Genomic DNA, 144,179 nt, shown 5'->3' on the forward strand with positions numbered 1-144,179 from the left:
TCCAAATTTCTTCTTCGCCAGTCAATTTCTCGTATCGCAGGATATTCACCCAGGAGAGACAGAACTGAGTACACGTGTCATGTTTTTCTGACAAAATGGTGGCCCACGTTGTATCAATTCAAACTCTACAAGTGGACCAATCAGAAAATTCCACGCAAGTGAAAAAAAATTAAAATAACATTATTGAAAACACAGAAGTTATGTGTGTGGGGCCCACGTTTGATTGCGTTTCTAGTAGTTGTTGTTTTCGCCGAATGTGTTTTTGTTCCCTTTCTCGTTTTCTTTTCTCTCTCCTAGAACTGCGAGGCAGTACATACGTGGCGTGATATAGGAGCTCCAGCGTTTATGAATTGACGTGTATGGTATAACAGTGACACGTTGGAGAGTTTTCGGAGAAATAAAGCTAGTGTCACAGGTATATGTCAGTTGGTGTCACATATGACATAACCTGTGGCTAACTGGCTACCTGGTTTTCAAAGCGGCACATGGATCATGGATGGTTCATAGAGAAAGTATAGAGATTCACGAATAATTTGACAAAAGATTTTGATACATCAATGCGGTAGAAAGTACCTAAAATGTAAAAAGGGGATGTACGCAGTTGGCATGATGTCGGTACTTGGCACTTATGAGGCTCGTTTTGGTATAAAAAAAAAAAAAATTTAATAATGTTGGTGTTTTATGAAAATACACAAAGAAATATGTGAAAATATGTGTAATATTATTTAAATAATAAATATTGTTGTTTAAACAATAGTATCAAACTTTCCATGACAACTAAAGAAAACTTATCAACTAATGGAGTGTGAAAAAAGTTTTCAAGATTTTTTGTGTTTAAACCATATTCCAAATTAATGTGTTTTCTACTTATGTTCAGTAAAGTGAAAATACAAAACTAAAATACTGCAATAAATAAAAGTGTCAAGCCCACATCGCATTAGAAATTGAGAGAGTATGGTTTGGAAGATGTGAATTGACTCTTTTTTAGACCTTGTATGAGTCTAGACTATGTGTGTTGTAAGGTGGGTTCAGAACACTTACAGCACCTAAAGCTCATGAAAAATTCAATAGTGGCTTATAACTCTTGTTATATATGGCTAATCATTCTAACCAACTCATTTTAGTCCCTAAAGCTTGGCTAGCACCATTGACTACTAGACACCCTAGGAAAACCTTCCAAATTAGCTGAAATGGTTGGGGAAGAATACCCAATCAAAATTAATCAAAATATTTCCCCAATTGTGCTTAAATAAAGTTATGGTTATTCCAAAGCAAATGCCAACTGAAAAATTGCCATTATTCATCATTTGGGGGTCCTTTACTCTAGATTGGCGATATGGTTGTGCCTTTAATTAGATATTTCTTGTAATTAAATCAATTAATCAACTTGAGTAATTGATTTATTTAACTAGGATCAATTTATAACCCAACATAATAGTTTGACATTAACATTGTGTACCTCCTCTCTCTGCTCTGAATTATCCTCCAAATCAATTTTCTTTCATTTTCTATTGAACTTCTCTGTAGGGATTAGGGTTGTCCAAGGGATCTAATAAACCAACCTACTAGAGTGACTCGACCGAATTCAATTTGATATGGTGGTTGTGGCGGTCGACAATGGGTTGGTGCATTTAGAATCCAATTTCGGGGGGTGTAGTCTCGATTTCTCTCCTCCAAAACCCAAACAAATCGATCCAACCAAAAACTAAAGCAAACTTTGGCAAAATCTCAACCAAATCTAACGAGTTTTTGGTCGATCCGTTGTGAGATCTTGCCAAATTCAACAAGATGTCCATCGGATCCAGCAAGATCTCACCGAATCTTTGCCATTTTTGTTAGAATGGCGATTATCACCACCTCTCTTGGATTCAACCGAAACTAATTTGATATGTGGAACAACTAACTTGATACAACCCATTGAAATTATCGATTTCGTTCTACCATCAGTTAGAATTAAGTCAAGTCCTAGTAAGGATGCTTATTGTTTATCCACGCATTCACTCAACCATTCCTATTAGGCCTAAATGTTCCATCATCTGTAATTGAATGCCAAGATGCCCATTTGGGCCATTTTATAGTGACTCCCATTTTCCAATTTGATTTTAGGTTTAACTATATTTTTACATTTTACTATAAATATTTATTTAAAAATCTGTATCTTTACATAATTTATTTCTTAAATACATTGAACTACTAAAAATAAGCATTTCCAAACATACTATTTTCCCATGATTAAAGGATCTTTGATTCCTACGAATTCTTTCATTTTAGCACCGGAAAGTGAAAACTAATTGGGGGATCTGTCAAACCATATATAGAGTAGTTTTTTATTTTATTATTGTTGAAAAAAAAAAAAAAAAGGTAATTATTCTTACAAACATACCTAGAGAATGTATTACAGAGCATGCGGGATGTGATTCACGTGAATAAAAGAGTGATGTGAACTCAGGCGTACTGCTGTGAGGTTAGCTTCTTTCCCTTAGTATCCCATCATTTTGAGCAATACGCTTAGTCCAACACGTGGCGATAATGTCAAATAGAATTATAGCATAGCATGCGAGAGATGTCAATATTGGGTTTTCGGATGATGATGATGGTGACGGCGTTCCACTTTCTCAAATGTCAAATGATCCTATTATTAAGGTTAATATTACTGGTCGCGGTCTTATAATCTTTCTGGTTCAAATTAAAACGCATCACTCCACTCAAAAATAAAGGCATTGGAAATGACCAGACGTAGACTCTTATGATATTATTAAGAAAATTCATCCCATGGTTGGAATTATTTTATCAAAGACAAAATTTAAGCACAATACTTAGTATTTTAGGTATTGTTCCTTACATTTTATTCTTAAAATTCAGTTATTGATTTTTTTCTCGTAGATTGAAATGTATTTTTAGTTAAGTACAGCTATATGATTAAATTTTAAAAAAAGAATTTAAAAAACAATAACTAAATACTGTACATAAGTTTTATTATTTTATAAAATATTATCTCTTTCTTTAAATTAATGGTGTAAGTGGGATTAAATTTTGAATAATTTGTGATTGGCATTTTAGGGGGATTACATCAGTTTAAGACATACTAATTTTTCACGCAACTTTTGAGGGGGCAGGATATAATTAGTGCAAAAACATGTAATGTTAGTAATGAATTTACGTAAAAATAATATTGTTTCACTATAATTTACTTTATCACTAATTATGAAAAGAAATTATAAAAGATTTGTGTCCCTAACATTATTCGGGAATTATGATCAATTATGTGGATGTTGCAAAAAGAGATGGTCATAATTTAAACAATTATTGATATCATTTTCTTGTTCTTGTTTAGTTTCATTTTGAATGAATATTAACTATTTTGTTATATCTTCCAAAATTAACTATTGTTTTATAGTTTATTTTTACTAACTTATTTTACTTAAAAAACAAGTAGGATAAAAAATGCTTATACCTAAAAATTCTGAGGTTAGAAAAGTTGTACTTTAACCAACTTATAAGATAAATTTGTCAATAACATGTTCTTTTTTTCTCCTTCTCAAAGGAACGGCAAATGACTGTTAACATTTTTGTTTCCCTTTAGTGGGAAGTCAATGAATCAAGGAACAATGATCACTTGGCATTATGGTTTTAAAAACTAGAAAAATCAAAGAACCAAAAACAGGTTCGCGCGGTTCTCAATTTTTATCGGTTCCCTTATATATTTATTTAGAAAAAAAAAGAAAAAAAGAGAGAAAGAAGTGTAACATTGAAGGAGAAGAATAATGTTTCAGGCTTCAAGCAACTCCACCTAGGATATCCTTTAAATTGGACCATTTAACTAAATGATGAATCTTTATTACTCACTTCAATAGTTACAACAATAAGAAACAAAATTTGGTTTAAATAAGATAGCCAGATATGTCATAGTGGAAAGCTAAAGGTTAGAGAGTGTAGTGGAAAGAGGGATATCATTCTTAATTAGAGAATACATCCGAAATAATTTGCTTTCTACTATTTGTTTGAGACCCTAAATATAATTTTCTAGTGTTGTTTGGTTGTATTAAAATTTTTTTACGTAGAATTCAACAAAAATCACAACAATTGGCAGTGGTAGTTGTGATCACGGAGGAGTTTTTTAGTAAATTATTTAGGCTTTAAAAAAAAATTCCATTTTTTTTTATTATTATTTGGATATAATGTTGACAATGAAAATGTGTTTTTCCCACCATCAAAATTTATATAATGCTAAACCTATAGAAAATATTCTACATCCAAAGTCCAAACAAAAAAGTCCTAAAAGGAATTAATGAATTGGAGAGCCGGCGCCTCCTTTAATAGTTTATACATTATTAGTACTAATGTTTTTATATTATACAATTAGATACATGAATTGGCATTCTAACTGGACCGACGCAAGTATTGAATATTACCTGCTTATTTAAAAATGTAGAGTGCTCGAAAAAATATATTTAAAAATGTAAAATACGAGGATCAATGATTTTGTAGTTTTTCATAACAATAAAAAGTATAAGAAGTGAGTTTCAGTCAGTTTAACTGATAGAGTTTTTTATGGTTGAATAAGAGAGTTAGAGTTCAATCTCTGTCTATATCAAAAACTTATTGGTGTCTTCATCTAATGATAAAAAAATATCATAAGAACAAACGCCATAAGTTGAAACTCACTCAAACAAAATAAAAATGACTAAGAAATATTAAATTAATACCTCTTTTTTATACTTCTAAATGAGAACGGAACTGAGTGCTTTCTTTAATGTTTTGTGACTTTTGTCTGATTATTAGAAGCTTCTTTCGTACATAACTGTAACATGTTTAATCAGATTGAATATTTCAAGTTCGGTAAGAATTCTAATTAAAAGAAATATAGAATCGAATATGATATAAAAGGAATGTTAGTTAATTAAACGTCATTAACAAAGGAACACTTGTTAATGATCACGATCTATAACAACGTAATCAAGAGTAAAAACCACAAAGAAAAGGCAAGGTTATTGGTTCTATGTTTATTAAAATTGATGAAGTTTTCTAAGAGAAGTCATGCTTCGTTTTTTAATTTTCCTGAAGAACTGGTAAATCTTATTTTAAGTTGTGTTACATTATTGTCAATTTTTGTTTACTAACTTTCTTGAGTCATGAAGAGAAGTTATTAGGCAAAGAGATCTATTATCTGTTGTTGATAGATTCATGTTGATCAAGGGGGGAAATGACTAAATAGCCTTAATTTTTATACTATGTAACCAATTTTGCCTCTAATTAAGACTACCACCTCAATTATAACGCTTGAAAGTCTCTAAGGGGCGTTTGGTTTGCCTTAACTTTGTCCGTGTCAACAAACAATTCAAAATGCCTTGAATTTTTTAGAACAAGGTTGAGTGGTTCACGTAATGGAAACTTCCTAACTCCTAGTTAAGGGAAAATGATCTTGCTTCTCTAGTTGAAAAGTAATAACTAATCTTAAGAAGGAAGCTGGCTTGGGATCTTGGAAAACAAGCTAGAAATTTAGCTGTGCTAGCTGCCAAAGTTATTTAGAGACTTGGTCTTGACTTGTGGGACTAAAATTCACCATGGGCCCAAACAATAGGGAACAAACATCTCACACCCAAGAAATTAGTTTCTATCAATAAAAAATAAAAAATGGTCCTGTTTGGTCTAGCAAGCTGCCTATAAGAGATGCGTGGCCCTTCTTCCTTGTTTTTCTTTTTAGAAGAAACGTGGCCCATCTTTGCCAAGGGCACCTGGAGGGTAGTGCATAATAGCTTGTCGGTTAAATTTTTTGAGGGATCACTTGATAGATTTTGGGAAAACTGGAATTCCTGATTAGGATTAGAGTTTTGGAGTTCAATCTTAGCATATATCAAAAATTGATTGGTATCTTAATTTGATGATAAAAAATTATTATTTAAAGCAGACGCCATAAATTGAAACTCTAAAAAAAAAAAAAAAAACTTCTACTTCATAATGGTTGTTCTTATTATCAAGCTAAGATATCAATTGATTTTTTACTAAATAAGAGATTTTTTTTTTTCTCTAGATCTATGCTTTCCAGCTATTATAATTTAATTTGTATTATCCTCCTATGGCTATATCTTTTTTTATTTATTTAAATGGTTAGAAATCCTACATTATTAGAACTTGTTTCCCCACCCTTCCTAGAACTCCCAAGTTGCTATATTTGCTGGTGTGAATCACTTATTTATTCGATTTAACTTTACTTTTTATCTATAGTATTTTTAGAGGAAAAAAAAAAAAAACAATTACTAACAGACAATTTATGTTAATCTGGGCTCATTGCACTCCTACAATTGAGCCCATGGCCGTCACATTGCCTTCACAAGGCCAATATTTTCCAAAACTTCTAGCAATTTTGTACGATCCACACATGCATGTCCCCGTTGGGCTTTCAAGATAAAGTCTAGATCGATAACATTTTTTTTTAAACAATTTTTTTCACCAAGTAAAATTGTGTCAGTGATACAAGTAAAAATCAATAATAATTTGACATTTATAGGTTGTGAGAAAACTCTCAAAATTTTTCTGAATTTAGAAACTTTGTATTTGTATTCTGCAGCCGGTAGGGTTACTCGTTGCTCCTCAAATTATATCCAAATAGTTCACTAGATTAAAATAAATGTTGTATTTTACCCCCCAAAAAAAAATGTTGCGATTTGTGCTCTTGGGAAGAGAAAATTAGTACTGGAACCAAACTTGCTTAGAAACATCTAATGGAAAACGTGTATTCTCTCAAATCGTGTCATATGGACCATATACTTGATATATGTGAAAAACTAAGGAATATTCATAAAATAATAATAATAATAATAATAATAATAAAACTAAGGAGTATTTAATACTTTGCATTGGCTTTTAATTTGGTTTGGGACATGTTGGAGTGCATAGCCGAACTAGAGAGGGGGAGGAAAAGATACAGAGAAGTTGAAATAATGAATGATTGTCCTTGTTTTTTTTCTCAAGCAAAATGCTAACTAAAGTCTTTATTTGTATTACTATAAAAGACTTACAAATCGAAATGATAATCGATACTATTAGTGTCATGTTAATAATAAAATAAATAAATTTTTTTTTTTTTTTTAATTTTAAAGAACTGATACATCAATTTGTAAATTTTTTTTTTTTTTTGAGAATTAATTTGTAAAGTTTATACAGGAAAATTTGCAGTTATCCCAACATCTATGAAAATTACAATGTCATTTGTTAGTTTGTGAGACAGATGGGTTTCTGTCAAACCAATTATCAGCAAAATTTTGTTAAGTTTGTTGGATTTTTCACTTGTATATATGGTGTACAACGTATTGGTGCACTCTTAGCAGATAGCAATGACTGATTAGTTTGTCTGACTGGTGACTGGTGAGTAGGCTGATAAAAGAAACGTAAATATTTTTGCAGACTTGATGCCTGAACTCTGAGTTGAATGTAGCTGTCGTCTGCTTGAAAAACACAGGACTTGAGATACACTTTGACAGTGCATTAACTGCGTTTGGGGTCAGCCCCAGCTGTTGTTTCTTTGGGATGATTAGCCCCAACTGTTTTGAGTTCATACTCTTTGTGATCCATGCAGATAAAAGATCAAATTGATACATTGGTTCGAAGTAATGGCATGTATTCCTCAACGTGTTTGCTTAATTTGTTTTAGCCTACAGGCAACTCCGGATTCTAGAACTGAGATTCTTTTAGGCGTTTAAGTTGTTAACAGAGACATAGCCCTGTGCAATGGAACCACTCAATGGGAATTGAAAAACTTCGGTTTTGATCTTATCAAAAGTGTGACCAATGTTGTCCAATGTGATTTGAATTTCATAGTAATTGTAGATTTGATAAAGGTTGTTGTTGTTATTGTTACTTGAATTTTAATACGGACAGGAGAAGATCATTGTAAGAAACAGAGGAAGTCAAGCATTTGTTGTAATAAGCATTTCTTGTAATAAAAATGACACAGCCCCTCGGCTCATAACAGAACATTTGTTTATTGTTGCAATAGAATAACATAGATTCATGTCAAAATTCTCATATTGGTGAGAGCCACGTGATAACAATGGGGCTCCTAACCCTGTGTACTCCATCCTTCCATACCAAACCTCCAAACTCAGGCACCGATTGCATAGATATTGTAGTGAAGGTAACCTTGTAAGACAGTTTTTGATATTTTCTGGTGAAGTTGAGGCTTTGTGGCTCGACATGAACAGATACACCTTTGAATGGTGAAACCATGGCATGGTAATTGGAAACAGGAGGGCCAACATTGGTGACAGTTCTGTGAAGGGTCAAAACAGCGGTGGATGCTTTCTCTGGGAACACAGCTGAGATAGCTGGGTAGTTCAAGTCCCCAGGACTGGCAAGAGAGTGTTTACAAGACCTGTTTGAATGCTTGGAAAAAACTTTAAGCTGCGATGGAGTTAGACTCTGTGTGCATAAGAACTCAAAGTAATCCTGAGCCTCAATGTCATAAACCAAACCTGGGTCAAGAGCCCTTACTGGGTCAATGTGTCCAGCTCCATGATCAAAAGGGCTTGAAGTTGCATCTGTTGAGGCATCTTTGAGAAAATTGCGTGTATTATCATGAACATAAGCTGTTGTCATCAGAGCAGACTTTATTGCAGCTGGACTCCAATCTGGGTGCCTAGCCTTCATCAAAGCAGCAATTCCACTAACATGAGGGCATGACATTGAAGTTCCGGACAGTATGTTAAACTTCACTCTCCGGGGATCTGTTGGTAAACTTGATGGACCCAAGTTTCCAGTCCAAGCAGCAAGAATGTTCACTCCAGGGGCTACCAAATCAGGCTTCAGAATTTCGAGGGTCAGAAAATTGGGTCCTCTAGATGAAAATGCAGCCACCACGGGAGAAGGCCTAATTCCCAACCGAGTACCAAGAAAAGCGAAACTTGCAGTGGCATTTGGACTTGTTGACACATATCGTTTGATTGCTTTCCCTTCTGTTTCTCCTATTGCAACTGCAGGAAGAAGATGACAATCTGCAACCAGCTCTTCTCCATTGTTAGCAGTGTTTGAAAGAATCATGCCAACCCCTCCAGCTTCTTTCACCACCTGACCCTTTTGCACACGAGGACTAATGCCTCTGTCACATATCACAATTTTTCCTTCAACAATATGCCTATCCAAAGTTCCATCTAGACACAAAGAGCTGGGTTCAAGGCTGCTTGAGTTACTACCCATATATACTATTGGGTAATTTTCTTGCTTACTATTTATTAACAGCATCCTTTCCTCTTTATAGAGTGAAACCCCATTCATAATTCTGCCATTTCCCAACTTAACGATGGCTGGAAAATCTCTATCCATGGTGCTTGCACCAACTGTGGTAATCCAAGGTGACACGTTTGTGAGGCTGACAGGGTCTGGCCCTCCATTTCCAGCTGAGCAAGAAACAAAAACACCCATCTCCATTGCTCCAAAAGCAGCAATTGACAAACTGTCACGGTAATAGGAAGAGACTCCACCGCCCAAAGATATTGACAAAACGTTTACCCCATCAGCCACAGCTCTATCAACCGCAGACAGAATATCTGAGCTGAAACACCCACCAGCCCAGCACACTTTGTAAGCAGCAATTCTAGCACCTGGTGACATTCCTCTGGCTGTCCCATTAGCATAATTTTGAAGGTTTGCACCACGTACAGGAGAGCCAGCAACTGTGGCTGCAGTATGAGTTCCATGCCCATCTTGATCTCTAGCTGATTTGAACTCAGTTTGCCCATTGATTTTCCCGGTAGCAGCTTCATATCCCTGGTAAAACACTCTTGCACCGACAATCTTCTTATTGCAATGACGTTCCTCGAACCCTCTGCCTGTCTCACATTTACCTTTCCAACGAGAAGGCACTGGTGTCATGCCCATGTCGTTGAAGCTCTCACTCTCTGGCCAAATCCCAGTGTCTAGTACTCCCACTATAACATCATGGCCTAAGATTTTTTGACCCCAGACGTTATTATTAGTACTATATCCTGCTTCCAGACGAAGGAACAAGGGACTCCTTGTAGTGTGTAGCTGGTACTTTGTCTCTGGGAATATAGCCACTACCCCATCTTCTTCCTCTAGCCTCTCAGCTTCTTCTTGGCTCAACTGAACAGCAACTCCATGAAAAGCAGTCTGGTAATTGTACATTATTCTATCTTCATCACCTTCATTTTCAGGCTCTAGCAGTACAGATTTTACTTTGGCTGAGTACCAATCTAGGTGATTGGTAAATGAGTTTGGCATTGCCGACTTGTCCATTTGGACAATATAAGTCTTTTTTGCAATTTGGGTGTCTGCGGAGAGGGCTAAATTCAAAAACAAATAGCTTATTAGAATCAAAAACACCCCTTTTACTGGGTTTTCTGCCATTTTCAGGCAAGAAAGAGGAAATCTTTTTTGAACAATGATTTAAAAAGAGAGCAAAGAAGATGAAGAGGAAAGATTTAGAAGGTTATTGGAAATGGTGATGTGAGGGTTGAAATAACAGAGATTGGGAAGAGAGCTTTACATTATCTTCTTGTGCAGGCAATAAAGAGGGTTAGTTGTTTCATGAATGCACAACTTAAAGAAGATTTAAGAGGAGTTGGCTAGTGGCAGGTGGAAGAAGTTAATTTATAGGCCGTGCTATGCTAGCTACTCTTTGTGGACCCTCAGATTTTCAATGCATGGTAAAATAATTTCTTTGTCGTAGACAAAGCTAGGCTGTTCAATACCACTTTGGTCACTGAGGCAGTAATTAATAATTTATAGGAGGTTCATGACATAGCAGATGAGATGACCACCAGCTGGGTGTGCCATTGCAAGCGGTGAGTCTAGGAGTTATTGATTTTGGGAAAATTATTGTTGAACACTGTGAAGTTCACACACCGTACCCAAAATACTTTGGCATTTGCGCCTTCAAAATACGATTTTAATTATAAATGATTAAATTTTATTAACCTATTTTGATATTTAACTTAAAACTTTTTAAAATTAATTAATTTGGCCTTTAAAGATAACTTAGGATCCGTTTGGATAGAGTTTATTGCTGAAAATTAAAAACTGAAAACACTGTAGCAAAATAATTTTTAAATGTGTGAATAGTATCGTGAGACTCATTTTTAATAAAAAAATCCTGTAAAGTGAAGTTTGTGGGTCCCATAAACAGTACACGAGACCCACAAATGTGCTGAAAGTCAACAAAATGCGGTTACTGTTCATGCATAATAACATGAACAGTAGCCTTGTCCCCCCTGACCCGTGTTGCAGCAGCAGAAGAAGAAGAAAAAACAAAAAACTCAGACGCAGACACTCCCGGAGACGCAAACGCTGTATCCAAACTCAACCTTAATCTCTAAATCATTTGAGAAAAACTAATTAATTGTTTATAGACTAAATTGACTTTAAGGACCAAATAACTAGTCTTAAAAAGTCATGAACTTCGTTAATATTAATCTGTATCTCAAAATATATTAGTAAAATTTACCTTAAATTTAAAATCACAATTTATCAAAAATTATGTTTTGCCGCCACAATTTTAGTTGACGTGGCGCTTTTACATTAATTATACACACGGGTGTGTCATTATCAGCTCTCTAAATTTTGTTAAGTTGGTGGCAATTGACAATGAAAATCTGAACATCATGGTAGAAGATGTGATTTGTGCAGAATTTCTTTAATGCTGGTGGGGTTATTTTGTGCTAAGATCTGAACATCTGGTCCCCACATTCCACATCCATAGAAATAGAATGCTAGTGACCTCTTTTTTTTTTTTCTTTTTTTCTTTTTTTGGGTGTGTTGATATGGAAGAAATGATAATAGCGTCCACGGTCCGAAATTCTACTTTATTTTACTATTTTAAAAAGTCATTTTATCATTATATCATACAATTTTATAATATTTAAAACATTTTAATTTGTACTCATTAAAATAATATATCTACAAAATAAAATATATTTTTTATTTTTTATTTTTTTCTAATTTTCTCCTCCACCTTCCCTCAACCTCTATTACAGCACCTCCACTGCCTAGTCACCACCACCACCACGTCTCCACCATGCCCATCACGCCACCACTGCCCACTGCCCACCAAAATCCCACCGGAACAAAAACCCATATAAAAAAATAAAAAAAAAACCCACACCGTGACCCACGCCTACCAAAACGCACGACCCAGACTTCGCCGACCAAGCATGACACAGCAACCCACCCTCTCCGATTCAAACCTTTGTCAAACTCATCGTAGCCATTGAAACCATCTCCAGCAAACCCAGCCCATCGATCCACGCCGATCCAAACCCACCATCAACCGATCCCAACCCACCACCATGCCCAGATCAAACCACGAACCCAACCCAGCTCTAGTGCAAGCCTTGAACAAGAAAGAGAGATGTGAGATGAGAGAGAGTGAGGACCGAGAGAAAGAGGGACTTTACAGGGAGTGGGAGACGAAGAGACAGAGTGGGAGTGAGGGAGAGAGGACTGAAGGAGAGAGAGAACTGATGGAATAAAAAACTAATATTTAGCTTTAGAATTGTGCTACAATGCAATTTTAAAGGTAGAATTGCACTATAGCAGTATTGCAAAAAAAATTGCAATATTTGAATTTTGCATTCCCAGCTGCTGAGCACTTTGGCGCTTGAAATGCCAAATGTAAGGTACATTTGGCATTTGGCCCTCTAGCTGCGGATGCTCTAAGTGGGTAGTGTGGTTGATTAATTTTATGTATATTTTTACACATTTTTTTACTTACACTTATTTCAAAAAATTACAAATAATATTACTTAAATTCTTCTACCAAACAAACCCTAAGTATTTTTTGGTAATCTTTGCTGAATTATTATTATGCACTATTCCTTTTGAAGTCGAAGTTTTTTTAATTTTTATTCTATCTTCGTGTTCAGGGAAAATACTTTTAATTTTAGTCTATCTTCAATTCTTCATAGCAAGCCAATCATGATGAGTTTAGATTGTTATATTGAATTAATTTTGTTGAAAGTGATTTCTCATAAATATAGCATACATTTGGGTTAGGATTGAAAATTAAAATTATTTCATTATTAAGCTTATTTTATTACTAATTATAGGCTTCATTGCACTTATTGGTACTATTTATGAACCTTACTGTACTATTTCAACTTACTTTTACTTTTATTTATAATACCTTCAATAATAATTTTTTTATTTTAACAAAATAAGCTATGTCTAAATATACCCACAGTAAAAGCAATTTCCAGCAATTTTTAGATGCATATTATTGTGGTCGAAAATGATAGTGTACTAAATGATACAGAGATACCAAACTTTTTTGCTATCTATAGCCAGAAACATGAGCGGAGGCAATGTTGGGGAGGGTAGCCATTATTATAGGATGTGTTAGGATTTCAATAAAATGATGAAAAGATGGGCTGAGGTCCTCTACCAGCACCATGCGTTGTTGTTGACTGGTTGGAAATTTGAATTACCTATCAGTGCAGTCAGATTTATCACTTCCCTCTTGGGCAGGACAGCTCAAGTTGATCCTGTAAATTATATAATGACATGATTTTCTGTTTATTTGAGAACAACTTGTTTAATTTTTTTACTAAAATTTTTTTGTTAAAAGTGTAGTAAAAAAAAAAACTTGTACTTCAAAAAAATGAAAAAAAAAAAAAAGCTTTTAAAAAGTTTGTATATAATATCTAAAAGGTAAAAACCGAACTTATAGCAAACCTTAACCCTAATAAAACCTCTTATCTACTACTATTAGTAGCATGTTCTGTAACTTCTGTTGGCTTAAGCATATATAATAAGAGTATCTAACATATATTTGATGCGAGAAATAATTATTTGTGTAGAAGGATGCAAAGGATCTATTTTTTTATCTTCATCTTCATGCATATGGTAATACTTTGTTAATACTTGAATCCGCATTTTAACAAATTAACAGAGTCTCCATATTGATTGTGATGTAGAGTTTGAAATTGCATTTAAACTTCTTTTTATCAGGCCAGATATTTTTTTCTTTTCTTTTGTTAATGACTTTATGTGTGTGTGTCTCCAGGTAGCAATTGCTTTCAATGCTAGGGCGATCTGGTTGTGTGAGTGTCTTTTCCTGTGACACTTGACCTGTCTAAGAGGGGCTTGGTTTTTTGCGGTCCTGTTTTACTTCTTGTTGGAGAATTCCTCTCAATGTTTTATGAGTATATAGATTGGAGTTTCTTAAGAACTTATTGTCTAGCAAATTGTTGGCTTTGCAAAATATGGCTAGATTTTATGTGAATTTTTTCTCGATTCATTGATCTGAAAATTTTAACGTAAAAAAAAAGTAAAAAACTATCATTTAAATATAGACAAAGACCTATTTGTGCCTCAATTTTCTTCATTATATCTATATCTTATTTTCTAAAATCAATTTTACATTACATAAAACTGAATCATGCATTGTGATTGTTATTCAGTTTGGGATGAGGTTGGGTAACGTATATAATGACAATTTAATGAGACGAGTCTGAATCAAACCAATGGGTCTATCAATTCTTACTGAGAGTATTAAGCAAACATGTGGAACCAGTAGTACTACTTAGCTTTTCGCTTGTAGAGGACAATTTGGCAACCGTCATTTATCATATACATCAGCTGTCAAAATTAAACCACACTCAATTACTCACCTATTATCTCCCTAGTGAGTTAAGTGAAAGAAATTTAGTTGAGCTACTGAGTAGTTCATGAGTTAAGACATATATATTAAGTAAAGAAGGTGATGGTGGTTGTGAGAGTAATAATGGTGATGTTGATGAACATAAAGGTTAGTGATGGTTAAAAGTATGTGGTTTGAGTTGTCCATCAATGGAACAGGAAATTGAAAAACATTAATTTGTTTTTGTTATATCATTAGTTAAGTTTTCAACCACTTCTCTCTTTGGTTTTTTAATTAAAAAGAAAAGATTCAATTTGTGCAAATTTGGATAATTTGATAGTTGGGGTGGAGTGGAAGAATTTAAATCTTAAATATTTTTATTAAAAATACCAGAAGTGTCAACAAATTGAATTCATCGTTTTAGCAATGGGTTTTGGCATGATGGCAATTTGTATTGAGGCTAACAGGTCAGTATATACAAGACCAGTGCAGAAAAGACGTCTAAATGTTAATTGTTTTTTTTTTGTTTTTTTTTACCCTACAAAAGCAAAGGCTACTAATAATTGTTAGTGCATACATGATACATGCACAGACTCGAGGACACAGCTGCCCCACATATGTCCAGCTCCTGCATGTTCTTAGGTATTAGGATTGGATATCCTCAAATTGAGCCGTACCCTTCAACAAGTAATATAGCCATCCAATTCCTTTTTGGTAGAAACCGGGAAAACGTAGAGAGTTAACGCTTCAAGTTTCTTTAACTGGTTTAACTAGTCGTACACTTATGCGATTTGTGAAAGTATATAATTATTTTTTAATTTATTTTTTAAAATTTGTAGAAGATTGTTTTCCCTATAAATTAAACAATTTTTAAAATTGTTTTTCATATTTCTATCTCTACTAATTTACCATTCATTTATATTGGGTGTGTTTGATTGGTATTATTCCTTTATAAGGTTGTCTATATTCTTCAAAATTATGTTATAGTACTCTATATTTTTTTTTTGTACAAATAAACTTTTTAAATTTCAAATAAATTATTCAAAATCTTCGTTCTCTTAAAGGAGATTATTATAATAATCAAAACTCATAACAAACTTATACTTAATATAAATACTTTATTCTCTATATTTTATTGCATACAATTTGTTTTCCCTAAAAATTAAACAATTTTAAAAAGTAATTTTTATCACTTTATATTTACAAGTATATAATTTTATAAATTCTTATTGATATTGTAAGGTCACAATTTGCACCTAAGTCCAGTAGTAGAGAGGATATAGGCCCAAAGAGTCCAAGACAATAAATTTGTAGAGAGTGAGTTCTGAATCTAGTTGTTTGTGGGCTTAGTTAACAATGGTAATGGCTCTAGATCATAAAACAATAGTGATTGACAAGTTTATATGATGAAAAACCGTCATTGGACTCAAGCCAATCGAGGAGCTAGATCTTATACTACTTTCTTCTTTGAATGAAGATTACAAGAATACTCAGTCTATAGTGTTTTTCCTTTTCTTTTCTGATCCCCTTTTCCAAAATGTCTCATCTCCCTTTTATATCATTTTTCTTTCTCTCTACATCCTCCACATTTGGATCGGATTACTGATTTGGATACTTGTCCCATCAGCCCCTCCCTGAAATATTTGGTAATAGTTGTAAGGCTGAACTTTGATGCTCAGACATCACTTCCCCATTAATGCGGCTAAAGGTTTAGCTGCAGAGCATTTAATGCGATGGTAGTAGCTTTATTTCGGACATTTCATAGCCCTTCTTTCTATCCCGCACATCCACCATGCATACCCTTACTTACAGGATCTCCTTGAACATTGCTTTTGGACGTTGGGCAATACTTCCCGACCTCGACTTTATTTAGTCGAGGACGGTCTTCTCCTCGGACCTCCTTCCGGGATGACCTTGATCAGTCTTTGCCGCTTTATCCACCAACACAGCCTCTTAGGTCGATATTCCCACATTCTCGGACCATTTTAATGTCCTTGGATTGGGCCTCTAGCCCAATACACACTTCTGGGCCCATTGACCCTACATATATTATTCTTTTTCAAAATGGTCCATATTTTTTTAAATATTGTTATTATATGCCCATCAGGAAAGAAATGCAAGACTGAAGCACATAGACAATTCTAAGGTAATCTTTCTTTTGAAGGCCAATAATCGCAAGAAAGTGGGCCTTGTCTTTTCTAGCCTTTGTTCTTCAATCCATTTGATTCTCTTCATTTTCATGTCCCAATCTAAGAAATTCTCCTGTGCACTCAAATTATTATTATTATTATTATTATTTATTTATTTATGTTTAACTCTCCTCTTTCTTTCGCTCTTCTATTAGTGGTTAACAGGTTTTCCTGCACTAGCGAGATGAAACTAGTGAGCAATCATCACAGCTCTCCTTTCCTTATTATATGATAAAAAACAAGATTTATAAATAAGAGACCGAAAGCAAATTCTTGAATTTGTTACAACTAAAATTTTTAAGTTTTAAAGCTATTATTCAAAATTCTCATTCTCTTGAGGAGATTATTATAATCAAAACTTTTCATAAAATTACAATTCATATTACTCAAATAATTGATAGTACTCTCTTAACTCAAACTTGTCTTTTCCCATTCTTAAGTAATTACACTGAATTGGACCAAAGTGAACCAAAATGGAAAAAATTAAACCAAATAAACTGAATAGACCAAAGTGGACTAAATAGACCGAATTGGACCTGATGAACCAAATGGACCAAATTGGACCGAAGTGGACTTAATGGACCGAAATGAATTGAATTGAACAAAGTAGATTGAATGAACCTAATTGGACTGAAATTGACCAAATGGACAGATTTGGACTGAAGTAGACCAAAAATTCGTTAAGCTTGTTTAGGAAGCATCATAACCTTCATGAATTATTTTCACCTCGATTCACTGTAAAAGATCTAGTCAAATTTTGTCATGTTTGTTTGATATTAGAGGATAACCTCATTAAGTGGTGACATGGCTTAAATTATGTTAATAAAATTTGGCTAACTTCTACATTTGAGATTTATATATCCTACTTGGACTGAGTATTCTTTACAACTAAGAAATCTAGCCAACCTATTGCTAGTTCAGATAATTAAAGCATAGCTTTGGTAGTTTATGTTTCCGGTATAAATATCAGAAGATGCTAGTTGAGTAGTAAGATTTTTTTACCATAATTTTAGATTTTGAATGCTATAGTTTAAAGAAGGATTTTACTAATGTATTCCATTAGGGTAAACAATAGTATACTATTTTTGGAAAAGTTTTATCGGGAATTGAAAAAGTTTTACAGCTTTTTCAATTCTCCATAAAATGTTTCCAAAATAAATGGCTTAATGTATGTGTTAAAATTGGAGGGCATACTACAGGGCAGAGTAGCATGAGGCAAGCTGCAAGTGTTCTAAGTGATGTGGCAGTTGCTGAGACGAAGTGCACTAGCCAAGACACAAAAGTGCTAGGAAGTGCAGCACTTGCTGATAAGCAGTGCAGGGATCAAGCCACACAGCAAGCATCAAAGACTGACCTGATTAGCAATGAAGTTTTGGAAGTCATTGAAGCAATGCCACATCATGATTTCTTCACCCAACAACACTGAAGACTTAGATTCCGTGATTTTAGGAGGTAGTTAGTTTTGGTTGCCACGTGTACATTCTAGAAGTTTCAATAACTGATTGTAACTGTTTTTGGCGCCATTTCCTAGTTGATCGTTGTTCACTGTGTATATAAAACAGGGCTTGATGTATTATTTAATTAACTTCCATTCTTGTAATCATTTTTTCAATCAATGAAATTCTCTCAGTTTTATTTAGATTTCTCTCAGATTTTTTCAGTATGCTTTAAAAGCACAAATTAACTGGACCCTTTAAAGAATTGTTAATTCATTTATTTTTGGTGTATTAGTTGTAATGGGATTATGAGAGATAGGGATGTATTTGTATCATCTTTATAATTTCTCTATGTTATTAGTGAAACTTTTTTCATCATGTTGTTCGTGCACATAAGCCTAAACCCAAACCCAAAGCATGTAAATGTATTAATGTAGTATTTCCTTTATGATTCTTTTAAAGATATATACTCATTATAATTTGACTACACTTGACAATAAATTGATACCAAATATTCCACTAACATTATTGCTTCCAATGGATCCTCTGATTGGTGAAGCCCAGGCCGCCCTTTCGGCCCTCAATTTGGTGGTGCACCATCGACACACTTTTGTTTTGTTTGAAGGAGATTCCTTCCAAGTCATAGAAGCTCTCAACCAGCTCTCCTCAATTAAGGGTTCTTTAATTAATTTCTTTATGTTGTTAGGTTTTTTGTTTTATTAACTGACATATTAATTATTCGGCCCACAATTACCTTACTTGTTGGGCAGCTTATTGTAAGTGAGATGAACCTTTAAATGTCTCCTCTTTATGTTTAGATCTTCTCTCCGGGTTCTAGAAATGGGTTCAGCCCTCCCCCTCTTTTGCCTTTTTTTTTTTTTTTTTTTTTTGAGTTTCCTTAAGGTTTATGCTTTCTCATGGCCGTGGGTAGACCGTTGCTGCTACTCATAAAATTTCACGTCGTATAATTTGTAATCCGCAAACCAAGTTGCAACTTTGCATGTAATTGTTTTGACGAGACTTTAGGGCCCTGGAGCCTTAGCCAAATTCCTGGATTCCTTGAAATTGGGCTCTGATTACTTTGTTTCCCCATATCCACATGGCCCCTCATGATTGACAAATTAAAAGAAAATTTAAGGCTAAAATCAAAATTACATCATTAAATTTTAGATCGGTCAATTATAGAGTTCACACTTCTTATCATCAAGTTGCTCATTCGGGCGAAAGGCCTTGTTCTTGAATTTGCATTTCTCCATGCACAGAATACTTGGAGATTTAAGGGGAAAAAGATTCAAATTACAGAGTTAGTAACATATTGTAAATATCTCAAAACAAAAGTTGCTCATTCGGTCCATAAATTTCCCATAACCATTAAAAAACACTTCTGTGTTATTAACAATTATTTAAATTTGAGTAATACTACATCTACAACATATTTTATAACATTTTTTACAAATATTTTCCATTACTAATTTTTACTAGTTTTAATTTGGACTCGCTATTAATATCATTTTTTCACTTATCAACAAGGTAACAACCACTCCTCATATTAGCAGATTGTAAAATTAAAAATATTTGTAACTCTAACATTTTCCTTAAAATTTCTTTTAAATAAAAAATGAAACCTATTTTTTAAAATAAAAAAGCACTACATCAAGGTCCATCAATAGAGTGAATCAAAGAGCACTAGATTATCCATGGTCGAAACCCATTAGCAAATACAAATATAAAATCAAACTCATATAATTGGCAACAGTGTGTAAACCTTAAGGGTATGTTTGGTTGGGTAGATTTTAGGGAGGATGGAAAAAAAAGAGTAGAAAATAGGAGAGAAAATTAGTGGGATGGGTGTTTGGTCGAGAAGGGTAGGGAGAGAGAAAAGTGGTGGGGCCTAACTGTTTTATCTTTGGACCCACCAAAATTCAATCTCTCCAAAATTGAGAGAAAATGGGAGAGAAAACAATGTCTGTCAGACAAAATTGCTCTTCTCCATCCAACAACTAACTTTTTGTTTTTTTTCTACTTTTTGTCTTTCTTTTTCTTTTTTTTCTTTTTTTTGTCTGGATAAAATTTCTTCTTGTTTGCATAGTATGTTCACGTTGGTTTGGTTTTGGTTTTGGTTTTGGTTTTTTTTTTTTTGTTTTTTTTTTGTGGATAAAATTTTGCACAGCATACGTTTGTTCTTTTTATGTGTTTTTTTTTTCTTTCTATCCTTTTAGTTCACAGTCTAACCAAAAATTTGTTCCTTTTCAGCTATCAACAGAACACAGAAACAGAGCATATTAGACAGCTAAAGAAGCAAAGGGTAATGACCAAGAAAGCAGGGGAGGTAGCACTCAAATAGGGGAGAAAACATGGATGCAAGACACACGGCTACACCATAGAGCCCACAAGCATACCAACACGGCCAAAGCAAACCCGAAACCCCAAAATCCTAAACCAAACACACTTTGAAAATACCCATTCTGAATAAACCCAGATTCAACGCACATAGCAAACTTCAAGCAATTTCGTAGTAATCCATGAACAAAGAAAAAAGGAAAAGACCCATACCTTTGAGTGATTGGGTCTGCACAGACCTGCTACATCACGCACACAAAAAAGAAAAAAAGAAAAAGAGAGTGAGATAATGAATAGAAAAGGAATCGTGTAGAATCTAATGGAAAACAAGAGGCAATCATGTTTTTCATCCGGTGAAGACCAATCACTTACCTTACAAGTGATTCTCTCAATCAAAATTTTCTCTGTGAGGAAGATGGAGGCAGCAGAGGCGCAGAACGCAGATGTTGACATAAAGGGTATCAGATACGTTATTTGGCGCTAATATTGAGTGAAAAAAAAAAGTAAGCACGGGAAAAAAATAGTCAGTCATGTGGATCGAACCAATGCGCTGGTTCATTAAAGGGCTGTGTTTCAGCGTGAATCTCCGTGTTTCTTCGTGTTTTCATAGGTGAGTGAAAACTGAAAAATAAATACAGCTCGAGACCAGTTTTCAGTTTCCTTCACAATTTGGAAATTGAAAATAGTTTTTGTTGTTTGCCTAAAAACGGTTACCAAACAAGTTTTTTTGCCTCAGGAAACAGAAAATTGTTTTTGAAAATAGAAAACTGAGGAAAAAAACAGTTACCAAACATATCCTAAAGTGTCCATACAGATTTTTTTTTAATAATAAATGTGTTACTTTTTGTTTATATATTTAGTAAAAACATAATGGCAAATTTATATCAACTTTATTTTTCATCCTCTCATTTTTTATCTCAATAAAACAAAATTTTTTTTCATCCCTCCATTTTTCCTTCCCTCTAACCAAATATAAATGAGGGAAAACTTTTTTTTATCCTCCCACTTTTCCTTCCTCCTACAATTTTTTATTTTTCTACTTTTCCATCTTTCCAACTAAATGGACCCTAGGGTGTGTTTGTTTAGAGGTGAAATAGGGTGGATCGAAAAATTTGCAGAGAAAATTGGAAGGAAAACTTTTTTGAGTGTGTTTGGGTGGGTGGGAAGGAATGAAAATAAATGGTAGGGCCCATTTCTTTTCTCCCCCAAACCCACCAAAAAGTTTTCTCTCTAAAATGGAGAGAAAACTGAAAGGAGAAAATAAAGCCGCTTAAAAGACAAAAATACCCTTGTCTAGTTCCTATCTTTTTTTTTTGATTTCCTGGGCTAAGAGTGGCACATTGCCTCTTTCTTTTTCTTTTTCTTTTTTTTTTCTTTTTTTTCCTGGATGTTGCTACTTTTTTTTTTTTTTCCCTTTTTCTAGGCTGTGGGTGTGACAGTTGTTTTGTATTTCTTTTTTTTGTTTAACTAGACATGATTTTTTTTTTTGGGACATGATTTTTATTTTTTAATAAATTGGGTGATTGCTTTTTCCTTTTTGGTTGTTTGTCACTTTTTTGTTTTAATTGGACATCAGTTTTTAACAAACAAAAAAGAGAGAAATTAAAATCTTTTCTATTATCTCACTTTTCACACCTCCAACCAAATGAACCCTACAAGAAAAGAGGCATGAAACTCAAACCCGAAAGGAAAAAAAAAAAAAAAAATTCAATTCACCCTTGTCCAAAACCCATATGCCACTACAAATCTAAATCAAACTCATACGACATTTGATATGATAGGAAAAAACCAAAAAAGAAAAGAAAAGAAAAAAAAAAGCATTAATATCAAACCCACTCAATCGGTCACCTAAAGCCCGAAATTACAATCACGTGCCTTCTCCAAAAACAAATAAATAAATCAAACCCCGAGTTCCATAAGAGCACAAATATACGAAGGAGGATAGATATAAATAAATCAAACCCAAAAATTAATGTCGGTTACTATTAAGGTACATAAGAACACAAATATAAATAATTTAATTAAAGAAGGTTGAAGATAGATAAATTATTGTATACAATTGATATATACAAAGGTTAATTCTTGTTCTTGTTATAAACTCACCGTTGCACACACTCCATAGTCCATAGATACTCCTTTAAAATCGTTTAATTGATTTTTTTGAAAATACAATTTTGGGCAAACTACAACTTATCGACCTATAGTTTGGCTGAAATTTAAGTTGCTTACCTGTAATTTAAAATTTGACATTTTATACACCTGAGGTTTAACCAAAATTTAAGTTACTTATTTGTGATTTGAAATTTTATGATACAAGTGTTTCGATGAATAGTTTTTTATTTTATTTGGTAGTATATTTTTAAGTTTTTTGTGTTTTTGGAAGAATGAGACATAAAAATGGCGCAAAATTATATATTTAGTTCTGTTTTTGAGTAAAGTGTCAAATTTCAAACCACAGTAACATAAATTTCAACCAAACTATAAATGGGTAAATTATAATTTGTTATACAATTATAATTATAATTATAAAATGGTAAAATGGCATTAAGTGTTTCGTACACATAATGTGGTGATCACTGCTCATATACAAATCTACCGTTTATATTACATATTTCGTACGACTACAAGAAAATCAATGACGTTAAATGCGTCATATTTTCCTTTACAAAAAATAAAGGTTTGAATCTCTATTGCCCCCACACTCGAATAAAGAGGATAATTGTAAGTCTAGGACAATTCGGTAGAAGTGCAACCACTTAATGCAGTCGACACAATTAATTCCACAGTCCAACAAACACTTCAAATTACCCATAAAATTAAATAAGCCAAATGAAATGACTAACTGAAACTATGCATGCGTTTGTTTTGATGATTTGGATTGTGTTTGCGTTTGGCTGGTCTCATGGCATTGTTCATAGCTCAGCCAAGCACTAAAAACGCATGAAGAATTTTTGCTACATTGTTTTTACCAATTAAATAAGCGGTATCCAAATACACTTTATTTCTATATCAATGCATTAAGGACAAAATAAAACCCTAATTAAAGACAAGGAACAATTTAAGGGTTCTACTTCTTCTACATGCATGTTTACAGTAGAATTAGTGACCATATTAATTAATAATTATCAGCTAATCCCTTAATCAACGTCCATGATTGGATAACGACAAATACAGTCAGCCCATGGGCCCCTCTTGGACTCTCCAATAATGGGCCTTATGCACTCCCAAACCACACTATTGCACTTGGGCCCACTGCCCATACCAAGTTGCCAAACCTTGTCACCTTTGTTCACTCTTTCTTTGGCTTCCAAGTAAGCCAATTCATACCACAATGAAGAGGAAGATTGGTTACCAAACCTGTGTAGTGTCATTAATGCAGCTTCCATGTCTCTATCACCAAGCTTTAGCCCTTTCGCTATCTCTCTGATCACTGGTCTCCCTGATGTTGGCAAGCAAAAATGCTGTATCACTGTCTTGAAATTCGGCACGTATATTTCACTAGATTTGTCTATAAATTTCTTCCATAAAATTGAAACACCATGCCAAAGTTTCTCTGATAAGGGCAAGATTGAAGAACCAAGAACTGTGATGTTTGATCTGAGAGTTTCTCCAGCGACTTGTAGTAAATCTCTCTTCAGTGAAACCCCAAGATTTCCTTCAGAGTCCTCTTCGCGAAATGCAGAAAAATAAGCCTTGTCATCAAAGGCTCTTTGGGTTCTCAGTGTTCGAAACAGTAGGTATTTTGAGTACTTCTTTGCTTCTTTTCTGTTGGAAAGCAAAATGGCTGCACTTCCTGTTCTGAAGAGGCAGTTAAGGAGCAACTTGGTTCGGTCATTTCCTGAGTACCAACCAGAAGACAAGATTTCAGTGCTAAGGACAAGAGCATAAGAGTTTCTGTGGATTTTTAGCAGACTTTGAGCCATATCAATGGCAAGAGCGCTTGCACTGCAGCCCATACCAGAGAGAGTATAGCTCTTAATATCACTCCTCATGGAGTATTTGTTTATGATAATGGAAGAGAATGAAGGACAGGGACAAAAACCACTACAATTTACGATAAGAATATCAATGTCACGTGGGGAGAGACCAGTTTTGGAGAGTAGGTCTTCCATGACAGGGAAGAGCACCATATGGACTTCTTTGATGGATTCTCGTAGATGGGTTTTTGGTGGAATGTAGTGTAAAGCTGGGGGCACACAGGTCTCTTCACTTTGTCCAGAAGTAGTGAGGATTTTAGCCATGAAAGAGAGGCTTTCAGCGTCATGGAATTGAAACAAGGAAGCATTTTCAAGGAAGGAAGCGAAGGGGATTCTGCAAAAGCTTGGTGGTTTAAAACATGAGAAGTCAACTAAATAAACAGGAGGAGGTTTTGAAAGGAAGATTTTGAGGATGAAAAAGAGGATGAAAGAACAGAGAAAGAGAAAATGGAAAATGGGTTTCCATTGATGCAAGATGAAAAATGCTTCTATGGAAGCTAGAAGTATGACAGTAGAAAAGCTTAGAAGTTTTAAGAAAATAGAATGAAGTTGCTGTGACAGAAGAGTGGAGGGTAGGGTAGTGGTATGTTGAAGAGGGTCATGGCTAAGCTTAGACAAAGACTCCATTAGAGAGAGGTAGTGGAGCTAGAACATGGTGATGGTGGCTCTGAGGCCTGTAGTGATGGGTATAAATGAACGATTTAAATGACGGACAGCATGGTTATCAATGCAAGTTGGTACAAATTTCTTGTGAATCGCAGGTGGCAGGTGAGCCAAAGCACGCTGTAATAACTACAAAATAATAACCAGCTGGGAGCATTTTCTCTGGTCAAAAGTCTATGCTATCATTTCATAGACTTACCATGTTTCTAGAAAAACAATGCAAAAGATTTTGTAATGTAGAGTGATCAATTCCTTATTTGATTTTAGTTGATGTCATAAATATGGATACGTATTAGGGTGATCTAATGAATGGTTCATAGTGACAGGCATCGATTCCCAAAAAAATGAAATGAATGTTGGGTAAGGGTAGGCAACAGTTGGTTGACTGTCGTGACCTAAAACACTTTCAGATTGGCAACTAGTCTACACTTCTTTGACAGCTTTTCTTTACCTGAATTTTTTTTTGAATTTACTATCATTTTACTGCATGCTATTCATGGTGGTTTGTTGGAGGCAAGGACTTATGCTATGAGATCAGAAATATTTTCATGATGAACTATATACTGAAATGGCTCTTTAAGGTGTTCCAAGGATATGATCTTGTTCATGAAAAACTCTCATAAACTAGTGATTATTGGATCACAATTGTTGTATTTGGGGCCAGTAAGACCCATTATTCTTGTAAGAGTAGAGGGCATCAATTGTTATCTAACGTAACATAGTATAAAGTAATTCCATGAGGGCAAAAAGGAGGGAAAATTGGTAGAGCAAAAAAACCATAAATTTTTTTTGGGGGCGTCGTGGTTAACCTAAATTTTATAAGAGCATTCTCATCGAACATTCTAAAAAATTTAGTATTTATCATTTCAAAACACTACTTTTACAATTTTAATACCTTATTTTACAATATACTAAACATTAAACATTCTATTTTTTTTACAACTTCATTTAAATATTATTTCTTTTAATATTTTTATTCATTTTTATTATTATTTCTCACTCTCTCATTGTATCTCCATCTTTCTCAACCTGGTCTAGAAGCTTCTCCCACCTCCATGGCCTAAGCTTTTCACCTCTAACCACGGCACTCAACAGAATTTAAAAAAAAAAAAAAACCCACCCACCACATGGCCTCAACCCATGAAACAACCCACAACAATCAACCACCAAATCAATCAACCCACACCTATAAGCCAAAGCCACCCCAATCAACTCATACCCATGACCATAAAACCACTCAAGGCTGCTCAAACCCACCCACAACCCAGATCTGATTTTACAAAACCGACCCACTACAACTCAAGGCTTGCAGTGGCTCCGGCAAGGCAATCTTGAAGAGCCGGTAAGGCGATCTTGCGGGGTGGGCCAAGGCAATCTTGAAGAGTGCAAGGCTTGCAGTGGCTCCAGCGAGGCAGACCATCGCCATGAGAAAGAGGGAGACGAAGAGCATAGAGAAAGAGGGACACAGAGAGGACAGAGAGGCAAAGAGAAAAAGAGACCTGGAGGGAGAGAGAGAGAGTAAAAAAAAATTTACGATCCAACTACAGTGAGCTTGTATTGATACAAGCTTACTGTAGCAATATGTCAAACATTTTGCCATTTGAAATCTTTGATGGAGTGGTTTTTTTTTTTGTGTTTTGATGGTAAAATTTAGCATATATCCCTTTTTAGCATCCTTAATGGGAATGCTCTAAAGGGTGGAACTATGTATTGCATTAGTTTGAAAATTATTATCTTTACAAAAATAATTTAAAATTTTAAGCTTTTGGCTTCGGCCCCTCCTAAAAATTTTGAGCTCGATCTTCCTCTCAAAATTTATGAAGTTAGATTTTTTAAATACAAACAGTCTAAATATTTGAACTTTTTATAAAGCAAAAATTATTTTACAAATGAGAATAAAGCTGCAAGTATATTATAATACTATTAAAATACCTAATTTACATTCATCTTTTCTTTTTTTTCTTTTTTTAAAGTTAAGTCTATTGTATGGCTATTTCTTATTGAACTTTTATATAATCTTAAATGAAAAGATTATATATAATTGAAACTAATCTTGTTAAAAGTTCAAAGGAGAAATTAAATCAAGAATTTTAGAGTGGTGTTACTTCCTTTCTCATAAAGCATTAATTTTTTTCAATAATTTTGTTTAAGTAAATACAAAGGAACACATATATGCATATCTGTCTATGTTTATATATTAATATATGCATGTGAGCTTATGTGTGTGTGTGTGTGTCTTGGGGGGGGGGGGGGGGGGGGGGGGTGCGCGCTCGCGCACGCGTGTATTCACTTGACATATATTTTGGGAGGATTAAGACTTAATTTGTTTAGATATTAACCATAAATATGCTTACACTAACAAGAAATTATTATTATTTAAAAACCTTTGAGGTTTCCAAGTGGTATTTTTTCCAATGAAATTTTGATAAACATAAAAGCAGTATCAATTTTAATTAGAAAAATGCTAACAAATGTCCTTAGGACAATGGTTAACAATCTATTTAAAGAAATTTTTTATGGAGAAAAAAAATAATTAATATTTTGACAGCTTTTTCCATTTTTTCCATAAAAGTGGTGTTAAAACTTTTCTAAAATGTATTATTAACCATTACCTTAAGGGCACCTGTTTGCATGACCTTTTTAATTATAGTCGAGTTGGGTTGGCAAAGTAAGAGTTCCTTCCACCTAACATTCGACCCAAAATCCACATTTTTAAAGCTCGTAAACCTACAACTTCGATTGACCACACCACTTGAACTCACTTTCAACTCTTTATATAGGTGGGGTGTGTCAATTTATTTGGGTCCCTAAGACTTAAATCATATGTCTCTTATTTGACAAAAATAGGCTTTATTAGTTGAGTAAGCCGTAATCCACACATGTCCTTATAATAGCGACATGAGATGATCCGTTAGATTACATGTTTGTCTTGCAATATCAAAATATTCAAAGACATAAATTTTTATTATTAAAAAAATGAAAAAAAAATGAAGTTACTGTACATTTTACTACAAATGATTAAGGCGTGACAAATAATATGACTTGATGCCAGTTCAATAATTAATAAAAAAAAATTGAATACTATGTCTATAATTCGTGACACATCAAATTGTAAAATTTGAAGTACTCTTAGTATTATTCTAATAACAAAGCACATTAAGGTTGCATTTGGTATTAGCTTAAAAGGCTAGTTATTTATTTATTTAATATTTAGCTTATTTTTACTACTATTCAACTTATTTTTGCTATTATTCCTGGGTCTCATTACACATTTTGGTACTATTCATGGGTCCTACTGTACTATTTCAACTATTTTTTAGCTTTGTCTTCAATACTTTTAGTAAAAAAAAAAAATCAGTTTCAGCTAAGTGCCCATTTGGGAATAACTTATTTAGCTGAAACTAAAAACTTTTTGCTAAATGTACTATAGATAAATTTTAAAAATAGTTGAAATAGTACAATGAGACCCATGAATAGTACCAAAAAGTGTAGCGAGACCTATAAATAGTAACAAAAATAAATTAAATAGTAAAATAAGTTGGTTTTTTACTATACCAAACACAGCTTAAATAAGTCGTTCCCATACAGACGTTAAATAGAAACAATTGTGTTCATGTCACATGTCTATCTATTTTGATTAATTTAGACTAGTATGTGGGTTAATTAATGTAAAAAGTTAGCATTTTGCAATACTAGTATGTGGATCAAAGTACCATGTCAACATTATAAGGACAAAAGTATTATAAAAAATCAACAATTATGTTCGCACAGTAAAGTATAAGCGTTAATACTCTGTTTGTTTCGATGGAAAATACTGTGTAAAGATAGTTTTCCATATTTTCTAGTATTTGGTAGCATTAAGATAAACAAGTCAAAGGAAAACTATTTTTGCTCAATATAAAAAGTATGGCTTATTTTTAAAGATTGTTTTTCACTAATTTTTGTTTTGGAAAATAACTCTATTTCACAGTAAGCTAAATAAGGGAAGTTAAAAAATTATTTTTCAACTCATTGAAAATTACTACCAAATATAGAAAAATGAGGTAGTTTTATAGAAAATATTTTTTAGAAAAATTATTTATTTTCTAGAAAACATTACTGCTGAAACAAACAGAGCATCAAAATAGTACTTGAAATGAAATTTAATTACATACTTTTGGAATAAAAATCGCATTTAACCTAGTTGTTAATTTGGTATGAAAATAATCGATACATCAACTTTGTGCATTTATGAATCATTTATGGATCATGTGAGGGTCCATCACCACTCTTTTTCAAAGTTACACCCCAAAATAGGGTGGCTAAAAAGGACCAACCACTGTTTTAAAAACCGGACCAGACCAGCCAGTTCAACCGAGAAAACAAGTACAGTCCGGTCTGGTTAAAGCATCAAAACCGGTCAAAAACCAAAATTTTTTTTAAAAACAGTTTGATGTCTGGTTCGGTTTTTAAAACCATGGGACCAACCATACAAAATGCATGGCATGAGGAGATAATCAAGAGCGTCCTTATTTGGCATTTGGATTGCTTGTCCCTACTCCCTATCCATCTGTGAGTGTGATCACTGATAAATTAACATCTTCAACCCAAAAAGCGGGGGAAAAAAAAGGATCGAAAAAAATGATTATCATAAGTGAGTTCAGTTATTGGATATCATTAAGGCATTTGATAATGAATTATACTTTCATGAAGAATATAAAAAGCTGTTAAAAATTAGTAGTTTTTTTTTATTATTAAAATTTTAAAAAATATTTTCTAAACCAACATCCTTAAACTATTTAACCCATTATAAATTGACCCAAAAACAAAAACAAAAACAAAAACAAGAAAACAAACGACAACAACAACCATGCAGGGATTCCAAACTTGGTCCACAGGCCATCTGCTGTATCACTATCCTCAATGTGGATATTTAGAGTTAGGACCAAAGAACAAATGATTTTAATGTGGGAAATGTTAACAAATGTCCTAAAGATATTGATTTAGAAACTAATTTTGGAACATTTTATGAAAAAATAATTAATTTTTCAGTTTTTTATATTTTTCATAAAAGTAGTATTAAAAATTTCCTAAAATATTATTAGGTACTCTTGGAGTACCATGACTTTAATTAATGGGACTCACAATTTTGTGAGAAGAGGGAGTACGCATTTATGATACTCCAGAAGTATATAATAATTTTCCAAATTTTCTAGTATAATTTATTAACAATTATCTTAAAGGTACCCATTAACCTCACCATTTTAACCTTATCTTGTTTCAAGCATGGAAGAAATAATTGCTGGTTTGCCCTGAATTATGAGAAAACTTATGGCCCATTTGGTAAAAGACTTTTAATAATGTTGTTATTTTATAAAAATACGTGTAATATTATTTAAATACTGAAAACTTAAACAATAGCACCAAACACCCCTTAATAAAATGTAGTTCCCAGAATTTCGAAAAGATGCAGTCATGAAAGGCTATATAGAGTATGCTAGACTACAGAGCTCATATCGGATTTCATCAACTCCTGGGAAATGGGAATTATAGTGCAACGGTTTCGGTAATAGTTGTGAAGGGAAAAATCTATAGAAATTGCAGCTGCCTTCTCTCTTTTAACTTGTAAAGGAGCTGCGACAAGTTTTGATGATTTTAAAACGAGTACCTTGAAGGTCTCAATTTCAAAGCAATCACAAAGTCCAAGGTGACCCATTGTTGACTTCTTGAACCATACCGAAAGACCAATTGGGAGTTGGGACACAGAGCCCAATGGGCTCTCAGATGTTTGTCGGCATAGATTAAGTCCACGGACCCAAGATGCACAAACCTGCATTGCTTGAGGTGGAAACCTTGATAGGATACCCAATTTATTTTATATTTATGCCGGGATTGTTATCAGAAACAACATATAAGTATTGTACTTGATATAATAGTAATGAATGATTGAGAGTAAAAGTAAAAAATAATTTTCAATCTCAACCATTAAAACAAAAATATTAAAAAGAAATAAAAATTTAAAGTTAAACAGTTAAAAATGTAAACAAAATTGTGAAGGAAATTGGGTAATTGCTTGGTGCAATTGCACCTAATCTTAATCCTTTATGCCTAATTAGGAAGTTCTTGGGAGTTGTAAATCTTGTGACCCATTGCACATATATGAGAGTTGTGGTTTTGAGTAATAACAAACTATACTACTACTCAAATGGTCTCATGCAATGTATTGTTCTGTTTAAGTGGACGGGTAGTGACCACATGCATGAACTCCTTTATTATTATTGTGGGGAGTAAAAGGACCCAAATGGGCATATGGGCCTTTGGGCTGTAACATGGAGGGCCGACCTGCTCCAGGATTAAACTCTATGAGTTGGCCCATACGCCGAGGGTCCGCGGATACAGCCGAGGACGAGTTTCTCCTCGGACAAGCCCTAGAGAATTCAAAATTTCATTATGAAGGTCAAAGCACAACTCTGGAAGGACCAGTGGTTAAAAGGGGACATCCTGAATCTTCTAGATGCACCAATATTAAAGAAAATATCAAGAGTAAAGGTTGCCACCTCCGCATTAAAGGCTCTGCACCTACCTCCCTGGTCGCATTAATGGGGAGGTGACCCCTGAACAGTGAGGTGGAAACTTCTAGTCACTGTTCAAAATGTATCAGGGAAGGAAGTATAAAAGGGGGGTAAAGGCCAAAGAAAATGGGGGATGAGAAAACTAAGAAAGAAATTAAGAAATTGTAATCTTAAAGGAAGAAAGAGAAATAAAAAAGAAGTAGTTCTCGGCTCGAGTCCGAGGAGATCCATTTGTCATTATCGTTCGCTATTTACTTGTGTTTATTTATAAAAGTTTGTTATCAAGCTCCCAGTACTTCTAACCTAGGTTTCAAGCCCACACTCTACAAATTTTTATTGTTTAAGGCTCATTGGGCCTGAGCCCGTGATTGTCTTTGGGTCCAGGTGCAATTGTGCACTTACAATTGGCGCCGTCTGTGGGAAACCTGGTCTAGAAAAGGTTGGGATACCATGGCAGGCCTAGGTTCTCACCATGCAGAGTCACAGGGATCACAACCGGAGGATCGTTTCGAGCGCCTCGAGCGCCAGAGGGACCGTGAGGGAAGTGTCCATACAGAATACCCCGGCGCTAGCCATACTCATGGTGGGGGTAGCACCACCCACGAGGAGGGTTCTAAATCCATGCAGAAGGAAATCAATCGCTTGAAGAGAAAGTTACGTCGTGCTAAACGTAGGTTTTCACCGTCCCCATCTAATCCTTCCTTAGAGGAGGATAGGGGAGGTGGCTACAGCTCGAGGTCGCGCTCCCCCACCAGTGCAACGTCCTCCGGTGAGGAGGACGACCAGCCAACTCGCAGACGTAAGAAGCTTCATTCTAGGGGCTTAGGCAACGATGCTATGAGTAGGGCGTTGCACCAACTCTCCAAATCTCCATTCACGCGGAGGATTGAGAAAGGAAGGCTTCCCAGGAGGTTTACCCAGCCCACTTTTACCATCTACAATGGCCGGACTGATCCGGTGGAGCATGTGAGTCACTTTAACCAGAGGATGGCGGTGCACTCTCACAACGAGACCCTGATGTGTAAAGTTTTCCCCTCTAGCTTGGGACCTGTTGCTATGAGGTGGTTTAACGGCCTTAAATCGGTGTCTATAGGTTCGTTTGGGGAGCTTACTAGAGCATTCGCTTCGCGGTTCATTACGTATAGCGAGTCCCTCGGCCATTAGACTCATTGTATCCATGACCATGAGGGAGGGGAGACGTTGAAAGCATACTCCGACCGTTATTGGGAGATGTTTAATGAAATAAATGGCGACTTTGATGAGGTGGCACTTAATACATTTAAGGTAGGCCTTCCTGCGATCACGACACCGAGAAAGTCTTTGACTAAAAAAGCCCGTCCGTAGTGTACGTCGCCTCATGGACCGTATTGACGAGTATAAGAGAGTGGAGGAAGACCAACGGCAAGGAAAGGGTAAGGAGAAGGTTATCCGCCGGGGAGAGAAGGGATTTCGGGTCGGACGGGTACCACAATAACGGTAGAGGAGAGATTACGTTGGGCGAGTCCGCCTCGGCGGCACCTCGAGGCCATGAACACGTGTTGAGAACCGATGCGCGGTACACTTGGAGAAAGTTCGTAAGGAACCCTTCTTCAAATGGCACGATAAGATGGCGGGGAGACACTGCGAAGAGGAATCGAGAACCTCTTTTGCCGGTACCACCGGGATATGGGCCCGCACACTGCGAGAAGCTGTCGGACCCTTTGGAACCACTTGGAGCGGCTTGTCGGTGAAGGAAAGCTGGCAGCACACCTGTGCCAACCTAGCGGGCGGGGCGATTCTGGTTCAATAATCGGAGGAATAATTCATCTCGGCCGGCTTTAGGAACAATTAATGTTATTTTTGCTGCACTGGCGGGACCGGTTCGGCTCCGCTAGGGTGATGGCGGTTTCCCATTCCCGAGGCCGAGGATACGGTGAGGCCGAAGAGGTTGAAGCTCGATTTGCCGTCTTAGGATTTTCGAGGAGGATAAGGTAGGGACTATCCAACCCCTTGTGACGATGCTCTTGTAGTTACGCTTAGGATAGGGAACTATGATGTGAGGAGGGTGATGATAGACCAGGGGCGGCGGTGCGAGATATCATGTACACGATCTATTCGAGGGGTTAAGATTGAAGGCTGGAGGATCTTACTCCTTACGACTCGCCACTTATAAGCTTCGAAGGGAGGTCCGTTGTGCCGAAAGGACGATTCGTTTGCCCGTTCAATCCGGCTCGGAAACGGTTGAAGTGGACTTCATCGTGGTTGACGCGTACTCTCATACACGGCCATCCTCGCCGGGCCTTGGCTGCATGCTCGGGAGCCCCGTCTCCTCTACTTTGCATGTTAAAGTTAAATTCCCCTCGGGGGAATATGTTGAGGAAGTTCTCGGCAGCCAATCGGTGGCCGAGCAATGCATATCGGCTAGGTGCTTGCATCGGACGAAGCGAGTCTTCGGCTTTAATCACCAAAGACTTATAGCGATTAACGGCTCACTGGTTCATACGGGATGGTGACGGGATAGGAGACACATTGTGAGGAGTTAGAGAAGTTTCCGATGATAACCCGAGAGGTTCTTCCAAGTCGGCATACTTTTGCCACACCAAGAGAAGATCGAATTGTTAGAATTTAATAAGTACAATAATGATGTTTTTGAGTGGTATACATACGAAGATCAATGCGTCTATCAGAGATTCATTTTTCATCATTTAAATGTCAACCCGGTTATTGTTTCGAGAAGGCGGCCACCTCGGCGCTCTTCCAGAGAACATTCGAGGGTTGTGAAGGAAGAGGTGCTTAAACTCAAGAGAGTGGGGGCTATCAAGAGGTTTTCTACCGAGTGGTTGGCCCGCACGGTTATTGTTAAAAAGAAGAATGGGACGTGGAGGGTGTGTGTGGACTTTGCTTCTGAACAAGGCCTGTCCCAAGATTCGTTCCCAATGCCGCGTATTGATCAGCGGTGGATGCCAGTCGGACATCCTCGGATGAGTTTTTTGGACGCCTTCCGGGGTTACCACCAGATTCCCTTGGCATTGGAGGATCAAGAAGAAGATTTGCCTTCATTACTCAGACGGGGAATTATCATTATAAGGTCATGCCATTTGGTTTGAAAAATGCTGGGGCTACTTACCAAAGAATGATGACCGGGATGTTCGAACGACAATTGGGGAAGACTATTGAGGTGTATGTAGACGATATGGTGGTAAAGAGCAAAACGATACCTTCACACGTAAGAGACAGGTGACACCTTTCAGGTGTTAAGAAAGTACAAGCTGCGCCTTAATGCCTCAAAATGCTCTTTCGGCGTTGGGTCTGGAAAGTTTTTGGGGTACATGATCACTCATAGAGGCATAGAGGTAAACCCAGCACAGGTAAAGGCTATTCAGGACTTGCGGCCTCCTCGCAACCCAAAAGAAATCCAGAAATTGACCGGGATGATTGCCGCATTGAATAGGTTTATCTCTCGGTCAGCTGACCAATGCCGTCCCTTCTTCCAATTGTTGAATAAGTGGAAAGGGTTTCAATGGACCGAGGACTGCGTGTTAGCTTTCCAGCAAATTAAACAATATCTTTCTCGGCCACCCATTTTGTCTCGCCCCGAGGCGGACGAGGTCTTGTTTGCTTATCTGGCAGTGGCCGTACACGCGGTCAGCCTGGTCTTTATCAGGAATGAAAGTGGGATGCAAAGACCAGTCTACTATGTTAGTAAGTCTTTGAATGAGGCCGAGGTGCGCTACTTGCTCTTGGAGAAAGCGCTTCTGGCCATAGTTCATGCCATGCGGAAGCTCCCTCATTATTTTCAGTCTCATACTGTGGTGGTTCTGAACCAATTGCCTCTCAAGGCAGTGTTACGCAGCGCCAACTACACTGGTAGGGTGGCAAAGTGGGGAACCATATTAGGAGCTTTTGACGTTAAATACAAAGCTCGCACCTCGGTGAAGGGCCGGAGTCCTCGGCCGACTTGGTGGCGAGTTTGCGAACCATTGCAGAAGAAACTCTAAAAGAAGCACGCATGGATGGAAAATCGAGTTGGTGTGATCACGGCCACGGGGCCTTCGACTTGGAAAATGTATATGGATGGGGCGGTAATCGGAGAGGGTGCAGTGTGGGACTCGTTCTGATATCCCCAGAGGGAATTGTCTTTGAAAAATCTCTAAGGCTATCATTCTCGGCTACTAATAATGAAGCCGAATACGAAGCAGTTCTGGTAGGCATGAACATGTTACATAAGATGGGTGGAAAGGAAGTCCACGCGTTCTCGGACTCTCAGTTAGTGGTCGGCCAGGTCATGGGGACCATGGAGGCCAGGGACCCAAGAATGCAAGAATATTTGGCCCAGGTCAAGCGTCAGCAAGCAGAATTTGACTCCTTTGTCTTAGCTCACATCTCTAGGAGTGGGAACACTCATGCCGATTCCTTGGCTACATTAGCAACGTCCTCGGCTCAGGACTTGCCTAGGGTTATCCTTGTGGAGGATTTGCTGGAGCCAACTCTTATCCCCTCCAAGGCGGCTCGCGTCCATCTAATAAGGCTTGGACCTAGTTGAATGGACCCAGTCGTATCTTTTCTTAAGAACGACATCCTTCCTGAGGACAAGTCTGAAGCAGAGAAGGTGCGTCGGAAGGCGCCACGTTTTTGGCTACCAAGGATCAGAAACTATACAAACGATCCTTCTCAGGATCGTACTTATTGTGTGTGCACCCTGAATCAACGGAAGCACTTCTCGAAGAACTGCATGAAGGGATATGTGGAAGCCACACTGGGGGAAGGTCCTTAGCACATAGGGCCCTGACTCAGGGTTATTGGTGGCCCAACATGCAGAGGGAGGCTCAGGACTATACCAGAAAGTGTGATCAATGCCAGAGGTTTGCCCCTAATATTCATCATCCTGGAGGGGTTCTCAACCCTCTCTCCAGTTCGTGGCCTTTTGCGCAATGGGGATTGGACATAGTGGGGCCATTTTCGAGAGCAGCAGGAAATAAAAGATGGCTTCTTGTGGGAACGGACTATTTCACCAAATGGGTTGAGGCCGAGCCCTTAGCAAATATCGAGATATTGATTCCAAGAAGTTTGTACGGAAAAATATTGTCACTAGATTCGGTATACCACACACGCTTATCTCCGACAATGGCGTTCAATTTGACAAGGCCTTTAGGCAATATTGTGGCGACATGGGTATCATAAACGATATGCACCCCAGCTTATCCTCAGGAAAATGGGCAAGCCGAGGCCGTTAACAAGGTCATAGTCAGTGGGCTTAAGAAAATGTTGGACGATGCGAAAGGCAGATGGGTAGAAGAGCTCCCTCATGTTCTATGGACGTATTGGACCACACCGCGCAAGTCCATGGTAGAAACGCCATTCTCTATGACTTATGGAGCCGAGGCGGTGATACCTCTGGAATCTGGTTTTCCCACCCTAAAGACGAGCTCTTTTAGCCCGGAGAATAACAATAGACTCCTGGAGAAAGGTCTTGATTTACTCGAGGAACGACGCGAGGCAGCTATGGTCCAAATGGCTTACTATCAACAGAATCTAAAACGGGGATATGATGCCCACGTGAAGCTAAGGCCACTTGCACCTGGTGATCTTGTACTAAGGAAAGTTGTAGGCACTTCTAAGAACCCAGCTTGGGGTAAGCTAGGACCCAACTGGGAAGACCCCTATCGTATTGTTTCAGTAGCAGGCATAGGGTCATATCGGCTAGCTGACCTAGATGAAAGAATTGTACCACGTCCGTGGAATGTAAATAATCTTAGAAGGTATTATTATTAATAAAATGGGTTTTTGTCAGTTAATATTTCAAAGTTATGAGCACCTCCGACACTTGCAGCTACTGTTCTTAAGAATCAAACAGAAACTTGGTTAAGTGTAGTCCTCGGACCACAAACCTTGTGGAAATTGATGTCTTGTCATTTGTTAAACAGAACCTTAGTTATGCCGAGTCCTCGGACCTCCTACTTTGGGGAAATTAACATTTGAAGCTACTGTTCTTAAGAATCAAACGAAACTTGGTTAAGTGCGGTCCTCGGACCACGAAACCTTGTGGAAATTGATGTCTTGTCATTTGTTAAACAGAACCTTAGTTATCTACGGGTCCTCGGACCTCCTACTTTGGGGAAATTAACATTTGAAGCTACTGTTCTTAAGAATCAAACAGAAACTTGGTTAAGTGCAGTCCTCGGACCACAACCCTTGTGGAAATTGATGTCTTGTCATTGTTAAACAGAACCTTAGTTATGCCGGGTCCTCGGACCTCCTACTTTGGGGAAATTAACATTTGAAGCTACTGTTCTTAAGAATCAAACAGAAACTTGGTTAAGTACAGTCCTCGGACCACAAACCTTGTGGAAATTGATGTCTTGTCATTTGTTAAACAGAACCTTAGTTATGCCGGGTCCTCGAACCTCCTACTTTGGGGAAATTAACATTTGAAGCTACTGTTCTTAAGAATCAAACAGAAACTTGGTTAAGTGCAGTCCTCGGACCACAAACCTTGTGGAAATTGATGTCTTGTCATTTGTTAAACAGAACCTTAGTTATGCCGGGTCCTCGGACCTCCTACTTTGGAGAAATTAACATTTGAAGCTACTGTTCTTGAGAATCAAACAGAAACTTGGTTAAGTGTAGTCCTCGGACCACAAATCTTGTGGAAATTAATGTCTTGTCACTATTCTTAATAGTCCTCGGACCAAACCTTGTCACTATTCTTAATATTTTTGTCACTATTCTTATTCTTATCACCCTTTTTATGGAAATCATTACCTCATCATTTATTAATTTGGATCTCAAGTTCTTCATTCTTAAGTGTTAAGCAAATTTTTTGCAAGGAATAGTCTTCGGACCATACATCCTGCTGAAAGCAATATATCAGATTACAAAGGTTTAACTGTCATATGAGTTGTCTAACGTTGGTATTATTTGATGTCTAAGTTAAGTTATGCGGCAGTTTTGAAGTCATAGTTAATTGCATGGTGGGGTTGTACTTATTTGTTCTGCTTCCCCTTTAACTGTTTGTTATTAAAAGCTCTCATGGCAAGCACAAAAAGAATAAAGTAAAACCAAGACAATGTGAACAAAAATTGAATAAAAATCTTCTTCATTAATTATATACAAAGAAGGGGAGTACATAAATTTCCTATACTAGGCCCTAAGCTAGGGAAGGGGGGTCTTGAAGGGAGCTGCTGCCAGCCTCAGTACTCTTCAATTCCAGTTCAAAGGTTGACAAAACTTGCTTCCCTTTGTCTGTTGAAGGAACGAGGGGCTCCACACTTTGGATTTGCTCCTTCTCGGCACCACCACACTCGTCCCTCTCTTTGTGGGAACCTTCGGGTTACGTAGGAAGCGAGGAACGAGCTCTTCCACCTACGGGGAGGAAGGGCGGGAGAGGCGGCAACGGGAGGGTCTTCAATTTCTTGTATGTCTAGGGGAAGCCGGATGTTCTCGGGCTTCCTCGGCTCGAAGCTTGAGGAACCCCTACCGCATTCATGGCCTGCTCCCCAGGACACCTGCTGACAATACTCTCGGCTGAGGCCGCGAAAGCTTCGTCGGCTCTTCTTGTGTTGGGTCACCCCTCACGATGGCTGGCCTTCTTCGCGGCCTCTAGTGCGTGTTGATGGGCGCGAGCCTCCTTAGCCCGCGTAAGCTCCTTTTCCAAGTCGAGAGCGTGCTGTTGGACTTGGGCGAGCTCGTCGTCCTTTTGACGAAGGAGCTTACTGTTGCCCCTCCACTTGGGTTGTCATCGTCTTCAAGGGCTGGCCTTGTCACCATCTCTTTCTCTTTTTCAAGTCAGCCAACTCGACGTGATCTTCCGTTCTACGCTAAGGCACGGCCTAGGGATCTTTCATCTCCTGTCTTTAGCTCTTGCTCCATCCAGCGCTTCCGAGAATCCTCCACGAACTTCTCGGCCGCGAAAACCTCTTGGATGGACTGCAAAATATGCTAGGAGGTTAAAAACAGTGAAGTTGCTTACAAATAAATATAGAATATAAATGTAAGGTGGAACTTACCAGAGCTAAGCCCCTTTTTAACGAGAGGAACAGCTGCGGCTGGCCCATTTTCTCCAAGGACTCCATGTCCCTGGGCAGCAGAAGAGGGCGCTTCAGCACCTCGGCTAGGTGGTGAGCGTGGCCTTGCTGGACCGCCCTAATACTGGAGTGGCAAGGAATAGGAGCGCCGTCCAGTCTCAAGTCAAGAGACCAGGTAGTTGGTGCTCGGCGCACCTCGGCCTCATCTCTGATCTCCCCGCTTTCAACTAAGCGGGCGCGCCCTTTGCCCTTGTCCAACTTCTTCTGCTGGGCCGGCGCGGGCTGTTTCATCTTCTTTTGCTTCTCACCTTCAGCCCCCTCAACCTCCGCTTTCCTTTTCTTTTTGGGATCTTCGGCTGGAGGCTTAGGGTCAGCTGGAGGAGGAGGAGGTAGTGGTAAAGCCGGGGGAACCTGGGACCCCCGTGTCCCTTTGTTTGCCACTCGGGCGCCTCTATCGGTCATAAGATCCTTTAGCTTGTCCATATCTTCTTCAATGGAACTGTCGTCTGGACGCGCTATCACTAGACCCGCGATCCCAGAGGCCTTGGCTTCTTCTTCTTCCTCGTCCGATAGGATGACAAACGGGTTTCTGCGAGGTCGTGAGGAGTCCTCGAGCTGAAACTGGTCTATCTCCTCGTCCAATATGTTAGAGGAAGACACTCGCTCCTCTGGGACGTCAATAGCCTGAGAGTGCACAGCGAGAGGAACTGCAGCTATGGGCTATGTGTACAAGACGGTGTGAGGGGCGTCAGGGATGTCGTGATCGCCCAAGAAGTGACGTCTGGCTACGTTGATTTTCCTATGCCTTCGGTCACCCGCGATTATGGCGTTCTCAATCTCCTGGAAGTCCGAGGAGACAGGATCGTATCCCAAAATCAAGTGGGCCGCTCTAAGCTGTAGGTCTCTGCTAACAAACACCTCGGAGCGCAGCACCCTATTCAAGTCTACAACGTTGTAGTGGCTTAAGTGCGGGCGTACGTTTTGCTTATCTGCAAAGAAAAACATCCAAACAGAAAAACATGGTCAGATTCATACAACATATAATAAACTTAAATAAACATGAATACATGTGAATACGCATTTTTGTGAGTGTTAGAGGAAATTGTGCGGTGGGGGGGGGGTTAATTCTAAGGTGTCGCACTGATCTCCCCAGCTAAATGGCTGGGCAGTGGAGGCCGTCGTGCCAGTTCCCAGAGACGATCAGGTAGTCATCCTTCATGCCTTTGTTGGACTTGGGCAAACAGGAGATCAACCTAACTACGCTGGAGCGGGATTTGATGTAATAACCGACTCCAGTGAGTTTGTGGCATTCGTACATAAAGACGACATCATGCCAAGTGAGGTTCAGACCCATTTGCTCGTTCAGAGCGTCGACGCTACCCAAAACTCTAAAAACGTTTGGGGTGCACTGATCGGGACACAACCGGTGGTTGCGGAGGTACTCCCTGGTTACAGGCTTCATTGGGAGGGTCATCCCACCTTCTACAGAGGCTACCATTGGGATGATGACCTCTCCGGCCTTCCTAGAACCGGCCACGGCTTCCACCGAACAGTATTCTAAACCTACGTCGCTGAGAATCCTATACTTGGCTCTAAAGCCTTCCATCCCAGCGGCGGTATCAACTAGACACTTGAACTTTCCCATCAGAAAGGAACGAAAGACTAAACTCTAAAAGGAAAAATGTCTACAAGGATAGCCGAGGACAAGATCCGAGGAGAAAAGGTTAAGAAAAGAAGAATAAAAAACTTACGAATCTCAAGTTGTGCAAATTTCCACGGTTTTCTGCGAGTAAAGTATGTTTACTGATGTTTTGATGGGATTAGTCCCTGATGAATTAAATGAAGGTGCAGGTTCCCGAAGCGTCACGGTGTGCGGAAAGCGGCCTCGAAATTATATTTATCCCGCCTAAATTTTCATGGAATAACAAGGACCGTTGGATGCTCATCTCACCGTTGAACGTGGGGGACAAGGTATAACTTACAGTAATAAATACGCGCGTTTTTGAAAATAAAACCGCCAAGTGTCACCCTCCGGAACGCGAAACGGTTTTCACACGTGTGGTTATTTACAGAAAGTGTGGAGGAGGTGTTCGTTGAATCAAAACCCTATTTTTCTCCTTGGATGATGAAAAATAGAGTTTTGAGGGGCTATTGTGGGGAGTAAAAGGACCCAAATGGGCATATGGGCCTTTGGGCTGTAACATGGAGAGTAGACTGCTCCAGGATTAAACTCTATGAGTTGGCCCATACGCCGAGGGTCCGCGGATACAGCCGAGGACGAGTTTCTCCTCGGACAAGCCCTAGAGAATTCAAAATTTCATTATAAAGGTCAAAGCACAACTCTGGAAGGACTAGTGGTTAAAAGTGGACATCCTGAATCTTCTAGATGCACCAGTATTAAAGAAAATATCAAGAGTAAAGGCTGCCACCTCCGCATTAAAGGCTCTGCACCTACCTCCCTGGCCGCATTAATGGGGAGGTGACCCCTGAACAGTGAGGTGGAAACTTCTAGTCACTGTTCAAAATGTATCAGGGAAGGAAGTATAAAAGGGGGGTAAAGGCCAAAGAAAATGGGGGATGAGAAAACTAAGAAAGAAATTAAGAAATTGTAATCTTAAAGGAAGAAAGAGAAATAAAAAAGAAGTAGTCCTCGGCTCGAGTCCGAGGAGATCCATTTGTCATTATTGTTCGCTATTTACTTGTGTTTATTTATAAAAGTTTGTTATCAAGCTCCCAGTACTTCTAACCTAGGTTTCAAGCCCACACTCTACAAATTTTTATTGTTTAAGGCTCATTGGGCCTGAGCCCGTGATTTTCTTTGGGTCCAGGTGCAATTGTGCACTTACAATTATTACATCTTTATTTCAAAAACAAATGGAGAGCAGCATCAAGGGTTGGTAATGTAATTCAAATTTACACAATTATACAATGAATTTTGAATTAAATCCCACCTATATGCAAGAGAAATAAAAATGAACAATACCTCTTATACCCATAAGCCAAATGGAATTTGAAGCTCAAACGAAAGCACTATTGCCTTTGCCCTAGCCCTTAAAGTCACTATTAAGTTAGGTTTAAGGTGAACTTGGTATTCCAAATCAATTAAAACAAGTAACTTAATATAAGAATTTATATTTTCATATGACTGTGTTTATGTCATATTTAAGTAATTTATTTATATTTGTGTAACATTTCTGTAGGTATATCATGTAAGAAGACTCTAATTTAACTAGAAAAGCATCGAAAACACCTTAAATAAAGGAAACAATAACCCTAAACCTATAATTTTAAAAATTACATAAAAATATCAAAATTAATATATAACAAAAATTAAATTACATATTCTATCCTACATTAAATAAAATCACACTTATATCAACAAACACTTGTAACTCAAGTGAAACCTCTTGGTATTCTCGATGGAAATATCTAAGGTTCATATTTCACCGACCTCATCATCATAACTATAAAAATAAATAAAATCCCACTTAGTTCATATTTTTGTATTAAGTAATATGTGTTTAAGGGTGTGAAGTGCCAGGTCAATTATATTTTGAACAAATACATAAATATTACTCATTTAATCAAGTTAAGCCTTATGGAATAATTATTCATATTTTGATAATACCTAATAATTACTAACTAAATTAGGGTAAACCTAATGGAGTAATTACTCATATTTTGATAATACCCTAATGGAGTATTTATTCAAGACTTTTTTTTTTATCAGGACTTTTTTTTTTTTTGAGGGTGTATTCAAGACTCTTAGAGTACACTAATATGATACTTTCTCCACTTACATGATTGGTATAATCATTAATTAAATTCAAGGTGGGATCTATTGTTCATGCAAGAGGAGGGTCTCTATGCTCTAGAAATATTGAATACTTTTCCAAGCCTCATGTGCCACATAAACCAAAAAATTTTATTTCATTTTATTTTGAAATTTATCTCCACTTTTTTCTAGAATCCTAGCATCCGAATAGAATGTCATAAGTAATATAATATGACAATGTGCTTAATTAAAAAGGTTCAATAACAATTTCATTTTTCTTTTTTGTTTGCCTGGAAAAAAGCAAGCCTTCTATTAATTATTAAAATTAAATTATAAAGTTAATCCTTATTCTTTACATCAAATATTAATTTGGTTCCTAACTTTTTTAGTGCCATGTCAATTTAATCTTTGATATTATCTCTTGAATGGAAAAAATTGATGTGTCAAACAGAATAATAAAAACTATTTTCCATACTACATCAACCTGCCGCATCAAATAAAAAAAAAAAATCAAATTACTTGAGATCAAATTTGCAAGACTACGTCCACAACCACAACCCATCATCTGGCGGAGGGGTTTGTCATTTGTGTGGATTCCGAAAGCAAAAGAGAAGTGTGAGGCACAAGCCGCACAACACAACACAACACATGGTGGTGTTCTTTCAAATTTGTGTATTTTCTCTAGTTTTTGGTATTACAAAGCTAAAAGCAAGTAGGTACTGTAGCGTCATGTGGAGAAATCGTTAAAAATCTATCGACTTTTGTGGCATCACCATTCACCAACAAGCAACACCAAAGATATCCAAGATATTTCTTGGGAAATCTCTAACTTTCTTGGACATGACAAGTGACGGTCTTTCATTTCATGGCATCCTTTTAGACATACCCATGAAGCTAAACCCAGAAGTGGTTCGGTTTGTTTTGCACCAAAACTAGGTGGGTGACTCCAAACGCCTTGATGATGCCGAAAATTGTCAGTAAGTTGCACAATGCTCGTGTGCTCTAGACAAAAACCCACATAACACAAAAAGAAGAAGACCCTACAAAGAGTACTGGTGTGGTATCAACCAAATACCCTCTGAAGATTAAGTTAGAGAACTTTCACAACTCTAAAGTGCCAAAGTTAAGGTAAATTATGCGTACCTTGGTTTGTGAGGGTTTGGGGGGTTTTTATAGTAGGGTAGAGTGACATTCGTTTCTTGGCAAGGAGGGTCTTTCCTTATAGGGAAGATCTTCATTAACACACGTATATTGCGGGATCCTTTCCATATAAGAATTCCCTTGATTAGGGTTAATTGTGGGGTATAAGATATTTCATTTTATAGATATTCATGGAGGTCAAGCAAGGCCACGCTGGACTCGTCATACTCTTCATCCTGTTGGCTTCTTTACTCTTGTCAGCCTTTTTTACTCTCGTCGGCCTCTCTCTTCTCGTCAGCCTAAGGATTCTCGTCGTCTCATGTAGATGCCATTAGGTATTGAGGTGATGTCGTCAGCTTATGGCGTTGTCAAATTCGTATTACTTCACACGTAAATGAACCTGACGGGCTCAATGGACTCGTCGACTTCTTTGTATGCAACGAGTTTATTTCCCTTTGAGAATACCGTTATCAGCTGCCCTTTACTCCATGGCTCTATCGACTTTAACTGATAGGTCGTCGAGTGTAGCTTTTCTTTCATTTATCATTTATTCGTTGAAAAATAAGAGTGCTTATTAATGACTTCTTTGAGCAGCTTTTATTAAACGCTAGGACACGTGGCATAGTTTGGTTGACCTCGTTTCTGAACAAAGGTGTCGCTTCGTTTCCCGCACTCTTTTGTCTTCTAAATAGCTCTTTTCCTCCTCTCATTTTTCTTTATTTAATCTTTGCAAGTCTTTAGGAGAGAGAGAGCTATCATTCTGTCACCTTTGCTACCATCACCTTACAGATCCCGTCACCTCTATAGAGTCTTCAACTAATTCTATAAGCTCTCTTCTTTCATTTCTCTTTTTCTTTTTATTCCCGTTTTCTAGTTAGTCGTCACTTTTATAAAGAGACCCACAAATAGGTTCTTAGAATATCTCTATCGCTTGTAGGTGAATAGATGTTAGGTGATAAAGAAGCGATGAGTGAGCAGTCGTTGTCAATCCGTGAGGGAACAGACTACGACGAAGTCTACCGGTTAAGTCATGGGCCTGAGGAAGGCTTGTCCTGGTCGTTAGAGAGGGAACTGTCTGCCCATTCTCCTGATGAAGAAGGGGAAAATTATGACAGAGAGGAAGGAGAAGGAGATGTGGAGAATGAATACGACGAGGGAGAAAGGGATGGAATGGAAGAGGAGGGTGATGAGGACGAGATTAAGGATGATGAGGGAACATCCTCTGAGGGAGGTTCAGGAAGCCAAGAGGACGATGGAACCCGTCCCGTCATTCTTCCTGCAATGTGGATGATCAATGACTTTTACCTGAAGATGAAGACCAGAATTTCAAGGAACTTCAGGATCGTTATCAAATCCTTGACAATATCCCAATCCGTCTGCCCGGGAAGTTTGAAAGGTGTTACTTGGGGAAGATCATGGAAGTCGGCATGTATGACGTCATGTTTGCAGCAAGATTGAGATTGTCATTAACGGCACTACACCGTCAATTGGCCAATTTTCTAAGATTATCTGTCAGCCAAATTGCTCCCAATGCTTGGAGGATATTCATAGCGGCTGAAATCCTTTGGGGTCGTCTTAGTGGTGGGAACCGTTAACTTACTCTTGACGAGTTCTTTTGGTGCTACAGACCCCAACATATCATCTCATCTCAAGGGATATATCACTTTGCAGTGAGGAAAAAAGCACTTAGGCTGGTGTTGGACATGCCTAACTCCAATAGAAATTGGAAGAGTAGATATTTTTTTGTCTAAAGGACAAATTGGGTATGCCGTCAGGAGGAGTAGGCTTCAATGCCCCATGGCTTTGACAATACTTGGGTATTGTCAAAGACTCAGGTTTAATTCTGTCAGTTTTTTTCTCTTTTTTCTTTGCTTATTTGTTAAGTATTTAATGTCGCCTGCTTCTTCTTTTTTCAGCTAGTGTTCGCCCGTGTATAACCAACGAGCAGGACACTTTCATCTGTTGGGTACTTGACATCCTGTTTGACAAGCGGAAGTGTGGGGACCTGATCACCTTTGATACACTGCACGCTTATTATAGTGGTCCTATGCCGACACCTGAAGCCGTAGACTGAAAAGATACTCCTGTCAACGTAAGTCCTTACATTTTTGCTTCTTTCTTTTGTCTGCTTCATACTTTCGCCAGCCTACTTAACGCTCATCCTTTGTCCTTTGCAGAAATGGAGGCAACTAGACAAAGAGCTTTGGTAAGGGCGTCAACTACAGCGCGTAAGGAGAAGGAGAAGGGGAAGGAAGAGGTGTCCCTATCGGCTCCCAAGGTCATCAGCAAGGGAGCATCCAAACGGAAAAGTGAAGGGAAGGACGGCCGTCCACTTAAAAAAGGACCAGTCACTCTTGCAGGTGACCTATAGTCAAAGAAGCCGTCGTCTCTCAAACCAAGTCATGCAGCTGGTAAAGGCATGATGACGGCGACGGGCCTTGACACCCAGTGAACCTCTCATCGTCTTCTCATGGATAAGGGATATGCCGTTGAGATGGTTGAGTCCATCATCAAGGAGACGGACTTGGACCTTTGTGCCGAGCAGGAGATAGAAGATTTGGGGGCATCAGGTCTTTTTTACCTTTCTAGGGTACGTCTCCTTTTTTAGACTCTTCCACTTTATTGTTTATTCGTTAGTTGACGGTTGAATCGTTTTCAAGCGCTGGTGCGTATGAAGGCACTTCAAGATAGGTGCATCACCAATGAAGCGTAATGAGACTCTGACCAATGACCAGACGCAATATAAGGGGGTTGTCTGTACTCTTAATGAGGAGGTGACGACTTTGAAGGAGAAGCTAAAGGAGGAAACTAATCACTGAGAAAAGGCGCAAAAGGCGACAGGGAATGTGAAGAAGGAGCTGATGGCACTTTGTGAGCAGGTAGAGACGACTAGGGCTAACGCCATAGCGGAGTTCAAGGCTTCCCAGCCTTTCATTGATGCATGCGCGGTCTACTATTGTGACAAGTTTGACGACTGCCTAAAGCAGGTCAAGACCATCTACCCAAACCTTGACCTATCCAAAATCACCATGGATGACCCATTACTGACGACCCCTGCTGATGGCGATACTACTAATGAGGGGACGGACGACTCTACCCATACCAAGTAGGGTCCGAAAGACGATAGCGTGGTTCTTGCTCTACCTGCTCTAGAGAGGCCTATCACTCCCTTGATCTCGTCTACTAAAGATCCTCCTCTGAAAGACGCTGAGAATCCTCCTGCCCACGACGCCCAGAATCCTTAAGATGTCCAAAATCCTTTAGTCTAACTTTTATCTGTTTAACTTTTTTATGTATCTTATCTTTAAACAATATTAAGGGCCTAGTTGTTTTTGGGCTTTGTTGTAAATACTTCCTTTTATTTATGACATCTGTTTAACTTTTTACATCCATCACTTTTAGTATGCTCTTGTTATGTGTTGATTTCATATTTTGAGATGTGCGTATGTTCGTCCACCTTGTTGTGCTTGTCCCTCTGAGGACTTGATGTATTTTAGGAATGAACCCATCCATGTAGTACTTAGTAACTTGTCTATTAGTACTTAATAACTTGCAGGCGTGAACCCATCTTCTTTGGACTTAATTCTTCCTTGTTAAAGATTTAGTATCAGATTTGTCCATTTATTGACTTAGTAATGAATTCGTCCACTTGTGGATTTGGTAATGAATTTGTCCACTTAAGGACTTCGTAATGAACTCGTCCACTTGTGAACTTCGTAATGAATTGGTCCACTTGTAGACTTCGTAATGAACTCGTCCACTTGCGAAGTTTGTTATTTTGTAGGCATCCCTTGGGATGATCCATCCACTTGTGGACATGGTTTTGAAGTCATCCACTTTGGACTTAATTCATCCTTGTTAAGGATTTTGTATCAGACTCGTCCATTTATTGACTTAGTAATGAATCTGTCCACTTGTCGATTTGGTAAAGAATTCATCCACTTAAGGATTTCATAATGAACTCGTCCACTTGTGGACTTTGTAATGAACTCGTCCACTTGTGAACTTCGTAATGAATTCGTCCACTTGTAGACTTCGTAATGAACTCGTCCACTTACGGACTTTGTTATTTTGTAGGCATCCCTTGGGATGATCCGTCCACTTGTGGACGTGGTTTTGAAGTCATCCACTTGTGGACTTGGTGAATTCATCCACTTGTGGACTTAGTTATTTTGTAGGCATCCCTTGGGATCATCCCAAGGGATGCCTACAAAATAACAAAGTCCGTAAGTGTACGAGTTCATTATGAAGTCTACAAGTGGACGTGGTTTTGAAGTCATCCACTTGTGGACTTGGTGAATTCATCCACTTGTGGACTTAGTTATTTTGTAGGCATCCCTTGGGATGATCCGTCCACTTGTGGACTTGGTGAATTCATCCACTTGTGGACTTAGTTATTTTGTAGGCATCCCTTGGGATGATACGTCCACTTGTGGACATGGTTTTGAAGTCGTCCATTTGTGGGCTTAGTTATTTTGTAGGCATCCCTTGGGATGATCTGTCCACTTATAGATGTGGTTTTGAAGTCGTCCACTTGTGGACTTAGTTATTTTGTAGGCATCCCTTGGGATGATCTGTCCACTTTTGGGTGTAATTATGTAGAGACGTATATATACACGTTATATCTAAATAACTCCTCTTATAGTGATAAACACATGCATAAGTAAAAAATTGTTCTTAAGAAGAATAAAAACCTGCCCTTTGGGCTTAAGAAGTACTATAGATAAAATTTAACTAAAAGAAATTAACTGAAAATGAGGAGTTGCGCCCTTATGCTGTTATCTACTGGTAGTATTTCTTGAGATGCTCAGTGTTCCATGAATGGTGCATCTTTTACCCATCTACCGTCTCTAGGTTGTAAGTGTCTTTTCTCTGCCATAAAGTGATTCTGTAGGGTCCCTCCTAGTTAGGTCCTTGATTTCCCTGGGAGGGATCTTTAGTGGCGCCCGTTACCTTCCTTAAGACGAGGTCTCCAACTTGGAAGTCTCTGTGTCTAACTCTAGAATTGTAGTGCTTGGCCATGAGATCTTGGAATCATGCTAGCCTTTGTTTAGCTGTTACCTTGACTTCGTCCATTAGGTCAAGCTGTAGACGCATGGCCTCGTCGTTTCTACTTTCGTTATGATTGTCTACTTTATAGCTTGTGAGTCTGACCTCAGCTGGGATAACTGCCTCACTTTCGTACGCTAGCCGAAATGGCATCTCTCTTATAGGCGTTTTGGCTGTTGTCCTGTATGCCCATAGTATGCTTGGCAACCCTTCTGGCTATGTACCTTTTGCTCCCTCAAGCTGAGTCTTAATAATTTTGAGCAAGGATCAGTTTGTGACCTCAACTTGCCTATTGATTTGAGGGTGGGCGGGGGAGAAGTAATGGTTCTTAATCCCTAACTGTGAGAAAAAGTCCCTAAAGGAGTCATTGTCGAAGACCAAGACTCTAGGGATCCTGTACCTACAAATGATATTTTTTCAGACGAAGCTTTCCTACGTTCTTCTCTATAATAGTGGCCAAAGCTTTGGCTTCTACCCATTTGGTGAAGTAGTCTATGCCAACCACTAGGAACTTCAACTGTCTCATTACTATTGGGAATGGACCCATAATGTCCAATCCCCATTGAGCGAAAGGTCATGGGGCCGTCATTAGGGTGAGCTAATCTGTTGGCTGTCTAATGACGTTGCTAAACCTTTTATGTTTGTCGCAAGCTTGGATGTAAGCCCGGGCATCTGTTTGCATAGTAAGCCAATAGTATCTAACCTGAATCAGTTTGTGCATCAAAGAATGTGACCATGAATGGTACCCGCAGAACCCTTCTTGAACTTCTCTCATGACATAGTCCGCTTCTTCAGGGCTTAAGCATCTTAGGTACGGGCAGGAGAAGCCACTCTTGTACAAGGTGTCCTTTATTAGAACGAATCATACTGCCTAAACCTTCAGCTTTCTCGCAACCTCCTTACTGTTAGGTAGTGTGCCGTCTTTCAAATAAGAAACTATCGGTGTAGTCCAGTTGTTTCCCGAGTCTATTTCCTGCACATCGATGTCATCTATCAAAGGTGAGAGCTGAACAAAAAAGAGTACCTTACTAGGGATAAACATGTGTTCCACTAAGGCGGCTTTGGCAAGGCGATCAAATTTCTCGTTCTCTTCTCTAGATACTTAGAAGAACTTGGCCTGGAGCTTGCCTACTCATTTCCGTACCTGCTCCAAATACTTCTTCATCTTTTCCCCTTTGCATTCAAAGTTACCGTTCACCTGACTGGTGACGACCTAAGAGTCGCAATATATGACCACACTTGTTGCCCCTACGGATTTTGCTAGATCTAGTCCCGCCACTAAGGCCACGTACTCTGCTTCGTTGTTGGTCATTGGGAAGTTGAGACGAATCATACATTCGATCTCGTCCCCTTTTGGGGAATAAAGCACTACATCAGCTCCGCCAGCCTGCTTGTTAGACAATCCATCCGTGTGGACGCTCCATTGATGTTCTTTTGCCCCCTGACCTTCCATATTGGTGAACTCTACAATGAATTTGGCAACCACTTGTCCATTTTTGGTAGTACGTGGGCGGTATTGTATGTCGAATTCACTCAATTCTATTGCCTAAAGCACTATCCGTCCGGCAGCTTCGAGATTACTCATTGCTCGTTGTAGGGGCTTGTTAGTCAGGATGACCACAGTGTGGGTCTGGAAGTATGGTTTGAGCTTACGAGCCGTGGTAACTAAAGCGAAGACGAGCTTTTCCATTGGTGGGTATCTTTCCTCTGCGCCTCGGAGTGCTCGGCTAGTGTAGTATACGGGCTTCTACACCCTATTTTCTTCCCTAACTAAGGCCGCGCTGACAGCAGCCAGGGATACAGCCAAGTAGAGGAATAGTTCTTCCCTTGGCTTAGAGGGACTTAGCAACAATGGAGAAGAAAGGTCAGATCTTCAAACGCTTATTGACACTCGGCCGTCCACTTAAACGACTTCTTTAGCGTTCAGAAGAAAGGTAGATACTTGTCCGTTGCCCTTGATATGAACCTATTCAGTGTAGCTACCTTGCCGTTAAAGCTCAATAACTAGTGTTGGGCTGTAAAGTCTACTAGGACGTCAACCTGTGGAAGGGGGTAGTAATCCTTGGGGCACGACTTTTTCAGGTCCGTTGTATACTTCTCTAATGAAGTTTGCATCTTACAACTTGTGAAATTCTTCTGCTATAGCTTGGTCTCGTTCTTGGGTAAACATTCACTTCTTCTAATGGATAGGGGAAAAGTAGGTGAGACATTCAACCTATGCACCAAAACTAAAGGGTTGATCCTCGGCATGTCTTCATGGCTACAGGCAAAGACGTCTTGGTTTTCTTTTAGAAACGTCATAAGCGCCTGACGAATTGGTGGACTGGAGAGAGTGCCGATCCTAGTCATTCGTTCAGGCCTATAATTGTCGAGGGTTATCTCTTCCAATCCCTCGACAGGTTCTGCAACCGTCTGCTACTCTTATATGCTCATGGTCTGTAGATGGTTGTCCATCTCCAACATTGCTATGTAACACTCGCGTGTTGCCACTTGATCCCTGCGTACTTCTCCAACTCTGTACTCATTGGGGAACTTAATCATTAGGTAATAAGTTGAAGTCACAGCCTTCCATGAGTTGAAGGTATGTCGTCCTAGGATGGTATTGTAGGCAGACGAGCAGTCGACCACAAGCGGGGCGTTGGTCAGAACCAGCCGTTCTCTTTCAATCCTCATCTGCTGGAATGTCGAGTAGTAGAGGATGTCAACAGAGCTTCTGTTGTCAACCAGGACCCGATATGTGTTGTAGTCCCCTACTCGTATGCTAACAACAAGTGCATCGTCATGTGGGTGGTGGAGACATCGAGCATCCTTCTTTGAGAATTCAATGATGGGGTTGTCGACTCGCGCCATCTTTGGGATGAAGCCTGTCAGCTGGATGTTCTGCACCATCCTTAGGTAAGTCTTGCGAGCCTTTTTAGATGAGCCAGAAGTTGTAGTTCCTCCCATAATCATCTTTATGTCTTCTAGGGGCGTCTAGGATGTTCGTTTTCCCTCTGAGCAACCTGTTCTTGTGGCGCATCTGTCCTTTCCTTGCTGATGAACCTCTGCAACTTTCCTTGTCTGATAAGAGTTTCTATTTGTTGCTTCAAATCGTAGCAGTCAGACATATCATGGCCACGATCACGGTGAAAACGGCAATACTTGTCTCTGGACCTCTTATTGGGGTCTCCCTTCAACTTGCCAGGAAATGTCAAGACTCCTTCGTCCTTGATATGCATCAAGACTTGATCGATTGTGGCATTTAGCGGGGTGAAGCTTGCGAACCTCCTAGTGGGGGGTTTGGAGCGCCTATCCTCCCGTTGGTCTTCAGTCCTTGTTGTCTTTCGTCCCCTATCTTGCCATGCTTCCTCCTGTCTTTCCCTCTTCTTAGGCTTCTCTTCCTAGGAAAATAATGTGTCTTCCGCGTTCGTATATTTAGTAGCCCTGTAAAGTATGTCTGACATAGTCTTTGAGTCGTTTTTGTATAGAGAAAACAGAAACTTACCCTTCTGTAACCCATTGGTGAATGCAGCCACGAGTCTCTTGTCGTCAGCTTCATCAATCGAGAAGGCCTCCTTGTTAAAGCAAGTTATGTAAGACCTCAGCGTCTCATCCTCCCGTTGCTTGATACTCATCAGGCATGCAATGGACTTCTTATACATTTGCCCCCCGATAAAGTGTGAAGCGAACTGTGCGCTCAACTCTTTAAAGGTGTTGATGGAGTTTGGCGTCAACCTGCTAAACCATACATTTGCGGGACCCTTTAACGTAGTTAGAAAGGCTCGGTACATAATCTCATCTGCCACGCCTTGCAAGTGCATCAAGGTTTTGAAAGACTCCAGGTGATCTAAAGGATCCTTAGATCCGTCGTAAGCCTTTACCCGCGACATGCGAAACTTCAGCAAAAGGGGCAATGAAGTGACAGATGCAGTGAAGGGTGAATTCGTCCGATGGACCAATTCGTTGAGGTCGTTAAACACCTGTCCTCTGAGGGCGTTCATCATGAAGTCCATCCGTTCCTTCATCATCTGCATCTCCGCGACCATGTATGGTAGAGCCATCTCTGCGGCGGATAGACGGCTTGTGTCCTATCGCTCTGATCTGCTTGGGGCGTTGCTACCTTCCGCTCCTTCTTGGTCCCTTCTCTCAGCACTGGTGCCTTTATGGTCCTCCTCCTAAGTGTTAAGCCCTGCGTTATTTTGGCGCAATTACTCCTCTAGGTTGTGGTTTTTGCTTGGAGAGGCGTTCCATGGCCGCAACAAGAGTCTGAACCTATCTCTTGAAGGCGGTGGTATGCGGTTCGTCTCCTTGGTTGTTGTTGGTGATAGCCATTGAACGAGTGAGTACCATACAACTCTTTATCCGGGAAGTGGTAGTATGACTTTTACTACGGCATTTTCCCATAGACGGCGCCAACTGATGATGCTGAAAATCGACAGTAAGTCACACAGTGCTCACATGCTCTAGAAAAAAACCTACACAACACAAAAAGAAGAAGACCCTACAGAGAGTACCAGTATGGTACTAGCCAAATACCTTCTAAAGGTCAAGTTAGAGAACTTTCACAACTCTAAAGTGGCAGAGTTAGGGTGAATTATGCATACCTTAGTTTGTGAGGGTTTGGAGGTTTTTATAGTAGCGTAGAGTGACATTCGTTTCTTGGCAGAAAGAGTCTTTCCTTGTAGGTAAGATCCTCATTAATATGAGTATATTGCAGGATCCTTTCCTTATAGGGATTCCCTTGATTAGGGTTAATTGTGAGGTACAAGATATTACCTTGAATAAATATTCGTAGAGGTCAAGCAAGGCCACGCTGGACTCGTCATGCTCTTTATCCCTTGGCTTCTTTACTCCTGTCGGCCTTTTTTACTCCCATCAGCCTCTCTCTTCTCATCGGCCTGAGGATTCCCATCATCTCATGTAGATGTCATCTGGTATTGAGGTGATGTCGTTGGCTTATGGCGCTGTCAAATTCATATTACTTCACATGTATATGAAGCTGACGGGCTCAATAGACTCGTCGGCTTCTTTGTATGCAACGAGTTTATTTTCCTTTGAATATACCCTTATCACGCCTCTTAGATTTCTTCAACTGGTCCAAATCCCAAATGGGTATTCCTCATAATTTAGAAAGAAAAAAAAAATCTCTATTCTTGCTATTTTCCCCAAATTTGATCGCACATGTCAGATTTTAATTAATTATTTTTAATTTGACGTAGTGGTATAGCTAGAAGTTGGCGTGGCATAAAAAATAATTTTTCATTATTTCATGTGACACATCAATTTTTTACATTTAAGGGATAAAAACAGGGACTAACTTGACATGACATTAACAAGGTGAGGAACCAATTTCATACAATTAAAAAGTTATGAACTAAATTAAAATTTGATGTAAAGGTTTCAGGGACCAACTTTGTAATTTAATTAGTTGATGTCATAATTAATATACGGAACATTTCTTGCCCATTGCTCCAACCAACCAAACATAGCATTGAATATCCATCTTATCAAAACTTTACATTTATGTCAAGGTATTTATTACTTGACATGTGTTAATGAGATAATTAGATTTATTGTAATGTACAGTATTTATTTCGTTTTTGAAACTAATGTAATTATTATTTATAAATGGTACAGTAATGATTTATTAAAAAGAAATAAATATGATTATTTTATAAAATTTAAAATAAGAATCAACTTAATACATTGAAATAATATATATATATATATATATATATATATATATATAGAGAGAGAGAGAGAGAGAGAGAGAGAGAGAGAGAGAGGGGGGGGGGGGGGTCAGATCAGCCTATGTTTGAGTTTAAAGCCTACCTAATTTTCTATTAGAAAGTTGCGCTTAATCAATTTTCAAAGAGATGCAGCGAGCTAATATGAGTAATATGATATTGAGTCACGATAGTTGCAATTTTATCAATATTTAAGTCATAATGCAAGTCTCATGTTTAATATCTTGTGGTCAATTTCACTAGAAACAAATCATTTTATATATGTTCTTGGAAAAGTGAAATTCAATCGCCCACTTTATGGTTCTTTACAAAGTAGAAACTAGAAAGTTAATTACAGTACAAACTATGGTAAGTCCTATTGTTTGTATAGTAAAACTCATATGAAAATATTTTTTTTGTATTTTCTTGTAATTGGTAGTATTAGAAAACATAGTTCAACAGAAAATTACATATGGTCAACATAAAATACTATTAAAAGTATGAGTTATTTTTAAGAGGTTGTTTTCCGCTAAAATTTATTGTAAGACAACTCTATCTCATGACAAGTTAAATAAATAAAATTAAGAGATAATATTCTAACTCAATTTTAATGTCATTACTAAACATAGAAAAATAAGATAATTGTTGACTTTTTCAAATAATACTTTTTGAAAAAGTGACTCATTTTTAAAAAAATAATAACATTAAAACAAATGAAACGTAAATCTTGAATTTACTTTATTGATAAACACATTTAAAGAGAAGTCATATTTATAATGAGATTTATAAAGTTTAAAAAGAGGTCAACTATCAATTTTTCACATAAATATTTGATTTTTGAATTCATATTAATATAATTAATTTCTTGATTTCTGTCTTCAATTTTTGAAAACAAAACATAGGAGTGATTTCCAAAAGAGTCACGCGACAGCAAACGAACCCGTGAATGAATAACAATCACAAGGGACTGGTTCCTCAAAAAAATCACAATGGACTGTAACTTCATGGCAGTCAAAATGACCGAACAAAGTTCCAAATAAAAGGTTCCCCATTATCATTATAAAGAATATTAACCTCTTGCTTGGTCCCACAGCTTTGTACTTTTCTCCTCCCTTTAGTCTCTACCTCTTCATTATTAAACTTATATATTAGAGGGAATAACAAAAGGTATAGAAGAAAAACAGCTACCAGAATTATGTTTAAGCAATGGTGCACTTTGTGCAAAAGCACACTTTTTCTACTATTCAATTTTGCAATTTCAAGTCTTGCAATTGTCCCAACAACACCACCATTGCCAATTCTTCCCCTTCCAGCGTTTTCTCAATTGAAATGGCAACAAAGGGAAATCATAATGTTCTTCCACTTTGGAGTTAACACATTCTCTAACTCTGAATGGGGCACAGGCAAAGAAAACCCAGCCATATTCAACCCAGTTGGGCTTGACGCAAATCAATGGGTGAACACAGCTGTGGAGGCAGGAGTTTCTCTTGTGATCCTAACTGCAAAACACCATGATGGGTTTTGCTTGTGGCCTTCAAAGTACACTAACCATTCTGTGAAAAGTAGTCCTTGGAAAAATGGGGAAGGTGATGTTGTTCAAGAGTTTGTCAATGCGGCCAAGGCCCGTGGCGTTGATGTGGGGATATACCTATCACCGTGGGATCGACATGATAAAAGATATGGGAATGATTTACAATACAATGAATACTACCTAGCCCAACTACAAGAGCTACTCAATCAGTAAGTTACATTGATTTTATACTTGGTGACAAATTTTATCCACATTAAGGTGCAATTTGAGTTTTTTTTTTTTAACAATGTCAAATTTTATTTTTTTGTTTAGCTATGGTGGTGTTAGAGAAATTTGGTTTGATGGAGCAAAGGGCACCAATGCACCAAACATCTCATATTACTTCTCAGATTGGTTCTATATGGTGAAGGAGTTGCAAAGTTCTATAAACATATTTTCCGATGCCGGCCCGGACGTTAGGTGGGTCGGAAATGAGAAAGGGTTCGCCGGGAGCACGTGCTGGTCTACCGTCAATCGGACTTCACTATCAATTGGAAATGCAAGCATTGAAAAGTAAGTATACCATTACCATTCAAGCCAAGCAAACAATCACGTTTTGTTCCTTTTCTTCTTTGCTCTATACAATTGAGTCGTTGCGCGCAAGCCAAAGTAAGCTTGCATTTTGTGTTTTCTAGTTTACTACAAGTACAAACATTATATGAAAGTAAATTTATGCTTAATAGGTTTTTCCACTTCTCTTCTTGTTTAAGTTACTTATCATCAAAAAATTCATGTCTAATATGTTGGTAACTTAAAAAAAAAAAAGTAACTTTGTCCTACATGTATAATTAGGCATTTAAGAATTTTACGTATGAATTATAAATAATTTGATTATTCTGCCTAGATTAAAGAAACTCCTTATTTTTTAGAATAAGCTCTTTTTTATGATATATTTATTATCTTTCATTCTAATTAATATTATGGATCTTCTCATCAAAATAAGTAAATAATATACTGATAAAAAAAAAATATTAAAAATATATATATACACGAGTGAATAATTATCATGAAACTATTGGTCACACCTACGGTATAAACAATGTAAATGGATTTCACTAATTCATGCCAATTTTAGAGGTCAACGATTTGTTACGCCAAAAAATTTGATTAGGCACTGAATTTAATTTCACCAGACCAAAACTCGTGCTTTTCAACCGTTGTTGAAAAGCAAGGAATATGTTCATGTCATAACTCATATAGTCATGTGTGGCTACCAAATTCCCGTTGAATTATATATAGGCTAAAGCTGCAGCCCACTATTGCTTTTTTTAACGAAACGTAGAAAATGACTTGTACTCTAGTGGTAACAGTAGCTAACTGTGACTTCTGAACAAAGACACTGAACTCTCTTTTAACAATGCAGCTTACTTAACACTGGCGATCCAAGAGGGACCGATTGGGTGCCACCAGAATGTGACGTTTCTATCAGACCCGGATGGTTTTGGCATAAATCAGAATCACCAAAAAATTTAAGCCAGCTACTAGAGATTTACTATAATTCAGTGGGACGAAACTGTTTGCTACTTCTAAATGTGCCTCCTAATACAACTGGGCTTATATCTGATACTGATGTTCACAGATTGAAGGAGTTTAGGAGTGCAATTGACACAATTTTTTCAACCAATTTGGCTGAGAAGAGCATTGTAAAAGCTAGCAGCCAAAGAGGAGGCAAAGTGGGAGGTTTTGGACCTGAAAATGTGCTAGATAGTGACCATATATGGACCTATTGGGCACCAAGGGATGTGGATGTAAAGGACCCTTGGATTGAAATTAGAGGGACAAGTGAAGGGCTGAGATTTAATGTGGTAAGGATTCAAGAAGCTATAGGGCTTGGTCAGAGGATCAAACGGCATGAAATTTATGTGGATGGTAAGATGGTAGCAAATGGAACCACTGTGGGATACAAGAGGCTTCACAGGCTTGATGTGGGGATAGTCCATGGCCAAGTTGTGAGGATAAGAATTAGAGAATCAAAGGCTTTGCCTTTGATTTCTTCAATTGGCCTACACCTTGATCCCTTTTGGCAACCAAATGGGCAGTGATCTAAGTGAAAATTAAGTGCATGAAGTTTCAAAGTATCCATAAAGAAATAAATAAAAGGTACTTTTGCTGAATTTCTTACTTAAAGTTCACGTCTTTTTTTATGCTCACTTTGTGTTGTTTGAGGCATTGAGCACTTTTGCCATATGCTGAAAAGACACAACGCATAAAGGTAACTGAATTCCCAATAGTATAACACCATGTGTGGCTCATTATTATTATTTATATTTGTTCATGTTCATTCCAAAGTTGGATTTTATCTTATTTTGTTTGTTCTTAGGCACTAATTAAGCACCTTTTTCCAGGCTTTCCAGCCCATTAATGACCATATTTTATTTTGAAAGCCATTGTGGCGTTTACAGTGCAGATACTATTGAATAATTGATCTATGATTAGTGATTATTTTAAAATAAAAAAGATTGTGAGATCAAAAATTCCCTAAATAATTAATAATTAATGTGAGATTTAGTGGGGGCATTGCTTCATTTGCTTGTTCTTGACTATAGCTGGTCATTACTTTTTAATTATTCTTTTGATACGTACAGTCTGAAATTATTTGCTTATTACAATATTAAAATTCTTTTGGTATGATTAGCTTGATATGTAGCCTTGACGTGCATTTGCAACTCCCACCTTAATTGCTGCATATTTCAACTTCAAAATTGAACAGGTGATTGAATTTGTTTTTGTAAATGTTTATTTGCATAATTTTGAAGACATCAACTTATCAAGTCGGACACTCCATGATGGTTAAAGATAGTGTTCTTCTCTACCTTATTTGTAAGATATATGATTTGCAATTGAATGAAGTTGCTTATGAATTTCAAAATATTATACTGTGATGATTTATATATGCACAAATAGCACCATTACATTACGTAGTTATCATTTATCACCAAAACAAACAAAAAAAATTAAAAGATAATTACTGACCATCTCTTTTATTTTTTGGTTCTCTTTCTTCTTCTTTCCTTTTGGGACAAGTTGTCAGTATGGAGGCTATCACATGCTTCATGCTCGATATCCTAACATGATTGCAAATCTCATCACGAGACTCCCCTATACTGGCATGCTGCCCCAATTCCACCCACCAACATAAGGCATCGTAAATATTCTCTTAAAAGTTTTAAAGAACTAGTGTGATGGTTTCTAAGATGTTACGATACAAGCTTTTGAGTTTGAAACTTCTATATAATATCTTAAGGCTACTTTTAAAAAATTCGTTTCGGTAATATTTAGTGTGTATAAAATGGGAGGAACTATACACATACGCAAAAAATAATTAGATGCTCAAAGAGTTATGGACATTATTATTATAAGCCAAAAGAAAAGAGGAGAGAGAATCATGGCCAACCTTGGTCTCCAGTTGTCTCTGACTTGACACGTTTAGCTGAACTTTAATAGAAATGAGGGTGCCGTTAGTAACACAGGGACTTGTATTTTAAAAACACCATGAGGATTTTGTGTGTGAGGATGCTTAATAATATTTTGACCAACGAGTGACATGTATCATGTTATTTTATTTAGAGAAATTATCCATTTTTACTTAACCATTGCCTATAAAATAAGTCATTCGATCATTGACTCACCAATAGCAAGTGGAATCAGTAAGTGGCACAAGGTGGGGTATGAATCGTATGATATGAGACTAACCATATCAACATGCACAACTCTATACTTGTCAGTTGTCACGCTAAGTAATATTCAAGATTTGAATATTATATGGAATCTCTGTCCTCCTTACAAACACCATTTCACTCACTTGGATTAACTTTTCCCCAAGAGTCACTCTTCATGAGGTCCTTTCAATAATGATAATAAAACTAATCCCCGTACTCCATTATAGTGACCTTGGACCTATGCCAAGAGTCCAAGACTACTTGCACGCATCATCTTTCTTCTTTTTTCTGAGAAACTCTGTTACATATGCATCATCGTTTGATCATTATATTTTAATCACCAAGGCAGTGTCACACCTTCAATGCATTTGGACTGAGCCTCCTTTATATTAGATTTACTTATTTGCCTAAGTTCTTCACCCTGCATAAACAAACATTTAATTACTTAAAGACACTATATGTTTTTTCCAAGATCTATGATGGATAAATACGTGTTAGGTTTTTTCTCCAGCTACTATTTCTTTTTTCTTTTTTTGGGTAATAATAGTGCAGATATTTTGTTGTGAAAACATCAAAATATCACAAGAATCCATTGTCAATAATATGAATTAAAAGTACTCTCACAAGTTATTACACTTTAGACACTAGATAAAGCTACACTCACAAGCATCCATTGTCAATAATATGAATTAAAAGCTACACTCTACCAATATAAGGGACTTTGACACCATTCTCATTACAGCTAGGGACGCTATGCCAATAGCTATAATACAATTCAAATGATAGGGACTATGACACCTTCCTAATAACTCATATCAAAAGCTACACTCTACCAAAATATAGGACTAAAATAAGAATTGTGCATCTTCAAGTAGTTCTTCTAGTCAATGGGCAATTCTAAATCCAAGAAATCTCTAAAATTTATCCTTTGGGGCTGGACTCAACGCATTTAAATTCCCCATCGATCGTACTATCTTGTTTACTTGTGCGGTATTGCTTTTTCTATCTGGATCTATTCAGTTGGCATTTTCTATTCAGCTTTAAGATTGGTGGCCTATTTTTATTTATTGACTTTGTGGGTTGCTCGTTTGATCTTTTTTGTATGTGGCATGTTCTGATTTTTGTAGCAGTACGACCCCTAGGCAACAGGCTAAAAGAGGCTCCCATGTGTAATTATCATCAAACATCCTATGGTACATTGTCATTTGGATTTTTTGTAAACCCATAAATACTATTAATGCACAATAGAATATGCCACTACTTGATCTCATTACCATGATTTTTGCATTTTAGGGAGTACGTCATTACTTATGTGTCCAACTTATGTATATACTTTATGATAATTACTATTTATTATCAAATTAATGGTTTTAATAATGATACTAAGCTCATTGCCTACCTTTCAAGTGTTAAAAAAAGAACATATTCTAACGAAAAGGAAAATAAGGAAAAAGAAGAAGAAAGAAATAAACCTGATAGAGAGGTTCAAGACAAACCAGAGAATCACGGGATATATAATAGCTTATTTTGGAATTGAAAAACTGAAATTTTAATTTATTTTATTGAATCTAACTACCGAAAGGTGAGATTACTCATTACTATCGTAGTACCTCTTGTAGCTTGCAATATTGGTTTTAAGGATGTGTTCGAGAGACACTTTTGAATAGGCTAACCATGAAACCTAGGTCAGTCATGTAGTGGTGGTGGTGCCTATGCAAGCTGACCAGTTAGTGCAAAATGTAATCTTTTTTGAATTTTCAGGTGAAATAAAATTTGATCATAGACATGGTTAAAGTCATTGAGCAACTTATAGCAGAGACAGAGATAGAAGTAGAGGGAATTTATTCAGATTTTATTTAATCATAGACATGGTTAAATTCATTCAGGTGAAATAAAATTTTTATATTCAATTTTTTATAAATTTTTTTTAAAAATGATCTGGGGATATATTATCATATGTCTTGCATTGTCGGCACCACCTTATTTAATACAAGATGACACATGATGTGTACTGAGAGTGTATAAAGGTAGTGTGAAAGAATCAAATTCTTATAAGGATTTGATTCTTTCACACTCCTAATTAGGAAGAAATTCCTGCCGAACATTTAGAACAATGAATGGTGATGAAAGGTGCAAAAGAAGCAAGAAAAAGCATGGATAGGTGAGGTTGAGGCCCACATCAAACACGCTAGTATAAGATGATAGAGATGGCCATTAGACAAATTCGATGAGCAGCAAAGTTGGCTGCGAATTTAAAGCTAACCCGGCAAATATGTGTTCACAGAAACTCAGCATTCACACTGATTTAGTTGTGTGCTGCTTGCTCTTTTTATCTGGCTCTCTAGCTATATATTCAGTTTGCAATTTTTATTCCCTTTTTGCTTGGTGGTCCTATATATACTCCTATTTGTCTTGCAAATCTTGATAACTGTCAAATTTCATAGATTTTTCTCATTTGATTCTTTTGGATGGACATGATCTAGCTTCCACATTAGCTGCTCTTTGCCCGGATCCATTGTGTACGTCCTTTTCAGTTTAATATTCTTCTCAATGAATATAGTAATTTTTTACTAGAATAAATAACTAATAGGCGATGGAGGAGTTTCACAAAAAAGTAAAACTTGTATAAAGTTGTTTTTAAGAATATCCATAAAATTATTTATTATTGAATGTATTGGATACTCTATTGCCACAAAAATATATCACATGCTTATTAAGTTCTTATGGCAACTCGTTAGCTTTGGACTGCCATCATTTAAGGGAATAAAGTTGCGCTCTTATCATCAGCTATAGCTTTTAATGTAATAGGTAAGTGCTTGATTCTAACAATTGATATTAAATCTAAGTCACAGGTTCAACTCCCTACTGTGCATGTGCATGTGTAAGGGTGGGATTGTTGGGCATAAGACTAGTGGACCAAGTCTAATATCCTGCTTAGTTAAGGCCAAGTTACCCTTTTAAAGAGATAAAATTGAGCCCTTATCATTAACTATAACCATGCGCAATGGCAAACTAGTTTGGAGTAATTGCCCATCCAACTTCAATCACATCATTTTGTATAAATGTGGAGAAAGAGTGTCCCATAATATAGATATTAGATACTTTCTCCTAAGTCTGATACCTTGTCGATCGGCTAACGGATAGGCGCCGATGATTGAATCTCAAACCAGACAGTTGGGTTTAAAGTCAAAAGGTAAAAGCCAAGCAAGACATAGAGGGTCTTGCATGACCCCAACCACAAGCATAATCAAATGACCTCTCATAAACGCCCATGTGATTAACAAGTAACACATTACATCCGGATAAAGCAACGGTTATGAGTCAATAATGATAATTTATCACTATGGTACCTTTGAGAAATCAAGATTAATTGAAGATGATGACAACCTTAAAAAAAAATTAAAAAAAAAAGAGGAAATTTTATTTTTGATACAAAAAAAAAAAGAGGAAATTAAAAGGCATGCAATTCTTAAGAAACTTATCTTTTCACAGAAAAAAGAAAAGAAATCTGACTTTGACATTGGAGCTACGCCACGCTAATGATTAAGGGTCACTCCCTTCATTTTTGTAGGTAGAATCGTACGTCCAGCTGGGCCAAAAATAAATTAACTAATTGGAAGAGAAAATCATTGGGATTGAAGTTCAATATGTAGTCCAAATTCAAAGTATCATTGATTTTATATATATATATATATATATATATATATATATATAAAGAAAATGTCATTATAAATATGAATTTTATTGTAATATATTATTAAGAAAAGTAATAAAAAGAATGTAATTCTTTAACGTTTTATCCCATAAATGTAAGTTATAACACTAAACTACGTAAACTTCCATATTTTCTTTCTTCTTTGACTCTTTTATCATGTACAAACTTTTACATCATAAGTTATATGTTATGATTTTTAAATTCAAATAGCATAACGGCAAGTTATGTTTAACAAAAAGCGAGGTAGATTTTTTTTAGTCATTAGAACTTCATGCACCATGAAAAAAAAAATTCTCTCTTTTAAATCTTTAATAAATCCTTATACATACCCTCCATCAGTTTATAATTTGATCATCTCCTATAAGGAGGCTCAACTATACTAAAATTAGTATTCAAACAATGTGGGGGCCTGGGGGGCTGTCAAACATATAGCATGCCTTGTTTATTCCTTTATCACAACACTAAAATTACGAAATATTATTGTGCATTCTATGATGTGACCTGTAAATGCCACATCTATTACGCGAATAGTTATCTTAGGTGCTAGCTATACTAAGGGAACCCATCAAAATGCTTGTTCGAGAGTATGTCACTAACTCAAAGTTAGAGCGAATATGAGACTTGAGAGTCACTACCTTGTTATAAGTCCAATAACTGCTCTTCTAACTTCTACATAGTCAAAATTGAGTCTCTGATCCATGTGAAGGTTGAACATACCTTCTACCACAATCTAGAGATCTAATTAGCGCAACTAGCCTACACAAAATCAATCTCATTGCCAATTTACATCTATCTTATAGTCTAATAATTATTCATTCATAATAAAAATAAAAATAATTACTTCAAAATGAGAAAAATGATACTTTGAAACATTAGATTGCTTATATATTTGTTTAGAAGATATTGGTGGTATATTACAATCTTATTCTAAATTTATCATACTAATTTCTTCATTATTCACTATATATATCACCTTGATTCAACATATGAGACCCCAGGGTAGAACTCCTAAAAGGAGAATCCATATTTATACATTACTATCTTTTTTTCTAGACTCGAATGTCTTTGACAACCTTACCTGGACCATCCTAATCACACTCAACTGTAAGAATAAGTAATTAGTTTACAAGATGGCAAGCTAATTATGCCAAGGATATGAGAATGTTTGTGCATGGATAGAGGATGCCCCCGGCTTCCCACAAAGCCATATTCATGCTTCTTTAATACAATGTACTAAAATTTAGTAAAAATGAAAAATAAAAAAGACAATGCACTACCTTACAACTTACAAAGTTGAGTTGATTTATTAAAACATTGTAATATATATTGCAGTGTTGTCTTCCCAACAACTTTGGGCTTGTTGGGCCTAACGCCCATTTAATTTGTATTTTGTTCTAGGTTTAGCCTACAATGGGAGATCTCAAAAGAAGTTTGACTGATGAATGATGATTTATAACGGTCATGTGGTGGTTATTTGCTAGGAATTGGACTGTCCGAGAAGAATATCAAACAGACGAGGTGTCCCTTTAGATATCCCAAGCCAGGTCACCTTTCCCAAGTACTGTTTTTTAGTTTTTCACCTTCCACTCGTGTTTCTCTCCTCAGAATAATGTTTCAACCCCTTAAATTGACCCCCCCCCCCTCTCCTTTTTATACCCTTCTGTTAGCAGACTCGCTATGATGGGGGGAAGATTTTGCACGTGTATAGGTCCCTCCACTAGTGGTGTCTAGGTGGTTTTTTGAGTCTAGGTTACTATTCTAATATGTCTTATCACGTATCAGGAATGGGGCACACAGCTCCGCTGTTGAAATGATTTTTTGGTAACTTATGCCTAATGCTGAATCCTGTGCTCAGTGGGCGAATTCCCCCAAAGTACTACCTTCTATAAGGGATAGTGAGATTTGTTCGAATATAGTTGTCGAAGATACGTAGGTCTGTGTATTTTAGCTCAATATTTATTATGCCTGGCCGAACCTAAAGCGAACAATGCTTGGCTCATCTTGGGCCTAGTATGGGCTAAACCTTCGCCCTCCTCTATATATATATATATATATATATATATATATAAAAGGTTCTCAAGTAATATAATAATTCTAAAAGTAAAAAGTATGAACTCCATATAAAGTTATGCTGATTTATTAAAACATTGTCTTGTTTCTATTTACGTCTTCTATCTGAACAACTGAAGGAGCTAGCTGGCTGTATGGAATTAACCAAAATTATGAAATTACATGCCCCAATCTTGGGATAGCACGTATATGGAGGCCTCCATCAATTTGTAGAGTGAGCATCGTCCTGTAAGTTATTGACTTCTTTTCATCACTCAGCTTGAATATGTAGCTGCCCAAAAGGACAGCACTGAATATCTTCATCTGCCTGTAAGCAAATTCCTTTCCCAGACAAATTCTTGGACCCGCCTGTGAGTGACAACAGTTTTAAATTGAGTTTACAAGCTCTTCATAATCCCATAATACAGCTATAGATGTCTGAAAGATAAGTTTGTCTAATGAAGTAATAGAGGGAAGGTTGTTGGAATATACTAAATTCAGCTAAATTTGGTGCACTTTTGATTCTTTCTTACCTGGAAGGCTGTAAATTTAAAAGGGCTTTCTTGCTGGAAAAGGCAATTTTCGTCGAGCCATCTTTCTGGCCGGAATTCTTCTGCATCATCACCCCATAAGAATTTCATCCTGCCCATGGCATATGGATAGTATGCCACTGCATCACCTTTCCTGACACTGTAACCATCTGGCCAAGTATCATCTGAAAAACAGATTTTCCCATCCTGTAACAGCACAGGAAAAACTGACTTAAGAGAAGGAACTCATCAACAAAACAATGTAATATGCATTCATTCATGTATATTAAAATAATAATTAAATGATTAAATTCATCATTTCCCAGTAGTTTGAACTTTTTCAGACCCATTTCTTAACGGTTTAAATTTTTGAGACAAGTAATAATTTATCAGTATATTACCACCGGAACTGCAGGATAGAGCCTGAGTGTCTCAGTCAAAGCTGCATGAAGATACTGCATCCTTACAAGAGCTTCTTCTGTCATGCTGTTTGCAAGTTCATCAATGCTTGAATTATCTTTCAAGTTTGTTGATTCTCTCACTTCTAGTGCAATCTTTTCCTGTATATGAGGATGCTTGCAGAGCAAGTAAATGAACCATGAGAGAGTACTAGCTGTTGTGTCCTTACCAGCTATCATGAAACTAAGGATTATGTCCTTCAAGTACTTGGGATCCGTCTTCCTCAATTCCAGAAACCTTGACAAAATGTCTCCTTTCTTCATCTGCCACATTTATGTGTTGGACAACTAAATTATACTAGGTACTTAATTTTGTCTCAACTCAGAACAAAAAAGATGGTTCAAAATTCTAGAAGTTAAAACTCACAGGCAAATCAACTAGTGGATTATTGACTTGTTCAATCTTGCTTGTGATTACTTTGTATACAAATTCATCAATCACCTTCATATTATTTCTAAGCATTGCTTCTGATCCAATGTTCAGGAACCGCTTGATCTTCCAGAAAATGTCAACATACCGGTATGAGGTAATTGCACTGGCTTCATCAAAAGCATTGGAGAATCGAATCCCTTCTTCATATGTTCCACACATGCTGTCCAGTTCTACACCAAGGACGATCTTAAATACCGAGTCTAAGCTTGATTTCATAAACAAATCCTGGAAATATTCACCTACAAGGTTAAACCACTTTCTAATGAAATAAAATAGCTGTACTCAGCAATATTTACAAGTTCAAAATTTTACTTGGATCTCTATGGTTCTATTTGAGGATACAGCTTCAGACAATATCCGAGAAAGTTTAACTGCATTGGTTTTAAAGACTACACTGCTAAAGTTTTTCAGCATATTGGTGGAAAATTCATAGCTTGATTCTTTCCTCTGGTGTCGCCACTTTTCTCCATCCACCGTGAAGATTCCATCACCCAGAAGATCAGTTAGAATATTATAGTGGAACCAACCCTGCAAACACACCAGAAGAATGAAATTCCTGAGCTTAATTAACCATTATTTTAATATCTTTGCGTACCTTCTTAGCAAAGGGGCTGAAAAATAGAACCCATTATGAGGTATGACAAAGAAAAAGAATAGAACATCTTACATGGATGAAGTGCACAAAGCTTGTAAATGCAGTTGACTGACATCCATTTCAACATGTCCAACAGTAAACACAGATTTTTTTTTTTTTGCTCATTTCGCTTTGAATTTCACCTTAAACATACAAAATTTTGGCTGAATTTTAAATTTCTTCAGAGTGGCTCAATCAACTGAAGTTGCATGTGTTAGAGTTGGTTCATATTTGTTACAGGGTCACTGGCCAGATGGCCTATGGGCCATGGATGTATGCACGCAACTGAACCACGTAAACTCTATGTATTGATTTTTCTCTTCTCTTTTCTATAATATTGCGTACAACAACTTGCTATGGAAGATGAATAAAAAATAAAATTAGATAACCTTTAATTCCATTTAATTTTCAGTAAGTCATTGGAAATGAATAGGAACTTGGAATTAATCTCAGTTGTATGGCAGTTTCCTTTTCTTTACCTATTTATCAACCATGCAATGAATGTTTGAGCATTATAACTCATTAAGAATCAAATAAACAATGAAATTCATCATTGAACTTAAAATCCCACAAATGACATTTGTTTCAGGCTAAAAATCAAAAGTAAGTTGGATGTCATAATACCTTGCCATAGTTTTGAAAGTTTGTTTTGAGTAAGTGTTCAACATTAGCAGGGTCTGCAGTGTAAACCAAAGCTCTGTTTTGGTCAAGCAACCTGAAGGTTCTGTGTTTGCTTGAAAGCTCAGTCATGAAATCGTGCAGCCTATGGAAGTTAACCAGTTGGTGAATACTGGTGCCGGCAACAGGATGGTATTTTTTTCGGTTTTTAGGTGACCTTCTGGCATGAAAGTTGATCACAGATATAGCTAAGATCACAAAGGAAATTATTGCAGTGAAAGAGATTGGATTAAATAGGAAATCCATTAAATTCATTCTGAATAAAGAAAATTTTGTTTGGAGAATTGAGGAGAGGAACTTGTATAGTGGGAGGGCGGGATTGAAAAATTGGTAAAGAGAATAGAATGACAAGCCATGAAGAGTTGAGGTCCACATAAAACGCACCATATGGAGCGTTATCTTTCAAATATCATCACCATATGGAGCGTTTTCTGTCAAATATCATCACCAAAATTTGGCTGCACATATTATTGGGTGTTCACTTGTATGTAAAGTCTCGTATCTATATCTATATTATATATATATTTAAAAACTAAAACTTAATATTTATTGTTACTATACTTGTGCCATCTCATCTGCTATGTTATTAATTACGTAATCATTATTTTTCTTATTTAATTTTTATTCCTAAATTTTGTTGACAATATTAAATATATAAATATTTTTTTAAGAATATATTAAATATATATACAAATTGACTTTAAACTTTTATCTTGAGCGATTTTAACTTTATATATAACTTTGTCTTTATACATTCATCTACTTTAATTTAGATGTTATAACTAAGCAATAAAATCAATGAAGATTCTAAAATAAAATAAAAAAACAATGTCTATACATATCTATCTATACTATTATATAATAATGGAAGCTTTAAAATAAATTTTACAAAAGCTCTTTTTGTGTCATGTCATTAGCAATCTTTTTTAATTTTTTGCAATTTTTACTTTGTTTAACCTTTCATCTTTTTCAACCATTGTATTTTTAGTTCAATTTTTCATCTTCTCCAATCATTGGCTTCTTAAATTTTTCATTTGATTTCCTTTATAAATTTTTAAATTTTCTCCTTTATATCTTCATAAATTCTATGATTTCACTTTTTTGAACATTTCATCTACTTCCACCCTTCCAACCTTTCATCTTCATAAATTCTACAGTTTCACTTTTTTAAACCTTTCATCTGCTTTTACTCTTTCTCTTCCAACTTGATTTTCTTATGAATTTCTTATACTTCATTTTCACCTCTTCTCTATTCCTTCCAAGTTGCTCATTGCAAGAAAGGTCAATTCTCTCTCTCTCTCTCTCCAATTTTGTCTCTTTTGATTTTTATTATTGTTTCAACCACTTTTCCCCCCTAATGGTTCTTTTTGTTATTGTTGATTTAATTGTCACTTCACATTTGTTTCTCTTTTTGGCAAATTTATATTGACTTTTATGCATATTTAGGTATTTTGATATTATTCCCAATAAAAAAAATCCCTTTTTTTTAGTGATTCAATTAAATGTTAAACTATGAGACTTTAATAAGTTTTGTTTATTTTTTAAATCATTTTGTGTGAACAAAGCTGTAGTTTTTGTAGAGAAAGTACTCTTAATAATTGTATTAGAAATACTCTATAGTGCCACTTATTTAGATAAAAACAAAGGTTAATCAAATGGAAATAATTGAATGAGGGACATATTTTAGCTTTCACAATTGTATTTTCTTTATTGTTTTTGTTATTATTATTAATTAATATAATGATGCACATAGAAACTTAATTTGAGATTTTTCTAATAATTGTTTATTCTATAATCTTTTTGAGTGGACAAGTTTGTAATTTCTGCAGAGAAAATAATCTTAATAGATTATAAATAAAAAGTTATTTTCCTAATCGATCAAATTAATCATTGTTAAGCAATGATTGATATGACATTTTGCAAAATGGTGATTGATGGGAAATTTTGCTTTTTGCAAAACATCTTCATATAGGTATGTTTTGATTCGATGTATTTTTATAGATGTATTGAGATAAGTAATGTATTCAAGAAGAGAGACTATGATTATACTTTGTATACTTCAAATGAGATAGATTGGTTTGGAATTAAAGATAACATTAAAATAGGATGGTAGAAGTTGAAATTTATTAATAGTGGGAAAAAGCTATTTTTCTCATTCTTTTCTAAATGTCATAATTGGAAAATTTTAATCCTCACTATATTCTATCACTAGCAAATTGGCTCATAATATGAATGGATGAAAATAATCTTAATATAAAATAAAATAAAATAATTTATATAATTTTTTATTTATAGGGAACAAAAAATTCATTACTTTAAAAAAAAAAAAAAAAAAACCCTTACCCTTTGTTGGTTTCATAAATAGTTATATAAAAAAAATTCTTAGTTAATAGTTTAATACATTTAAAATGAAATTCTCTTATGAGAAAACACTATGTTAGTCCTAATATATAATTTTATGAATATTTTAAAAAATAAACTATATATTACATTTTATTTTAAAATAATTAGATATTTCCACACATCGCGTGAGGTTGCAACTAGTATTAAATAATAATGAGAAGAATAAGTGGTTAAAGTGTGTCTCTATATATTATACTAATTATTAAAAAAAACAAAAAAACTCTCCATAAGGAAACTATTTCTCCCCAACAAGTGGTATCAGGCTCACCATTTCAACAAAAAGATGCAATTTAACAATAGTATTTTATGCTATTGTTAAATTTCATATCAATTAGAAGCTATTACTTTACATTTTATGCTTTGAAAATGCAAGTTACTTGTAAGTTATAACTCTATAATTTATGTGGAAATTCTTACTTTTACACTTTATTCTTCATATATGGAATTTATTCTATTTTATTTTCCATTAACTTGAAAAATTTTATGTTTTTTTTTTTAATGTAGATTGTGATATGAAAAGAAAGTGAATTTGTACTTAAATAAAGTTGTCTCACATAGGAAGAGTACAATAATTTTTGTTGGTATATTAAGAAACACAGACACAGGCACACAACTCCAACGAAGAAATTATAGAGAATCTGTGAACAACTCTCTTTGCATCTCTCTTTGCATTATCAAAAATATAATTTTGAATTTACTAAATACACCATCCTAGCTAGCTTGCTGGATAAATTATAAAGACTTTGTTGAACATGTTATTTTGACCTTTGTTGATCATGCTATTTTGTTTTTTTTTTTTTTTCTAGAAGAATGCTATTTTGATCTCATTCGCTTAACACACTGATCTTCACTTCTCTTAGAGCATCCACAGCTGGCATTGGAAATGTCAAATTTAAGCAACATTTGGCATTTAAGCCTCAAATGTGCTCAGCAACTGGAAGGCTAAAAGTGAGAAATTGTAAATCCTTTCGGCATAGTGCTACAGTGCTATCTTACATGTAAGATAGCACTGTAGCACTATGCCAAAAATAATATTAATATTTTATTCCACCTTTTTTCTCTCTCATCTCTCATCTCTCTTTGTCTTTCTCTGTCTCTCACACTTTCCACTCTTTCTCCCTCTTCTCTATCACACTTAGTCTGTCTCTGATACAAGGCCAGATGTCGTGGATTTCGGTCCGTCACCGCCATTGAGTCTGTGCCACCGCTGGTGTCAAAAAGCGCCGTTGAAGTGGGATGTGATCCAATTCTTCACCAACAAAAAAATACTCTTTTTTTTTCGGCCTGACTCACTTCTCTCACTCTTTTTACTCATCCTCTCTCTTCTCTATTTTCTCTCCATCTCCCTCTTCTCTGTCCATTGGCGTGGTGGCTTTGTTGCCATGGTTGATGGATTTCTAGATCAACAACAGCAAGATTGGTGGTGGTTTTTTGTGGGTTTTTCTTGGTGGTTGTCGGCATGGGTTTCTCGTGGTTGTCGGTGTGGGTTTCATTGTAGGTTGTTGGCGTGGGTTTCTCTTGGTGGTTCTTGAGGTGGTAGCTTTTTTGTGGTTTTTTTTTTTTTGGAGAAACTTTTGTGGTTGTTGGTAGTGGGTTTGGTGGTTTTTTTAATGGGTTTTGGTGGTGGCTACTGTGATTATGGTGGTGGTTGCTGGCCGGTGTTGTGGTGGGTTTGCTTGGTGGTGGCTAGGTTTTTTTCCTTAGTGTCGTGGCTGGGTTTGTTTGGTGCCGTGGTGGGTTGGTGGTGGTGTGGGTGGTGGGTAATTTGGTGGTGGTGTGGGTAGTGGGTTGGGTGAGGGTTTTGCAATGGCCAGAGGTGGTGTGTTGGGTTATGATTGGTTTTGTATTTTAGTGGATATAGTAGAATAGGAAAATAAAAGTTGGGTTGCTGGTGAATTGTAAAATAGTGTTGTATAGTTAATAAAGTAGCTTTTTAGAATGGTAAAATAGGATGGGATAGAATTCTCAGTCGTGGATGCTCTTACCATAATATATTCTTGAAAACTACTGTAACATGTCACATCTAACATTAGTATTATTGGATGTCTTTTGTCATCATTGAATCTCTCAATATTATATGTTGCTGAATACTTTGTAATCTTAACTACCTCCATAGAGGAAATTAAAACTCTTTCTTTCCGTAATTTTTGTTCCACATGCACTGAACTCATATCACATGTTGCCCACATATAGTATTACTGTATAGAGATGACATTCTCCAAAAAAAAATGTTGAATAATTAAAGATTAGAGAGAGGTGCAAAATCAAAATGATATTACACGCTTTTGAAATGACATTTTATACATATATTGTCCATATATGAGAAATGATGGTTTTACTAAGAAAGAAAACAAAAGGTGTCAGATTGGGCTAACCGTCATGTATGCTGACGGTTTGAATTATACTTATAAAAGTAATTTGTGCAATAAACAAAAACTTAAGTTCAACAAAATATGATATTCTCTGTATTTTATTTTTTAAAATATTTTTTTGAGAAATTTATTTTTTAAAGTATGAAATCATATTATATACTATATTATATTATATTATATACTATATAATAAAAGTTGGGGTTCGAAACTATAATTGCGTCAAGTGGCTACTCTTACTAATTAGTAAATTAATTATATATTTTTTGAATTGTCTTCAAACTAAAAATCTATTATAAAAATTTCTAAACTTAAATCCTACGCAACAACCAACATTTTCTTTCTTAAAAAAGTAAAAATAAAAAAACTTATGTCTTGACTGAGAGATAAGATTTAAAAATAATTTAGAACAAATTTTAATTCTATTCAAACTAAAAATCTATTATAAAAAATTTCTAAACTTAAATCTCACACATGACACAACCCACATCTTTGTTTTTGTTTTTGTTTTTGTTTTTGTTTTTTTTTCCTCGAGTTGCATTTTATTAAATTAATATTTTATTAGGTTATTAAGTTACACAACTCTTAACTAAGGGATAAGATTTAACAATAATAAAATGAGATAAAGCTTTATTATCTAAATTTTTAAATTTTACTCCAACTAAAAGTCCATTATCAAAATTTTCAGAACTTATATATATTCAGCCATGGCATTTTGATACAGTCTCTTTTAATCAAGAAATCATACCTATGTCAAAGGCTTTATAGTTGAATTGGCACCTCCCCATGCACAAAGTGCTCGAGAAATTGGGAGGAAATGGTTCGAGCTGTGGGGTTATCAGCATATCATAATTATCTCTCAAAAAAAAAAGTCATCCCTATAATTAAATTTGATACAATCTCTTTTAATCAAGAAGTCATCCCTATAATTAAATTTCACACAATAAACCCAATGCTGCTGTATTTTATTTTTTTCAAAATGCAACTTACACTTATATTTTAATCTAATAAATTCACCTTACTTATTGCTTTTTGGCTTTGCTTCTGAATTTGAGTGCAGGATATTATACTAAATCTCACACAACGTCACAACCCATGTCTTTGTTTTTGTTTTTTTCCTCAGATTGCATGATTTAACAATAATTGAAAACAAATTTTAATTCTATCCAAACTAAAAGTCTATTATAAAAAAATTCTAAACCTAAATCTCACACATGAAACAACTCACGTTTTTGTTTTTGTTTTTTTCCTCAAGTTGCATCTTATTAAATTAATATTTTATTAGGTTATTAAGTTACACAATTCTTAACAAAGAATAAGATTTAACAATAATTAAATTAGATAAAGCTTTATTATCTAAATTTTATAAATTTTAAATTCTACTCCAACTAAAAGTCTATTATCAAAATTTTCAGAACTTAGATATATATATATATATATATATTTAGCCATGGCACCTCCCCATGTACAAAGGCTTGGGGATCTAGAAGTGAAAGATTTCGAGCTGCGGGGTTAGCAACATGTTGTAATTACCTCTCAAAAAAAATCATCCCTATAATTAAATTTCACACAATAAACTCCATGTTGTTGTATTTTATTTTTTCAAAATGTAACTTATACTTATGTTTTAATCTGATAAATTCACCTTACTTATTGTTCTTTGCTTCTGAATTTGATTGCAGGATATTATACTAAAGGAAGTTTGTTATAAATAAGTAAAACAATGGACACTCATTTAAGCTCTTGGTTCTCTTATGTAAGTTTGTATATTCTCAATTTTTTAACTCTTTTGTGTATGTTTTGATTTTCAATTTTGGTTATTGTATTTAATTTGTGAGTGTGTTGATTTTTTCAATTAGACTATCATTAGGAAAAAATCAGTATTGAGAAACTATTTTGTTTATTATTGTTTGTGCTAGCTATGGTATAGATTAAACATAACCTAAATAGGAATGATTAAACTCATTCCATATCTCATATTAAAAGATTAACACAAAGCACAAAGAGAATTTTCAAATATAAAAATAGATAAACACTAATAAAGTCAAAACTCTAAACACTTAGAACTTAAAGCAATTTTTTTATTAAAGTTATTTACTTATTTTATAATTTATTATTACTATTTATTTAATATTTTTTTTTAAATTAGCTTACATATGAATCTTCATCAAGCCATGCATCGCTAGGGAATAATACTAGTTTACTAATTAAAATAAGGACAAAGTTTAGTTACAAAATTAACTATAGTCACCTTACTCAATTTCATTTTATATTGGAGGTGAATTTTGACAAATCCACCATTGGATTACATCTTCTTCTTCTTCTACTCTCCATACTTGCAAAATTTCTTGAAAATTAAATATCAATAGCTATGTTATCAATAAATTGTTTAAATCGCAAATTTATGTGGTTTAAAATTTTGCATAAAATATAAGCCTATAGATCATATAATAAATAATATCCAATTGACACAAAATTTGACGTGTGCATTAAGAGCATAAAGAACATGCAATTCAACGGTTAGATTTTCAAAATATATAGTAATATTTATTTTGTTGAGTAACGTTGCAGCCTTAGACTACAACGAATTTTGTAACTAAACTATATCCTTAAAAGTATGTGTGATAAAATTATTACTGTGCTAATAGGCATTAGTATGATTGTTTTTTAATGTAGAATTATGATGTAATAAAATTTTAATTGAAAGTATAATTATAAGAATTTTTATAAGGAATCTTATAAAACTTAACTCAATTAGAAACTCAATTAGAAAATACGTTACTAAAATAATTAGCCTCATCAGTCATCACACGCGCTTCGCACATCAGATGAGGCTTTTTATTTTTTATTTTTTGGGTTTACACGTCTTAATCATGGCAATTTTACTTTATTTTTTATTTTAAGAAGAAGTTGTATTAGTACTTGACTACTAATGTGAGAGAGAAATGTGGAGGTGGGGAAAAAACAATTTAGTGATAATAAAAAAATGGTACGTTTGTGGGGGAAAAAAAGCAGTTTTATTTTTTATATTTTTTCAAAAAGAAGAAGTTGTATTAGTACTTAACAACTAACGTGAGAGAGAAATGTAGAGGTGGGAGAAAAAAACATTTTTTTTTTAATTTAGCTAAAAGTTAGGAGTTTTTAAATTACTAATTTTATATGTCTAGCCCTATGATTTTTTTTTTTTTTTTGTCAAAGGGATTAGGGCTGTCCACAAGTCGAGTCAGCCCGAGTTTGGGCCCAACCCGCACTCGACCCGATGGAGTCGGGTCACTAAAAAACTGGCCCGCAACCAACCGAAATATTGGCTAATCCCGCCGGGTCGGATCATCGGTTGAAATGGGTCGGATTCATCGGATTGGCGGGTTGGATCAATTTTAGCCTTTTTATTGGATTCAATTTTTTTTGGGCCTTTTTGGCCAAAATTATTGGGCTTTTCAAGGAATTAATAGATTGGGCCGGCTTTTTACTTAATTTCTTTCAAATTGGGCCTTCAATTATTGACCAAAACTCCAAATTTATACTCCCTACAACTCTGTATGAATTTGGCCAGAACCCACATAGAGTATTGCATTTGTGAACAAAAATATACAAAAGTAAAACCTGGGAATTGTTAAAACATCAATAGCATTATAAACCTAGGCATCAATCAAACAAATAATCCTCGGAACTGTTAAACATCAACAGCATTATAAACCGAAGCATCAATCAAACAAATAAAAACACAATACTATTTTGTTACCACCTGTTAATCATCCACACATTATAACAAATATTTTCCAAATTGCCCAAGCCTTTAAGGCCTGGGCAGTACCAATTTGTTTCCACATTCATCAATCTATCAATCTGAAACACAGATCTACCAACCATTCCATACATCAAACAAATATCCAGAATCACACAGTAGCCAGCATTACTAAAAATACTCCATATCTTCATAATTCCATATATATATATATATATATATAAAGCCATTAAGGTAGCAGAGAAGGCAGTTACTGCACAAGGCAGTAAACTACCAAAGCAGTAGGCAATATTCCCAACAGTATATATAATTAGTTACAATTATGAAATACTATTAGGTATTTCCAAAAAAAACTTTCCTAAAGCAGTAAAGAACTACTCTATTATCTATAGTTCACAAGTCCATAACTTATAAAAAGGAAAGCCTACACTGATGCTAAGTTTTCCTTCTTATAAGCAAGACAAGTTCATGTATAATTAGAAAAGCTACACATCTGTCCAAAAAACTTCAAAATATATCAAAAAAAACTGCCTCCTTTACAAAATACGATATTCCTTCCTCCTACAATACAATGGGGAAAAAAATATTTAGCTACAGAATAACCAAAAGGGAAGTGATCATATGAACAAAAATTATAAGGGCAGAAACATACCCAATCTGTGATCATTCATCAATACTAATGGTGGTACGAGTACCACCTTTGCTTGAACAGGAACTAGAACTTGCTGCTGTTGCTGCTTGATTTAAAATTGGAAAAGAAAAAATTGAGACAATAAATTAAATTTTGCTCAAGTATATGACACATTTAATAACACTTAATAGACTAGCAGTTTGGAAGTTAAACATATTACCTAATTCATGAAATTCATCCTCCAAGGCCTTAACCTTGTCCTTTGACTTACGAAAAGAAATTGGGACATGGACTTGCAGCCATTTTTTAGCACAAACAAGATTTTGAACCATGAGAGGGGAGAGTGAACTTCTAAATGGATCAAGTATGTGCCCTCCGGTACTAAATGCTGATTCAGAAGCAATCGTAAAAACAGGTACAGCCAGCACATCCCTAGTCATTTTGGACAGCACTTGGTACCTATCTGAATTGGCTTTCCACCACACCAAAATCTCAAACTTCACATCTCTTCTACTCTCACAATTTTCAGCCAAATATCTTTCAATCTCATTGCTACACCCTACAGACTTCTCAGCCTCTAAAAACCGCTCATATCGTGAATTAACCATCGCATATGGATCACTACCACCAATTGTATCACCTTCCATGTGTGTCCTCTCATTCTCACTTGGTACTACCCCATTTGGCGAATCAACCTTAGAGTAAACATCATACAACCTATCCATGGTTTTCCTCACTAAATCAACCATCTCATCAGCCACTGACTCCCCATAAATTTCAGAAAAAGAAAACTTCAAAAACCTCATTTTCTTCCTTGGATCAAGAACCACAGCCACATACAAAAGCTGATTAATTTTATGCCCTTTCCCCTAGTACTTTTCAAATTTAGCTTCCATTTTAGTTGCCATGTTTTTCAAGAGATGATTTTTAGATTTAATTAAATGAGCAATATTCTCTTGAATCACAAACATCTCATCAAAGAAGGTATTTGAAGTAACATATAACGAACCGGAAAATTTTTTTGTTGCATTGTAAAAAAGTTTCAAGAAACCCACAAATGTCCTACAATTTTGAAAATCAACCCCACAAGGAGCTCCCAAACCACCACTATTTTCCTTGTTCAAAAAGTACGAACAATAGCTATCATCCTCAAAGTCCATTCTTAGGAACACTTTCTCAAATTTTTTAGCAGTATCTAACATGAGATAGGTAAAGTTCCACCTAGTAGGTACATCAAGACTTAGTAAACACTTGGACTCAATACCTAATCTCTCCATAAAACTCCTAAAAATTTGATTTCTATTTGGTGAGGACTTCACATACCTCACCGCTTCACGCACCCTAGCAATGGACGCATCAATTTCTTTCAAACCATCTCCCACAATCAGATTTAGAATATGTGCACAACACCTCATGTGCAAGAACTCACGTTCTAAAACAATCCCCTTCCAATCTTTAGTTACTATTTGTAAAAATTTAATGGTAGTGTCATTAGAGAAAGCATTATCCACTGTCAAGGTGAATATGCCATCAACACCCCACTCACACAAACACATCTCAATCTTCGTCCCTATAGTCTCCCCCCTATGGTCCTCCACTTGACAAAAATTCAGAATCCTCTTATGCAAGTTCCAATCATCATCAATAAAATGACATGTGAGGGACATATAATTCAGATTTTGAATACTAGTCATGTGTCCGTAGTAAGGCACACCCTACGACCTTTCAAGGCTTCCCTTATTTTCTCTCTCTCAACACCATAAATGCCAATCACATCCCTAGCTACAGTTTGACGAGATGGAATTTCCCTAATTTGCAACTTAGGTTGTAAGGTTGTTGAATATTTTTTAAACCCATACCCTTCAACTAGCCTAAAAGGCAACTCATCTATTATAATCATTTCAGCAAGTGCCTTCCTAGAAGCCTCAACAGTAAAGGCCAATGGTACAAGCTGAAACCCTTCCCCCCTGGGTTCAAATGTTAAGGTTTGTTGCCCTTTAAGTGAAACTCTATTAAAGTTCTTAACATAGTTTGGTGTATGATTCAATAAATTAGTAGTACTATGACCCTTACTATTAGCACGATAAGTTTTTTGGCAATAATGGCAAACAGCCTTAAATTGACCCTCATTAATCTTTTTTTTTTCAAAATGATCCCAAGCAGTAGACTTTTTCCTATTACTACCACAATCAACAGCTGCCTCACACACCTTGGTTTTATCCTTAGGTTTAGGTGGAAGTGCCTCAGCACTGGTTGGAGTGGCCACAGGTTCAGCTTGGACAGTAGGATCAACTTGGGCAGCGGGTGTTGTTTGGGAAGGGGGTGCATCACTAGAGGTTTCCATAGCCTAAAGACATCAAATTTAAGTATTAGAAAACAACCATAATAAACTAATCCTAAGAAAGATCATTGTAGTTGACCTCTTAAAAGGGCAAAGTCACATACACTAGACCTTTGTAGAATAAGAAATATTATTATGCATAAGTATTGTCTTCACAAGTACTGATTTCATTTGACACTTAGTGTTCTGTATCAAGGTAAATTACATAGCACTTCATGATTTCATTTTAAATTACATGCATGTTTAAGAGTCAAAACAAAACTAAGCACTTATATAACTATAAGCATTTGAAAGAAATTGTCCTTGGCAAAAGTTTTTATATCCATAAACAATAAAGATAAGAGGAACAAGATGTAACTAAATATCGAAATACCTATGAGCACCTTTAGCACAATGACCGAGCAACCTCACTAAATTCTTATGCTGAACACGTCCAATTGCTTCAACTTCAACCTTAAACTCCTTCTCAGTTTGTCCTCTAAAGCAAAAAAAATTACCCCAATTAAGCTTTCTCTACCATAACCCCCACAACACAAAGCACATGAAACACTTGTTCAACACATAATCCACACCTTCAACTCTCAAAGTTATAACAAATCAACAAACAATAAATTAGTTATAACAAGTTCCAATCAATACAATGTTAAAAGTTGAAACTTTTTTTTTTTGCTATCAAAACCCACAAAATATAAATAAAAATCTAAGAATTAACAATTAATTAGGGACAAATTAAAAAACGTCCATCTGAATTAACACATTAAATCCCCAACAGGGTTCATACAAACAAAAAGCAAAGTATTTAAAACTAACACCCCAAGTAAAAAAAGATTAAAAATCCATAAATATACTCAGTTTCATAAAAAAAAAAAAGCAACAACCAAACAGAGTAACAAACATCAACTTCCCAACCGGATTCATAACAACACAAAGCAAGGTAATTAAAACTCACATCCCTAGTAATTAAAAGATTAAAATTTTATAACAAAGAAAAAAAAACAAAGAGTGAGCCGAAAAATAAAGTTAATTTTCATATAATTCTTATTAAAACTCACAACCGGATTCATAACATTCAGTTACTTTTCATATAATTCTTATTACAATATCAAAAAATAAATCATTTGAACAAAATAATAAACCCATATCACAGATTCACAAACACAAAATACAGAAAAAGAGGGATGAAAAGGGGAACAAAATTACCTGATCTGAGACTAGGAAGCCGAGACAGAGAGGCTGAGAAGACACATGGAGTGTAGAAACTATAAAGATTTTGAACCTTTGATGTAAAGGAGTAAAGGACTTGGTTTGTTTCAAAAAATAAAGACAAATTTTGAAATCAATAGAGACTAGAGAGCAGAGAGAAAAAAGAACTCAAAGATGACTAATTTATAAAAGAGAGAGATGAGGGTTGAGCTTGAGACTTAAGAGTGAGCCGAGTATGGGTTTGATTTGGGTTTTGATTTGAACTTTGAAGTGTAGGGTGTAGCCGAGACTCGGGCATGGGGAAGTGAATCAAGAGATTCATGATGTGAAGTGTAGCCCAGAGAGGCCCGAGACTCTACTTGAACTCTTTAAGTGTACTGTGTCTGTGACTCTGTGTAGCCGAGACTCTACCATGTTCATGGTCCATGGACATGGTAGAGTCTTGAAACCCTAAGAGTAGAGGCATGGGGAAGTGAAATTTTTTTTTTGATTTGAAGGGTTGTGCTTGTGTAGCTGTTTGCCCGCTCCATATCTTCAGTGATCAGAGTCTGAAGTTCAACAGGAGATTTTTTTTGAGGCCATGACTCATCAGGGTAAAGGAAATTGTGTGGTGGAAGGAGCTTCTCTCAGTTCTCTATGCGTGGAAATTGTGTTTGGCATTTTCAAAACTGTGGGAGCAAGTGGTTTTAGGATAAATACCACTCATTGTTTACCTTTTAGTCCCATCACCTTGCCGTGTAGCTCTTAAACAAGTCAGCCTTTTTAGTTTAGTCCAATCACCCCACTTCCCCAAGTTTCAAACTTCACAGATTTATTGTACTGCATGTATTTTTTTTTTTTCACGTAACTATCAGTCGGGTCGGATTCTGCGGGTATTTAACCCATTAACCCGCCACCCGAACCGATTTTTCGGGTTTTATTAGAGGGGGACCCGAATCCGAACCACCATGGACTTCGGGTCCACCCGTTGGGCCTCCAGTCGGTCGAACCCAGGCGAGTTGATCGGGTCTTTTACCTGCTGGACAGCCCTAAAAGGGATATAGTAGGAAAAATGACTAAGCAATTACAAAGTTTCCAGGGCAATGCCTATCTAGACTAACCCCATTGAGATCAGCCTCAACTTTTCAAAAATAGCCAAGCTCACATTCTGATCAACGCCCGTCCTAGCTAGTTTATCAGCACATTTGTTGGCCTCACGATAATAGTGTTTAATCCTGGTTTGAGGAATTTGATACACCAAGTACTTACAGTCCTCTAGAATGGAAGATATTGAATTGTTAAAGTATTGTGGGTTTACTAACATGTCCACAACTGCCTTAGCATCTAACTCAACTTCAACCATAGGCAAATTACGGTCAATACAGAGCATTAATCCATCCCGAATGGCCCAAAGCTCCGCCAATAAGCTAGTTGTTGTGCCAATTTTTCTGGAGAACCCAACAACCCATCTACTGGTCCAATCCTGAATAACACCACCTCCACCCACAATTCCTGGATTCTCCAAAGACAACCCGTCTGTGTTTAACTTCATCCAACTATACCCAAGCTTGTCCCATCAAACCTGAATAATCACTCCAGGTTGATGATATTTTGTGGGAACAACACAACAAAAGAATTTCATTACATAGTTGGTGATGTGCTTCGCTAGTTTTGGATTCTATGGCCACCTCTTAAATACATACCGGTTCCTACTCTTCCATAAGTTCCACACAACAAAGGAAAAAATGATTTTCCACGGAGGGGAATTTTGGTTGGGAGTTGTGTCCAATCTCCCATTGGTCACCATCCAATCCCCAAGGTTTAAGGAAAAGAAATCTCTATCAAAACCTAGTGCTCCCAACTCATTCCAGACAGTTCTCAACAGGTCACAATCCCGAAGTGCATGCATGATAGTTTCAGGTTCCTTTTGGCATAGAGGGTAGAAAAGGTCAGTGTTCACACCCTTGGCAGCTAGACAGTCATTGACTCCAATGCTATTATGGGCACATTTCTAAAGGAAAAATTGAATCTTTAGGAGATATTGAAGCTTCCAAATCCAATGCCCACTATATTTTGGATTTTGATCCAACTCGGCAACCAATCTATAAGCTTTTCATATTAAACTCACCCTGCAGAGAATCCCTCCACACTATCCTATCCGTACTACTGGAGGCTAGCACATAAGGAATGGCTACGATTTCCAACTTTATTTCCTGAGGGATGTCAAGGGGAACCAGCTCCCAATTCCATCCCCCTAGGGAGGCTATGTCCTTGACTTTCCAATCTGATACCCCCATGGGCAGAGGACCTTCAATTAACTGTCTTAGGGATCCCTTGTGAGTCCAATTATTATGCCAAAAACTCAAGTTACTATCTCTTCCAATCACCCATCTTAACCCTTGCCGGAACAAATCCGCACCTCTTTTCATGCCTTTGCAAGTTTGAGAGCAAGGAAGGCAGTTCGAATTCTTGGAATTAATTCTTCAATTAGAGCAATATTTCAATTTAAGCACTCGAGCCCATAGGCTCTTATTTTCGGTGTGAAACCTCTAGTTCAATTTTATTAGCAAAGCTATGTTTCTTCCTTTAGCACTTTGCAGTCCAAGACCACCTTCCTTTTTCGGTTTCATCACCTTGTTCCACCCCACCCAATGAATTCTCCTAGCAATTTCAAATGAACCCCATAGGAAGTTATAGTTTACCCGATCAATACCCTCCAAGATTTTAGTAGGGAGAAGAGCACACTGCATGACATAGGATGGAATCATTAAAGATGAGGCCTGGAGGAGAATAATCCGGCCAGCTGATGATAAAAGATTTGTTTTCCATCCCGCAAGTTTTTGCTTGACCCTATCCAAAATAAAGTTGACATCCAACGGTGAACCTAGGTGTTTTATAAGGATCCCTATATATTTGCCTATGTTTGGGTTAGAGGCAAATCCCAGGATGTTGCAAAGTGATTCCCTTATGTCTCTATCCACATTTGGAGAGAAGAAAACCCAAGATTTGGCTTCGCTAATAGTTTGTCCAAATCTGCTACAAAATTCATTGAGAACATCCCTTATAGTTGAGCAGTTGACATGGTCAGCCTTAACAAAAAGCACATCATCATCTGCAAACATGAGATGGGAAAAAGGCAGCCCTCCTAGGGAAGTTTTAACAGGAGTCCAGAGCTTCTGGCTGCATTTTTCCTCTATGAGTTGGCCAAGATACTCCATACAAAGAATGAAAGGTCTGGAGACAGGGGGCCTCCCTATCTAATGCCTCTCGACGGATAGAAAGGCCCGAGGTACCCACCATTAAAAAAAACCAATGATGATGCCGAGCACACACAACTCATGATAAGATCAATTAACTCTTGTAGCAAATTTATCTCTACGAGCCTTTTACGTATAAAACTCTATTCCAACTTATCATAAGTTTTTTCAAGATCTATTTTTATTGCCATATATCCCAAGGTGCCCTTCTTTCTACTGATCGAGTGGATTAATTCTTGAACAATAATTGCGTTGTCTATCCCTTTCCTACTAGGGACAAAGGCCGATGGAGTGGGAAGATAAGCTTCTCCAGGTAGGGTCTTAAGCGGGCCACAATAATCTTTATACACTATGTTACAAAGACTAATTGGCCTATAGTTTCCAAGAGTTCGGGTCCTTTAATTTTTGGAATAAGCACTATATGAGTTCAGTTTAAGCACTCCTGCATTCTTCTTGAGGCGAAGATGTGTTTTACTTCTCAAATCACCGACTCCCCCACTATTGGCCAAAATAACTAAAAAAAACCTGCATGAAGCCTTCCGGCCAAGGGCTTTATTAGCTTTCATCGACCATAGACCTGCCTTAATCTCTTCATCGATCACCCTAGAGCTTAAGTGATCTCTCTCCTCATCGGTAAGGTTGGTCTACCACCTTATAAATAGATCTGTCTCCCTTCTAGATGAAATGTGGGATGTACAATAGATGTCACAGAAACCCTTTTGAATGAAATCCATCACCTCCTCCTCATTCATTGTTGAGCCACTCTCCCACACTATTTTTAATAGAATAATTCGATTTCGATTGTGATTTTGATTTCTTCTTACTAAAGTAGAGACATGATAAAAAGTCGTATTACGATCCCCCTGCACCATCTAGATCACCCAAGACTTCAGAGCCCAAAATTCATGTTCATGGTCTAGGATTGCATCTAGCTCTTGGATCGGATTATTTTCAAGCTCCAGCAAATAGCTCAAAGGCCTGATAGCAATAACCCTTTGAAGTCCATTCAGCTGAGCTTTAACCCAAATCTTATTAGTGAAAATATTGTCAAACTAATTCCTAGTCCAAATGGTGGCCTTAGTGGCAAAATTAGATATGGCTTCATGGAGTTGTGAAGACTGATTCCAAGCTTGAGAGACCACCATAGGAAAGGATAAATCCAACAACCAGTGTCTTTGAAATTTGAGGGGGCAATCAAGACGAGCACTGCTTTGAGGCATTGTCTCAAGAAGCACTAGGCAATGATCTGAGTGGCATATGTTAAGGTGGGTTACTCTAGCTTCTAGATAAATAAAGTGAGTTACGTATGATTAAGTCTTAGAAACAGAAGAATTTAAGGATATTTTGGTCATCTAAATTGATGATTCCAAACAAGAGGAGCCCTTTAAGAGCATTAGTATTGGTGGTACTAAAAAACTAAATTGCTATTTTTAGCACCAACTACAAAAATGGGAGTACATTGGTGGAACTAAATGTATATATTTTAGCTACTTAACTATAGTGCACAGCAAAAGATAGCTATGCACGGTGACTCAAAGGTAAAAAAAAATAGTATTTTATTTGTGCCTTCACACTAATAAGATTATTTAAATCATTTCTTTTCTTTTTCTCTCTTATTCCCGTTTCAAGCTCAGTCTCTCTTCTTCCCATTGATAAGATTTCTCTCTTCCTCAGATTTCTCTTTTCCTCAACCTCGCCTACCCAACTACTAACAAACCCATCCGACTGTCTAGCTCCGACCACCTCTTCCTCCACTTGCTGCCAACCCAAGCCAGCGGTACTCTTCTCCATTTCATTTTTTTTTTTTCTTTCTTCCTCCACTCCTCACCGGCCCAGCTCCCCTACCCAAACGCCAACCCATATTTCTTCCTCCACTTGCTGCCAACCCAAGCCCCAAGCCCCAAATCCCAAGCCGACCTACACCGACCCATCTCCAACCCATCTCGCCCTCTTTTCTCTATTTAGGTGCCACCAATTATGGGTGAGTTATCTCTGTCTTCTTCATCATGTAATGCTTAGGGTTTTTGATTTGGAGTTATTGCTTCTAGTCTACTAGAATTGGAATGATAAATTTTCCATGTCAATTGGAAAATTTTTTGTTTGCAGGGATTTTTTTTTTAATTATTATTCTAACGATAAATTTGTAGGGAATTGAAATGATAAATTTTTTGTTTTTGCTTCTCACTGATTTTCTGTTTGTTAATTCTAATTTATTACAATAAATGTCATGTTGGAAAATGTCCTGGGAATTTTTTGTTTGCTAGGAAGTTTATGTTTTTGTTTCTAATGTATTGGTGTAAAGATTAGTTTGAGAATTTTTTATGTGTAAGGAAGTTTATATATATATATATATATATATATATATATATATATATATATATATATATATATATATATATATATTTCTAATTTATTACAGTACATAGTTAGTTTGGGAAATGTTTTGGGAATTTTCTGTATGCATGGAAGTTTATGTTTTTCTTATTTCTAATTAATGTATTGGTGTAAATGTTAGTTTGGGAATTTTCTGTGTGCAAGGAAGTTTATATTTTGTTGTTTCTAATTTATTACAGTACATGGTTGTTTGGAAAATATCCTACGAATTTTCTGTTTGCAATTATTTGCTATTATGTGATTACGGTGGTTGTGATTGTTGTTTATTGTAATGGATATATTATTTTATTATATTTTTTATATTATTTTATTGTGTTAAAAGTTAAAATATAACAACTTATGTTGGGTGTTTTGTAAAAAAAAAATTTTTTTTTTTTTAGAATGTGGATGTTTTGTAAAATGAGAAGGTAAAATAGATAAAATATGTTTTTATGGTGCCAAATAGTTAAATTAATGACTCCATCAATATTGATGCTCTAAATAGTAGTGTAAATGACGTAAAAGTATGTGAGTTTCTATTTATATTTCAAACTTTGTTTACTTTTTTAATAGATGCAAAGTTCATAACGAGTTAGGAATCTTGTATTTTTTTTCAAATCTTTCTACCACTCTACTTGTTGTAAGGGAAAAAATTTTGCATTGTAATATAATGAATGAATGTATTGGCATTTCAACCCTAAAAAAAAATCTCTATAAAAAAAATGAATGTACTTTTTTTATTAAAAAAAATGATAACGTTACCCTAACCACTTATTAATTATTATCTCAACTTGTGACCTAATTTTTTTTTTTAGAGAGTTTCAACCAGGGGGGGCGATTTCGTACCGTACCGGCCGGTACATACCGTACCGGCCAGTACCCCGGTACAGGTACACCCCCAGTACCGTACCGGTAAAAATACCGGGTGTACCGGCCTTGTACCGGCCTTACCGGAAGATTTCGGCCGTACCGGCCGGTAATGGAATACCGGTCCGAAATGTGTTCTGGGTTTTTTTTTTTTTTTTTTTTTTTTTTTTTTTTTTTGTAATTAGGGATTTTTTAAGGGCAAGATAGTAATTTTGGCTTACCCTAAAATCACTATCTTCCCTTTCTGTTTTGCCGCAGCCTCCATTTCTCTTCTCTGTTTCTCTTCTCCGGTTTCTCTTCTCACTTCTCTCCCTCTCTGCGTCTCACTCTCAACTCTCAAGTCTCAAGTCTCAACAAAATTTATTTTACAGTTCTCACTTCTCTCACTCTCTGCTCCGGTTTCTCTTCTCCCTCACTCTCTCATTCTCACTTCTCTCCCTCTCCGCATCTCACTCTCAAGTCTCAACAAATTTCTTTTATATTGTGTTTTTTTTTTTTCTTTGTAAGTTTGTATGCAATGAACAATTGAAGTAATGTTTTATTGTAAACATGGATTTTTGAGGTAATGTTTTATGGTAAATAGAGATTTTGTGTGTATGTGTGTGTGTGTGTATATATATATATATATATATATTAAATATATAAAATAGCGGTAAACCCGAAACGGTACACCGGTATTGACCGGTATCCGAAATATACCGTACCGGTGGCCAAACCGGTACAGCCTCCGGTACGGTATTGACTTCCTTGGTTTCAACCTATGGCGTTCGCTTTTAATAATAACTCTTTATCATCAAACCAAAACATCAATCAATTTTTGATATAGACAGGAATTAAACCTCAAGTCTCTTATACAACTATAAGAAACTTTACTGGTTGAGCTAACTGGAACCCACAACTTATGTCCTAATTAAATGTCTTCTAGTCATATTTTTTCTAAAGGGTTTGGTTTACTTCTGGTACTTTTTAATTGAAACTTCCTTTTATTTTAATACCCACTGCCATTTGTTATTATATATTTAAAACAAAATGACACTTTTAATTTAAAAAGTACGAAAGGTTAGACAAATCTTTTTCTAAAAGGTTTTTTTTTTTTTTCCAACACATCAACCTAATCATCGTAAAAGGACATGACTTCTAAAACGTTTTTTTCCCTTTATCAAAAACAAAAAGATTTTTTCTTTCCCAACACATCAATCTAATCATCTTAAACAATCATCAAGTAATCAAAAGCAACATGTCATTAACCTAAAATGCAGTTTATTTAAAGGAATTTCTGCTTTGAAACACCATTATCAAGCCATCTTTCAGGTCAAACTTCCTCCAGATCTTCCGCACAAACGTATGTCATCCTTCCCAAAACAGAAGCCTTATTGTTAACACCATCTCCTTTATTTAGAACGCTTCCTGTCCTACATTCAGAATGAAACTGATAAGAATTTTTAATTTAAAAAGCATATCTGGAATGAACTTTTTTTCCCTGAAGAAAATAAGTAAACAATTTTTGGAAGTCGCAAAAAGTATACAGACAGCTATGAGTATATATGAAATGAATCAATAATAAGAAATGTTATAGGATTTTAGCTGTTCATTATGTTACTATGTGCTTCCATGAACAAAGAAAGTCGAAGTTCTTATTTTGGAAAGATAAGGAAGTGATGAAGGATATCTACTTAGCCCTGACAACATGAATAATCAGTATCTGGTTAGGAAATCCTTTCTTTTTCTTTTTCTCGTTTTTACCTTTTTTGTGGATGAAACTAAGATTCTACTTTTGAAAGAAAATGCTAGTGGAAAGAGCAGGATGAAAGCAAGCAGATAAGCAATGAACTCTTGCAAAGAAAAAATTATTAATACAGATCATCAATCTGTTTAGAAGAGACCTCAGAGACTATACACAACTTCTGAATAAATTTATTATTTAGCTCATATACAATCGAGAGACTATACCATATTTGCTGCAAGTTCAATCTTAATGAAGCAAGGGAAATGTCTCATACTTAGAATACAGGCCTGGACCCATTCTCTAGCGTTACATTCCTAGCAGTGGATGGTCTGCTGTAATGTTTTAGTTTCTACTTTCTAAGTTGATCAACAAGAGTGCCACATGGATATAGGCATATGGCTAGAAAATAAGAAGGCTACCTGACATATTTGATATTTCTGATGCAATCCTTGAAAGAGACAAGAAGTGAAGGGGAACAAAAAATGTGATGCATAACATCCACTTAACATATGAAACTGTCATTCTTGGACAGTGCTGCCAAGATTTTTTCAAGTATTTGAGCCTCAATATTGTGCAGAGTGGAGTCGAACAAAAAGTGGTCTAAGAAGATACCGCATCTTTTCAAGGGAAGCTTCAGTGATCATCCGTGCAATTTCATCTTGCAGATGTGATACTATCAGCTTCAGCTGCTTCTCTCACTTCACATGTAAACTTCTCTTGAACCAAATTGTGTTTACAGAGCATGCAAAATGTGTCCTTGACAACAATGTTAGAAGTGAGTAATATCTCTCAGATATTTCTGTCATATTCTTCGGATCCTTCTCACTCACCAGTCTCCACCAAACACTTGACAATATATATCATTTGCCTTTGTTCATGAAATTATATAAATTAATCCAACAGGCAGAGGTTTCAATGAAGAGCCCAACAAGAAGGAAATTTTCTGCAACCTTCTCTCAGACATTGCTCAGTCATCAAAGGCTTCGGAGAAACAATTTCTGAACTCATCTGAGCCAGAAGAACCCCAAAAGCACATTAAAATTTGGAGTTTAAAGTTGATTTCGTCCAGATATCCTGCATAAAAAGTGGAAAAGCCACCTTCTAAGGCTCACTATAATGATATTGTAAAATAAAAATCTTCACACACACACACACATATATAGATATAGATATGTTTCATACATGACTGCATATTTGATTTAGTATTCAGGAAGTCATTCTCTGAGGAATTGCTTCAAATAAGATTACATCAATTCTTCACTTTCAAGACTATTACCAAACCTGCAAATTAATCAATTTTTTTTGTTGCTCTCTGTGTGGAAAATAAACTAATTTTGTTGCATTTGATCAAAAAACAGCCGTGCTGAAATCTCTTAAAACTTTTGTTTAGAATTAATACATCAGAAGCTTATGTTGGTGGCGCCATTTATTCTGCAATGATGGGAAAGAAGAGAAAAGAAAAGAAAAGAAAAAATCCATTACCAAACAGATCTCTCATTATTCCACATACTCTCATGCGAAACATTCCACTGTCAGAAAACTATAAGTAAAAAGCTAATTAAAGCTGATAGGTTCATGAAATTTGTTACCTTGCCATAGTTAGCAACGTTGGTTTTAGTATATATTCAAGGACAAGGTTTGGTATACATATTTTGAAAATTTTACTGATGAATTGCATGTTCTTTACGCTCTTAATACACATGTCAAATTTTGTGTCAATCATATATGTTATTTACTATATAATTTATAAGTTTATCTTTTATTCACAATTTTAAACTACAAAAACTTGTAATTTAAACAATTTATTGATGACATAGCTATTGTTCTTTAATTTTTTAGAAAGTTTTCAAGTATGGAGAGTATAAAAAGAATACATAATCCAATAGTGGATTTGTCAAAATTCACCTCCAATAAAAAAATATTAAGTAAGGTTGTAACCTCTACAACTAATTTTATAGCTAAACTTTGTCCTATATTCAATATTAGTTGGATCATCAGCATAACTTTCACCATGTGATGGAGTAATTCACTGATGGGTTATGTATCTCTGAGCAAGAGATGCTTGGTTACGTATCTCTGAGCAGCGATAAGTAATACTATCTAAAGTATGACCTTATTTTCTTATTCAACTATGACAATGATTTAATTTATTCATGCACTACCACATTTATAATGCATGGAAGGTTATATTTATATGGATGTGAGAGGCCCTACCACATAACAGTACCCACACCTAACAATGTACTAGATGCACATGTTGCAGGATGAGAAGCTTTGTTCTCGATGATACCTGACCATTGGATTCAGAGAAAACAGGTCGGCTTTCATTGAGAAGACTTTCAAGGCTGCTGATCTTTCAATTAATATTTTCTTCTCTCTATCAGACTGAATTTAAGTCAAGATAAACATTGTAGGGAAAATCTGGAAACCTGCAAATCCAGATAATATAATGAAGATTAGAATTTTGACAACCAAAATTCTGAAAGTAACGAGTTTAAGAATTTTTGTGATACAAACACAATTAAGTACACAGATCAACTAATCACAAGAAACAGAGCCACATGTTTTCACCAACTAATTAACAAAAACTAAAAGATTAGGCTTTCTTCAGATCTCAGGCTTCTGCAAAGAATTTGGTCTGAGAGACTTAAGTAGATATAAGAAAACAACATTTGAGATGATATATTCTATGACAATATATTGGTACATAAATAACTGGCACATCAACCCAAGATCAATATAAAAGCAATCATACTTCATATTTACTACTACTTAAATTCAGAAATATTCCATTACATAATATGGATAGAATCACAGTTTACATATTGAAGACACGGTATAAATTCATATTCAATGCCAAGGAGAACCAAGTGAAATGATTTAATTTCTACAGGAAATTGACAACCTTAGATATTTACAAGAATAGCTCCTACATGCTTACATGATAATTTTGGCTCAGTGATGGCGAGCAGCTGTAAATTTTGCCAGAACACATGGGTTGCCTATAAAATAAGGTTTAATCAAGAGCAACCTTATTCTCCTAGGGATGTATATCTCATTCCCTTAAATATACCTTGATAAATTTCCCTCATACAATGAATTTCTTTTCATAATAGTGCTTGGAAGTTATTGGATAACTTTCAATAACTCCACAAACAGCAGAATGTCAGTTTCCCAAGTGTGAACATATAAACAAATTGCTTTGAAATAAAATATAACTATATTATCACATAATGTTTGCCTTCAATGAATTCTTATTATGATCAAGCATAAATCCTTCTATCTTCATCATGTTACTAAACCCATTCAAAATACAGACTACTTCCTCCATTAGAACATCAGGTGATCCTCTCACTGAAAATTCATGGACAACCCCATCAACTTCAATCATGCTGCTGCCTGGGACTTCCTTCTTTATCCCTTTTTCTTTCATCAAGGCTCTAATTCTCTTTACGTCATCAAATCTATTAGCTTTGGCATATACATCACAAAAGTTCACATAAAAAGCATAGTTCAGAGGTTCCAAATCAATTAAATACTGTGCCACCCTTTCTCCTAATTCCACGTTCCCATGCATTTGACAACCTCCAAGTAACGCACCCCAAACAAATACATCTGGCTCCATTGGCATGCCTCTAATAAGATCTTCTGCCTCTCCAAAAAGCCCAGCACGGGCAAGTGCATCAACCATACAAGCATAGTGATAAACCTGTGGTTCAATTGAGTAAGCACGTCTCATCATGTCAAAACACCAGCGTCCTTTCTCTACTAGACCAGAGTGAGCACAAGCCGACAATAGCCCAACAAATGTCACATGGTTAGGCTTCACCCCAAGCGTTTCCATCTCTTCAAAAAGATCAAAAGCCTCTTTACAAAACCCATGAAGTGCAAACACCGATATCATTGCTGTCCATGCCAAGGTATCCCTTTTAGGCATATCCTTAAAGACCTCATATGCTTTTTCCACACATCCGCATTTGCCATACATATCAACCAATGCCGTGCCAATTACCACATCACACTCTAGGCCACTTCTCCTTAAGTAACCATGCACCCATTTACCATGATCAATTGCACCAAGAGACGCACATGCTGAGAGGACACTAGCAATCGTGATTTTGTCTGGTCTAATTATCTCATTCCTTACCATCTGCATTTCATGGAAAAATTCTAAGGCCTCCTTAGGCCGACCACCTTGAATGAACCCCACTATAATTGAATTCCAAGTTATGACATTCCTCTTCTTCATCCTCCTGAACAATTCCAACGCCTTATCAAGTTCCCCCCTTCTCAAATACCCAATAATCATCGAGTTCCACGAAACAACATCCCTGTTCGACATTTCATCAAACATCTTCCGGGCACAACTCAAATACCCACATACTGAATACAGAGTTATCAAAGAATTCCCAACAAAAACATCATTATCAAATCCAAACTTGATGGCATGGGCATGAATGCTTCGGCCCGTGTCACCCTCGAGCCTCGTTGTGCATTCCTTTACTAGGAATGGAAAAGTGAGGAAATCAGGTGCAATGCCATCACAAAGCATTTGCTTATATAGAATCAAAGACCGACATGAAGAATTTGTGTTATCAACTCCATTGATTTTAGTAGCATAAGCTCTGATCATTATGTTATAGATAGAGGTACTTGGGTTGTTTATGAGTCGGAAAACATTGGCAGCATAGGTGAGAGAGCCCCAATCAGAAATGGCACAAAAGTAAAGGAGACGAGTAATGAGAAAATATTGGTCATTGTTTGAAAGATTTGGACAAGTCAGGATATGGGTATGGATTTGTTTAAGCTCTCTCATGTTCTTGCATTCTTGGACTAAACTTGAGATTGTGATCTTCAATGTATTTTTAAGGTGCTGGGTTTCTTTCATTTTCTCACCTTATGGCAGGCTATGGCTAGCAAGCCTAGCATGATCCTCATTTATATGTTACCATAACATTTTAGCCCCTCATCAAAAAAAAAAAAAAAACATTTTAGCCATTTTTCCATATTATTCTTCTTTGTTTTTTGAGATGACATATTTCCCAAATTATTTATGTAATATAAAGTAATGAAATGACCAATTTTTTTTTATATACAAAATAAAATTCTACTACAGACTAATCTACGTGTATATATGTGTTAAACTCTCTCCTTAAGACTTGAATTTAGACCCTCCATCCCCACACACTTTACAAGTACTTATACTCTACCACTGCGCCAAGGTTACGTAGTGGTAAATGGCTAATTTTTGAAAATCACCTAAGGTGCCTCATAATGCAAGGAAAGAAAACTCTGTAAAATATCAAATGGGCAAAATTTATGCAGCAGACACTAAATTCAATCACTATTATTATAATGCACCAAAAATTGTGTATGTGATTCATTAGTCAGTGCAAACCAGAGCTCCACTTTTCACCATTTTCCACTGGATAACCAGGTGCCATTTCCTTGAAGTCATAAAGGTCCAATCTCTCACAAAGGTGCAATTAAACCAATAAGCATAAAAGATAAAACAAATCGGGAAGGCATAAACATGGATAAAGATCAAATATAACCCGGAAATGGTATAAGATAATAGGCTCAATTTGAAAAGAATGCCAATCCGCATTTATACAATTACAGAGACGAATAAAATGTTACTAAATAAAATTGAAATTACAATTACGGAAAAATTAAGCAAAAAGAAGAAGGCTTAGAACTTGACAGCCAGCTTCCCTCCAACTATACAGCAAAGCAAGTTAAACACTGGTGTTTGTGATGTCCTACAGAAAACCTTCGATTCCACGACCTGATCTTACTTCCCTGTATATGCTAAAAGCTTCTTCCATGACCTGGGCTTGAGCCAGCAACTTAGCTCTCTTCTTTCCAGATGGATGGGTGGAAAGATAATCCCTGAGAGACGATTCGCCTGTCACCTGTCCCAACTTCTCATACACTTTGGGGGCCACACGAGGATCATATCCAGCTGAGGCCATCAACAACAGCCCTATGTAGTCTGCCTCCATTTCCATCCTGCAAAGAAGACAATTTATACAAAAGGGTGAGCACACATCGGAAAATAGGTTCACGTTCATCTTTGTCTGTCCTACTATATGGCTTGCAAGTGATATGACTTCTGTTTTATAATGAGGAAACCAATAACATAGTAATTAGAACAAAGAAGCATCCACTTCTAAAACTTTGATATTGAAATTTTTGACAAAGTGAAATTCAAATGAAAAAATCAGAGCACAGCAACCATTTAGCAGCAGTAAAATCCCCCACTCCAACTGCTGTTATCTGTCCAACTATCTCTGAAAGAGAACATAGTAGACCAAGTGCCTTCTGGGATCATTAAAGGCTTCAGTGTCTCAATTTTTTAGTTATCAATTCTACCCATTAGGACTCACACCACATTTCTGCTTGCCAGGAGCTTGTCCTACAATGTGGTCTAAAGCATCTGTTATGCTAATCAAGCAACGCTCTTCTTCAGAGTCCTGCAACCATTCCAACTACCAATCTTAAGCAATTCCCTTCACCTCCAATACTGAAATTGAAATTCTGCAATTTCTCCTAACCTTTCTTCAATAATTTACTTACTAAAAAGGGGAAAGGAAAGGGGGGCAAAAAAAATTCCTTTCAAGAAAAAGCAACTTTATTAAGGAACTGTCTGTAATGCTCGCTATGCGTTGAGGAACCATATTCAAGCATACGTTGTTAATTTATTCAAAAGGTCACTTAGTAATTTAGCACAAGGTTGAATCAGCTCCAGAACATTTTATTTCACCTTATCATCCGAAGATTGGTGTCTATTTTTTTATCAAACAGATGGTCAGACCAACAAACTCAAGGAAGATAAATTAAGAAATTTCGTCATCATATGATTACAAAGAGCCATTGCAAGCACAGAGAGAGTGGTTGTCTTCCCTTCAGCACTAATCCAAATGAATGTTGGTAAAAATTAAAAAATTCAAATTACACTGGGCTCTAACTAAATATGAAATCAAAGACTCCAACATGATCAGAAATATGAAAAACAAAGAATGGAACAGATTGAAGTATAGAACCTTTACAAAGGAACTAAAAACGATGTTGCGATACAGAGTCTGAAAGAGTAATCTACATAATGCATGTTTGTCATGAAGAACAAACAAAATCCTAAACATTCTGCCAATACAATGGGCCATACAATTATTTTTTAATTTGTTATGTTAGGTGACGGCACAACCCACCGTCTATTCATAGACAAGTCACCTTTTAATTATCAAGCTTCAGATATTGCAAGGTCTTGCATACATAAGTAAAAGGAATCCTGATACAAGATATGATTCATCCAACTCTAAAATCACAATATTCAAAGCAAACTTGATACATTGTACATCCTTTATAAGTTAAAACAAAAAAATGGATAGCTTTAAAGATAAAATTAATATCTTCATGAAACTTGGTACATTTTCCAACCACCAAACAGTTTGCTATCTACAGGAAAAAGAGAGAAGGGTATTGATTGATTCTAACCAAGAAATTTCAATAATTTATGGATCAGTATGTAATTAACACTCTGTTTTCTTATCTAGTACTGAATGTGAAACATATAATCAACACTCATGCAAAAAAGTAAAAGTTTTTCCTTGCTAAGATTTGGAATCCAGGAACCATACTAACAGCACCTTTGCTTAGAATATTCTTCATATCCTACTAAGCAATAAAGTTATGCTTCATAAACCATAAGAGACGTCAATGATTTTTTTTTTTTTTTTGGATTGGTATATAATAACTTTGAAAAAAAAGAGGAAGAAGAAGAAGAAGAAGAAAGAGCAAGTTCCTTGGTACACAGGAAGTGTACAAGGATTGCAAAGGACTACCCACAATGACATAAATCTACAAAATCTAAAACAGAGGGTGTGACAAGACCACTCAAAGCAATCCTCCATTCCAATAAAGACAGAAGGAAAATGCGCTCCAACTCTATGATAGAACGTTCCTCCCCTTCAAAGGTTCTGTTGTTGAGTTCTCTCCATATGTTCCACATAAAACATTGCAGAATAACACCCCAAACAGATACCACCCTATGTCACCCACCACCTCTATGCCAATAAGCAAGCAACTCAACCACTTGACCCTGAGATACCAAACAAACTAAACAAAAAGGACCATAAATCCAAGGAAAAAGGACAATGAATGAGCAGGTGATCCACCAATTCCTCCCAATCATTTTTAGACATACAACACCTCTTAACAAAACAAATATTTCTCTTTCTCAAATTATAAAAATTTAAAATCCTCCCCTTCGCCGCTTTCCAAGTGAAAAAAGCTAGCTTAGTATGAGCTTTCACCTTCCAAATACTTTTCCAAGGGAATGAGCAATTACCTCCATCAGATAAGAATGAATAAAACAATTTTACGTCAAAAGAACCACTCCAGGCTGCTACCCACACCACTTTATCTTCCTCATTCCCATCCACCTTAGAAGGATAAAGAAGATCAAAGAATGATTCCAAACTTGTCAGTTCCCAATCTTGTATTGGTCTAACAAAAAACACATCCCAGTGTGCAATACCATTATGCCAACACAAATACTCCGCCACAAACATATCCTTTTTCCTAGCTGTGTGATACAACATCGGAAATGCTTCATTGAGAGATGACTCCCCACACCACAAATCGTCCCAAAAAACGGATTCAAGAAGACCCCTTCCCACCTCAAATCTTATATTTTAGAAAATCTTTCCCAAACACCTCTAATGTACTTCCATACAATGATATTTTGGAAAACTTCAATCACCTTTAATTATCATCCGACTGTGAAAATACACAGGATAACCTACTGTCCAGGGGTGTGAGCTGGTAAACTAGGTGACTAAATTTGAGATCTTACTACACTGAACCCAGATCCAAGTACATCCGACTAATTATTGATTACTAAGAACTAATTATTCCAATAATTCAATAATTGGGGGAGGAGATATTTGAACCTTAGATGTCTCCCTTGGAAACACAAACACCAAGAGGTGCCAACCAGCTAAGCTACAAGGCTCTTGGCGCTTACCAAGAACAAATTATTGCAACAGCTATTGTAGCTATTCACAGTTTTCCTTAAATATGAATCATCTCCCCTCAGAATGCATCCACAATATGCTTGCAATTACTAGCAATTATAGAGTTTGCAAACTAATAATCCCAACAGCTATAGTGTGTTTTTATTATTTTTCCTAACCCAATAAAGCATCTCCACGTAAACCTTTTTAAGATGGTCAGAGGAATAAAAAGTTTATACCAATTCAAAAAAGAAAAAAATCAATGAAAAGGAATTTGATGGCAAAACTTAATGGAATAACAACAAAATATAGGAATAAATTGGAGCCACCAAAAAAAGTCAAAAAAGTTTTCAGGTTATGATATTGTGGTGCATCAGGTCAGATACACCAAATCCCCTGCCCCCAACACACATACACATGTTACTGATAACTCAAACCACAACAAAGCAAATGATTTATCCAGGAACCTTATGGAGGTTTCTAATATTCAGCCTTATTATCTCATTCTAAATAATTACATCAAAATATAAGAAACTTTTCTTAAGAAGAAATCTAGTGATTACCCAATATATCTCAGAAGTTTATCTCTATGCTGAAATTTAATGTTCTTTACATTCTTAGGGTTAACTTTCATTAGAATAAATCAGAAGGTTCACCCCCATACAGAAGTTTTTAAATTTTGTGGTTGGAAGCTTTAGAAAACAAACTCAAAAAGATGCACTTTAGAAACCATATTTCTTCAATGTAAATTTCTTTGCAAAAGTTGAAGAGAGCCCTACCTTTTAAGGAAGTTCTGCTGTTCAGAAACCACACGTTGGGACTGACACTAGCCCCACAGTACTCACTGTTTGGAATTATCATGTTGCCTTGTTGGGCATTTCATGTTGATGCCAAATGATTTAAATCCTTGTACACATACGTAAATCTGATACTAAGACTTGTAATGCATGCCAATAACATCGACACTTATCCAAAGAGCAATTCAGCAATTGCCAAGACTACTGCTCAAATTAATTATGCATGGTACATCACATTTCTAGTTTTAGTCATCTCAAAATCTTAGTAAAGCTAAAACCAAATATTTGCAGGATGAATTGAACTGCAGGTATGACAGAAAAGTCAACAACAAAATAGCATCAAGCATCAAAATTCTCAAAAACTTTCCCATATATGCATCTCGCCAAAGATCAAAACAGCAACAACAATATCAAAAACTACAAACCATAAAAAGAGAAATTTAACATGTGATCCATCAGGCAATATAGGGTACCTCCGGGAGAAAGGAAGCCTTAGGAAAAGAGTTGACATTGTGTTGACAACATCAGGCATAACAAACTGATAAAGTATCAGTTGTAGAATTGCAAACCACAGGTTCTTCGTAATCCCCTCAGCCGCATGTCGAGCCACGGCATGCCCAACCTAATCAATCAAATAGACCAATGAAAACATACTTGACCAGTGATCACTGATCACACAAACACATTGAGCAAGCTACAAAGAGCTAAAATATATAGCAATATATCTCTATACCTCATGCCCAATTATAGTTGATATCTCAGCATCAGACTTGAAATGTTCAAGCAAGCCCGTAAACACGACAATCTTCCCGCCCGGTAAACAGAAAGCATTAACAACAGGCTCATTGACCACCAAAACCTCCCAATTCAATCCTTCCAAATGTGAAGTGGCTGATAGAGACCCTCTCTCTTGACCTTTCTTCCTACTTTGCTGAACCCAACTATCATCAAGAATTTCATCCTCTTTAAACCACTTCCCTTCCTCACTCTCCTTCAATGCCATCAGCGTCTCATTGCCCCTCGCCTCTAGCTCGCCCCGGCCTCCGCCGCCTAAGCTCTCCTCCGCTGCATAACTCATATCACTCCACACCTGATCAGTACTCAACCCTCTCTGCAATGCCTCAATTATATCCTTTGCTATCAGTCTCACCCTCACGCTGTCAGGGTGTATTGCAGGCAATATTTTGCCCTTAAAGGCTGCCTTCATTTGCTCAAATTGCGTCTCTCCCAGCCTCCTCTCCATGCTTTTCGACAAAAGCACGAAATGGGTTCGCTTCGTATATGGGACTGTCTCCAAATTCCCAAAGTACACAGTGATGAAAACCCCAGAACCCACAAGAACCACTACCAGCACAGTTCTTGGGTTCTGAAACCACCGCTGAGGCCCTCGTGGCCTAAAATGCTGAACCTGGTACCGATCAACGTAGTAATATCTCTTAGCGCCTCCTAGAAAAGGGTTGGAATGAATCTGATTGAACCGAATTCTATTGGGTGAAACTTGAAAACCAAGTCTTTGAGAAATACAAGAATATGAAGAAAACCCAGAAAGCTTATTAGATTTATTGGAAGTGAAAATCGAAGACCCAGTTCGAGAAATTCTAGAAGTGGGTTCTTGGATTGGAGCTTTGGGGGTTACAATCTTGGAAGTGTAACTTCGAAAAGTATCGAATGCGAGCTTTGCTCTTCGTTGGTATCCCATGACTTGGGAAGAAGAAGAAGAAGAACTCAGCTGGGTTTTTTTTTTTTTTTTTTGGTATCAAAGTCTGTTTGTGGCTTGTAGTTTTCAGATATAGAAGGAAAGTGAAAGAAAAAGTGAATAGAATTAGAAAAGATTTGAGTTTTATAGAGAAAAAAGGTTACGTACGACCAGGTGAGAGTCAGAGAGTGTAAAGAGAGATGACTAGGCAGAAGCTTGGAGCGGAGGCTGTAGATGTGTCTCGAAGTTTTTTTTTTTTTTTTTTTTTTCCAGGTAGAATTTGTATATTTGTGAAACTTCCATCTAATAACTTGAACTTGGTGCGCGAAGTTATCTCAAAGTTGTTAGAGTTTGTGGAAAGTGGGATATCGGTGGACTTTGTATTTTTTTGGCTACTTTCTGAGGTTGTGTGATTGTATCAGGAGGAACTATTAAAGCAGCTGAGCTTGGTTCTTGGACAAACAGGAATGGATGAATGGCCAAAGTAGAGTAACTACACTTACTAAAAACAAAAAAAAACATAATTACATATTTTGAAAATCTAACTATTAGGTTATATATTCTTATCAAATATCATATCAATAGAATATTATATACCATTTAATTTATAAACGCCACTCCTAGGCTCACGTCCACTAGACTACTTAGGAAAAATAATTCTTTGACACTTTTAGTACAACTCCTTAATTTTCTACTTGATTATCAAATCCCGTTTTCCAGATGTGATTATCACAGATGATCCACAATAAATGGCAACTGTTAATCACAGAGCATACTAATCAGGACAATAATTCAAATGTACTAATCAAAGGAGAGAGAAACTGATGCTAAGGCTTTACCAGTTTTTCGAAATTGCATGTGTGTATGATGAGTGGATGTGCATGTAGAGTGCAAGGCTCTGATACCACATATGGAGGGTCAGTGTTTATGGCTAGCTGACTCTCTAATTTTGACCACCCACAAGTTAATGTAAAACATGTTTGGAAGATAAAAAACCCTGTTGGAACCAATCCAGATGGAAGTATAAAACAGGTCTCATCACCGAAGTGTACTTTAATGGCAAAAGTAAAATGCCGTAAAGACGAATCAAGTTCTTTCAAAATTCTTGACAACCAACAAAAGTTGATCGAAGCAAGATCCAATACCTTTACATCCACATATTACCTCATTGAAGATTTGATGAAGAAGATAAAGTCAATTGAACAAGAATTGGAGACAATTGTTTCTACAGTAAAGGATTTGTCTGTATCCTTTCCCCTCATTGGGCAAAAAGAAAAGGAAAAAAAACAGTTGTTGATGCAACTCCAGTCTTTGGAAAACTCACAAAAGGCAGCTACCCAAGCACTTCCAATGCAAGTTTACATGCCATACCAACCTCGTCAATCACTGTATAAAGATCTGTCCATACCAGTACCCTCACCATTTTCTCCAGTTTCCCCATACCAAAACCTCCAACCACTAAACATGACACATCCAGCCCAAAATCCTTTCAAACCATGTGAAATTTTTTCCAACACAACAAACCCAATACCACCACCTCAACCAGAATCTCAACCCAGATCAGAACCACAAACCAAACCACTAAAAGAACCTCCTCCCATCAAAAAAGACAAAGAACCATTATACCAACCACCAGATCCAACCATTGGTGCTTCCTCTAGACCCCCAGATATGAACCTGTTAGCCATAAACACTGACCCTCCAAACCCGATATCATCATTCCTCAGAACTTTAACTCTTCAAGAACCAACAGAACCTTTTGTCCTCCCCATTTGATGAAGCTGCATCTAGACTTGTCCGATTCGACTTAGATGAAGTCTTCATGACCGAGCCAAAAGTAGAAGAAGAAGATGATGTCCTTCGTCCTAAACAACCTCCACCTCCACCACCAATATTCCCTACACCACTCATCCCCGATCATCATACAAGATTAACCTACTCATCAACCACAGATTCAAAACACCTGTTCACCCTTGATAACAGTCCTCCTTCAAAATGGCATGATGAAATTTTCAACATGTATTCATGGTGTACAGCTGAACTTCAAGCCCCAAACAATACAGTTGTTCAGATAATTGCCAAATTTGTAGCAAGACTCACAGGTAGACTGAGACAATGGTGGATTAACCTTGGAGAATACAGGCAAAGACAAGCAGCCCAGAGTAACACATTTGAGTATTTCTTCACGATCCTCCATAATGAATTTCTTGGTTCTTTAGCCCATTACACTGAAGTAGCTAGAGATGAGTTCCTATTGATGAAATGCTGTTCTTTTGAAAGAAAAGATTTAGAGAAACACTTTGACAGAATGTCAAGCAGATATTATGCCTTTAATGGCATGGATGATGTGAATTCCAAGCACACATTCTTGAATTATTTTCCAGAACCACTTGGTGATGAAACTCTTCGCATGATGAATCTTCAAAAAATTACCTTGCAGCAAGCCTCCCTTGGAGAAATCTATCAACATGTCCTCATTGCTTTAGAAAAACTTTGCAATCAAAGAAAGTTTCTTTCGGAGATTGATAAGATCCATAGCAAGCTCAAAGACAATTGCAAAAGAAAAGATTTGCAGATTAAGTGTTATGATAAAAATTGTTCTTGCCCAACAAAGAGAAGAGATCATTACAAGAAGTACTCTTGGAAGAGGAAATATTCTCATCCAAAGAAGAAATTTTTCAGAAAAAAGAAATGGAAGTTTCTCAGAAGAAAGCAATTCAAAGGAAAAAATTCAAAAGTCTGTTTTGTATGTAGAAAGCCCGGTCATTTTGCAAAAAATTGTCCAAAGAAAGCAAAAGCAGCAAAGCTTTTGGAGCAAGCCCAGATTCATGCAGATGATACTCCATTTTCAGATGTGGAATCACTCTTTTCACTTGATGATGATTATTCTCCCCAAGCCTTGGCAGCCATAGCTTATTCATCCTCAGAAGAAGAATCAGAGTCAAGCATTACAGATGATTCAGACCCAGAAATCCAAACCATATACACATCTCAGCCTCTTATTGCCCCAATAATTGGCCCCACACCAATAGCCCAAGTTCACATCCTCCTTGATACATATTCTAGACCCGTCCCAGTAATAGCTTTGTTTAATACAGGAGCAGCAGCAACAATCCTTCATCCTAAAATTTTACCAGATGATTTTTGGTTACCCCATCATCAGATGTTCAGAGCAGCCAATGGAGAAACATTCTTGATCACCCAGAAAAGCAAACCCATTCACATTAGAATATTCCCAACCCTTACCATTAAACACCAAGTTCTTGGATCCCCCCTCACAGGCAGAGACCTTCTCATAGGATTTGACCTCCTTCACCAGATACCTAACCTCAGATGGTCCTCAAAAGGCCTCTTACATAAACAACACATTCTCACATGGACCCAGGTACCACATTTGTTTTCACTAAACCCCTTTGATTCCTTGAAAGCCCAGATCATCAATGAATGCTGTGCAGCCACCCACTCAGAATTCCTTCTCAAAAACCCAAAACCACTATGGAAAAACCCAACCTTTTTCATAACCCTCCCCTTTAAAAAGAATGAAGATGTTAACCCTACAAAAGCTAGTCATAGAGGTATGAACCCAGAACACTTGTCCCTAGCTAAGCAGGAGTTAGCTACCCTTCTTTCAGAAAACCTCATTGAACCCACAACTTCTCCATGGGCATGTGAAGCTTTCTATGTTAACAAGCATGCAGAACAAGTTCGAGGAAAGCTCAGATTGGTAATCAATTATCAAGATCTTAATCATTTCCTTGCTGATGACAAGTTTCCACTACCAAACAAAAGTGCTCTTTTTCAGCATCTTTCCAATGCTAAAGTATTTTCAAAGTTTGATCTCAAAGCAGGATTTTGGCAACTTGGAATCCATCCAGAAGAAAGATACAAGACAGCTTTTTGCATTCCAGACCACCATTATCAATGGACGGTAATGCCTTTTGGCCTCAAAAATGCTCCATCCTGCCCAAAAAGCAATGGTAACTCTTTCCAACCACCGTTGTCAAATGCATTGATCTATGTAGATGATATCCTCATATTCTCACAAGATGCGTAATCCCATGAAAAATTGCTTACCGGATTCTACAATTTAGTAAAAGCTCAAGTGGATAATGCTTTAGAAAGAAAATGGTCATAGGAGTATCCTCTATTGATTTCCTTGGAGTAAACATTTCGTATGGAAAGTATACTGCAGCCTCATATAGCAATTCTCTCGAATTTCCAGATATACTCACCACACCAAGCGTATCCAACAGCTTTCTTGGAATTGTTAATTACATGTCAAATTTCATTCCAAAAATTTGCATACGTAGATTGTTTGTCCAAGTTGTTGAAAAATCTCCTCCAAAGATGGAATTCACTATATACAAGGACTTCAACGAGCTTGAAGAAATTAGCACAAAAGCTTCCCCTTTGCAGATTCCAATGTGAAAAGGATTTTAAGGACATGCAAGTGATGAGTATTGGGCAAGAAATTTCCTTTGAAGAAATTAATGGAAAAAGAAGCATTTGTGGATACAAAAGCGGTGCATTCAAGCCTTCGAACTCCATTATCATTCCACTTTCAAAGAAATTCTGCTAAACATGGTATTGAAAAGTTCCAGCTTTCACCTCCTTGGTCACAATTTCCTTGTAGAAATGGATATGCCTTCCTTCCCAAAATGCTCCAGTCAAAAGAAAAATGCTCCCCATCCCCGCTTACTTAGATGGTCAAATTGGTTTTCACAATGGGTCCTTCCAAGTCAAGCACATCAAAGGTACGTATAACCTTATCACCGACTACCTTTCTAGAAAGCCTCAGCTTCTCCATACCATAATAATTCATCCACCCTTATGTGTATACCCAATAACCGACCCATCCTCATCCTCGTGCCCTTCTTCATCCTCGACCCTTCTACTTCATCCTCCAATGACATCATGGACATAATAGAAACCCTTCCCCTCGACATAAAAGACCAAATAAAAACCCTAACCCTTCAAGCCGATCCAAAAGAATCATCCAAGTCCTCCATAATTACCTCACACAAAACCGTAACCATTTCCTTGCCATTTTCCCATATTGAGCAACCATGGAAAACCCCATTTGCATTTTGGATAACACGATGGAATGTTGTTCATTACCTTTACATGTGGTACTTACTCAATGAGTACTACTTTGTGCATTCACTTTGAACCACGTTTCTACTCATACATTTTTCTTCATGATAATAAATATTTTAACAAATTCTCGGCATGAACTTTTGAAAAATGATGCTCATGATGGTCAATGGTCCAAGTATCACAAAGCGTATCACCCTGTGTTTGGTCACGTAATCACTTCAAAGATGTATAGTTGCAAAGCTAAATTCCAAAGATAATGTTCAAGCGAAGGAATTTTCCACTCTCCGAAGTCCATTGGGTAACAAATGCCGACGTACTATTCACGTACACACAGATGTATCATGGATATCCTGTCACTATTCACTTTCGATGGCAGAATCTCTCAACCAGGGAATCTTTCCAGAAATTGTACCCGCCAACCCAGACATTTGCAGACAGCAATGGCCTTATCAACACCATTGGGAAATGCCCAGCCCGTTTGACTTTGATGATCCCTATTACCATAATCATGATCCAGATGCAGACATTGATGAAGAATGGTTTCAAGGAAGAGTTGATTAGAAGAAATTATGTACAAAAGGATTTTAAAAAAATAAAAAAAATAAAAAAAAAAAAAACGAAAATTGTGGGACCCACTTTGGACCCACTTTTGTCTTGGCCTCCTTTTCCACCTTGCCGTCACACTCCTTTCAAGTATGCATGAATTATCACTAGTCCTTTACTTCAGTTCCAGGATTTTCGATGTCAGAAGAAGATTTTGCAGAAGCCAGCCAGTACTGCGTCCTCTGCCAGTTTCCAACACCTGTAAAGCAAGAACTCAGAATTCACGCTTTGTTACTGTAAATTATTTCGTCTTCTTGTAAGATGTTTGCCTATAAAAAGGCCCTCTGTATCATTAGTTTAGCAGGGTGAAGCGAGAACAGAAAAAGAGTAAGGAAAATTAGAGAGTCAGCTAGCTTGTGTAATATTTTACAGTCTATGTCTTCCAGTCCTGTAAAAAACTTGTTCAACATAATAATATCTATCAGTTTGTTGTATCTTGTTCTGTGTTCTATCCCATATTCTGCAGTTATTTTCTATAGTATTCTAGTAATATATGCCATTAATATTCTTCCATCATCTTCTTACACCCTCCTATGTTCGTCTTGTAGTTTTCTTCGTCCACTTTTCCAATCTATAAACTTATTTTTTATATATAATTTTATATTACAAAAACTTAAAATTTAAACAATTGATTGATAATAATATGATTTAACAATTAACCTTTGATTTTCTAAAAAAGTTGCATCTAAAAATTTTGCATTGATAGTAAATCTAAAAAGAAAAACTTTCTCAAAAAAAAAATCTAAAAAAAAAAAATATTTAGGGTCCGTTTGGTAATATTGTCCTAGTAATATTGTTTGTATTTTTTAAAAATACGTGTAACTGAAAAAATATAAAAATTTATTTAAAAACTGAAAACTGTTGTTTAAACATCGATAACAAACATTCTCTTAATGTGTAAATGTATTAGGATACATTTCTGTAATGGGTCCAAGGTTAGTAATTAGTTCAGGGATTATAATTACTTAAAGAAGATAATGGTGATTCAAGAGGATATTTCCAAAAATATTGGAATAGCCACTCTTACACGATTAAGTAAAAATCCTAGAGGTAGAGCAGGCTTCAATCCCATTTTTTATTCATTCATACAAGATGTTCCTGACAAGTGACAACCCTCATATACAAAGTCCAGCTTGCACAGGCAGCCTTTCTGTATCTGCTTTGTTTGTGTCGAATTTCAAGTATTCCGACATCAAACACCGCAGTTAATTGACTCCGACACCAAGTGACAAGCAATGGCATGACCTAAAAGCTGCAGAGAGATAAGGTATACACTCTTACTAACGGATATCCAGAATGGTTCTAAAATCATCCATTTGCTAAGCCACGTGGAGACAAAAATATGATAAAAAAATACATGTACTCTTTTCTGAGTCATTAAATAAAAATAGAAAACGATGATTAAGAATACATATTCTATTACTTTTTCTTGTGAATCATTAAAATAAACATTCAAATTCGTTCGTAGTCTCACATTTTTAGCAAAGACGAGACCCAAAATGGGGAGACATGGAAAAACCCCCAAAACCTAATCAAATAAATCAGAACACGCTAAAAAGTAAAAAAGAAAAGAAAATTTCTATACTGAGCCAATCTAGATTCGAAGTTTTCCTCATACATGGCCCTATATTGAATATCTTCTTCATTATCACTCGTACCCTGCCCCTACAACAAATTAATTTAGACCATTGGCTTCTCGATAATTAACAGTTTATAAGCCCTTCACCATCTTTTGCCAGTGTTGCCACGACCTCTCCCGCCACCAGAGCCAAACCTATCATTTCTTCTACCAGAAAAACCACCACCACCACCTCTGCCACCTCTTCCACCAGAAAACCTACTCCCACCAGAAAAACCACCACCACTACCAAATCTTCCCCTGGGCTGTTCTCTTTCCCTCAAGGGCGGCAATGCTTTCAATACCTCTAAGCTCACATTAGCAGCATTTTCCTGACCTGCAAGCCACCAAAAAAAAAGAGCCAGTCAAATATACAATCAAAGACGTAAGACTTTAGTAGCAGAGTGTAGGGTAAATCAAATGTTAAACTACTGGAGTGTGACTCAGAAAACTACTGAGAAAGTATGGTAATACCGATGCAGGAAAATACAGCCTTTAGCAGCAAAAAGAGTGATAAACAGATTAAGGACGCAATTGCAATGAACCTATTGTACTGACACTAATGATCCTCACCAGCAAGAAATGTATCCAAATCTCCAGCAGGAACATCAAACACAGCACCTTTTCCATCTGCAGTGAGAGCTAGACCCTGCACTGCCTCTACCTTCTCCTCAGGCAAGAATCTCTTCAGGACATTAAAAGCAAAACTGAGACACAATTCACAGATTCGTCAATTCAGGCAGAAGTCAACAATTATCCATCATTATCAATCAATTCATTAATACCAGCAATTAGTAGTTAAAACAAATTAAAAAACAACCAATACCAATTTATTTTAACACAAACAAAACTCCAGAGAAAGCAGATATACAATTACTTAGATGGCTATGGTAAAAATCTTTAGAATACATATAACTTGATTTTATGGCCAAATTAATTGAAAGTTAAGAACAATAAACACGACTTTCTTTTGAACCCTAAACATGAGGCAATATCTCTATGCACCTTCAATGTAATGGTGCAAACACTGGACAAATCCAATTCACAATGCTGCCATCAACAAAAATGATTAGTATACCCATAATTTAGCCTTTTAACTTGGCACTTCAAGTATTCAGAAAGTTTTTCCCCCCCATCCAAAAAATCACAACAAAGGCTTTTCTATGTTAACGTGAGCGTTATCAGGCGGTTTTACTTTTCCTTACTTAATTTTTGTGTTGGGGGGGAAGGGTGGCTTATTTTAATTCATTGGACTATACCCTCATCTCTGACCTCTAATTAAAACCCACAAAGCGAAGTAGATTGCAGAAAGTTTCAAAACTTTAAATCTAATATTCCTCTTACAAGAACAAACAAAGCAGTCAACAAAATTAGACACCCAACTGAAAAATCAATGCAGGCATATCCAAACTAGTCCAAGACATCAGATCCTGTTTCAAAATTCCTTTTACTTTTGGAGAATTGAACTACTGATACATGTGAACATCCTTGACATATTGACTCATATTCTACTTTTGCCAAAGGACACAAATCATCAAGTTTATTGCACAGAAGGAAAAATATTAAAAATCAATAAGAAAATTTAGAGTTAGGTACTCACGATGGTGTATAGATTGAAGTTCCAGCTTCAAGAAGTACAGTGACGTAATTTTCCATTGAAGTGAGAAGAGATCTTTTCTTTATTTCAGAATATCCCTGCACAGCATAAAATAATTTAAACATATTTTTAACCCAAAGCAGAAAAAAGAAGTTAAAAAGATAAGCAGAGAGATAAATTAAAGACAAATATACATAGTCAAGAGAGAGGATGAGAGACTCACAGCAGCCTTGGCAAGAGCCTTTGAAAGTAATGCAACTGCTGATAGACCAGAATTATTCAGCAACTCCTCAGCAGCAGACTCAAAAGCAGGAATTACACTGAATTTTCAAAGTATGTTATGCCTAGAGGCAATGAACCAAAATTATACATCAGATAACTTGAGAGAGAAGTATGCATACCTATCAGAGACTTGGATAATCATCTCTGCAGCTTGCTCTCCAGCAGCTTTCGCAATATCAGCTGGCTGAGGAGCAGATATGTGCTCAAACTTTACACCAGATTCTCTTTCTATCCTAGAAAAATTGGACTTTCTTGGATCATAAAGCATTACTGCCACTCCAGAATTACCTGGAAAAACAAAAATAAAACGTCATCTCAGTATACCATAACTCCAGTCATCCAAAACCAGAGGAAGTTCAAGTTTCAACAACTACCTGCTCTTCCTGTGCGTCCAGATCGATGAATGTAGTCTTCCACATCACGTGGAGGTTCACACTAAAGCACAAACACCAATTTCAGAATGCTTGAAATTAACATGCATCGCAAAGGTGGATGATTAATTAATTGCACAGACACAAACCTGGATGATTAATTGCACATCATGAATGTCCAAACCCCGTGCTGCCACATTTGTGGCAACTAATGTCATGAATTTTCCAGACCTGAACCCCGCAAGTGTGACCTGCAAGAATTACATCACAACTTAGAGAAGAATAAGAAAGAAAGATAGAAAATTTTCCCTCAAATAAAAGTTAATTTATATATATATAGGTCATACACATCGCACAAGACTCCCACATCTGCGGGTTTAGGAGGAGATACGTATACTTATTCCTACAACGATTTTTTTTAATGGTTTAATAAAATTATAATTTTCTTCCTTTCTCCCCTTGGAGAGATCATAGCAAAACTGTTTGTCGCATATAGAAAACAGTGGTCAACAATCTTATGATCAAATCTGATACCAACATCATAACAACTCTATCCAAGATACTTTAAAAAAAAAATTAATACAACTGTGGACAGTAAAAATGCAGCTGACTTGTAGCTAGACCCTTTGAAAATCCCTAAAGCAACTGAGCAATGAAGCAGAACCTTCAGTATACTGGATTGATTTCCATCAAATTTAAAAGAATAAAAATAATAATAAAATACTTTTTTTGAGATTTTGGTTCTTTACTCCATATAAGTATGGAGAAGCACTATAATCATCACAAAATTATCTATTGATTATACCAAACACAGATTGAGAGAATCCACATTATTAGAAAAGAGCACAAAGTCAGTTCTTTTGCTCCATATAGAGTATTAAAGAAGCCCCTAGAAACATCACAAGAGTAGCAATGGATTATATGAAACACAGGCTAGGAGAATCCGCATTTATTAGGAAAAAATTTATAGTAGCTACTTTCTGCTTGGACAACCATCTAAACCGAAAAAGAACTAAAAAAAATGTAGAGAACCATGTAACTGCATAAACATCTTACCTCACGTTGAGACTGCTGTATATCCCCATGCAAAGGTCGTGCTCCTGGCAACAACCCAGAAAGTTGGGAAGCAGAATCTTTTGTTTCAGTAAAAATAATTGTCCGGCCTCCACTGAATCAGAAAAAATCCCACCGGGGAAAAAATGAGAAATGTAAATCAACTTGTAAAGGACATTGAAAAATCTTCTATAAAGTAAAGTGGACAATAGAAACAACAAACCTGCTGTAACAACGAATAATGTCTGGAATAAGCTGGGATCTTGCAGAGCTAGAACAGGGAAGAACAATGTGCCTAACATTGGTACTAGCCTTCATTCTCTCATTACCAACAAGGTCAGCAGTTTTCTTGTTTGATTTAAGAAACCTAGCAGCAATCTAAAATGGGAAACACAGGTTTAAATCAGATGAGATAAGAACAAAATAAAAAATATATATATTTGATTTCAAAGAAAATTTATATCATAAAAAGATTTAACCTCAGATTGAAAGCTGAATTCAGAAAGAGGTCATAACCAGAGATCTTAGTAAAATACTTAACCTGCTTAACCCAGTCAGGCAAGGTGGCACTGAAGAGCAGAGTCTGAACTTTATTAGCATCCTCTACTTTACCTGCAAAGTCCAAAGAAAACTGTTAAACTAAGAAGCATAGACATAAACACAACATGACCCGGGACACGGACACGCACACAACAAAGTGAGGATACAACAGTTAATTAATTGATTAGAGCATATCTTGTATACTGTATTTATTTTTAGGCCTTTTTTCAATTTTTCAAAATAAATAACTATCAAAGTCTTAAAAACTATACTTTGCTTCCCAACATGCATATAGGATTATGTCAGCCAGGGATTTTTGGGGTGTCCAATAAATTACATACCTAGAATTAGTTCAACATCATCAACAAAGCCCATCTTTAGCATTTCATCAGCCTCATCAAGGACCCGGAACTTCAAAGAGCTGAAGTCAATATTCCCCCTCTCTATGTGATCCTGCAACAAAGTTGGAGGGAAAACCATAAGCACTAGAAATACCTAAATCAGAACTCTAACATTAGTAGTCTAAGGTATCTCACAGTTTCACCTAAAATGAATATGGTAATAAAAGGTTACCTTAATTCGTCCAGGTGTTCCAATAGCTATATCAACCCCTCTCTTGAGTTTCATCTCTTGATCTCTCATATGAGCTCCCCCATACAAACAGCATGTAGTCAATCCCAACGCAGCACCATATGTATCAAAGTCAGCAGCCACCTGGATTTAACCCAAAGGAGCACATTAGAAACATAAAGCTTCAGGGTATCATAAATTCCTTGAATATTGCTTGTCTTAAAAAAAAACTACCTGTTTAGCCAATTCTCTTGTAGGTAAAAGAACCAAAACACTTGGTGATCTCCCATATCCAGTTTTCCTTGATGCCTTAGATGCCCCATTCGTAAGTGACTCCAAGATGGGCAACACAAATGCCAGCGTTTTACCCTACATTGCAAACATAGCCAAGCTCAACATCCAAAAATACAAACAGAAAAAAGTTTTAGTACCAAGCAGACTACATTCTTTTTTGTCACACCAACCTAGCCAAAAAACTACTAACAAGAAGTCTAGACAAACTCGCCTAGCATCATCGCAACCCTTCCAACACAAAGCAAACTAAACACAATCATCCATCAATTTCCAAAATTCCCTCCCCCTCCCCCATCGTTGTAACTATCAAAGTATACATTTCCCAAACGCTTTAAAAGCCCAAAATTTGAAAGAACATCTTCTATACAAAGAACTTCCCATGTTAATGTTGCATCAAATTGAATTCCCACCATAACTAGGTTTACAATTTCACTCAAAACAATTAGATTAACTCAATATTCACCTTACTAGCTTCAAAAATTGCTTCCCAATTAATCAAATTTAACACATATATATAATCCAAAACGAAATTTAACCTAAACCAATATAATTGATAAATACACAAACACACACACACATATAGATATGGAGGCATATTTGCAGAGAAAGATATACCTGACCGGTGCGAGCGCGACCGACTAAATCAGAGCCGTCAAGGATGGTATCGAAGGTCATAGCCTGAATGGGAAACAAGGCCTCAATCCCCTTCTCCTTCAACTTTGCTTTCAATGGCGCCGAAATCCGAAACCTCGACACGGCATTCGGATCCTCCTCCACACTCTTCACCTCCTCTTCCTCCCCATCCTCAACCTTGGCCTTCTTGTTCTTCTTGCTCTTCTTCTCCGACTCCTCAGCCACGCTCTTTTTCGAGCTCACAGGCTCGACGAGCTCAGAGCTGGTCCCACTCCTCTCCTCCTCCGACTCCTCGTCGCCCATCTCCAACGCCTTGCGCTTCTTGCTCTCCTTCGTCTTCTTCGTCGTCTTGCTCTTCTTCTCGCTAATTGGAGAACTGGCGGTTTCCAGGGTTTCGCCGTTGATCTTCATCTTCTTGCTCTTCTTCTCCTTCTTGTCTTTAGGGGTTTCCGTGAGCATAGAATCAGAAAGAGGCAGTGAAGGCATGGTTTTTATAGAGAGAGAAAGTGAACGTATATATATATATATATAGAGAGAGAGAGAGAGAGAGAGAGAAACACAGAGAGAGAGAAATAGAGAGAGGCGTCTGTTTCTCCTGCTAACGAGAAGGTTTGGCAATGAGTTACAGAAGCAGGAGAAAGAGAGGGAGGCATAGAATTTAGGGTTTGCGCCTTTTATGTTTAGCTGTTGAGCTATTTTAGGCCGTTGGATGGTTAAAACCTTGTTTAGTTTTGATTGGGCCCGTTAGATTGGAATATTATGTGAAACCAACGCCAACGGAGAATGTGCTATTTTACGATTCCTTTGTGTGGTTGTTGACTCCTTCTCTAGATATTTTGAAGAAAACTTTGTTTTTTTCTTTTTTCTTTTTACTACGACTCATAAAATTTGGGCCGAAATTTTTTTTTTCAATACCTATATCTATCCATATTATATATATAAGAGAATTTTTCTCTTAGTTCAAAAATATCCTTATTAATAAAAGGTAAATGTCAAATAACAAATGTAGGGGGTAAAAATGCTTAAATGTACATTTGGGTCTTGGACTTAGTTAGTTGATATAAGTCTGTTCAATCAGAGTTTTCGAGACACACAGGCCAGTCCGCGCTACAAGGGGTAGAGGAGTTATCCGAGGAGGAGTATCTTCTCGGAGGAGTATCTCCTCGGATCTCCTCACACGGGCCCAGTAAAGGCCATGGAACGGGCTAAAGGATTTAAAGATAGAATTCTGGAAGATCCGTTGAGTAAAGGCGTGTTCCAAGCACTCGTTAGAAGGAGGAACGAATGATAAATATCTGAAGAAAAAGCTGCAACCACCGCATTAAAGGCCCTCCATCTACCTCCCTGGTCGCATTAATGGAGAAATGACCTCTGAACAGTAATATTCAGCCTTCCAGCTATTATTTGAAGACTTTAAGAAGGTGGTGGATGGGACAAATATCTATGAGGAAAATTTGTGTTACACGTGGACGAAACAGGGAAGAAGAAGAAGGTTATAAGAAAACGAGAGAGGAAAGAAGAGGGGGGACTTTTTGAAACTAAAAATTGTAATCTTTTGCTTAGAGAAATAAAGGTTATACAAGTGGTCATCGGCTTACGTCTGAGAAGAGTTTTTTGTTATATTCATCTATTATTTGCATAGATTGCGGCATTCTAGCCTGTTTATCAGTTCCCCAATATCCCTAACCTAGGTTTCAAACTCATATTCTACAAATTTCATTGTATAAAGTTTTTTGGGCCTGAGCCCATCACTCGTTTGGGTCAGGGTACAAATTGTGCACTTACAATAAATTTATTTTGAATTAAAAAAAAACTCCTAAAATTTTTATAAAAAATCTTTATATTCAAAAAAAAAAATTTACTATTACTACTTATCTCTAAAGTTTATCCTTTCTATTTTTTTAAAAAATAAAAATATATATTTCTAAATTATATTATATATAAGAGGATTTTCCTCCTTCAACTGTATTTTTATGTAGTTCAAAAATACTCTCATTAATAAAGGGCAATTTCATTTAGAAATAGGATCATAAATGTTAAATAACAAATTTATTTTGAATTAAAAAAATTTTCTTTATATTCAAAAAAGAAATTACTGTTACTGCTTATCTCTAGAGTTTATCCTTTCTATTTGTTTAAAATATATATATATATTTCTAAATTATAATAAATATAAATTATTAAATTTTACTCAAAAAAATAGAAGAACGTCTAAGCATACGCGAGTGCACGCTCAGAGGCTAATAATACAATGTTTGGTTTTTAGTTTGATATTTAAAAAATAATAATAATTATTGAAGACGGTTTAAAAATAATAAAACCACTTCTCAAAAAACAAATCACTCAAAACAAATCAAAAGGTTTTTTTTTTTACTTTTACCTTTTTAAATTATTGATAAATAAACTAAAAATGCAATTTAATGCTAAAACACATAGCAGCAAATCAAACCCAAAGTTATAACAAAATCATTATTGAATTGGAACAAAATTCAACATCAGCCAAACACCATCACAACACAAGATTGCATTGAGACCAAGTAATTTCAAATAGTAAAATCTATTTGAAAATAAGCTTGTGTGGATTAAAATATCTCCTTGCAGAAATATTGATATGATTGTCACAATTTATTTAATTAATATTGGCTAAGAATTTAAACAATTAAAGGATCTAAGAAAGGAGTGAGATAAGGGGCAAGATAACCATAAGAAATACACGAGTTCTCATTAACAACGGTGTCTGTGGGCATGCCAAGAATGAGTTCTTTCTATACAATTTTCTCTCTTATACTTTTTATTACATTTCATGCTACTTTACTAAGGATTTCTGGATCCTTCTCTCTTAGGTCTTAACTCCTATTTATAAGGAGTGAAGTTCCTTCCTCTCCATCCACCTGTAGGGGGGGAGATGCTTGTCCCATGTTGTTTTTTCCCTTATTTTGAAATGACAATGTGTGAAAGTATGGGTGTGAGACACTATTCTAACAGGTCATTCAATATTATATAGGATATGGCTGATATGTAAGGGTATTTAATGCGGAGGTGATGGTTACTAAATTCAGACTCTACCTTTTTGGGATGCCTAGATGTGTGCGATCTCTTAATCTGAATAACTCCCTGTTTATCTCCACTGTCATGAGAGGATCCTCGGCAAGTGGACGAGAGCGAGATGCCCCTTAGAATATTTCCAAGGATGATTTGATCCTGAATTGATTTCCCTTGACGTCCCTTCACTCCTATGGTTTTCTCCAAGCTTCTTGGTCTGTCTCCTCGAGACTTATGGACTAGGCTCACTTTGTTCTCTTTTCTTATGTTCATCCTCCTAGCTTTTCTTTTAAGCCCATAGGTCTATTACCATTCTCTAACCCATTCTCCCCCTCCCCCCCCCCCCCCCCCCAAAAAAAGCTCATTTGGATTATTTACAATTTTTAAAGTCTTGTTTTTCCTATTTACACTTTATTGAAATTAAGCTCATAAAAAGTACCCCAATATGTTTAGTAACTAAAAAAATCGAAATAAGAAATAAAAAGTATAAATATTTGTGATGGGCTTTTCTGTACTTCTGGGTTGGACTGCTTCCTGTTGCATTGGAGCCCAATAGTTATGGGGTAGGAGAGTCGGGATTGGCTTTATTGAAAACTCACCTCAAACCAGCTCGCGCACAAGTTAGAGCCTCTTTGCTGTGATCTTTGTCACGTGCCAATGGCAAAAAATGCTGTCACAAAAAGGTTATAGCAAGAAGGTATAATATAATAAAATAAAAGGAATATATTTGCTGCTAACAATAATCAAACCATTTTCTCAGTAAGGAAAGACACAACAATATAAGTACAGTAGAAATAAGTTAGTGACAGTAATAAAAAAGAAAATGTAGTATTAATGCTTGATCAATTAAAAGAAAATAAGAGGTTAATCTGTCGTGCTTGGTTCCTTGGGGGATTTAAGTCAAGGAAGGGAACCATTTTCCAATGTGGACAATCTCACGGGGGAATCTTGCCATGAACATTGCCTACTTTAAAAGAACAGGCCTAAATGGCTTATCCTTGAAACTTTTTAACCTTGCTAGAGAGTAGGTTGTTAAGAGGGAGAGAAAGGAATAGCCTATTGGTGCATGTCGCTATCACATTTCTCGTTTCCTCCCTTTTACTCCAGATCCCCTATGTTTTTCTCTGTTTTCTTTCTTACTATTTTTTCTCACCTGTTCTCTGTTTTCCTTTCATTGTTTTTCCTACACTTCTTGCTTTTTTTACTCACTCACTCCCACTCTTTATTACTTGCTTCCCCCTTTTCATGGTGCACAACTAAAACCCTTTTATACGACCTGTTGTGATGAATGTTACTGTTTTATCCCTTAACTACTTTTGGCTTGGTGTGGGTGTCTTTTCCAGGCCATCCACTGGCCTATCGGCTACCCAGCCATCACCACTACCTTGTACTGGTCGTGCCACGTTCCATTCCCAGACAAAAGAGTTTTGTTTTGTTTTCTTACTCTCTGTAGCATTCCCATTCGAATAAGGGTCGGGCATCCTCTCTTAATAACTCTTATGACCTGCACCTAGTAATTCCAACTCATCTTTCCCTCTTTTGGGAGAAATGTCTTGCTAGGATGATAGGCCCTTCCTAGAATAGACTTCCCCTTTCTCCCCGTCGCCAGACTATATCATTTCTTACCTCTAACCCATGGCATATCGGCCCTGTATTGGCTGGGTACAAGTGGGTGGTGCTTGGATTTGCACATGCTCCACTCCCATGTGAGTCCAGGGCTTATCTATCGTTCATGCATTTGTCGTGGCCTGGGGATTAGTCTGATCCTTTTGCGCATCCTACTGCTTATTTTTTAACCCTTCGTGGCGTGGAGGAGTCACTAGGTCTTCATTCTCTGCATCTCATTTCTTCCCTAGGCTGGACTTTGCCCAGGTATAGGCCCTTCCTTCTTCAATTCAGTCGCTGCCTTCTTTGTGGATCGGCTGACACCTCTACCATGCCACACCATTACTTCTGCCATGTTGTCGTTTAACCTGTGCTTGCTGAGCCTCCTTTGGGCCTGCCACATACTTTTCCTTTACTCCGTTCACATTGCCTAGTACTCTTGCTGGGCTTGTTTTAATACTGTCTTGGGCTTCCTTAACTCATTTCATCTCTTCGGGCATCTTCGGCCCACTTCATTTCCTTGGGCATCCTTGGCCTATTATTATACTCCCATGGGCTTTTACTAAATCTTTTAAGGTCCCCGGCCCAATTACCATACCATTTGCCAATTCTTTTCTTTGGGCTCTTCTAGCCCATTTTTGCTTGCTTTCCATTTCTTACAATTCTAATGGGCTTACTACTTCCTTCTTTGGACTCCCTTGGGCCCCTCTACTTTCTTTGAAGCCTTTTTACTATTTTATAAGCCTTCGAACCATTATTTCTGCCATCTGGGCTTAATAGTCTTCTTCTCACTTTGCTAATTCCTCTTCCTTCACCTTTTTATATTGTTGACTTTCTTCTTGTCATTGGGCCTTTTTGCCAAAATGGGCATCAACAATATCATATTCATGCCATTGGTAACATAAATTAAGGGTAAAAGACTAAGGTAATCATCCCCCACACTCCATACTCAAGAGACATTACTACTTGGATTTTTTGGGTAAGCCAATGGGTACTACAAACACACAACTGAGTGTTCCACTATTCGATCCCCGATTTATGCATATTATGAAGTATGAGTTAGTACTAGTACTTGAATCCATGACCTCTTGGCACTTGGTTTGAAGTGATGAGCTACAGTTGCGCCACACTTGCTCGTGGTAGATAGAGTTTTTAAGTGTTGGTTTTAATTTTTTTGGAAGATATAACATTATTTTTCTTGTATTGATTAATAAAATCATGTGGTTGAATTCAATTTGAAAAACTAAAATTCAATACTTAAGAAACTGTACCTAAATATTGTCTATTGAAAAATTACACTAAGACAGCTAAAGTGCGGTGAAAATAGACTTATTATACCTAATTTTCAAAAAATGACACTAAAGCCTCCAAATTATCAAAATAAAAAACGCTTTGCTCCCTTAACCCCCTCGTGACAAACATCATCAACTCTAGACCATTCATCAAATTTTAGTAAAATCCAATTATATGTTAACATCATGACATTTATTTAACTAAAGATCTTACCATTGATGGATTGACGAGAGCAATAAACTTTGTTTTACAGATTATAGGATATTCTCCCTACAAGGTCACTTTGTTGGTATTATTTTCTTAAGAACGTTATCTTTATAATGTTTTACATTATACATTTTTGGTTACATTCCATTTTTCCCCCAAGGTCACAATTTTTTTTACACTAATTATTCTACATTATGCTCTCTAACGAGGTCACTTTACAAGGTCACTTCTTTTTCATTCCACCCAACTATATATTTTGGATATTTAGGCTACCTAGACTATCTTATTTATCAAGATTTCACATGTGCTCAAAGCAAAGCTAAACCCATAAGGCCATAACACAAGATTTCATAAGTAATACAAGCCAAGCCAGGCTTATAATTAAAGAAAACCTCATTTTCTTTTAAAACTAGACATCTATTTTTGGGGTCATTTTATAAACTATAGGCCGATTGGAGATTTGCTTATGGTTATGGACTAAGCAACATATTACTTTCTCTTTGGAATCTCAAATTAAAAGACCAATAACAAGAAAATGCTCAATTGAAGTATGTGTGATAGAATCATGTGAGATTTGTCATTCTATACGATCCAACTCGCGGACCCATTTCAATTATTTTTACAAGCAATTGCAGTACGATTTAGATCAATTATGTGGTGCAAGATCGTAGGATCCGAGTTGTGATCCTAACAATTATGCTTATAATAAAGTCCATCACACATGCATTTGAGAGAAATTGGCAAAATTTGGTAATGTAATAGTCTGCAATTACCATTTAGAGTGTGCTTGGCAACCCAGCGAAAAATAATTTTGGCACTTTTAAAGTATATTTTATTATTTTGACAGCCCCACACTAAATATTAAAAAGATAAATACATAATTTTCCCCATGTTTTTTATGGTACTTTAAATAAATAAGCAATTAGCAAAGCGCATCCAAATTATTGAAAATATTTCAGATAGTTCTTGTTTTTTTTAAAAAAAATACTTTACAAAGAGAGTGCATGAAAACATCAAAAGACTGTAAGAGAACTTTGGCATAATACAACAAAGAAATGTAAAAGCTTAGATTGAATACAACAATCACATGAGAGCGCTAAGAACAAGCCCTAGAATCACATAAATGAACCAGCTCCAGGTAGAAATCTGGTGCGAAGAAGAAGAATTCTGACACAAATTAAACCCATACCAAATGTCACCAGGGATAAAGGTGTTGTAGTAAAATGTAACAGCTCTAGTATTGTAACCATAGATTTTCACACTATCTGGTTTCCAACCATCTGGTCCAGTCCTGTAGAGGTACAAATAACAAATCTGGTAGGCACATGGTCCATTTATCTGAAAGGTATCGGACGAACACCGTTCGAAAGCCCTCGTCGATGGATCGTCTATCCTCGGTGCATAAATCTGATGATTAATTTTTAAAAGATTAAGTACAAACACTAATTACTTGATATCAAGCTTCATTGATGGATTACATACAAATTATGCTCTTGGACCTAGTTTTTTTTTTGTGGTAAACATAAGTTTAGGTGAAGGGAGGCTACCCATACCAGGGTCAGGCAAGCCGTTGGATTCAGAAAAGACTTACATTGGACTTATAGATTGCCTACTAAGGAGGACTGCTAGTAGCGGGACTCAAACCTAGGCCTTTTGGCCTAAGCATTCGAGCCTTACCAACTAAACCAACCCCGTTGGCGACCTAGTTATGCATATAATTTTGAGAAAAAAAAATTAACACCCATTATTTAAAATTTTGTTCATATGTTTTGGCAATGTGTGTGCATACACTAAGAAGCTAAAACCATTAAACATTTTTCAAAATGAAAAGAAGCTACACAAACTGGAAATCATTTTCATATGCGACCTATTTTCTGAGAGATGAGAGATCGAGCTATAGACACGTCACCATTACATTTATGAACTACAGCCAATTTGAACTATGGCCTAAAATATGAAGAAGATCTACAATATAATTATTTTTTCTATTCAGCAAAAGAAAATAAAAATCTAAACTTTTGGGTATTTAATATATAAAAAAAAAAAAAATACACCCATCGATAGCAAAATTAGGAATCAATTTTCAATAATGTTTTAAAGGAAGTGCAAATTTAAGTGAATATCACAATCGAAATCTGATTATCCAGAAAATAAAAATCATTAAAATTAACGAAATAAAATTGAGAAATGATTGGAAGTGAAAAAAGGAACCTGATTGCCATAAGCGTCACCAAAAGAAATACTGATCTGATCACGCGTGTACTTGGAGGAAGAACAGCTTGTTGTTATAACAGCCGTGTAAGAACAGCTTGTCACACTCTAGATTTCAGAACCAAAAAACAAGAACAACAAAGCTTTGATTAATTCAAAGACAAATAACAGAAAAACCAAACATAAAAACAAAAGTGGACAAAAGAAGAAGAAGAAGAAGAAGAAGAAGAAGAAAAGGGTCTTTGTTGTTTGAGATGAAAAACTGTACCTGGATATAGGTGATATTGAAGGATTTGTCAGCTTGGGCTGGTAGCGTCGAAGATTTGGCTTCTGAGATGGTAAAGATTAAGGCCAACTGAAGCAGAAGAAGAAGAAGAAGAAGAGATTTCTTCATCGTTCCAAGATGGCGCTTTGTGTTTGGAAAAAGTTCAAAGAGCCACAGCTTTTCTAGCTCCAATCCACTACTATTCTATTTCTAGGGGTTTTTTTTTTCTTCCAACCAAATTGATATTTTTGATTGGTTCCTTTCCATTCCGGTTTCCTAAATGTTATACTTTATATACATACGACAAAAATAAAGACTTAACTTACAAGAAAGCTCAAATCAATCATTTTGAGCATTTGGTTGACAATTGAAATTTTTTTTTTTTGGAACACCGGATAATTTAACAAATTTCGCTGGTTTAGAAAATGTTTTCAGAAATCTTTTTTACGAAAAAGGGAAAAAAAACCTTATTTTATAGATATTTATTTTTTAATTTTTATGAGAGTCGTGTTAAAACTTTATTTAAATAGTTTACTAATGAGGGCCGCTTGGTATGCTAGTTTAAATAATATTTTTTAGTTTTTAAATAATATTATATGTATTTTTATATACTTTTTTCACTTATACGTATTTTTAAAAAATACAAATAACGTAATTAGAACAACGTTACCAAACGGCGTCAAAGGGTCCGTTTGTTTCTTATCTCAAATTCACGTTTTTCATTTTAAACAACATTACATACATTTTCACACACTTTTTTATTCACACGTATTTCAAAAAATTACAAAAATCTCATCTCAAACTACTCTACCAAACACCCCTAAATGTTCTACACACATTTAACCAATTTTTTTTTTGTTGAAACAATCAAATGTGTCACAATTAGAAATTTACCCAACCCAATAAAGTTCCGCCCATTGGGCTAAATGATGACCTATATCATTAGAGGAATTTTTTTAAAAAAATATTAAATATTTTAACACATGCACAAGAAGAGATGAGAGAAAGTTTTAAAGAAGAAATTTTAGCTACACTAAATTGCCTTTAAATTTAATTTGAAATCCTGAACCTAATATATTGGGCGTAGTAAGTAAATTTTATCCTAATAAAATCCCTTTGACCATTGAAATTCTCCAACAGAATTGATGTCACAGCAAGCATCTCTGAAAATGCCTCAGTTTCTTTCTTTCTTTCTTTCTTCGGTTCAGTTTTTTGGTCATCGAGTACGCTAAATTGGCTACCGTAGTACAAAACATAACGCATAATTGTTGTCTTTTAAGGGAGAAGCAGAAAGAGGCAATTAATTATTAGAGATTAAGCAAATTCAAAGGCCCAAAAAAATAAACTGGCAAGGCCTAGTACTGAATTTTGTATTCTGGGTCTAAGGCAAACCAAACCTGATCCCCAAGAGTGTGACCCAGCATGGAGGCCTGTCACCCAATTATAAAGCCCATTTCTTTCTGGACCATATTAGAATTAAAACCTCAGGTCCATTTGCTTTTCTTTTCTTTTCTTTTTTAAACCAGGTCCAAATAGGTGGATGCCTAAGGTATAAAAAGAACAAAATATATGATATGTTAAGAGTCCGTTTGGATAGAACTTATTACTAAAAATTGAAAACACTGTAGTAAAATAATTTTTAAAGGAGGTAAAAAATACTGTTCATTCCAGAAGTTACTGTTCATTGGCTCAAAATCACTGTTCATGACCAATGAACAGTAACAAACACGCGTTGAAAAAAAAAAAAAAAAAAACGTGGACGCAGCTAGAAGAAGCTGGATCCAAACGTATTCTAAATTGGTTAAATTGACAGTCTGATTAATAAGCTACTGTACACACCATCTCAATCAAACTAAGAGAATCCAATCTTAAACAGTGCAGTAATATATATGAGCCGAAATTAAAGCTCAAGCTTGGTTCAGTGGGACATTGTTAATTGGAAAGTCTAGCTTCAAGAGTTTAATTATTTGCAGGATTGCCTAGACTTCTACCGTGTAATGTTTATCATCTCTAGCTTCAAAGGAATGCACTTGTTTTCAATAAGGGCATTTTATGAGGAAGCTATTCTTGGGTTGAATATGAGAGACAACAAGATCAGAGTTGAGTATGGAACAAAAGTGAGAAACTGGGTCATACAATTTTCTGTTTTTATAGTTGTGAGTAACGGGGGATAAAGCTTGTCTGCTGTGCCTATGCCTGTGTGATTGAAGCATTTTAGTTGCTACTGTGTGAGCTCTGCTGTTGTTTGCAGTTTTTGCCTTTGTAAATTGGTTTGTTCTCATTGAATCTACCTAAATAAATGTATTCATTCATCTAAAATAAATGTATTCATTTATATCTAAAAGTAATATTAACAAACTAAATTTGCATCACCTACTGCAAGTTTCATATTCACGAGTTCTTCTTATATATAGTGAGCCAATAACTTGGGAAATAATAAAACTTAACTTTTAAATGGATTCATTTTAAATGAAGAGAATCATTTTTTATAAAATACTAGTTGAGTTCCATGGTACATGCTTTTTGTCAGTTTTTTTTTTTTTCCAATATTTCAATAATTTTACCTCTAAAAAATTGTAACATTTAGTGTTTAATTTTAAAAACAAATCGTAAAGACAATAAAAGTAGTGTAATATTTTAATTATACTATATGTATTTACAAATTTGAAAATTGCATGATATTGTGATTAATATAGATAACCATGTTTCATGCCTACTTAAAAAAAATGAAAATATTATTTTGATAAATAAAAATACAAATATCCTTCAATAATTGTTTTTACAAGATAATGTAGATCTCGCCACATTAACACTTTGTAAAAAATTTGTAAAATTATTTGTGTCTCTAGAGTTACTTTTCTTTTAAATATGGCAAGAGAAAGCCATAGATTGAGAAAACATGAGAGAGATTTTTTTATTTTTTTTATAGTGGTTCAGTAAGAGGGAGAAAATACTAAAATAGAATAGAATTTCATAATTTTTTATAATAAATAATAAAGAACAGTAAAACACACTATATTAATTAAGATAGTGTTTTTTGAACTATTAGATTGCTTGGAGATTTATGGTGGATAAAATGTTTAACTTTTTTTGAACTCATCTCTCTATATTTAACTAGCTTGTAAATTCATGCATATGCATGGTGTGTGGGGCAAAAAGATCCTGATGGGAACATGGGCCTTTTGGATCGTGTTAAAGAAGGCCGACCTGATCCTGGATTTAGAATTTGTTAGTACTATGGGTCGGCCCATACGCCGAGGATCCGAGGATCCAGCCGAGGGTGACCTTACCCTTGGATAAATACCGAAGAACTCGGGATTTCATAGTAAAGATTAGGGGATGACATGGTTAAAGCCAATGGTTAAGAGGGGTGAACCCTAGAACGCCCCAGAAGCACCGGTGTTGAAGAAATTTCAAAGATAAAGGCTGCTGCCTCCACATTAAAGACCCTGCACCTACCACCCTAGCCGCATTTATGGGGAAGTGACACCTGAACAGTGGAAGAGAAACTTCTGGTTACTATTCAAAGGCACTGAGAAAAGAAATATCTAGGCTAAGGGGGAGGTGAGGCAACATGTGTACAAAGCATTCAAAAGAGTAGTATTTAAAGAGCAATCGAAGACAGGAAAAAGGGACGGACCTTTTGTAACCTAAAGAAAAAGAAAAGACTAAGAAAGGGATATAATATAAGAAATTCTCTCGGCTTATATCCGAGGAGGCCAATTTGCAATATTCCTTGTTATTTCTAAGTATTTGCAATCCTTAGTTTATCATTTAATCCCCACATACTTCTAACCTGGGTTTCAAGCCCACACTCTACAAATTCATATTGTTTAAGGCTCATTGGGCCTGAGCCCATAACTGTTCTTGGGGCCAGGTGCACTTGTGCGCTTACACATGGATACATTTAAAGATATACAATAAGATACATAATATAATTTCTATATATATAATTTAAATACTATTGATAGTCATTTTTATATTTTGTTAACTCTTTAAAAAATTTTGTATGGATATTATTAGGTATCAAATGTAAATTGTCCATTTTTTTTATAATTATTGTGAAGCAATTATTTTTTACAATTCATTTATTCTAGACTCTTTGGTTTTTGTACTTAATAACTCACTTAGATGAATATTTATAATGTGATCCCACATTTGAATCTAAAATTAAGAAATGAAACTCCTTAAGAATAAATAATTTAAAACATATGGCACAAAATTGAAACTCTAATTTGAAATTCAAATTTGATTTTCTCTCAACTTCACCTATTATTATTATTATTATTATTATTAATTAACGGGGTCAATTTATAATCTAACAAAATGAATGCTCTTGTCTTCAATAAAGGAATTATATATATATATATATATACACACACGAAAAAGGAATTTTATTGAGGAGGCTATTCTTTCGTTGATTAGGATAGACATCAAGATCAGAGTTGAGTATTGAATAAGAGTGAGAAACTCATTAGTTAATAGGGTGATATAATGTTGTAACTAGGTCATAAATTTTTTTGTTTGTAAGTGTTAGAGATATATTAGCCGATTAGCGTAAGCCCAAACTTAATTCTACTTTGTGTGCAAGCCAAGTTTCCTACTTGTACTAGAAGTCTATTAGTTTAGGGTTTAGTCTACTATATATACACATGTTATGGTTCATTGTAATACAGGATTTGTTCTACACTCTAATATTCATATTCACGTGTTGTTCTTAAATATAGTGAACCCATAACTTAAGAAATAATAAGACTTAATTTCAAATGCAAAGAACCATTATTTTATGAAAGATAGTCAGAGAGCTTTTGAGGAAGACCTCACAACTACCACAAAATTGGGTTTTTCTTTATTAGACGCAATTCCACGCCTCAATGATTGTATGTATTGTGTTCTATACTTTATGCTTTCGCTTCCGCAATTTGCTCCATAATAGTCATATGCTTCCAGTTTTTTTTTTTTTTTTTTTTTTTTTAAAAGTACTTAACAGTGCAGTGACCTTCAGCAACATGTTACTACTTAAGACACTGCTGTCAATATTGTATAATAGGTAAAGAATGACCAGACTTGTTGATTATTAACAATATATAAAAATATTGAAGGGGATAAAAAATAGAAGATGGATATTCTCATAAAACTTGAAGGGACGGAGAGCATGTAGACGGATCGACACCGTAGGTGACACGACTATGACGGTTAAATTTTGCTAAGTATCCGTCAGGTATGAATTAATTGTAGATTCCTGGTTGCATGTCATTTGATATGTTTCAAATGACCTTTTGCTTTATCCCCACGCAAACGTGCACACTTGGACTTCTTGCGACACACGTTTGAGAAGACTCCTATATGGAGAGGAACTTGAGAAGGAAGTTGTATCCTAAAAGAAAAGCAATTCCATTCAATATAAATACCCCAGAAACCCTAGATATGAAGGTACGCACAATATTCTTAACTCGGGCATTCTAGGGCTAAAGAAGCAAGACTCTAACTTGACCTTCGGAGGGTTTTTGGCCGGCACCACACCGGTGCTCTCTTTTGGGTCCTTTATTTTCTTTTTGCAGGTGTATTAAGAGCAATCTTTGTCTTCCTCGGTGTTTTTTCGCTGCGTTCATCTTCTTTGGTTTTCCACTACTGCTGTCAAAATTCTCCGGTATAGTCATGTCACCGTTTGAAGTCGCATCAACACTGTAAGATCATTGCTTTTCTCAAGTCACCGTCATAGAGCTAAACTTCATTCAAGCGATCTTTTCAACCTAATCAAATCTCAAGATTTCATCAAGTTTCCATCTTGAGTTTGAGAGGGGGTGTTAGAGATATATTAGCCGATTAGCATAAGCCCAAGCTTAATTCTACTTTGTGTGCAAGCCAAGTTTCCTACTTGTACTAGAAGTCTATTAGTTTAGGGTTTAGTCTACTATATATACACATGTTATGGTTCATTGTAACACAGGATTTGTTCTATACTCTAATATATTATTGATGTAGCCCTTTAGGGTTTCCTCCGTGGATGTAGGCCGTTAGGCTGAACCACGTAATCCTCTTGTGTTATTGTGTTTAGACTTTGTCTCCGTCAACTCCTTCTCTTTGTCCTTCAAAATCTCGCGCAAGTGTTCATTCTCCTTTTCCACCTCCCCTCTGACTTGCTCCGAGTATTTGAGATTTCTATCCACATTGATCTTGTAGGTCTTCAGCTCGTGCAGCTCATCCTCCACCGTCTGGTTCTTCTTTCTCAGACGGTCCATGGTTGTCTCATGATTGAGACAACGGCCAAATAAGCCTTTCATCATCACCATGGCCTGGAAGCAAAATACAACGTTATGGTAATGACGGTGGAAAAGAACTGAGGGGATTTAGCTTCTCTGCTGTGCCTGTGCCTGTGTGTTGCAGCATTTTAGTTGCTGTTGTGTGAGCTCTATTGTTGTTTGCAGCTTCAATGCTGTTTTTGTTAACTACTTTGTTCTCTTTTGAATTTACCTAAATAAATATATTCATTCATTTTATAAAAAAAAATATTAACAAACTAAATTTGCATCTCCTAGTGTGATTTTCATATTCACGAGTTGTTCTTAAATATAGTGAACCCATAACTAAAGAAATAATAAGACTTAATTTCAAATGCAAAGAACCATTATTTTATGAAAGATAGTCAGAGAGCTTTTGAGGAAGACCTCACATCTACCACAAAATTGGGTTTTTCTTTATTAGACGCAATTCCACGCCTCAATGATTGTATGTAATCTTTTTATTATAAACTTTCATTCAATTTGCTCAATATTCTATCATAGTCATATGCTTCCAGTTTTTTTTTTTTTTTTTTTTAAAGTACTTAACATTGCAGTGACCTTCAGCAACATGTTACTACTTAAGACACTGCTGTCAATATTGTATAATAGGTAAAGAATGACCAGACTTGTTGATTGTTAACAATATATAAAAAAATTTATGAAAAAATTGGTTCATTTTGGTCCCCACTATCACTATGGGAAGCTCTTAGCCAATACAATGTTTTCTTATTTTGGGTGCTCGGAACTCCCTACCCAACATGTCTTAATAAAATCATGTTACCAGTGTCTTTGGGAAAGCAATCAAAGAGAGAAGAGGGTGCTTTGATCAAATATGAATTTTGCTCTGACCTCAAGTCAAGTCAATCTATTTTTGTGTGAGAAATACACATGGCCAACCATTAAAAAAAAAAGAAAATAATTACACATGGCCCAATTAACAAGTAAAATAACATGTCCAATGTCTTAGAGTACAGATTTATATAGGAGGACTTGAGTAGCGTTTGTAACCTCAAGTCAATTTATGTTGTGTCGTAAATGACATCAAATATGCCCTAAATTTAGCACTTGATTACTCGCATTTTAAAAGAAATTTCATGTTCTGTAAGAAGAAAACCCCAATTTAGAATGAAATGGCAACTAAAAGTTAAACCCAATTCCAAAAAGTCTACTACGATCGATGTCAAGTCTCAGCTAACCTTACACTCCAAGCTAAGGATAAATTTTGCGACCCCATGTACAAGAAGCCAAATAGGCATTAGTTTATGCGTCTAAAAGACTGTCACGTTCGTCATATTTTACCTAATGGTATATCGTGAGCAAGACAGCAGCATTATTTAATTTATTTTTGATAACCTACATGCAGCAGTGGCATAGGAGTCTCATGTTTCTCAAAAAAAAAAAAAAAACTTGGAAATGACATGTTTAAATTAAAAAAACTCACTGGGCAAAGAGTATCAAGGAATAAACCCTATGAATAATGTCATTATTGATTATTCTAGTAAGAAGACGAGATGTAATTGTTGGAGGAATTTCAAATTAGTGAAGCTGTTCACTTTCAATATGTTATCAATTGATCAATGGTTGGCTTGTTTTGTTTTGTATTTTAGTCTCTTTGTTTTTTTTTTTTTTTTGGGGGGGGCATAAAAATTAATCTAGATGGTATCTTATATATCAACTATATGATCTTTGCATTCTCAAAAAAAAAAAAAAAAAAAACTATATGATCTTTGTATTGAACACTTGCCTTAATCAACTTACGAGTAAAGTAGATTGTGATTGAGTTTCAAATTCGCACAGCCGAAACAAATCGAGATATTTCAAATTTTCAATGGCCAAATTGGTCTTAATAAACTTGCAGGTAGTAAAGATTGTGATGAAATTGAATATTGGTACAATCTTAACGAACTAGGACTCTCAATCTCAATGACCAAACTATTCAAAAACCAAATAATTCCTTCAAGCACAATCACCTGAATCTAGCTAAACTCAATTTTCTCTAATGATAATCCTAATAGGTGGAAGTTCCAATAAATTTTATAAAATGGAAAATATATGTGGTGCTTGTTATCATTTTGGAGATGTGGATCAGTCAAGGAGAAGGAAGATTGTATGGCAATTAACGATGAGAGAGAGATGACTTTCCTTACTTTGAGGAAAATGATAAAATGAACATGGAGAGAATATCACGTGTTTATATTTTATATATATATAATAATTTTAAGAATATTTTATCTTCGTAATTAGGATTGGGTGGTAAATAGAAAAGGGCCAAAAGGGTGTGATTCATACATCCTCTTCTTTTCTTTTCTTTTTTAATTCTCTTTTGACTCCAACGGATGGATTCCTGTATTCCAAGATCTTCTAATTTAGCTCCTCGTAATTTGGCAATATGGTATGGTTGAAGGAAAATTTTCCATCTCTTCTCTTCCTCTATGATTTTATGTGAGATGTGAAGAAATTGAGAGGATTCCTCTTTTTTTACTTTATCATACGTTCTTATTCAGAGAGAGAAGGTTGATAAATTGTTAGGTTAGACTAAAACCCAATTACTTCTCTCTGTGTCTTTTAATCAACAGGCATTTTGAAAGTTGTCTGCTACCAAATTTATGACAAAAGCATCCCTACTAGACAAGCAAAACTACAGAAAATGCAAGAATGTACGTACGAATTATGAAATTTTTTCCCCTTCATTGTTTGGTCTGAAGAGGATGTGATCCAGTGTATTCTGAGATCAGGCCAGTGTTGAAGAACAATAATTCAGGCCCAATTAAGAATTCAATATAAGGAAACTGAAATGGAAAATCATGTAGAACTTTATTCATGCATGCAAACTTGCAAATCTTCCATACAACGGAAATGACATTGGCTTTGCATAATTCATTCAATTAATATGATTTTTTTCCCAGAAAGAATGTTCCATTCACTCATTTCAGTGTCTTTTACATTAAGTATTCCCAAATATAAATTGAGCTAGGTAGCTCCAACATTAATTGCATTCAGAATTAGTTTAAAAACCAAAGTGACAACGCAACTCATGTTAGAACCAAACAAAACCAGAAAAGAGAATGAGTAATACATTTTGATACTTACCCTCTATCATTGCTTCTTTATCCTTCTCAATACCCCTTCAATAGCAACATCAAAAGCATCTTTAATAGTCTCCAAACCTTCTTGAGGTGTGGCATATAAAATTTGAGGTATGATACTAATCACTCTCTCCCTCATTTTTCTTATCTCTTCTCTACTATACTTCTCAAGCACGTTCCTTATAGACACTACCATTCTTAACTGCATTATTGTCAATAAAAACGGAGTAACTCGTGGGTTCACCAGGCAAGAACCACTCGTATTGATCATAAGCAGTTCGCTCCCAGAAAAAAACCGGGATTGAACCGGCCACAATGCAATCAAACACAGACCGCCTCGTGTATGTATCCCCACTAGGTTGTAAGCAAAAGTCCGAACCCAAAAACGTGTCCAAAATCGCCGAGGCACCATTGTAACACCGTGTCCCGCTACAATCCACGACACGGCACGAGTCGGACTCGTTTTTACAATAACTCAACAAGTAACCCCTAAAATCGTTCTTGAATGCGCCACGTGCCCCTCCGGCAAAACAGAACAGGCTCGTACGTTTGTGTGTACTCACGTAGTCTTGCCACTCTAACACGTCAGCATCTGATCTGGGGTGGAATCCCGTGGGGTAAGGCACACCGACATCAAGTGAGTCCCACGGGCTCCTCTCAATCACGAGACGTTGGATGTTTCTCATTCCTTCCATGTAAACAAAGCTGGAACCCCAACCATTCTCTCCCGACCGTCGAAAATCCCAAACCATTCGACCCAGAGTGATGAAGTGATCTGAGCCGTTCGATCTTTTCCAATGTGGCTGCTCTTGGACCCACCTTAACAGCATCTCACAATCACTATCACGCACTTTCTTATCATAGTTTGTGAAAAGATACCTTCCAACCGCGAGTCCAGCATAAAAGGGTTTGTAGAACGCTGTAGCAGATTCTGGCTCCAAAGTCCTACATGCATGCTTCAAAACCGTATTATGAAAAATGACTTCCAACATGAACTGGTCAGTCCAGTACCAAGCCGGAGCTAGGCTTTCTGGGACCACCTCAGCCAGCTGGGTGGCGGCTTTCGGCCCAAACCCGCCGTTCAATATGGCGTCGCAGTAGCGTGGGCTCCACGGGTCCAAACTAGAACAGTTGTCTAACAATTCTTTGTTAAACATGGGTGGTAGGTCATACACATAAACCTTACCCGATAAACATAAATTGTTGCTATTGTGGGTTGAGGTTTTTGGAGATGGGAATTGTTGAGGGGAGATGGAAAAGAGGGATAAATGCACATTTGAGATGAAGAAATAATGGACGCAATAGTAAATCTGAAGCAAAAGTATCATGATTAGGAGGCACCATGTGTAAGAGCTATGTGAGGAGATGGAGTTCTTTTTGACTACTTTGAGGTCTATGTTCTTGGGTTTCTTCAGAAATGAGTTTTCCCAACTGGGAAGCATCTTAGAGTTGGTTTAGTTTTGGTTGTGGTGACTTTTGTGTATGCTACTGTGTGTGTGCGTGTGAGAGAGAGAGAGAGGGTCTAATTGTTGACCTGTGATTAAGATGAATTGGTTTCGATAGATGAATATATGGGAAACGAAAAGTCTCTTCCAAGAAGATGCATTCTATAGCCTTAATTTTCCTATACAATATTTTCCTTTTACTTGAAAAAATTATAAAGAATGATGTATTCATGTGACCAAATCCAATCGCGCTATAGAAATATAATTACAAAGTTCAAAAATGATAATGATATATGTGGATTTCAATTTTTCTATCCCAAACAAGAAGTAAAATTGATAATATAACAAACGAGTCAACTCGTGTGTTTCTAGTAGATGGTAGCAGATTAAAAACACATGGCGGCTAGGCCAATTGCATGCGAGAGCACCCTGGCTGGATCGCATACTATTCCCAGATTACAATTTCAACGATTGACAAATTAATCCACCGCACATCATTGGATAGGTGTTCACAATCATATATAAAATCAACTTGGGTTAATTTTGTTAATATAGAGGATTGTGCATGCTCCATAGCTCTCTGCATGTGCACATTTCCTAATAGGTAAATTTATATATATATATATATATATATATATATAGTCAAAACTAAGAGAAAATTCAATTAAATTCTAAATTGAAGTCTAGTTTTGCGCCACTTGCTTCATCTAATTTTTAAATTTGTGTATCAAGTGAATTATTTGGTATAAAAATCAAAGAGTCTAAATTTAATTAGATTCTAAATTGAATTTGAATTGAAGTTCAATTTTATGCCATGTATCCCATCTAATTTTTTAATTTTATGGCAAATGAATTATTGGATGCAAAAATCAAAGAGTTTAGATCCAATTAGATTCTAAATTATATATATATATATATAATTGTGATTGTTTTTAAATGTATCCGTGCATATGCATGGAGTTACACACTTGTATATATAATTTTTTTGCTCTCTCTCCTTATTTTGATAATTTTCCAAGGTTCTGTTCTTTGAAATTGTAATGGTAATAAAATTTAAATTAGTGAGAAATATCTTTATGCTCTAAATGTATGGAAACCTTCTAAAATTTCTGATGAGAGAGTATGTCTAGTGATTCGATGTCTTCAATAATAATGTTATATATCAACACCAGCAATGTTAGAGATACAACTTTTATCATTACAATATTTTTTACAATTTATGAAAGTGATAAGTTGTGACTAATATAATAGAATAATCTGTTAGGGATATTTGTTCCTTAATATTTTTTTGTATGTGAAGCTGTTTCTCTGCTGTGGTTTTGTATTTTTAATTGTGTTCCTTTGATAAATAATATTACTTATTAATTGTTTTTTAAAAAAGAATAAATATTCATTCATTGGAATAATATCACCTTTGTATAGACACTCATCATTAACACAACTTTTATCATACCGCAATTACAACTTGTTTACATAAGTAGTTGTGAGATTTTTTTTTTTTTTTATGGACCTTTATTATATCTGCACATATCTATTCTGTTTACTTTGGTTAAGTTTACTACTTATAAACATTTAGTGTCAGTCAACTATTTCCGTTTAAAGTTTATAGCAGATTATTATCTCATCCCTAACTTTACAACAACAACAAAAAACCCTTGATCCCATGAATCAATGGTTGGATTTCTCATCTCTTACTAAGGAGGAAATTTAATGATCACTGATTAAGTTACGTGATCATTAATAATCATAGAGAAACTTGGATCCCAATTAGAAATTAGAATTTGGAATAAACTAATATACCTTTCTAGCTAGCTCTTCGACAGGGTGATAGACTTTGTTTCTTGTTGAAACAACATGTTACTAGATATTTTTAAATTAAAAGAGTTTTATATCTTGACTCCCAGCTTTGCCAGAATTTAATCCAACTTGTATACTTAAGGTCCGTTTGGATACAGCTGTAGCAAAATAATTTTTAAATGTGTGAATAGTGCCGTGAGACCCATTTTTAATGAAAAAGTGGCTGAAAAATGTGTGAACAGTGCATGAATAGTACGTGAACAGTGCGTGCACAGTCACTTTGTCCCTAAAGCTGAAACTCGTGCAATAGGAAAGAAAAAAAAAAAGAAGGAAAACTCAAACGCCAGCATTTTCATCCGTATCCAAACTAAGCCTTAAAAAAAATTATGAAAATGCAAAATTAAGCAAGAAAGAGTCAAGAGAGGGGTACAATCTAAAATAAATTTAGTTATAATCTAGAATAAATTAGTTGTGTCAGCAAGACAGATGTGACATGACAAAGCCCACTTCTTAATCGTTATAATATGTTGTCTGATTAGATAGAAGCATCTTGGTAAATAAATTTAGTGAAGGATATGACCATCCACAAATAACAAATATTATTCCCATTTTATAGTAGTGACATCTTAACTCTCCTCTATTGGAATTTTCCTTCACTCAATTGTATATGAAATCAAGTGTTAAAAAATGTAAAACTTCTATAGGATGCGAAATATAATCAAAGTCTTGAAACAAACTGCATGTTATTCAAAATTCAAACTCCTGAATTGTTGAGTAATGTGCAGGAAAGACAAACAAAGTAAGAAAGATAAAAATATTAATACAGACCCCAGAAACCAAAGCAGAGCTAGTAATTCTGAATCTGCATATGGAATTTGCTATAATTATGTTGTGCAGTTGTATATATATAGTTTATTTAACTGTTAGGTTCAATTTTTTATATTTTTATAATGAGTCAAAAGTAAGATTGAATCCCCGTTGTTATATTTAGCACAAGTCTCTCAAAAAAGAAAACTAATTTGCATCAGAAGAAAAAAACTTAATGCTCGTTTTTTAATATATGTTTAATATATACTGTATGTAACACTCAACCTCCCAACTAATGATGCTTTTCATCAATATGGAGTTTCAAAATTGAAGCATAGCTTCTTTAACTATTGGGTTCAATCATCAATGTTTGGTATTTTTAGAATGAGACAAAAACAGAAAAGCTAGATTGAATCCCCGTTGTTATATTTAGCACAAATCTCTCAAGAAAAATAATTTGAATTAGAAGAAATAAACTTAAAGCTCATTTTTTTGGAAGAAAATCCAATTATATTTCAATTAGATTCTTAATTTTACGTCACGCGTCCTATGTAATTTTCTTAAATTTTTGTGTCAAATAAGTTATTAGTGTAAAACCCAAAGAGTTTATATCAAAAAATATATATAAATGCTGCAATAGAGAAATTGGATTGTTACAAAAGCTAAACTCTTTGAATTCTCTCTATTTAATGGAAACCATGAAATTGTTGATGAAGCTTTAGAGCAAAAAATCAAAGCAAGTAGATTTATTATTACTCAAAGGTTCTAGAGAAGCATGTAGTATTCACCACACCATCATTCTCTACTTTAGGTCCCTTCCTTCTCTCTTTAAGTAAGTAGTTCTTTATGTTCAATTATTGTCTCTAAATTTGTTTGTTTTATTGTTTCATTCTTTTTATCATTCTTACTAAGGTTCATATCTCTCTCTCTGCAAATTTGTCATTTAGTTTTGATTCTTTTATTTAGAATAATATACTTTTGCAACTTCAATAGTTTAATTTTTGTTGATTTTTCTTCATTTTTATCACCGTTGTTTAATGTTCCTTTGCGTAAGGACGAGTTACAAGCCAGTGTTTAATAATATAACACTCAATCTCCCAACTAATGATGCTTTTCATGAATATAGAATTTCAAAATTAAAGGAAACCAAAACAATAACAAATATAAAATTTTAAGCAATTGAAGGCTATATAAAAAAAAAACGAAAAGTTTCAAGGACCATTTATATATTTAATTCTTGAAAAGTTTGTAGGGGCATGACTCCTCATGCCTCTATTATTATTATAGACAAAACTTAGGTACAGGACTTAGATGTTATTTCAGCCATGTGTCTCTTTTCTCTTGAAAGAAAACTTATTTTTAGTTAAGTACAGTTATATGGCTGAATTTTAAGAAAAGAACTTAAACAATGACACCTAATTAAGTACTATACCCAAGTTTTGTCATATTATTATTTTTATTTTTATTTTTATTTGATTTACACTCTTCCTCTATTATTATTACGCATTCTGTTGCTAATCATCATCTACATAAAAACAAAAGAGATTCTCAAAATTAAATAAATAAAAAGAAAGGAAACTTTTTTCTTAACTTCTCTTTAATCACCAAAGATAATAACAGAACATTTTAATTAGAAGATAAAAAGAAACTAATTGTCAAAGTCCAAACTTTTACGTGTTCAGCCAAGTTTTCTTCAATAAATAATTGAACAAGAGATCCACTAGCTAATTCATGAAAAGAATGCGTATATTATAAATTGGCAATTCCGTCACCACTTGTTTTGTTTTTTTATAACATTTTCGTTGCCGGTGGGTGTAAACGCGTGATTAATCTTATTTGGGCGAAGTCTAAACTTCACATTTTACTAAATTTAATTCATATTTATAACCCTTCATATACAAGGAGGCAATACTTAGAGACAATACACAACTGTAACCACCGCACACTCTTGGTGCGAAGGTCACTCCACAAATATAAGTGCTTGTGGGATGTGGGGGATAAATGTTGGGTTCAAGACTCTAAGAGGGAGCTTCACACACATATACACTTAGATTAAACTAGAGTAGAAATTATATCTTGTATAAAATTAAAAAAAAAAAAAAAAAAAAAACACACACACACAATTGTAATATTACACATAATAAATTTTCAAATTAAGTCATTTAATATATTTTTAATTTAAATACATGTATTTATATTTAAATATAATTGAGACATAATTTATATAGAATGACATTTTGAATGAGATTGGTGTTAGATTTTGCCTTAGATTCTTACTTGACTGAGACAACCCTTAGGGGCTTTGATACTCCAGAGGCTTGATTGAATTCAAGTTAAGATGGGAATTTGTCATATTTTGGCTTCAATTTTCAAACTTTTACTAATGTATCCAATCAGGCTTGGCCTTTTTGTTTCACACCTCCATTCAATGCAACCAATTTGTGAATTGCGTTTAATGGAAGCGTGTAATTTAAGCTATGCCCTATTATTCTCCGATTGAATTTAAACACTTAGCTGTAAGTTTTCATGAAAAAGATAATGGTAATTGTATTTACTTCTATTTTTTTATGGGAATTATTGTATTTTATTGATAAATACAATCAAATGTTTAAATTTAATTCAAGAATCAATGTACTACTCCTAAAATTAGTATTCTTAAGTTTTACTTATTACTATATAAATGAAGAAACTGGACACCTAAGTTGTGCTTTGTGAGTAATTTCATGCAATTTGGTTATTTTCATTATAATTTTTGGGATAAAAAATTTATAAAGTTGTATAACCTTAGATTAAAAAAAAAAAAGTGTAGTAAATTTGGTTTATAAATCCTATCTTAAGCCTATGATATCTGTTGGGCCTTCTTTAAAAGAGGCTTGCATGGATGGTACAGCCTACAGTACATCTCAAGCAAGACCCTTCCCATATTTTAAAATTAAAAGGACTGAGCCCACAAACAGCCCAAGATAGGCTACTGTGCCGTTCTATATTGTGCATATATAATTAACCCCACTTCACGGTCCAAACTCTTTCTCAACAACGAAGGTGATTGTGAGGATGTAAAGATGAAAGGTTCAACTTTAGGGTTTATGGTTCTCAAGTAACAGGTGAAATGACCTTTCAACTTAAGTCATTTAATTCCACTCACACTTGTACTAGGGCATACAGAAATTCAGCATGTACATCAAGCTGGATTTCTAAGAAGTATATGGAGAAGTTTAGATATGATATACATTGCCCTACCATAGAATTTGGGACTATTGTGAGACACTGAAAGCTACAAATGTGGGTACCATTACATTGAACAAAAATCATTAAAATAAAAAAAAAATATTTGTGAATTTACTAAAACTAATCTTAACCATTTAGATTTTCCTTACTTCTTATAGTGATAGGTAACATTGCAGTATTTACTTTATGTAATTAAAAATATTACTAATAGGATATATACATATTTGGTTGTATTAATTATTTTAAGTGACACATTATTTATTCAAATATAATCAAATTTAGATATTATTTTTGCTATGATTTATACAAGAAACAAAGTCGAACAAACGGGTAAAAAAAGATATTGGAGAACAAAATTTACCCAGTATTTGATTTCTTACAAGGAAAGTCCTATACAAAAAGAAAAAGAAAATATAAATCAATCCATAGTCCATACTCTAAATACTAATTAATATCTTAAATATTTATAATCCACTTAATAAAATAAAATTTACAAAAAAAAAGTGAAAAAAAATTATCAAGTATTGGATATCCTGAAAGTAAAGTACTAGAAAAAGAAAGAAAGAAAAAGATGAAAATAAATCACTACACAGTCCACAATATAAATACTAATTACTATCATAAATATTTATAATCCACTTAATAATATAAAATTTAAAAAAAAAGTGAAAAAAAAAATTACCCAATATTTGATTTCTTAAAAATAAAGTATCATACAAAAAGAAAAAAGAAGAAGATAAATCACTTCGCAGTCTACACTCTAAATTCTAATTACTATCTTAAATATTTATAATCCACTTAAAAATAAAAAAATTTACAAAAAAAAGTTTTAAAAAAATTACCTAGTAATTTATTTCTTGAAAGTAAAGTACCATGCAAAAAGAAAAAAAAAAAAAAAAGATAAATCACTCCACAATCCATAATTTAAATACTCATTACTATCTTAAATGTTTATAATCCACTTAATAATATAAAATTTACAAAATAAAAAATAGTGAAAAAAAAAAATTTACTCAGAACTTGATTTTTTGGAAGTAAAGTACTATACAAAAAAAATATAAAGATAAATCACTAAAAATTCCAAACTCTATATATTAATAACTATCTCAAATATTTGAAAGTATCTCACATTATAATATAAAATTAAGAAAAGAAAAAAAGTGAAAAAAAAATTACACAATACTTTAGTTTTTGAAAGTAAAGTACTACACAAAAAGAAAAAGAAAAAAGAAAAGATAAAGATAAATCACTTCACATTCCACACTCTAAATATTCATTACTATATTAAATATTTATAATCCACTTAATAATATAAAATTTACAAAAAAAAAATAGTGAAAAAAAATTTACCGAATACTTGATTTCTTGAAAGTAAAGTACCATACAAAAAAAAAAAGTAATCACTTCACAGTCCATAATCTAAATACTAATTACTATCTTAAATATTTATAATCTACTTAATAATATAAAATTAACAAAAAAAAAATATATATATATATATATACATATATATATATACACACCCAATACATGAAAAAAAAATTACCTGGTACTTGATTTCTTGAAAGTAAAATCCTATACAAAAGGAAAAAGAAAAAAAATGATAAATCACTCCACAGTCCGCAATTTAAATAATAATTATTATCTTAAATATTTATAATTCACTTAATAATATAAAATTTTAAAAGAAAAAACAGGTAAAGAAAAAATTACCCAGTATTTGATTTCTTGAAAGTAAAGTACCATACAAAAAAAAAATATATATATATATATACATAAATCACTCCGTAGTCCATACTCTAAATACTAATTACTATCTAAAATATTTATAATTTACTTAATAATATAAAATTTACCAAAGAGAAAAAAGTGAATTTTTTTTTACCCAATAGTAAATTTCTTGAAAGTAAAGTACTACACAAACAAGAAAAAAAAAAGATAAATCATTACACAGTCCTAACTCTAAATATTAATAACTATCTCAAATATTTATAATCTACATAATAATATAAAATTTACCAAAAAAAAAAAAAAGTGAAATTTTTTTTACGCAGTACTTTATTTTTTTATAGTAAAGTACTATACAAAAAGAAAAAAAAAGGATAAAGATAAATCACTTCACATTCCATACTCTAAATATTATTACTATCTTAAATATTTATAATTCACTTAATAATATAAAATTTACAAAAGAAAAAAAAGTGAAAAAAAAAAATTTACTGAGTACTTGATTTCTTGAAAGTAAAATACCATACAAAAAGAAAAGGGAAAAATAAAGATAAATCACTCAACAGTCCACAATCTAAATCCTAATTACTATCTTAAATATTTATAATCCACTTAATAATATAAAATTTGCAAAAGTAAAAATAGTAAAAAAAAAAATTACTCAGTACTTCATTTCTTGAAAATAAAATACCATACAAAAGAAAAGATAGAGATAAATCACTCCATAGTCTACAATCTAAGTACTAATTACTAATTACTATCTTAAATATTTATAATCCACTTAATAATATAAAATTTATAAAAGAAAATAAAAGTGAAAAAAAAAAATTACCCAATACTTAATTTATAGTAAGTAAAGTATCATACAAAAAGAATAAAAATAAATAAATAAATAAATAAAGATAAATCACTCCACATTTCACACTCTAAATCCTAATTACTCTCTTAAATATTTACTAGCCTCTGAGCACGCACTCATGTGCATGCTCAAAGGATCTTCTATTTTTGGGTAAATTTTAATAATTTACATCCATTATAATTTGTGATTACTACATTTTTGAATTAAAAAAAAAAAAACCTAAGGATGTGATGAAAAAATTATTTCACCCACAAACGTATAATACTCAACAATTTTTTTTTTTTTTTTTATGGCTAACCTTTGGTTGTATTAGTCATTCGCAAATATGTAATATTAATGGACAAACATGTAAACTTCAACTGGGGATATATATAAAATTATAATATTAAAACCAAAAAATAAAGAATAGCCTCATGGTCGCATGGAGCGCACGCAATGAGGCTAGTATTCCATAACTATCATCCAAATTTTGTGTTGCTTCTAAGGTGAATGTTAATAGATAAATTTTGGAAACCTTAATATAATTAGAATTAGAAAGTGTAGATTCATCAAAAAGAAAAAAAGAAAGAAAGAAATAGAAAGTGTAGAAGATTGCTTCAACTGGGTTTATGATTGAAAAATATAAAGCAACAATTCAATATTGTCATCTACTTCATTTTTAGATCTCTCTATTAATGTGGCCCAACTTCCTAACTAAAATTACCTTGTAAAATATGGAGAATCCTGAAGAATGAGGGGTCCTTGTTAACTTGTTAAAGAACATCGGTCACATAAAATCTTGTTTCTTTTATATTTAAAAAAAATCACCCACAATACATATGCAAAAGTCAAAATTTCCAAAATAAACATGCAAAGGTAAACAAAATCATAGATATAAGATTAGGAATTGACATTTAAATAATTTCTCTCTTCTTTTGAAAATAAAATAAAATAAAAATGATAAAGAAGGGAACGCCATAGGTACAATGTAATTACACATTCAAAAAAGAATTTAATTATTTAATTGTTGCTTTCCATAAGTAAGAAAAGGAAATGTAAAAGTCTGTTCACTTCTTCATAAAATCTTGGGGTTCATGCAATCTTAAGTCTTAACACTTTTGTTTAGCTAAAATCCTAAATTGGCACCAGTCTTTGGTCTATCAAGGTGACTTTATAGTGCTTTCAGTTGAAACACATATCTGCAAACCACAATGTGAATGAAATAAGGATGTTGCATCTTTCTCAAGAGTTTTTGGTCCAAACAAAGTAAAAGAAAATTTGAATAGATTGAACAGTGCAAACATACATTTTAGTACATGTTTCTTAATAGTGATAATGCCCGTTCATCCTCATCCACCAATTCAAAATCAAAATCCTTTCATTCAAAATCGCATGCAAATGTATTAGATCAAAACTCCATAAGACTATTTCATAAAAGTAGAAGTAGCAAAAGCAAATATCATAGGAAATAGGAAAGTACAAGAGATTTCACAAATTGGCAGAGGAAATTAATGATGATCATAAGGGTTACAAAATCACAACTCAGACTCTTGAAATATACAATTTAAACGATGCAATTAGAATGGAGATGGTGATGAAAGTAAAAACTGAAGAAAAAAAAAAAAAAAGTGGAAACGTGAAACATGGGAAATAGAGGAAGTTTGAATAAGAGATTTTTTGTTTTTTTGTTTTTAAAAAGGAATAACTAAGAAGAGAGAATCTTGAGCATTTTCTTTTTTAAAGATAAGAATAAGAAGTTAAACGCAGTTAGCTTGAATTAAATCAGGATAAAAAGGAATTTGAATTCATATGGAAAAATGCGTGTATACTTTTTTTTTAAAAAGTAGTTATCCAATTTTGATTATGATGATTACACCAGAATGGATTTTAGAGAAACTAAAATTTAGAATTTGAAATGGAGTAAACTACTAGGTTTAGTGTATGCTAGTGTGAGGGTAAATGAACCGAGTAGGAGTGTTAGACTGTGGGCCATGCCCGAGGATCTATAAGAACCCGAGGATGGTCAAGAGATTTAATAAGCATCAAGGTGAATGAGCTGAAGAGAAGGAAAAATAATAGCGAGCTAGTGGTTTCTCCCGAGGAGCCAAGTTTCCTCGGGAAAGTGTTGTGGAAGGTT

At 35.6% G+C, this 144,179-nt stretch overlaps 11 protein-coding genes, 2 long non-coding RNA genes and 2 pseudogenes across 17 annotated transcripts; 2 read left to right on the forward strand and 13 right to left on the reverse strand.

Moving 5' to 3' along the window:
* Positions 1-7,914: 7,914 nt before the first annotated feature.
* On the reverse strand, positions 7,915-10,514 carry LOC142613949 (subtilisin-like protease SBT1.3). Its single transcript, XM_075786471.1, has one exon. It carries the CDS (start codon positions 10,360-10,362, stop codon positions 8,023-8,025), a length of 2,340 nt encoding a protein of 779 aa, XP_075642586.1. The 5' UTR covers positions 10,363-10,514; the 3' UTR covers positions 7,915-8,022.
* Positions 10,515-19,304: 8,790 nt separating this feature from the next.
* LOC142613073 (uncharacterized) lies at positions 19,305-20,996 on the reverse strand. The gene is made up of 3 exons (XR_012840230.1): positions 20,928-20,996; positions 20,769-20,794; positions 19,305-19,481 (listed from the first exon to the last, which is right to left on the reverse strand). It is a non-coding gene; the product is annotated as an uncharacterized LOC142613073 (long non-coding RNA).
* A 2,537-nt stretch (positions 20,997-23,533) lies between these two features.
* Positions 23,534-25,195, reverse strand: LOC142613035 (3-ketoacyl-CoA synthase 6-like). Its single transcript, XM_075785213.1, has one exon. It carries the CDS (start codon positions 25,157-25,159, stop codon positions 23,693-23,695), a length of 1,467 nt encoding a protein of 488 aa, XP_075641328.1. The 5' UTR covers positions 25,160-25,195; the 3' UTR covers positions 23,534-23,692.
* Positions 25,196-52,134: 26,939 nt separating this feature from the next.
* LOC142612454 (uncharacterized) lies at positions 52,135-52,665 on the reverse strand. Its single transcript, XM_075784547.1, has one exon. It carries the CDS (start codon positions 52,663-52,665, stop codon positions 52,135-52,137), a length of 531 nt encoding a protein of 176 aa, XP_075640662.1.
* An 11-nt stretch (positions 52,666-52,676) lies between these two features.
* Positions 52,677-53,693, reverse strand: LOC142612455 (uncharacterized). Its single transcript, XM_075784548.1, has 2 exons — positions 53,198-53,693; positions 52,677-53,089 (listed from the first exon to the last, which is right to left on the reverse strand). The coding sequence occupies exons 1-2, from the start codon at positions 53,691-53,693 to the stop codon at positions 52,677-52,679; spliced, it is 909 nt and encodes a 302-aa protein (XP_075640663.1).
* A 2,883-nt stretch (positions 53,694-56,576) lies between these two features.
* On the forward strand, positions 56,577-59,872 carry LOC142612744 (alpha-L-fucosidase 1-like). Of its 2 annotated transcripts, XR_012840182.1 has the most exons (4): positions 56,577-57,158; positions 57,262-57,501; positions 58,352-59,088; positions 59,745-59,872. XR_012840182.1 is itself a non-coding variant. In XM_075784894.1 (3 exons), exons 1-3 carry the CDS (start codon positions 56,614-56,616, stop codon positions 59,028-59,030), a joined length of 1,464 nt encoding a protein of 487 aa, XP_075641009.1. In that variant the 5' UTR covers positions 56,577-56,613; the 3' UTR covers positions 59,031-59,372. The 2 variants fall into 2 exon arrangements, 1 of the variants encoding a protein (XP_075641009.1); XM_075784894.1 differs by lacking the exon at positions 59,745-59,872 and having other exon boundaries at positions 58,352-59,372.
* A 6,607-nt stretch (positions 59,873-66,479) lies between these two features.
* LOC142614147 (cytochrome P450 704C1-like) lies at positions 66,480-69,462 on the reverse strand. Of its 2 annotated transcripts, none has more exons than XM_075786693.1 (6): positions 69,091-69,462; positions 68,145-68,360; positions 67,842-68,057; positions 67,343-67,663; positions 66,945-67,148; positions 66,480-66,780 (listed from the first exon to the last, which is right to left on the reverse strand). In XM_075786693.1, exons 1-6 carry the CDS (start codon positions 69,397-69,399, stop codon positions 66,583-66,585), a joined length of 1,464 nt encoding a protein of 487 aa, XP_075642808.1. In that variant the 5' UTR covers positions 69,400-69,462; the 3' UTR covers positions 66,480-66,582. The 2 variants fall into 2 exon arrangements, with proteins under 2 accessions (XP_075642808.1, XP_075642807.1); XM_075786692.1 differs by having other exon boundaries at positions 67,767-68,057; positions 69,091-69,461.
* Positions 69,463-78,324: 8,862 nt separating this feature from the next.
* Positions 78,325-80,636, reverse strand: LOC142611815 (zinc finger BED domain-containing protein RICESLEEPER 2-like; annotated as a pseudogene).
* Positions 80,637-84,364: 3,728 nt separating this feature from the next.
* On the reverse strand, positions 84,365-85,033 carry LOC142612456 (uncharacterized). Its single transcript, XM_075784549.1, has one exon. The coding sequence runs from the start codon at positions 85,031-85,033 to the stop codon at positions 84,365-84,367; it is 669 nt and encodes a 222-aa protein (XP_075640664.1).
* A 1,671-nt stretch (positions 85,034-86,704) lies between these two features.
* Positions 86,705-91,080, forward strand: LOC142612762 (uncharacterized). The gene is made up of 3 exons (XR_012840184.1): positions 86,705-87,053; positions 90,616-90,813; positions 90,942-91,080. It is a non-coding gene; the product is annotated as an uncharacterized LOC142612762 (long non-coding RNA).
* On the reverse strand, positions 90,980-94,928 carry LOC142612761 (pentatricopeptide repeat-containing protein At5g66520-like). 3 transcript variants are annotated; one of them, XM_075784913.1, is made up of 4 exons: positions 92,980-94,928; positions 92,329-92,467; positions 91,221-91,469; positions 91,037-91,112 (listed from the first exon to the last, which is right to left on the reverse strand). In XM_075784913.1, exon 1 carries the CDS (start codon positions 94,924-94,926, stop codon positions 93,265-93,267), a length of 1,662 nt encoding a protein of 553 aa, XP_075641028.1. In that variant the 5' UTR covers positions 94,927-94,928; the 3' UTR covers positions 91,037-91,112; positions 91,221-91,469; positions 92,329-92,467; positions 92,980-93,264. The 3 variants fall into 3 exon arrangements, with proteins under 3 accessions (XP_075641027.1, XP_075641029.1, XP_075641028.1); XM_075784912.1 differs by lacking the exon at positions 91,221-91,469 and having other exon boundaries at positions 90,980-91,112; XM_075784914.1 differs by lacking the exon at positions 91,221-91,469 and having other exon boundaries at positions 91,004-91,112; positions 92,253-92,467.
* Positions 94,929-95,572: 644 nt separating this feature from the next.
* Positions 95,573-101,661, reverse strand: LOC142614002 (mitochondrial metalloendopeptidase OMA1). Its single transcript, XM_075786527.1, has 3 exons — positions 100,586-101,661; positions 100,326-100,474; positions 95,573-96,050 (listed from the first exon to the last, which is right to left on the reverse strand). The coding sequence occupies exons 1-3, from the start codon at positions 101,549-101,551 to the stop codon at positions 95,801-95,803; spliced, it is 1,365 nt and encodes a 454-aa protein (XP_075642642.1). The 5' UTR covers positions 101,552-101,661; the 3' UTR covers positions 95,573-95,800.
* A 6,985-nt stretch (positions 101,662-108,646) lies between these two features.
* Positions 108,647-114,851, reverse strand: LOC142613387 (DEAD-box ATP-dependent RNA helicase 7). The gene is made up of 14 exons (XM_075785729.1): positions 114,189-114,851; positions 113,514-113,648; positions 113,283-113,423; positions 113,051-113,162; positions 112,711-112,781; positions 112,393-112,547; positions 112,173-112,284; positions 111,266-111,367; positions 111,120-111,180; positions 110,865-111,033; positions 110,687-110,783; positions 110,467-110,561; positions 109,440-109,573; positions 108,647-109,203 (listed from the first exon to the last, which is right to left on the reverse strand). Exons 1-14 carry the CDS (start codon positions 114,690-114,692, stop codon positions 108,971-108,973), a joined length of 2,121 nt encoding a protein of 706 aa, XP_075641844.1. The 5' UTR covers positions 114,693-114,851; the 3' UTR covers positions 108,647-108,970.
* A 6,443-nt stretch (positions 114,852-121,294) lies between these two features.
* Positions 121,295-123,126, reverse strand: LOC142613390 (embryo-specific protein ATS3B). Its single transcript, XM_075785732.1, has 3 exons — positions 122,833-123,126; positions 122,565-122,672; positions 121,295-121,760 (listed from the first exon to the last, which is right to left on the reverse strand). The coding sequence occupies exons 1-3, from the start codon at positions 122,956-122,958 to the stop codon at positions 121,437-121,439; spliced, it is 558 nt and encodes a 185-aa protein (XP_075641847.1). The 5' UTR covers positions 122,959-123,126; the 3' UTR covers positions 121,295-121,436.
* An 8,981-nt stretch (positions 123,127-132,107) lies between these two features.
* Positions 132,108-133,657, reverse strand: LOC142613389 (xyloglucan galactosyltransferase XLT2-like; annotated as a pseudogene).
* Positions 133,658-144,179: the final 10,522 nt, after the last annotated feature.

Source organism: Castanea sativa, chromosome 10 (assembly GCF_040712315.1).
Source record: "Castanea sativa cultivar Marrone di Chiusa Pesio chromosome 10, ASM4071231v1".
Lineage (NCBI taxonomy): Eukaryota > Viridiplantae > Streptophyta > Magnoliopsida > Fagales > Fagaceae > Castanea > Castanea sativa.

Excerpts from the sequence above, each read along its gene's own strand:
- LOC142614002 (XM_075786527.1), bottom strand. The coding sequence starts at position 101,551 with ATGGGATACCAACGAAGAGCAAAGCTCGCATTCGATACTTTTCGAAGT. Across the intron at positions 100,475-100,585 it reads CAACTATAATTGGGCATGAG|GTTGGGCATGCCGTGGCTCG; the intron begins GTATAGAGATAT and ends TTGATTGATTAG. Across the intron at positions 96,051-100,325 it reads AGGCTTCCTTTCTCCCGGAG|GATGGAAATGGAGGCAGACT; the intron begins GTACCCTATATT and ends TCTTCTTTGCAG.
- LOC142612456 (XM_075784549.1), bottom strand. The coding sequence starts at position 85,033 with ATGGAGTATCTTGGCCAACTCATAGAGGAAAAATGCAGCCAGAAGCTC.
- LOC142612455 (XM_075784548.1), bottom strand. The coding sequence starts at position 53,693 with ATGAACGCCCTCAGAGGACAGGTGTTTAACGACCTCAACGAATTGGTC. Across the intron at positions 53,090-53,197 it reads CACCAATGGGTTACAGAAGG|AGAAGCCTAAGAAGAGGGAA; the intron begins GTAAGTTTCTGT and ends TTTCCTAGGAAG.
- LOC142613387 (XM_075785729.1), bottom strand. The coding sequence starts at position 114,692 with ATGCCTTCACTGCCTCTTTCTGATTCTATGCTCACGGAAACCCCTAAA. Across the intron at positions 112,782-113,050 it reads TGATGTTGAACTAATTCTAG|GTAAAGTAGAGGATGCTAAT; the intron begins GTATGTAATTTA and ends TGGACTTTGCAG. Across the intron at positions 111,181-111,265 it reads ATGTGCAATTAATCATCCAG|TGTGAACCTCCACGTGATGT; the intron begins GTTTGTGTCTGT and ends TTTGTGCTTTAG.
- LOC142613949 (XM_075786471.1), bottom strand. The coding sequence starts at position 10,362 with ATGGCAGAAAACCCAGTAAAAGGGGTGTTTTTGATTCTAATAAGCTAT.
- LOC142614147 (XM_075786692.1), bottom strand. The coding sequence starts at position 69,399 with ATGAATTTAATGGATTTCCTATTTAATCCAATCTCTTTCACTGCAATA. Across the intron at positions 68,361-69,090 it reads ACTTTCAAAACTATGGCAAG|GGTTGGTTCCACTATAATAT; the intron begins GTATTATGACAT and ends GTGTGTTTGCAG. Across the intron at positions 68,058-68,144 it reads ATAGAACCATAGAGATCCAA|GATTTGTTTATGAAATCAAG; the intron begins GTAAAATTTTGA and ends GAATATTTCCAG.
- LOC142613035 (XM_075785213.1), bottom strand. The coding sequence starts at position 25,159 with ATGGAGTCTTTGTCTAAGCTTAGCCATGACCCTCTTCAACATACCACT.
- LOC142612454 (XM_075784547.1), bottom strand. The coding sequence starts at position 52,665 with ATGATTATGGGAGGAACTACAACTTCTGGCTCATCTAAAAAGGCTCGC.
- LOC142612744 (XM_075784894.1), top strand. The coding sequence starts at position 56,614 with ATGTTTAAGCAATGGTGCACTTTGTGCAAAAGCACACTTTTTCTACTA. Across the intron at positions 57,159-57,261 it reads CTACAAGAGCTACTCAATCA|CTATGGTGGTGTTAGAGAAA; the intron begins GTAAGTTACATT and ends TTTTTTGTTTAG. Across the intron at positions 57,502-58,351 it reads GGAAATGCAAGCATTGAAAA|CTTACTTAACACTGGCGATC; the intron begins GTAAGTATACCA and ends TTAACAATGCAG.
- LOC142612761 (XM_075784912.1), bottom strand. The coding sequence starts at position 94,926 with ATGAAAGAAACCCAGCACCTTAAAAATACATTGAAGATCACAATCTCA.
- LOC142613390 (XM_075785732.1), bottom strand. The coding sequence starts at position 122,958 with ATGAAGAAATCTCTTCTTCTTCTTCTTCTTCTGCTTCAGTTGGCCTTA. Across the intron at positions 122,673-122,832 it reads TCAATATCACCTATATCCAG|AGTGTGACAAGCTGTTCTTA; the intron begins GTACAGTTTTTC and ends TCTGAAATCTAG. Across the intron at positions 121,761-122,564 it reads GTGACGCTTATGGCAATCAG|ATTTATGCACCGAGGATAGA; the intron begins GTTCCTTTTTTC and ends ATTAATCATCAG.